The sequence below is a fragment of the Micromys minutus genome (assembly GCF_963924665.1).
Source record: "Micromys minutus genome assembly, chromosome: 27".
In the NCBI taxonomy this organism is placed as follows: domain Eukaryota; kingdom Metazoa; phylum Chordata; class Mammalia; order Rodentia; family Muridae; genus Micromys; species Micromys minutus.
This window is the reverse complement of record NC_137962.1, coordinates 16,832,133-16,956,899: the sequence shown is the minus strand read 5'-3', so window position 1 is coordinate 16,956,899 and position 124,767 is coordinate 16,832,133. Positions and strand designations below refer to the sequence as shown.

Genomic DNA, 124,767 nt, shown 5'->3' with positions numbered 1-124,767 from the left:
GTCACCGATCACTCCATAAGAGAAGGGGAGAAGAATGGGAATGATAAGCAAGCACATGGAATTCCTTGTTATGCAAATGAGGCATCCTCAGCACCCAGGCCCTGACCAACGCTGTACCTCCCACCCCAATATCACCTATGTACCCCAAAGGCTTAATATGCCTAATCCACCCATTTCCAAGAGGCAGGGCCAGAGCTGCCTTGTGGTGAGGTACTCCCACCATGATCTTTCTTCATACAACCAGGTTAAACCTCACTTGGATGCCTGACAGTTGCCTAGAGACAGAAGGTCAGTAGCCTCTCGGGAGCTGAGAGCTATCTCAGCAGATTTCGGCTCCGACGAACTTGAGAGAGCACAATGAACAGAACAGCTGTCAAAACAGCCATGCATGAAACATTGGACAGGACAAACATTAGCTCGCCAGAAAGGGCTAAAGAGAACAGGATGAAATCCTGAGACACTCTCCAAGACAGAGGAATCCATAAGCACAAGGAGAGCGACATAGAGCAAGTAACAGAAAGTCATGGAAAGAATGCCAGGTCTTGAAAATGGCCAGAAAGGAAGAGAGAGAGACTTCCTCCCCTCCAGAAAAACAGACAGCTTTTGTGCAGAGGTGATGTCAACTAGGAAAGAGTACAGTGACGCGTCTTAATGGCTGCCCTGGAAATATGAACACTAACCCCCAAGCAGGAAGGCAAAAGTGATGGAGACCGGAAGAATTATTTCGGTGTCCCTTTAAGACAGGGACTGAAGGGATGTCCACACACAGAAAGCTGAACTGGCTGCTTCTCCCAGAATGCTACACTGAAGCTAGCACAGGCTAACAAGACTAGCTTCCAAGGTAGCAGAAGTTTACCAGATGTCACCTGTGGATGTATGGAGCAAACTTCCAAAGCACAAACTGTTCCCATATTCAGGAGGTTGAGGCAGGGGGATGATCAAAAGTTTCAGGCAGCCTGGGCTACATGGCTTCCTCAAAATTAAAATGAAAATCTATGGCAAACAAAACAGAAACAGAGCCAAAGCCAAAAAACCAGCAGCCCAACATCCTGACAAATATCACCGCCACTGGGTGTGTGGTTGCTGACAGATGCATGGATGGAGTGAAGGAACAGCTATGAGGCTGGATGGTATTCCACTGCCAGCTTGACTTTGAATCACCATGGAAACACACATCAGGGTGTGTCTGTGAGGACGAAACTAGAAAGGTTTAATAGAGGAAGAAAGACCCCCCCCCCCCGAATAGGGGTGACACCATCTCAAGGACTGGAGTCCCAGACTGAACTAAAAAGAGAGGACACATGAGCACCAGTGCTGGGCTCTGCTTCCTTACCATGGGTGGCAACGTGACTGGGCAACTGCATCACACTCCTGCCTTGTGGGTCTTTTCCGCCACAGTGAACTGTCTCCCTTGAGTTGTGAGACTTACTAAATCCCTTCCTTCCTCAAGCTGATTTTGTCAGGTTTCTGGCAGAGTGAAGATAAGAAACCAATATAGGTGGGTTACAGAATATACGAACAAGTGGGGAAGTGGGGGGCAACTACAGCAGAGAAATGGGTCAAGAACACAGTGGGCAGTTTACAGAAGACTCGGGGCCAGCGGATGTAGGGACTGAAACAGAAGCTGGGGATAATGAGGGGAAATGTGCCTGTAACAGAGCCCCAGATCCTTCTGTGCTTCTTTGGAAAGTCAGACAGGCTGACGCCTGGTGTGGGTGAGGCTGTGGTAACATCACTTCAGGGACTGATTGGAGCACAGCCCGATGTCGCATGACCTGATAAAGACCGCAGAGCACAGTTGGCCAACTCTCGGCTTCTCACACCAGGCTCCAGCAGGCCTGTGTGAGGCTCTGTACAGTGGGACTGCTGGTGAGATAGGGTTTGAAGTAATTAGAGAAAGCGTGGGAAATGCACACACAAAGCATTGTGTGGCAGTGAGGGGCTCTGATGGATGCATCCTGCTAGATGCAGCTATATCTTATGAACTGCACAGTCACAAAGTGCTCTGGACTGGTCTCGGGTCTCACCTTTTCCTTGGCATTCCCTGACCAATACTGAAAAACTATCTGAAACCTAGACGTAACAGAAAAAGCTTCAGGAGAAGCCACCTGTTTGTGGTCCAGGAGACAGAGATGGCTCCTATAGGGAGTGAATGTCCCTCAGCTTTCTGTGTGCTTCTGTCTGATGCTCCAGTCGTGGAAACTCTTGAATTGAGCAGCGCCAGCACTGAAGTCACGGACTTCTCAGAGGCAGGAGTGGGGACTGAGAGAGAAGGGCATGCCCTTGCTTTTCTGTTTTCCCTTTGCCTGCTTGGCGCCTGAACTGAGAGACGACCAGTTGCACAAATGCCTCACAGACTCTAACCACCCCCCCAGGTTTGGAAAGTCAGTTTTGCAACCCAAAATTAAATGACCTATAAAGAATCTGGAGAGCCTCGACTGCAGGGGAAAAGACATGTGACAGATTCCAGATGGGGGAAGGGAGGGGGGCAGGGTCCAGAGGGTGAATGTTCAAAGACTTTAGGCATCCCTTATCACCATTGCTCTACAATGTCGTGCAGTGGACAGAAAACAGCCTCTTCGAACAAAGGCTGAGGAAACATGCATCAGAGGGACAGGAAAGACAGAAGAATCAAGAAGAAAAACAAGAACCAAGCAAAGAAAACAAGACAGGGGAAAAAATACCAGACAGGACCCAGAAAGGAATCAAGTAGACAAAGCAGAGAGAAAAAAGAATAACCAAACAGAGAAACTGGACAGAAACCAGACCCAAAGCAACAGTGCTGACTGAAGACAAGCTGACGGGCAGAGCCAACGAGGACCCAGGAGGAGCCTTATGTGCAGTTCCCTGACCGTGAGCAGAGAGAGGCAACATGGCGTGGCTTGTACCACACCCTCTTACCTTTCTTCTTCCACAAAAGTGATCAAATCAGGAGCATGGCTGGAAAGATAGATCAGGGGTTAAGAGCAGCCAGTGCTTCCTCAAGGGACCCAGGTCCAGTTCCTAGCACACGTATGTGGTCTGTGATCATTTATAACTTTAGTTCTAGTGGACCTGACACCTCCTCTGAACTCTGTAGGCACAGACATACACACAGAAAAACACCCACACACATAAACTAAAAATAAAGGCTATTTTTTTATTTTAAAATTAAGTTATAAGAGGGGCTGTTTTAGGGGTAGTGCCTCACACCTGTAATTCTAACACTAGAGTGACTGAACCAGGAGGAGTGCCACTAGACTGGGGCCAGCCTGGACTACACACTGTTGCAGGCCAACCTAGACTAAAGATTAGATTCTATTTCCAAACCAAAACCATCAGCATGGATGTCAGAGAGTACGCAAAACTAAAAGCCCCTAGACTTGGATTTAGTGATGAATCCTTAAGAGTCAACACTCAAAAATCACCCCAGACCCCAAATGTTAGTTCTCTTCGCAGAATATTCTACTCTACAAAAGACATTGTTTGGAGGAGGAAGGGATTTGCCCAATACTGGGAAAAAATAGAAGAGAGAGGTTGAGAGACAGACAGTACCGGGCACCCTGTATGCGGTAAGATGGCTAGAAACAGCTAGACACACAAAGCAGGTGACATGGCCACTGAGGAAGACAAACTAAATACAGCCTTGATCTCCCGGTCTAGACATTACAGTCCAAGGTATTTAAAGCCTGTGGCCATACTGGAATAAAGAAAGATTCTTGACAACAGTTTCACAACTTCCTCAACCAATCTAGACACAATCAAAATATCTCTCAGTAGCAGAGTGGATTAACTATGATGAGTTCGAATAGGGAACCATTGTTTGCTAAAACAGGCAGCATGCTAAGCCATAGCAGCAGCCTTGTGTGCAGATTCCAAGGTTAAAAAAAAAAAAAAAAAAAAAAAAAAAAAAAAAAAAAAAAAAAAAACCACCAGCCTAAAGTTGGGGAGATGGTGCAGTTGGCAAGAACAAGGAGGCGGGGCTGAGTTTAAATCCAGCATCCATGTGAAAGCCAGGCATGGCCATACACACAGGACATTAACTCCTCTGTGGTGGAGACAGGCTGATCCCAGAGCTCACTGGCTAGGCAAACAGTGAGCTTAGAGTTAGTGTAAGCAAGATGTCCTCCTCTGGCTTCTACACGCACACACAGGGTGTGTGCACCCACATGCATGTGTGCATGTAGACCGAATACACCTGCCTGAAAAGGCTGCCAACTATGCAAGTCCAGAGACTAGAGGCTGAGGCTAGAGGACCATTTATTCCAGGCCAACGTGGGAAGCATTCTGAGACACTGATTCAAGACTGAAAGTAAATAGGGTATGGCTCAGTGATAGGATATCTGTCTACCAAGCATGAGGCCCTGGGTTCAACCACAGTGTGGCAGAATTAAGAAAAAGCAGGCCAAGCTCTCAGGGGAGGGCTTGGTGGGGGAAAGAATTAGAGGTTTGGGACAGTATTTTTTTTGTCCTGTCCCCATTGCTACAGTTCCCATGCCCAAGTCACAGAGCTGGGGAGCAGAGACGCACACTCTTGACCCAGCTCATTGGACATTCCGAATGTGCAGTACATACACTTGAATGAAAGGCTGGAACCCAAGAACCTATGGCCGCATTCATCACCCTGTGTAGAGAAAGTGGTTGAGTATGTCTTTGTGTAATTTGAGCTGTGTGCTTGGCTATATGTTTTCTTATTAAAATAACCCGTATCGAGAAAGGAAAAGAGGAAGAAGTAACAGATCGGATGCACACGTAACAACCAGATGGGCGCCTTTTAAAATGTGCTTAGTGGAAAATTTTTAGATATGGGTTAAGATATATGGCAATATTGAACTGAGCTGGCACTTTGATCACTGGGCCCTGGTTATGCAAGGTGCTGGTGGGAGGAGAAGCTTGGGAACGAGCCACCAAACTCACCACACTCTTCTTTGCACTTTTCTCTATGCCTGGAATGGTCACAGAAACTGCAAAGAAGCTTTTCGACGGGAGTCACACATCAACTGAATCCAACAGTTCCTTGCGGGTTTGGGGTACAAAGAAAGCCTGGGGCTTCTCAAAAGTCAGTAGTAGAAGTCGGTGGATGTAGTTAACTCGGTCTTTAATAGCAGAGAGACAGAGTAAGGGAAGGAGGGAGGGGGAGAGGGAACGAAAGGATAGAGGGAGAAGGGAGGATGGATGGGGGAGGGAGGAAATGAGTGGGGAAGGAGGGAGAGGGAGGAAAGGATAGAGGGGGAAGGGAGGATGGATGGGGGAGGGAGGAAATGAGTGGGGAAGGAGGGAGAGGGAGGAAAGGATAGAGGGGGAAGGGAGGATGGATGGGGGAGGGAGGAAATGAGTGGGGAAGGAGGGAGAGGGAGGAAAGGATAGAGGGGGAAGGGAGGATGGATGGGGGAGGGAGGAAATGAGTGGGGAAGGAGGGAGAGGGAGGAAAGGATAGAGGGGGAAGGGAGGATGGATGGGGGAGGGAGGAAATGAGTGGGGAAGGAGGGAGAGGGAGGAAAGGATAGAGGGGGAAGGGAGGATGGATGGGGGAGGGAGGAAATGAGTGGGGAAGGAGGGAGAGGGAGGAAAGGATAGAGGGGGAAGGGAGGATGGATGGGGGAGGGAGGACAGAGGCAGTTGGAGGTAGTGAGGAAGAAAGATCAATAGCAACCCAATAACCACTCACTGCAGGCTTGAAGTTTATGTCCCATGAGACCAGCCTGGGACCTCAGCCAGTGCCCTCAGATGAAGTCCACATACAGGAAGCATCTTACATTGCCTGCAAAATTAGACAATACTGTCCCACTTGCAGAGTTATCAAATACAGGACTGAAACAGCAGATAGTTAAGGCCAGGGAGCAGACCAAAGTTATGAAATCCAAGTGGTGTGTGTGTGTGTGTGGCTCCTTGACACATCTTGGATCTTTACATTCCTCAAAACACACAAAACTGCCTTTGACAGGGCTGCAGGGAATTTTCCACTATGACAGTGGGAATTTTCCATATGTCTTTTGCAGTCACTGAATGGTTGAGCAGATACAAAAATCCTGAAAGGTTATGAGAAAAACAGCAGGAAAGAGTCTCCTGGCTGACTAGTCACTTCTGCTGCCACCAGAGAGGAGCACAGGCTGTGCCCTTAGTAGCTGGTGTCCTTCATTTCAATTCCCTCCCACACCTTGCACCTGGACAAAGTGTCAGACTCCACAGGCTGAGGGCCCCATCTCCCAAGATGCCCAAGATCCCCAAGCCCTAGAAGTCCTCTGGGGCTTCTGAGCACCTGCCTCCCATCCCCTATCTCCAGGTCTCAGCCCCTTCTTAGGTGCAATACTCAGGGGACTCCATGGCTGGCCACTTGAAACTTTCTTGACCTCTATCCTCTAGGGGTTTCATGGGGGTGTCAGTATGTAGGCTCAATTAGTAAATCATCAACCAGAGCAGCAGAAGATTAGTCATCCAGGAAGAGAGGCCTCAGGGGAAGCCAGACCCACCCACACCTTGCTCTTGAACCAGAGCCTCCAGAACTCTGAGAACACACCCATCCCAAATAATTGTTTGGCTACCAGTGGTTAATCTAACCTTCACAGTTTGTGCTTTGTCCCTTCCTGGGGGTTTCAGGAGACTGGTGGTCTCCATCCCCTAGGCCTGCTGGAGGGCTTTCCTGTTAGCAGCCCATAAAGCTGTGGAAGAGCTCACAGCTAGCAACCTTCAAATTAGCCTACCAAGGACACTCATCACCCCCAATCCCGGGAGCCAAGTGTGTGTGTCAAAAAGCAAAGATAGGAACCAGGTTTTAGTAGGTCACAGAACTATAGATTTGAACCATAAAACTGACCACCCTGACTTTCTGAACATGGCAGTGAGTCTACTCTGGGCTGAGAAAATGTGTATTGAATATTCATGAGAATGGCCACGTCTTATGCAACAGAACATTTATCATTCAAACCACATTCTACCGGCATGATAGTTAAATCAGGACTCACAAGTGGGGGTGTGCACTTCTGATCCTAGCACTTAGGAGGGTATGATAGTATGACCAAGAGATTCAGGCTAGCCTAGGGTACCTAAGAAGAAAGACACTGTCAGGAATAACAAAAAAAAAAAAAAAAAAAAAAAAAAAAAGGAAGTCGTAAATTGATAGATTTGTTTTGAAAAACCCTACAGTTTAGAACTCTTTAAAATGTGTACAAAAGAACTTGTCTATCCAAGGACGTATTCTTGATAAAATTAGAAGAATAATTACAACTGAATGATAAAAATAATATGTTCGGGAACCTGTAGGATGGTGCTCAAGTGACATGTTGAGAGAAACTGGTGGCCTAAGATGCTTATATTAGACACTAAGAGAGGCTAACAGCTCATGTGGGAGGGATCCAACTCAAGCTGGCTGTCTGCATTCACCACCTCGCTCAGGCAAAGAAGGAAGTGACAAGCAGGGATTAGCACAGGGACCCAGAGGCCATGCAGCTGCTTCCTAAGCAAGGTGACCCAGAGAAAGCAGTTCCCACGTCACTGACAAGACAGTCCACAGTTCTGACAGTCACAGGAGGTTTTTATGAGCACTGCCAGGCAATGTGACCGAGGTAGGTTCCCAAAGACATTACACAAACTAAGTGACTTTTTAAAAAGCCCCCCAAAGCCTGAACAGAGCTATAATTAATCTCTGAGAAGGATTTAGTTAAGGGGTGGCATGAAAGAGTGTGGAGTGCGGACAGCCTTGGGTCCAGTGCGGATTCAAGGATGGGTGGTTGGGAAGGGTCTGAACCCAGCAGACACAGGAAGTGGGTAGCAGGAGTGCTGGGATGTGTGTGGCTTTGGCAGTGTGACTACATTCTCCTACCTGACCCTGTGCTGAGCTGCCTTGAGCCAGACACACTTCATATTTATCAGTCCATGAGAATCCCAGGCCCAGATGAGCACCGGTCTTAGCTCTTGCTTTGGAGTCAGTCTGGAGATGGGAATTATTAGCTTTTCCGACTCTATCACATATGCAGGAGACCTGCTATGAGGAAGGAAGTGTAAGGTTGCTCAGCGTCTGCCTGCACCCTACCGGCTTAACTATACCTTTGGCTGGGTGTCCCCCACCAATCCTCTTCCTTAGTTTCCTCTTCTACAAAACAGAACAATAGTAATGGTCCTCCCCTCAGGGTGCTGGAACCTCTTACAAATATCTGCCCTTGCCGCCCCTCCATTTAATTCAGCACAAGACTCAGTTCTCATTGACCCCTTCTTGAGAGTCACCACCGGGAGCCACTATTGGGATGTGCCTTGTGCGTTCTGTGCTCCAGGGTCCCTCTCAGCTATTATGCTGTCAAGAGCTTCCTTGGAGCACATTTTTCTGTGTGCTTGGTTCAAGATCCATGTCTTGAGAATCGGCCTGGTAGAAGGCAATTAATGAGTTGAGATAGACCAGGGGTGAGCGGTGGGTGGGCCCAAGCCATGCCAGGCTGTGGAGAGGGAGGTCTTAGAAAAGTCTGGGCTGGGTGCATGTTCTAGATGCAGACAGACTGAGAGAAAATCATGATATATGAAGAGTCATGTTCCTTTGGTTGGTTCACTCCCCCTTACTCACCCCTGCCAATGTCTACCCTCCCTTTCTCCCATTCTGGTCTTTGTCTATTGGGAGTTGATTTTGTACTATGGAGCGTCTAGCAAAGGAGGCTCTGAGAGAATCCTTGAACCTCAGCAGGGTCTGCACTGCACCAGCTGCTGAGGGGGGCAGGTGGGGTAAATACAGGTACCAGCCAGTGAGGTATGGCCCCAGTTCCATGTTCACTGTGAACTCAGTAAGGCTCAGCCACAGAGTCCTGGCTTGCAGCTCCATACTCCTATCAGGAACACGAGGGAGAGAGAACAAGAGAATGTTAATGGGGTGGCTGCCTCTAGCCTCCCCCATTCTTGAATGAAGTACATATGGTGTTCCCAGGAAGCCATAAGGAACCCAGCAACACCTCCTCTGCTCGGGGACAGCTGTGTGTCACTGTCCCACCCCATGTTAGCCTCCTTATACCCATCTGGTTCCATTTCTTACTGAGTCCATAGTGATTGATGGTGAGGGAAAGCTCCCAGACCCCCGTAGAACTTGGGTGGGCTCACACAATGTCTACTGATTGTCCTAAGGGTTCATACTACTAAGACACAAGTCCAGCTAGGGTCTTCAGAGGCTTCTAAAGTCCCCAAACTGACCTTACACGTTCCAGGACTCAAGAGCAGACTGCTTTAATGAAGTTCCCAGGAAGCTCTGGACATCCTGAACAAACCAGACTCCCAGGTCCCTGAGTCACACAGGCTCTGGGGGAGACTCTGAGAGTGCAGGGAGGGAAGGTTCTGGAAACCACGTCAGTGCTGATGAGCTTGCGTGTGCTGTCTTCCACTTTGCCTGGGCCTTATTTGGAGGTGCTTCCGCTGCGTGGGGTGCTGGCTGGCACATTTGCTAGCTACTCAGAGTTCCTCCTTCCTGGTTATTTTTAGGTCCTGACAAAGGGGAGTCTGGAGCTTCTCAACTATCCAAGAAGCTTTTTGTTAAAAATCTGGGGACTTGGGAGTCCTTAGGGACTTGTGGCCCCAGTAGGGAACCTTGGACCCAGAGGGGGAATGTGAGACATGGGGAAGGGTAGGCTTGACCTTCTTTACCTGGTCATCCCTGGCCAGTGAGGCAGCAGAGACCACCCCTTGCAGGGTTGCTCTACATAAACTCATCTCAGACCCTTATGGGCAGGTGCTCTGAAGCCACATCTGAGATGCTTCCACCTAGATCCCTCTTCAGGAGGCTGGTTCCTTAGGATCAAGGCACTAGACAGGATCAGAAGACAGAGCAAACCAGGACCACAGGGACTTACATCTAAGAGGACAACCTGGCCACTTGTGCCCATGCCAAGGGGTGGTTGAGCCTGGGTGGAAGTGACAGTTTCTGGGCTCTCTGGGTGATTCATCAGCTGGCCCATGACCTCATGGGCATTTAGGGAGCCATGAGGAGCTGGCATCTGTTCATCCCTCATCCTCCAACACCACCTCCACTTTCCAAAGCCATCAGAGCGAGGCGAGGGTAGGCCGAAGAAGGGAAATTTCATTTAGCAGAAGATTCTAGAACAAGTCCTAGAACCAATGTCATCTTAAATATTTGTTCCCATCTGGGACCAGCCTGTGGGAAGCATGGCGTGGGGTGGAGAAAACTGAAGGATAGAATTTTCCAGAGCAACGGTAACCCTCAAGTGACAAAACGCAAGGCGAACAGGTTAGATGCGAAGGACTTGCTCATAGTAAATCTTTTTGCCATGTTGGGGCCAGAAAGTGGAAGAGAAGTCACTGTAGGGCTTTTCCACAGAGGTCTCCAGCCTGCCTATAAGCAAGGCATTATGGGAAGGGCTTGAGTACCTCTAAGGCATCTCTCAGCAGAGCTCACATCAGTCACAGGTGGGAAGGAGCAGACAGGACCAGGTAGGGAGGGGCATCATCCGGACTGTAGAGGTGTGGGTGTTGATAAGAACACGGTACTTGCTGGCAGCACCCCCAGTTGACACAGAAACATTTTGTCCTCATGTGTCCTTCTTCCCTCACATTCTCCAGTCTGTGGGAGCCAGGAACCAGCAATCTACAAGACCCAGGTCCTAATCCCATCAGCATCGCAGTAGCAATCGCTGTCTTCGGCACCACCAGGACAAATGTCAGTCACAACCATGACTACTAACAACAACAACCTCACCCCACTAGCATCATTACCATGACCACGTGACTATTTGTTGATGTTTCACTATTGCTGTTAGTAGCCTTCATCATCATCACCATCATCACCTCACCAGCCTCACCAGCCTCAACATCACTCCATTACCTCGCTGACATCATTGCCACTACCATTGTGACATCACCATTGTCATTACCGTTGACCTCACACATGATCATCACCATCGCTAACACCGCCATCCCCATCATCACCCTCATCACCAGTAAAATCTCCAGTTCTGTGTCTATGAAACCAAAGTTTTCACCTTCAACTTTACCCGCCCCCGACATCATTCCAGTCATAATGGTGACCACCATTCCAAGTCCCTAAGGCAAGGTTGTTCTAATGATGGCAGGTGGAGGGTGGCAGAGAGTACTCTCCGGTTCACTCTCAGGTTCACTTTCAGGTGACAAGGTACTGAGAGGCTAGGACAGTCAAGTCACACAAGGAGGGCCCAGGAAGATCTCTCTAGAGGACCAGTCATTCGGGGCTCCAAAGGAAAAGAGTGCCTTGTGGTGGTAGCAGCAGCTAAAACATGGTGTTGGTGCCCTCAACAAAGACACCCACTGTGGGAGCATCCAGGAACTGGTGCTGGGAGGGCTGAGTTGCAGGCAAAGGCCTTCCTGACCTGTTACATACCAGCAGCATCCTCTAGTCTCCCTGAGTCTGGTTTTTCACTGTAGATAGACTCATGACCTTGTTTGCTGGGCTTTAGGAGCTCAGCACTCCAAAAAGCTGAGGCAGAGAAAAGAGACCTGAAAGAGATCCATGGAAAGGCTCCTCTCTCGAGGATTCTGGGCCAAGGCAGCACCCAGTACGGACTCCCTTTGGAATGTACATAGAACCTGCTGGAGTGGGGCCTGCTGGAGCAAGGCTCGGGATGCTGATGAAGTACAGCCTTTGCTGGCCAGGTCAAAACAAAATAGCAATTTTTGTTATGAGTCTCTCTAGGAGGAGGAAGAGGAGGGAGAGGAAGAGGGGGAGGAGGAAGAGGAGGAGGAATCATGGAATCATGGGCAGCCAGGAGTCCTAGGTGTCTCTTAGCACAAATATCCCTTCTGGGAGAGGGCCTGCCTCGGGAGTTGGTGGGGAAGAGCTGCCTCGCCACTGTTCTGAGTCTTTCCCTTCATATGGAGGGAGTGAGGGGCTGGGGTGTTCTATGTTGCTTTGAGTTTTGTTGCAGGTGGTGAGGACAGATAGGGACAGAAAGGTTACAGAGCTGGTTATGGATACTCGGTCACTGCACAAGGACAGTAGTAAGTCTGAGCAGGGTTCAGCCCTTCAGACCCAGACCTGGCCCACATGCACGTTGCCTGCATAGGCAGGGTTCTAGGACCTCGGGGCTTTCTCTACTAGTGCCTGCAGTTCCTCTCAGCTTCTTTTATTCTATAATAGTCAGGAATGAGGAGGAAACTCTGGCCCCTCAACTCATAGGAAGCTCTCCAGTCCTGGGAGGTAGGGCCTTTGTGCACAGACTGTAGTGTACTGTGATATTGATATTTTACGTGACCTGCAGGAGGCACTGTGATAAGGCTTAGAAGCCTCCCATTGCAGAACAGGCAACAATGCATACACAGTTTACATTAGCCGTGGCATGGTCTAGGCTGGGTCATATTTTGTTGCCAGATCTCACCAAAGCATCGATGGGGGTTTTGCTTTGTTGGTGGTGGTGGACTGTAGAATCTAGGCTCTACATACCCTCCTCACCATTCACCCACCCATGTTTGTGCACCCAGGGGTGTGCATGGTCATCAGTTACCTGAGCTCACTGTGGTTGCTATACCAACAAGCACTATCACTATCCTGTCTCTGCCTACCAAAAAAGGATGTGGGAAGGGGAGTGTGTTAAAGACACAGTGAAGGAATGGACAAGATTTTGGAAGAAACCTATATGAGGCTGTCCTCCTTTTTGAGCTCTTAGTACTTTATTTGGGGTGCTAGGGGCTCCACATGCCCCTCGGGGCCAATGGTCTGCCTCTGGATTCCTGTTCACATTGAGATCTGAAGGGTTCTGTCTTCAGAGGTCCAGGTTTGTGCAGTCCTAGGGTTCCTGAAGGACCTCCTAGCTTCCCAGCCAGACTCCTTGAGTGGCTTAGGCTGCTCCCTGCTGGAAGCTCTGGGAAGTGCTAGAATGCTGAGGCTGGGCCCTAGGTGATCTGACCATGCTAGGTAATCTGACCATGCTCACATTTCCCTCCCAAGTTCACACCACTGATAGGACCATCATGGACTGGGCACAGGAAGCACCTAGTGAGAGACAGAAGGAGTCAGTACTGGGCCCTATAAAACAGTGAGGCAGACCTGTTCAAGATGGGCTCAGGAAGGCTGCGGGTGGGAGGGGACCTCTAGAACTCAGCAAAAAAACCAACCAAACAAACAAAAAACAAAACAAATATTTTGTTCCTTTTCTTGCACTATTTCAAGTTGTTTTAAAATTGCTACCTGTTAACTCTGTCCTTCCCAGGGGCCAGGGAGTCAAATGCCCCTGAGCTGGAAAACTGAGTAAGTCTAGCCTCAGAGAACCATGTGGAAGGCAGGCACCCAGGGTAGGACAGGACAGAAGTTGCCTACTACCAGCTGGAGCCAGGCTGCTACGAAAAGTAAATAAAATGAAATAAAAAATTTTAAAAAAGACGACAAAGCTGGGTTTTTAATTCTTTTTATTGAAGAAAAGAAAGGGAGAGAAAAAAATAGATTCCCCACCCCGCTTCTTTTCAGAGTGGTCTCAGTCCTGCCCTGGGGGGTTCTGGGTCAGGACCATGCTCTCTGCCTGGGACTGGGAGGGCCCAGGGTCCTGGAAGGGAGTGGGGGGTCTGACTGCTTCCCAAGGGGTAGGGGTATCTAAAAATCGGAGCCAGGCTGGTGGGCCGCAGGCAGTCCTCTGCAGTGGTGGCTGAAGTGGGCATCCTGGGGACGCTGGCCACACCAGGCCTGTCCATGTCCTCAGCTGCTCACCTGCCTGCCCGGGCTTGCCCAAGGAGGGCAGAGTCTGAGGCACCATCTGGCCTCTGGATCCCTGTGCCCGCCGGCCATGCCACCTCCTGTCCTGTGTCTGGCTCTGGTCCCAGCACCGCGGGCCCTCTGCCTGGCCGCCTCTGAGCGCCCTGAGGCCGGGCTGGACCCGGCCCGCCACCGCGAGCGCATCTGTGCCCGTCCTATGGCGGAGCGGGCAGAGCAGCATTCCACCTCCTGGCCCGGTGTGGGGCCACGGCCCGCCCGCTCAGACCTCGGTCTGGAGGTCAATGATGTCCTGGCCAACCAGTGGGATGGTGGCACCCGCCTTCTCCCACTCCACACTCCGCAGCTCCAGTGGAGACGGGGGCAGTGGCTCCAGCTCCTTCTTCACCCAGGCGGGTGTCCCATGGGGCTTGCGGAGGCTCTCCCAGGCCCTCTTGTTGGGAGTTTGCTGCTTCTCTGGCTACTCAAGGCCAGCAGTGTAAGCAGGGCAGGTGATGTCATGGGCGAGGAAGAAGAAAAGAGAGGAGGGCTCTTAGGAAGGGATTCCCAGAGGCGGCAGCAACCCACACATTCCACAGCCAGTGACCTGGCAGTAGCTGCCGTTCCCATGGTGGGGTCTAGGCTGTGGGGAAGGACAGTCTGGAAACTGCCAGACAGAGCCAGGCTCAGGCTCCTCCTGCCCGGACCTTTGCCCATCTGAGAAGGGAAGCTAGCACAGGGAAAGGCCACCCAAAGAATCCGGGAAGTTAGGGTGTGAAGAAAGTGGGCGGAAGCCCTGGGGGGGGGGGGCTGGAGCAGAGCCCGTGCTTCTGACCTTGCTGTCTACGCCCGGCACCTCCTTCTCCTTCTCAGCCGCATGCTGCAGCTTCCGGTTCAGGTCCTGGAACATGTCCTGGTGTCGCTTCCGTGTGTGCATGATCTTCTGTGGGTTGGGGCCACGAGTCCTGAGCCAGGATGGGTATCCACAGCCACCCCTTTGCCCCACCTGCTGTTGGCCCCTGGCTTGAGCGTCTCCCCAATTCCCACTTGCCGAGATGGTCTAGTACCCAGCCTGTCTGTACTGAGAGAGGCACCTGCACTTACCTCAAAGTCCAGTTCTGCATACCGTGATTTCCGCCGCTGCAGGAGAAAGGAGTTGTGTGGATGGGCAATGTGTTCCCTAAAGCTGTCTAGACCACAAACCATGCCCTTTGGCCTGACAGTTGGGAAGACACCAACCTGCCTTCAGGGGACATACAGAGGGTGCACCAAGTATCCAGATTGCCTGTTCCCTAGGGACTAGGCCCAGATGTGGGTTTGGAGGGGCTGCTGAGACAATGATGGAATGTGGATGGGCCCTTACTCCAAGGCCACCCCAAGGTCTCTGTGAGCAATGAGGACTCCCCTCCCTTCCTAGGCCTGTTTGCCTTTGCCCTTCCTCTGCAGTGTTGAGCTTGGCCAGGCCACACAGGTCACATGGTTGGACCCCCAACAGTGAACTCAGGATGCTGGCTACACCCAAGAGGTTGAAGGCTAGATGGTGGTATATCCTAGTGTGGGGCAGGGGCTCCCTAAGGGTGTCATCCTGGTCTCTGCCCCTTGTCCTAAAGGTTTTGGGTAGGGAAGCTGGTGTCAGGTGCCTTGCTGAGGCAGGTTTAGGCCAAGGTATACGGGGAGAACAAGCACTAAGCCAATGACATATTGTTATGTGCTACCAGCTATGAAATGGGCTAGACTGCAAAAAAAGATCCTGTCCCTGGGCCAGCCTTACCCACTTCTAACATACCCAGAGCCTACAGGGCAGAGAATTACCAGCCCTCGGTTGGTGGGGGAGACACCCATCTCTGCCTCCACAGACTCTAAACCATCCTCACCTCCAGGGAGCTCACTGACAAGGTGGCCACGTTCTCATTCTTGGTCCCAGCACCTGAACTGGGTCCCGGGTGGGCCGCAGGCTCCCCTGTGTCCCCCAGGCTTGGAGGTGCAGGCTCCAGGGTGGGTGGTGGGGGTATGGGCTGCTGGGGTGGAGGGGGTGGTGGAGGTGGTGGTGGTGGGGGCTGGACAGGGGGCACCTCAGAGGGTGCACCACCTGGGGGCTCACGGGCAGGTGGGCTTCGGGTAGGGAAGCTGGCGTCGGGCGCCATGCTAAGGTGGATGAGGCGGGTTTGGGGCATCTGGTCAATGTTGATGCTGTATTTGGGTTCCTCCTTGGGTTTGGGCCGGAGTGTGGCCGTGGCCGTGGGCAGGATCACGTAGCTCGTGTCCAGAGCCTTCTCCTGGGCCCGGCTCAGCTCGGAGTCCAGTTTCTTAAAGATGTCCCCATCGCCGATAAAAGAGGACTTTGGGGCCTTGTCCTTTTTGAGGGTGAGTGAATGGTTGGGGAAGTCAGGCAGTGGCCCACCGGGGTAGCGGGGTGAGCCATGCAGGTGCAGCTTGGACACATTAGCTGGCAGGCTGTTGAAGGTGGGGGGTGGGCCCTTGGCCAGCTTCATTTTCTCCTCTTCAGGCAGTGATGGTCGCTTGAAGGTACCTGTGATGGTTGCTGTGCGGCAGGCTGCAATGTCTTTGTTCAGCACTAATGGGGAGTGTCAGAACAGACAGCAGATAGGAAAAGGGGATCAGAGTGGTAAGGATGGTCTACAGCAGCCGGGGCTCACCCTAGCCAACCCGGCTGCTACCCTGGTCTCCACCCTCACCAGCCCTGACATCCACTCCAGACTCGTGCAGGCACTTGGACAGCCGAAGCTCCTTTGCCTTTTCTAATGAGGCTGGCCCACAGACAACCAAAGATCGGCACTCAGACAAAGCCCGTCATGGCAATTCTGAAAGGCAGGTGAGGGCGCCCTCTGCTGGAAAGCACAGAGCAAGGTATTTTCAGGTGGAAAGAGCAGCCCCTTCTAGTGAGCGCCCATCCCACTCCCCTCCAGCATTTCTGCAGCAGGAGGAAAGGCTGGGCTTGGCATAGGCACGTCAGTTTCAAGGACCCTGAGACACACAGGAGGCCAGCCTTCTGAAGGGCTTTCCTGCCCTAACTATCCTTGTTCCTTCCCAAAGACCTTTTCCCTGAAGTGTCCACCCTGCCACCTCTTGTGTCCCATCAGACATCAGACCTGAACTCCTGATCACCCAACATCCCATCTGTCACTTGCCCATCAACCCAGCCCCACTGGCCAGTGGAATACAGGATTAATTCTCACCCAAGGCAGCTGTCCATGCTGTTCTTCCTGGTGCTCATCCAGAGCAGGGACACGCCCCCTTCCTAGAAAGCCTGGCCCAGGTCTGCATACTGCCAGTTCTGAACACACCTAGCCCACCCAGCCTTGGGGCCCACAAGCATCTCTTTACCTCTTATCAGCTATGGTCACCCACAACATTTTAGCTTCCAAGGCCAAAGGTCCCTCACCCTCCCAGCTCCCCTCCAATGACAATGTTTGGCTCTTCTATACTATTACCTAGTGTGTCACACAGTGTGGCCACTCGAATAAGAATGATCCCCATAGGCTAACATTTGAATTCTTAGTCTTCTGGGAGTAGCATTATTTGAAAAGGATTAGGAGGTGTGGATTTGTTGGAGGAAGTGTGAGGTTTCAAAAGCCCATCTCAGGCCCAGTTTCTATACCCGTGGATCATGGCGTAGCTGTCAGCTATGGCTCCAGTGCCCGCTTGCATGCCACAATGCTCCCCACCATGACGACGAAGTAAAACTCCGAAAATGTGAGCAGGCCCCAAGCTAGACACTTTCTTTTATAAGAGCTGCCTTGGTCATGGTGTCTTCACAGCAATAGTACAGTGACTAAGTCACCCAGCATTGTCCTCCAGCCCTTCCACAATACCCCAGCAGTGAACCAGCTGTCTTTCCTATCAATTTGTAAGCGCCTCCCCAAGGGTCAACACCATCTCAAGGACCTCCTCGCCTGCACACAGCTCAGCCCAATTCCTCCCAGTGGAGACTCTGCCCCACCGTGGACATCTATACACTGACACACATTGCCCACAGCATCATGAGGCACAGCTGGGCACAGAGAACCAGAGCATGCCATTATGTCTGGGTCAGCACCCAACCCCTAGTGCCAGGGTCATCATCTCTTGGGTAAACTATGGAACTGAATCTTTAAAGACTGAGAAAGGATTCTTCTGCCCCATGCCAAAGTCACCTTCTTCAGGAGTCTCACCCAGGAAGCAGCTGACATTCCCCACTTTGGAAGCAGATGGTGCAAAGCCAGATGACCCCTCCACAGCCAGAGACTGTCTGCCATTGCCCTAGCCCCTGGTTCATAAATGCCATGGCTTGACATTGGGAACACAAGGGAGGCACTGAGTCCCTTCTGCACTAGCAGAGCGCCCAGGAACAGTTCCTTCCCCTTGCATTCTTCCTGCCTCCACAGGGGTCTCCCATTCTCAAAACACACCCCGCCCCTCCTTTACCCCAGTTTAACAACACAGAAACAAAGACAACACAGAACACGGTGCTTGGGGGAGGGCAGGCAGATGACAGTGAGTGCACAGGCAGAGGGGGCAGGGCTGGGTCTCACACAGAGCTGGCCCATCAGCTCTGCCCTATGAGAGGAGAAGGGAGAGACAGACATGAATGGGAACCAAAGATGGCCCCAGCCCAGCTCCACAACAGCTTTCTGGAGCTCCCTCGGCCACACCCATAGGTCTCCTGGAGCCCTTGAGAAGGAGGAGGCCCTGGCTGGACCATGTGGTGGTAGGTGTGGGGTGGGGACAGGTAAAGCACACAGATGCTAGGAGTAAAGAAAGAAGCAGAAGGGCCGACTGGCCACCATGGCTCTCACCTGTCAGGCGCTCACCTGATCTACAGGCCAGATCCACATCCTTCTCAAAGTCGGTCTGCAAGACAGAGACCGAGGGCAAGATGAGGGCAGGGCTGGTAGCAGGTGGTGCTGCGAGCTGCAGGGTGGTAGGAACAGGGCCACCAAAGCCACACCCACACCTCAGAGGTCACAAATACCCTGATACTGTCACCAAGAACCCCACCCCACATTCTTAGTCTACGGGCCACACGGTGTGGCCATGCATCTGTATGCTTGTCTGTGCAAGCATGGGTGTGTCTCTCAGCATTCCCATGCATGTGTGTGCTGTGTTTCTGTGTGTTGGTGGTACATTTGCATTTGCAAGTGCAGAGGGCATACTGTTTCGGCATGAACGTTTATGTTGAGAGGAAGACTGTATGGTTCATCACTGAGCCAGAATTGACCCCTATGCGTTTATGTGAAGAAGCATACGCACGTTTCTACATGCATGTGTTTGTGTCTGCCTGTGTGTACGTGCGATCGACCATGCGTGCTCTCCCTCCAAGGCATCACGGAGCAGCCGGCCTCTGCCCCTCTGGCCATGCTCCCACAAAGCCATGCAGCCGCCAGGGCTTCCAGAGCCTCTGCCATTCCATCCAAGACAGACAGCAGGGGACAGACACAGACCTGGGCCAGCACCAGCCTCCCCTAGAGCAGAGACATGGTCCCCCCTGCATCTCTGAGGACAGCAGCTGGGGAGGCCAGAGTGGTGACCCAGGACCACCTTAGAAGCTTGGGTCTACAAGACCCATCCAGAGGCCACAGGGCTCCAGGGGAGTCAGTCTGGCCTTTAATCTCAAACTGGAGATCTTTCCCTGAAATGCAGGAGCCAAGATGCTGGGAAGGTGGCCGTCTTCCCCTGAGGTCAGAGGTCAGGCCAGGAGAAACATCAAGAGGAGGGAAAACAGTGTCCCCAAGTGACAAAGTACCTGTCCAGCTGACACTTGCTCCCTCCAAATGGTGACACTGAGGCCCAGAGGGTTGGCCCTGTGTAGACACCACCTGGAGATGCTCCCAAGTGCCTCACCCCTGCAGGTGGTGGACACCTGGGACAACACATGGGTGATGCCAGAGGGGCAGGAAGCTGGCCAGCCAGCAGAGCCCAGGGCTCCGCCCAGAGGATACTGTGCCTAGAACCCACAGTTGAAGCAGTCTGCGTGGGTTAACTCACAGTTGGCTTGTGCACAATTCTGGAAGAGCCAGCTTTGAGGAAGGCAAGAATGCCCCCACCCAATTCACCAACAGCCTTTCCCACCTCAACACCCTGGATCAAGGATTTCAACTTAGCCTCAGTTTCTCCAATTGCAAAGTGCGGTCAGAATTCATCTAATAGGGCTGTCAGGGCCCAGCAGAACTCTGGGCACAGGGAGGACATAATGGTCCCTGGTGGACAGCTTGTATCTCCAGGCAATCAGTCCTACCATGAGCTGGGCATGGCCGTTCTGGAAGGAGCCCCCTGAATCTCCGTTGCCCTCCTCTTGTCGGTCTACTACTCGGCACTTCACAGCATCCTGGACCTAGAGGAGGAAAAGCGTGTCAGCAGGAAGCCCCATGCAGCACATCTGCAAGGAGCCTCCGGGGTGCACACCTTGTGCAAGGAGGAGAGAGCACGTAAGATGAAGACATTTGGAGTTCCTGATGCTGGGAGGGAGCTGCGGGCTCCACTGGCTGGAGGCCACTGTAAGAATGTAAGCCTGAAGCAGGCACCTGGCTGACTGCAGGTGATGAGCCTTACCCTCATCACAGCAGGTTGTATGGGCAAGGCTAAGGCCAGCTTAAATCTTGACAAGTAGAACCAAAAGGAAGTGGCCAATCACCCAGGATAATCAGCATGAGGAAGAACACAGAATCAAATGTTATCCCGAAATCCAGCCTCTGGAGACAGCAGTGCTGAGTCCTGCGACAAGAACTACACACAAGGGCTGAAGCTGGCTCTGTGTGCTCACCCTACCCGACATGGAGCTTCGGGTTCTTTGGCTATTAGTCACATCTAAACTTCTTGACCAAAAGGCTTTCAGCAGATTCCTAGGGCCAGACCTTAGTGGAATATTCTGCTACTCTTCTGACATCTGTCCAGTTGCCTTCTTGGAGCCAGCTGGTCCTGCAGACCTCTCCTTCCAACTGACATTGCAATCTTTCTTCTTTTATGCTAGGCAAGCCTCCTTCTCCCCAGCCTAGCTCTGAGGTTGCTGTTCTGGAGTTAGGAATGCTCAAGTGTCTTGTCTGTACAACATCCCTGTTCCTTTCTCATAGGCCACTGCTCATCTCATAGAAGCCAGAACACTGAGGGGAGAACAGAGGCTTGCGTGTAACTTAGAGTGTGAGACCAGACTTCACTTGCCTTCGGGCTGAAAGTCATGGCACCTGGTGCAGGGGCTGTTGAGAACTGTGATTTCAGTGTGTAGGTAGCTGGGGCAAGTGTACTCAGAAGTGGTGCTTGGTGGCTTCTCATAGTAGCTTCCTACAGCTGAGTGACATATGAACAGCACAGGAAGTGGAAAGAGGGCATGGACTTTGTTGTGGGAATATTTTTGCAACTTCAGGCAGCCCTCTTTCCTAAGGTGCTCCTCCAGAGCCTCCCTAGAGAACAGTAGCATCTGGCCTCCTGACTGCCCTGCTGGCCCAGTCTTTTCTGTCACCTGAGGTCTCTACCCTGATTCCTGCAGCTACAGTCAATTGTGTCCTCTCACACCCCTGCCTTTCAAGTCCCTCAGCAGCATTCTAGAAAGTTCTGAAGATATTGGAGGCAACAAGTTCTTTATAGGTCCCAACCCTGGCCTGGCTCTGTCTGGAGCACAAGTTGGTTTACTGAGGTAAAATGCACTTCCATCCACAAGGCAGCCTCTCTGAGGTCAGGACAACCACCTAGTCCACTACTGCCTCCTGCTGGTGGCCATCAGGACATAGTTAGAAGGGACCCTTATGTCCCCACCTTCCAAAAGTTCAGAAAATGCTACCAGCCATCTAACTCTGCCCTGTCAGTCTCAGACCTCCCATAGCTGATGAAGTATCCTGGGAAGTAAACTTTCCTCCAAAAGGGATCATTCCCAGACATCCTGGCTACAGGATGGGCACAAGTCCAACTCGAGGGACATAGGTGGATCCCAGACCCAGGACTCCCACCTCTCTGCGCAGAATGCAGTGCACCATCACGATGACGAAACCCTCCAGTGAGTCAAAGACAGCGAAGAGGATCTGGAAGAGGGCGGAGCGGCGGTCGGTGACAGCAAGCACAGCAGACATCCAGGTCAGCGCCAGCAGCGGCAGCACCACACAGGAGCTCCACAGGGAGGCCCTGGGGATGGAGGGCATCAGGGCGGCCCCATGGGCACTCCACCTCTCCTGAGGACACCCCTTTCCCCCATCCCCAGGCCTGAGGGCTTGGAAAGGACCCAGCAAAGTAGAGGAGCACTTTGGGGGAGAACTTGGACCCTGTCTAGGAGGTTGACAGGAGGGAGACAGACAGGAAGGACACTGGGATGGGAAAGATGCACGGAGCAAAACAGCCCCTGATTCCATCTTCCAGGCCCTGAGCCCTGGACCCAGAGACCCAGGGCTCCAACTGCAATGCAAGATGGCTGTGGGGGACAGGAGTCAGGGAAAGTACTGAGAGAATGAGAGAGAGAGAGAGACTGTGAGGGAGAGACAGGACAGACAGTGGACAAGGCCGGAGGGTCAAAGGAGAGACCAAGACAGAACAGACAGAAGGGTGTTCTTCCTCTTCCGAGGCTGCAGCTGCTCTCCTGGGCCTCAGCGCCCTCCTGTGGCCCTGACCTGAGACACCCCTGCCATCAACCCTCAGTCTCTTCTTGGGGCACCTGGCTGGCACAGGAAGCCTAGGAGTCCGAACCCTCCATCAGTACCTGGCCTGAACAGCTACCACCGAGCTTTTACCCAAGCTCAGGTGGAGACAGTGGTGCTGCCTTGAGGCTCTGGAGCACGTAAGTGCTTGAGAACTGTGCCTTGGCTCCAGCCCCAGCACTCTGGTGGTTCCAGGAGCCACTGTGACCTGTCTGTAGCCCCTGTCATTGCCAGGAGTCAGGGGTGACATCAGGATCACTTCTCCCTCTTCTCTTGGGGAGTGGGGATCATCCTGCTGTCCCCTCAAAGGAGTAAATAGGAGAAGGGAATGAAACACAGAGTGGAATCTAGAGCAGTGGGGCTGATGGGAGAGGGTAGAGGATCCCCCAGCTCCCCCCCCCCGAAAACTGAAGAGTACAGCCATGGCAGGGGCTGCAGGGACACAGCTGTCCTCACCTCCTTCCTGTCTCTGAAGGCATATAGCTAGCTACAGTAGCTCTTTATCATGACCTCTTCCAGGCCTACCGTTGTACCTCTGAAGCCATGCTATGCTGATCCCAGGGATCTGCTTGTAACCACAGCTATTACCACTTAATGAACATAGTAGCCACCAGTAGCCAGGCCACACAAGACTGGCTCTCTTAGCCCTGCCCAGATCTCTGTGGGCCCACCTTCCTCAACTTAGGCCCAATTCAGGAATCAATCTGATGCCCCACCCTTCCCTCGATGCCCTGAAGTATGGGCTCCTACACTGTACCTCATATAGCCCCTACTTCCAATCTTCTCATTCCCTTCTTAGAGGGAACCCCATCTGAGGCAGGAAGCCCCCCTGGATCCCTACTGACCCCATTCATATTTTTGAAGCTGAGGATAGAGTGGAGCCTCCCAGCACAGGACCAGCTATCCCACCTCCCTCTCCCCTAGCTGCATAAGCCAGCATGCTGTACCCCTGCTGTGAGCTTGTCTGTCCCTGAAGCTAGAATAATGGCAGGCTGGCCCTCTAGTAAATTACTTCCCATCACTGGCAGAAACGTTCTCAGCTCTATACATGTTACTACCATAGTATCAGGCCCAGTGACATCTCCCCTCGCCTTCAAAGCAGACATTCTTTGATCTGGGACCCTGATGTCTCATGTCACCTGTGTCCAGTGTAGGAACAGATCTTCTCATCAGCAGAGACCGCTTAGCTTCCCACAAATTCAGCTCTGCCATTTCTCTATTTCCCCCAGGGCCACCAGTTTCCAAATCATTTCTCCAGAAGCCCTGAGGAAGAGGAGCCACAAGTTCCCTAGAGACTCAGATACCACCAGGCAAAGGAGCTCCAGTGAAGTCTGGATGTCACCACCTCCAGCTGCTGCCTGACCTTTTGCAATCCTGACCCTCAGCTGTTAGCTCAGGCTGGACCTGAGTTCATCTGCTGATCCAAAAGTTGGGCACCAGGGCTCACAACAGCATGGGCCCAGCATGGAAACAGGCTACACTACTTGGATGGGTCCTAAACCATGCATATCTTCTTACCACAGTCTGAGGCACCAAGAGTCTTGGGTTCCAGTGTCTGTCTGGTCAAGAGGGTTAGTGTTTAGGGTCTCTGCTATTGTTATTGCTATGTCCTGAAAGAGGGGCCTGGACAAGATGAGCCTTTGGGTTGGACTTCCTATGCTGAGCTCCACCCACCCACCCAAAACACAGCTATATTGTCACAGCCAAGTCAAGGCACCAACATCCCTTAGGCTCAGTACCCTGTTCCCATGGCCATATCTTCCTGAGTACCCATACAGACATACATACAACACATATACCCAGGGGGGATAACACACGTATCTCTACACACTTGCCCGTGCCCAGTTACATTCTTACAGTGAACAGGTTTACAGGCATACCCCTCTAGACACACACACTCACACCTACTGACCATCCATTCACTCGCTTACAACTTCACACTTGCCTACCTTTTTCCTCATGTCTGCACACACCGGACACTCTCAATGCCATGTGCGGCACAATGTCCACACACCTGGCTCCTCTCACCTATGGGAACCTCTCTGCACAACTGCATACTGTAAACATAGCCACTCCCACACATAGGCACCCTGTGCACACTGACACATATATACTGTATAGACACTCAACCACTCTTACACATGAGCAATACTAACAGGTTCATACCCCCCAAACACACACACACACACACACACACACACACACACACACACACACACACACTCATGACTCCAGCTTCTATCCACTTGTCTTAGGTGGGGGCTGTGGCTAAGCTCTGGGCCAGCATTGTTGGGGGGATCCGGGGGGAGGCAGGAAGCAGTGCAGGCCCACCCCAACTGACCTTGGCTTCAGTCCCATTCTGCTACCTTAGCTGACCTAGTCCTTGCCTCCCAAGTATCTTATATGCTGCATAGTAAGCAGGTCTTGAATTGGGAAAGACAAGCCTGCAGGCAGAGGGTGAGTAGAGGTCAGGGCTGCCTTGGAAACCCAGAGGGGACTGCAGAAAATGAAAGAAATGAAAGAAAAACATAAAAACAAATAAATGTGAGTCAGGAGGGAGCAGAGCCCGTGCAGGGCTGCTCCAAGGTGGTGGCAAGGCACTAACATGGCGTTACTGGTGGCGTCGGAGGTGGCTTCGGTCGCAGAGAGGACTCCGCATTCAGCACACGTGAGGGCACGCCCGAGGGGGGGCACGGGCAGCTGACTGCAAGTGAAATCAAAGGCTGAAACAAAAGCAAACAGGTTCCCTCGGAAACGCGAGGCAAGGAGCAGAGATGGCAGCCCACGGCTCTCAGGCATCTAAGGGACCCAAGCCTAGGGCAGGGAGTAAGGTGGGCAGGACTGCAGGCTGCCAGCATCTGCTGACTGACAGCATGTCTCAGCCTCAGTGTGGAGGCCTCACAAGGAGAGCAGAAATAGGCAGGCTGAGCTGTATGACAACCCTGTCCATGCATGCCCATGGATGTATGAGGGGAATGTGCATGCACACACAGTGGGAAGACGCCTCCTCATCTAGGCATTGGCCCAGGATACCCATAGCTGGAGTCTGATTCCAGCTCCCAGCTTCTCCCATCTCCTAAACTCCTGTTTACTGATATGAGGGAATATAGACATGGAAGCTTGCCCTGTGGCTATTCTAATAACAAGTCAAGCAGGCCAGTGCTGGAGAGTCCGGGGAGACGTCCACGTCTACAGCTTCAACCTACATGTGATCTGGATCTCAGACTCTGGTGCTGGCCCACTACTCTGGGGTGGACAGCCAGGTTGAGGCTAGAAGTTCAGGCCCAAGCTCTCCATCACAGAGGAGATACTCGCGGCACAATGAATGCTCCCTAGCCTGCTCAAGAGCTCTAACGAGGGCCAGAGTCCACCAGGAACCCAGGGAAGTCACTGGGCAGAAAAGGAGGAACCAGAAAAGGAGAAACAGTGAGAGACAGAGAAAGACACCAAGCAAGACAGGCACAGGGGGAAGGGGCAGGGGTAGGACCCCCACAAAGACACCAGCACACCAGCTGCAGGATGTAGAAGGCTGGACAGGGAGAACTCTGGGCAGGGCAAGGCTACTACCCGTTTCCTGTGACCTCTCGCATGTCCCTGAGCTGGGGCAGCAGTGACCCCCATGTCATCCCTCACTCCCAAGACAACCCACAGAGCAGGTGCCAGAGTAGTGTGGGAGGAGCCTTGCCCCACCTGTCCCTAGCTATCCTCCAGTGATGAAAACACCAGATAGGCAAGGCCTCTTGTAGTGGGATTCAGGAAACAAGGAAGAGGCGCTCCCAGCCTTGGGCCTGGGGTGTCCTCCCACCAGCCTGAGTCCAGTAGGGGGCACTCTCTTTGAGAAATGAGTCTTACAGTTTCTGGAGACTCGGCAGGGTCCCACCTTGTTACAGGTCAGTTAGAGAAACTGAGGCACAGAGCAAAGTAGAGACCATTATGTCTAAGAGAAAGCCTTTGTATTCTATGCTCCAGTTTCCCAGCCTGCTCCAGGACACCTGAGTTGTCAGACTGGGTAGGGGATTTAATGGTGGGTGGGCTCTGGGTCTTTCCAGCCAAGAAGGGCAAGGTGCCAGGGCCACAGGGCCTACCCTGCCCGCTCCTTCAGCTTCTTGTCCGTGATGCCGTCCTTGGACACGAGCTTGTTGAACACCAGGATTCCGATCACCATGTTTACCTGCCGGGCAGAGGCAGGAGTGGGCCAGAGCCCATGGGTGCCTAGATCAGCAGCGACCATGCCCAGAATGTCCACAGTCCTCCAAGGGTTATTCATGTGCCCCCACAGTTCAGACCCCAGTGCTGGCCAGGTGGATCCATCCAGAGCCCTTTCTCAATGTGCCCACACCACCAACACTCCTCCCCTGGCCCCTGATGATGGTAAGCTCCTAATTGTAGGTGAGTCCTAGGGCCAAAGATGGCTTCAACTGGTTAATACTGAGCACCTCTTGTTCTTGATCTTCTCCAATCCCGCTGACCCTCAACCCCACTAACAATTTTCACTGGGTGCCTCCTGAGGGCCTCGTAGGGTGTCAGATACATCTTTCAAGCTGCTACCCAATTTACTACCCAAGATAAGGATCAGTTTTAAGTCCACTGTCTGAGCCTCCATGCCCTGGGACCCTGGCACCTTGCCTGTCTTTGGTTATCTTTGCCAAGGTGTGGAATAAGGGATAAGGGGTTGCTCAAATTTTACTTCTCATCCCCGTTTTGAGAGAATTCCCGAGGACCTCTAGGTAATTCCCTTTTTGTTAGAACGGCTGCCAGGACACCAAGGCTTTGACCTGGCCCTAAGGGTCAAAGGTCAAGATGGAGAGATACTCTGGACTCTTGTGCCAGAGATCATAACCAGAGACGGGGGGGGGGGGGCTGACAGTTTCTATGGCTCTGCACAGTCAGGATTTCGCGACAGGGCCTTGCTTTTTGGTGTAGCCCTGCCTTGCAGCTGACTGACCACACAGCCGGGTTGCAAGTATTGTAGGCCTGGCTACCCTCCTGCAATAGGCTCTGGTTGGCTGTCATAGAATGAGTGGTCAGGGCACAGGATCCTGTGATGCAGCTCCTGGAGCCTGCTCTTAAATGACACCTGTTCTGGCCCCGCAGCTCTCCTCAGAGGAAGGTCATATCCACCTGACCTTCCATCGGGACGCCTTTGAGCTGGCACCCACCCAGCTGTCTCTACACCTGCACACTCACCCCAGACTCCAGTCTCACACTCTGCAGGGTCAGTCACTCCTCTGGCCCCTGTCTACCACACTGACCTGAGCCAAGCTCCCTGTCCACCCCTTCCCCATAGAGGGTGAGCCCAGGTGACAAGGACTAGAGAGAATCTACTCCCATGCTGAGCCAGGCTAGTCCTGGCTCTGGGCCAGTCTCTAGCTATAGTTCTGGACTCTGCTCCAAATGAGCTTGTCACTGAAGGACCAGGAAAAAGCAAGGTCCCTCTGACACCAGCAAACGAGCAGCCTCAGCTCTTGGCACCCTGGGTGCTGACAGATGTGGTGGACATGCATGACCTGAGCCAAGTCTACTCAGTCTCTGTAGCTTCAGCTGTCCATCTGTCCATCTGTCCTCACTCCCTGTTACTCACCAAACTCACAAAGGCCTCCTGGCAGGAACATATTCAATGTCCAATACCCAGGCAAGCCATGTTAGTGGAGATAAGAGGGTGACAGAGTACCACGCTGAGTGACTGAAGTGGGGTGAGGGAGCTGCTACTGATGGTGACCAGATCCCCATGGGACACCTAAGGGGCAGGGAAGGACCCAGGGGTCCAGCCTGGGAGGTGGGGGAGGGAAGGGGTGGGTCAGTACCAGCACAACTGCAGCAGCCGGTCCCACGAAGGCATATAGAAGTCCCCCCTCGAGGGAGAGCCAGCAACTGGGGAAGAAACAAGCTGTCAGAACCCAGCACCATGCCCAAGAGAGAGTAGGCAACAAGTGTGTCACGAGGAACTGTATGAACTGGACAACCAGGAAAGAAGTAGGGCAATTTGCACACACTCTTTTTTTGGGGGGTGGATCCTCAGGAGTCCCCACGCAGCCACTGCTAACTCCCATTACAAATGGAGGTATGGCCCAGAGCAAGGGCATGCCTCCTCAGAAGCCCTGCGGCTCTCCTCTGTCCTCTGTGAGTGGGGACACATCTGGCTCTTCTTTCAGAGTCTCTGGCAGACCCTGCATAACATGAGGCCTTAAGCACACTTGCCTAGCTCTCCAAAGCCCATACCCCTATCAGCCCCTGGACACCACCCATGATACCAGTAGGTCAAACCTTAGAGCAGTGGTTCTCAACCTTCCTGATGCTGAGACCCTTTAATACAGCTCTTCATGTTGTGGTGACCCTCGGCCATAAAATTATCTTGTTGTTACTTCATAACTGCAATTTTGCTAGTGTAGTGAGCCATAATGTTAACATCTAATGTGTAAGATATCTCATAGGTGACCCCTGGGGGTTGGGACTGAGAAGTGCTTAGCATGCTACAGGCCTGTCCCCAGCTCTGGCCTGGGCACTTCAGTCAGTGCGGATCAACACACTCCTCCTCATTCTTCAGAATCCCACTAGTGCCTTCAACATGGCTCAGATAGGGGGCTCCAGAGTCCTGTCACCCACCTCCCTGGAGCTTCAGAGCAAGTCAGGTTTGCTCTGACCCACCCGCTGATGGTTTTAGGCACACAGTTCCCGATTAGTGCGAGCCAGCCAAGCCTGCAGGTCTCCGTTCCCCTTTCTAGCTCCATCCTGAGCCCGGGATCACACCTGTCTGCCTATGGAGCTCACGCTGCTTATAGGTCAGCTGTTGTGGTACCAGGGGCTTCGTTTGTGGAACTGACTGGTTCTTATAATGCTCATGGGGAGGGTACATCTATAGTTCTCAGGGATATCCTTAACACTCACACACACGGAGCAGATGACTCCAGGGGCTCATGGCCCTCAAGGTCACCCACTAAGGAAGCAGTAGGCTCTGATGGTCCCAGGCATTCTTCTCATCTCCCTAACCAGGCTGGATAGGACCTGATTGCTTAGGAGCAAGAGAGCTGCCTAATGGCCCACCCTCCTAAGGCTGGCTGATACAATTCCAGCAAGGCCAGGCATCTCCCAGGTCTGCAGAATACTATTCCATCCCCATCTGCCCAACTCACTAGTTCATGGTGCTGTACCCCTTGGCCTTGGTGAATCCCACGGAAATGGCCACCACCAGTGCTGGAAGCCCTAGAAGAGGAGCAAAAGAAGGGGATCAGCCCTGCCATCCCCTTTACACGTGGGTTGAGGGACAAGCTGCATAAGGGAAGCTCCAAATGAGGGTAGTACTACAGGAAAGAGGTGGACAGGGTGGAAGGGTGCAGGACTGCAGATCAGAGGGTGAGACCTGGCCTGTTGTCACTCAGTCTCATAGAAAGAGGGTGTCCTTTTGAGAGCATGTGTCCCAAGTACTATGAAAGATACAGTATACTGTCATTGTCATCTGAATGTCTATGGCACTGGTTGGGCTGCATTTTCTGGCAACCTTATAAAGGAATGGAAGCTCAAAGGGAGAAGCCAGAATGTCAAATGTAGAGTCTAGAAGTGGTAAAAACAAGCAGGGGCCAGGACAAAAATGCCTAGAACAGAGATAGCCCATCTTCTTACCTAGGCTGCCCATCCCATGAGGCTTTGCTTATCCCAGCCCACTGCATATCTCTCTCCAGCTATGCTCCTTCACGCCTGGTCACTAACCCCAGCCTACTGGCCACCCTCACATAACCCAACAGCCCTAGCCAAAGTCCACCCTCACCTCCCAACCCCAGCTGCCCTGCTCACCCCAGCCCAGGCAGAGAAAGCGCTTGCGGACGAGCCGGCTCCGGAGGCGGCCAGTGACGGCCATGTAGGATTGCCAGGCCTCGGTGAGCACCCAGCAGAATGAGGACAGGAAGAAGAAGTGCAAGAAGGCAGCCACCAGCGTGCACACAACCTGGGCAGGCAGGGAGGGGCCAAGGGAACTGGGCAGGAGCTCGAGGGCTCTCACCCATCCCCTAAGTACATGTGGCAACAGATGGGAAAAGCCTAGCACCCAATGACTCTGAGACCAGAGTTCAGGGCAGGAAGCAACCTAATCCTCACCCTGACATAGACCACTGAAGCCTGAGGCCTAGGGTAGGTGCTCATCCTCCTCCCCCAGCAAACTGGGTCCAAGAGCCCACTGAGAAGGTCTATCCCTCAGCAGGGCTGAACCTGAGGCCCAGGGGTCAGGGAGACTCACACCCGAAGACCCACATCAAGTCACGGGCAAGCCCATTGTGACTGTGAGTTTCTTCCATGGTGTACAACAGTGTCTGGGGTTAGACCTTCTCTCTGTCTCCAACACATTAGGGTGGCCCATGAAGACCCCCTCACAGAGCTTAGCCCCTGGGTCACATCTACCAAGACAGGGTGTGGAGGTCACAGGGTAGGAGTGAGGAAGGGGTCCTAGGAAAGGTAAGTGGATAGCCTTCACACTGAGCTGCCCAGCTCAAGACTGGCCAGCGTGGGAGCCCGTGTTGGAGGAGCCATCTTTGCCACACCAGAGAATACAAGGCAGAGCAGGGCAGGAGGCCGCCTACCTTGTTGCGGGTCTGGGTCTGCCCAATGAGGATGAGAGCATTAGAGGAGATGATGGACAGGCAGAAGTTGATGAGGATGACAGACCGCTCTGAGCGAATGTACCTGCAAGAGAGGTAAGAAACTGAGGTCAGCACCTAACAAGGACCAAGGTCATGTGGCTTGCCTAAGAACTAGAGTTCCATTTCCTCCCTGAAAGTACTGTCTGTCCTTACCGTCTTCACCATTGCTACTGTCATTCCTAACCCCATCTCTACCATCACCATCACCACCACCACCACCCCAATCTTCACCATCATCCCCTGCACCACCAGTACCAAATCTACCATAACCATCACAACTGTCACCACCATCACCATCAACAGCACGACCATCGCCATCACAATGCTACTACCGTCATCAACAACAACACCATCACTGTGGTCATCACAACCATGGTCAGCATCATCACCATGAACTACCACTAGTCATTAGATCCACCCAGCTCAGCCTTGGGGTTGACATGCTTTCTGCAGGCATATCCCTTATTCCATCTGTCCCCCACTCCCTAACTGGCCATCAGAACAGTTCCTGTCTGCTGCTCACAGGGCAGTGATGCCAGCAACGCTCGCTGAGAAAGGTGCTTTAAACACCAAGCTGCCTTCTCTCCGGGTCAGAGCTGAACTCGGCCTCTGAGCTCCAAGCTCCGGATACTCTGAGATCCTGAGAGGCTGAGCAGAAGGAGTCCTATGGGAGGCATTCTGGATTTCTGCCTTTGGGAAGAACACAGAGGGCACCTGATGCTAGAGGCTGCACAAACTGCCCTTCTCCACCAGTCACATCGATCTCTTGCTGTTGCCCACGGGCAGTGACTGGCACATCAGTTTCAATTATTGGTTACCATCATATGAGGCAGAGAATTGGAATGGCTAGTCACAGGGGCCAGCTACGGCACGGGGAGCCCTAGAATAGCTCTGCGTACAGTGACCTTGAATGTTCTCAATGCAAGCGACTGGGTGGATATGGATGCTGGTGCGCATGGAGAATGCCACCTTATTGCTCATGCCAGTGGTTACATATACCCACTGGTGGGGATTTGTGCACAGACACACCTATGACCCGAGGGAGCCCCTAATGCCTTAGCCATAAGAGGATTCACACTATGCAAGTCTCCTATACACACACTTGCCTGGAGCTTAGCCAGGCTGTGCCACCCTATAATGGTCAGATAGGGCCTGTAGCATACATAGGTCATCATGATCCTTGCAGCCTTGGGATCCTGACCCCAGGGAGTTTGGAGGCCCAGGTATGAAAGTACACAAAAATAATGGGTAGCCACAGGAACCCAAGTAAGTAAAAGATAACTGTTCTTTGTGCCCAGCTGGGGTCAGGGCTCAAAGATGGTGTCTGTCAAGGTATGTAGTCAGATGACAATAGGAACGAGGCCCTGTATATTCAACATGTCCCCCCATTCTGCCTGTGTGGCCCCTAGGGACCCAGCCATCGGGAACCTGGAATGGAAACAGAGGCAGCATGGGATGAAGGGGTCAGCTGGTCCAGAGTAGATGGTACAAGAGATAAAGGGAGGGAGAGCTGGATCTCTGGCTCCTAGAATGGGCACCTACCTCCACACAGACACGTAGATGATGACCAGCATGAGCAGGGTGAGGGAAGACACGCCACAGCCCACGATGAGCGTCACAGATGGCACGGTCACCTTATCCATGGTCTGGGAAGCAGGGAAGACAAGGAGTGAGACATGACCCATGGCGAGCAGAGGTCTGGCCCAGGCCCTTCCACCCCAGTCCTCTGACTTTCTCTGCTGGGCAGTTTTTGTGCCTTGCTAAGGATAAGCCCTCACAAGTATAATGACAGTCACAGGCCACACCTGGCAACAGTCCTCCTCTCCTTCATGTCACAGCCCTTCAACTCTGGGAGGCTTCGCCCCACATCACAGGTAGGTGAGGGAGGCATAGGCTCAGTCAGCTCTCCAACTGTGGCTCTGCGCTGCCACAGGATGGTGTCCACCCCCAGCTCCTACTATATCTAAATGGGCAGCCAGCCAACACCCCTAACTCCATGGCCGCCCACCCCAAAATTCTTCCCACAGTTCCATTTCTCATTGCCCCACCAAAGCTCCTCTTTTTCTCCCTCCACCCCCGTTCTAGCAAGGTACCTTGATTCACCTCCATACCATATCCCCTCCCTGCTTGGCTCAGTATCCCCAATCCAGAGCAAAGACCACTGGCTGCCTTGTTTCCAGCTCAGGGACTTTGCACCTCTAATTCACTCTGCCCAAAACTCACTTCCCAACTCCACCTTGGTACATCTGATCTGGCTTATTCTTATGCAGGGGCAGGGCCCATAGACCCCACCATTCTCTACATATGCCCGGCACAACCCAGAAACAACAGGCTGGCCCTGCTCACACAAGGGAATGCTCACTGCAAATGACACAGACATAGCCCAGGCCATAAGTCATGGTAGTAATAGAGGAACCTCTGCACCACCCCCAGCTCCTCATGCCTCCTTCCTTTCCCTCTCCCAAAATAAAAAGAAGCCTGAGGTGGCCTAACTAGGCTCTACCCCCAGGGTGACACAGACAATATGCTTAATACATCCACAGACACCCACCTACCTGATACATATACAGATACACCCTTGACACAAGCAGGAAGACTCCTGCTCTGGCCCTAACACCAAGTCTGCTCTTCATGCATGCTGGGTGCCTATACTCCAGCTAAACCTACCCTGGACAGGGGCTGAACTCCTGCTGTATGAAGTAGCAGGAGGTTCTAATTACCCCAGGCCCCTGGGCCTTGCAGGAGACCTGGGTAACCAGCCCTGTGTCTCTGCAACCTCAAGTCTCTAGCCATAACTGTGAACGGCAAGTGGAGGCATCACTGCATCTGCTACACTGAAATGCTGGACATCTTTCCCCAGGCCTGAGCCCTCTAGGATCACACAGTCTTGGAGGACCTTTACCAATGAAGAACGTGGGTCCCAGGTGAGGGGAGGCCAGGTGACAGGGACAGGTGGGGATTGTGGCCAGCAACTATTTCAAAGCTTTGGGGAAGGTCACAGTCAATTGGGCAAGTGGCTCACACCCATGTCATGACTGACTCCTCTTTCAACCTCTATGGCCATCTGCCTTGTCTGCCCTCATTAGGCCTGGCAGCCACCAGACACCCCTAGCCTGTTTGCTTCTCCCAATTGGCACTCATGAAAGCCTTAGCTCTGTATTCTATAGGGAGGGGGAGCAGCAGCAATCTGTGAGGCAGGGGTGTCATGTTTATGCCAGGCCTTATTAGGAGGGTCAGACTGGAGATCCCAAGGACAAGAAACAGACCCTAAATCCTAGACCAGGCTGGTCCACTGTGGGACATCAGCTTCAATGCCAAACTCAGCACACCCGAGGGCCTTTGCAAGGCTGTCCCCACCACCCATCACTGTCCTTCTCACCTTCATGTGCCTGGCTCTTCTCTTAGCTAAGATGTCACCACCTTCTAGAGGCCCTAAGAACATTCTGTCTGAACCACCCCAGGTTCTCTGACTGCCACTTTCCCTCAAGCACTCTGAATTACTCATCCATCGCATGTCTCGGTTGTACTTTCCACGGTTGCTGTCAATTCGCACCCTGTAAACTCCCTATCCTCAGTCTATACACGGTATACACACCTCATCTCCTAAAGAGTAGCTTATAGCTCACAACGCCAGCTTCCTCCTGATCCTGTCTCTGTGTTATCTACAGCTCCCAAGTGCCCATAAACTACCCACCTCAAGGACTAATATCTAAACTGCCACATATTCCCCCATCATCCCTCACCAATAATTCATACTGAGTCTTGATCACCATCATATTTCCACTCAGCTTCATGATCTGGTGCACATTCTGAGCACTGATAGTAGCTAAACACTGAGCCTTGATCCTTGTCATAGGCTGAACTCTGGCCATGGTCAGATATTGAGTCTTGACCCTGGTGACAAGCTGAACTCTGACCATGTACACACTAAGCCCGATTTGGGCCATAGGCTGAGCCACAATCCTGACCACATTCTGAACCCTGATTCTGGTTACACTTTGAACCCTGCCCCTACTCACACTGATCCTGATCTCGGTTACACTCTGAATCCTGCCCCTATTCGCACACTGAACCCTGACCCTACTCACACACCGAGCCTTGATCCTGGTTACACTCCAAGCCCTGATCAATCCCAGTCATGCTTTGAACCTTGTCCCTGATCATATTCTGAGTGTAACCTCTGATACCTCACCCTGCCACACTTGAGACTGACCCTATTCACACCCCTGCCCTCATCCTGGTCACATACTGAGCCCTGATCCTGGTGACATACTGAGCCCTGAGTCAGGTCACATGCTGATACCAATCCTGGTTACTTAAGCACAGGACTAGGGCCTGGTCCTCTACCAGCTAAGTCTGAGGCATGTCCCAGAAGCAACGACACCAACATCTGGCCTCACATTCTGTTTACTATGGCCAGGCTGTGTCGGGCACCATAAACACACCGCCTAGTCCATCCACAAAGCTCAGGCAGGTGGTGCGTCCCACTCACAGGTGTGACTCAGAGCAGTTACTCACCTCCCGCAGCCACAGCCCAGCAGCATCTGCGCCCACACCCTGGCTCCCAGCCAGCTCCCTGCTCCTAGGTCTGTCTCCCTCCTAGCATGTCTTGACCAGTTTGCAACCCTCGCTTTGGGTGCCACACACCCCACCTCCACCTCAGGCCCTTTAGACAAGAGTCCCCTGGGCTACTGTGTCTGGTACATTGTCCCTGCCCAGGCTGAGGTACCATGCAACTATCTGGTCCAGTCCCGTCGGCCAGGGAGAGGAACACCCGAGTCTCTCTACGGTCACCTAACTCAGCTTTGGCCACCTCTCTGCAGCCAGACAGGTTGTCCTTTGCTTGCTTATTCCTGCCAGGGTCTCATGTCTCCCCTGCTGGTCACTGCCCTGTCCTTCCTGTCCCTTCTTCCCTTGGTATGAAACTTAGTCCTCCCTCTCATCCTGTCTACCTTATCTCCTGTCCCGTGCCCAATGCCTCTTTCACGCACCGTATCCACGGCAGCTCTGTGCGTTTTTCAGCGAAGTGGGATAGCTGTCACCCCCTACCCCAAACTAGGCTAGTGAACTCCTGTGCACCCCCAGGACCTCACTCCAAACCTCCTCTTTACAAACTCCTTCTAGATGCTGCTTTGGAGGAAGGAGGCTTCTGCCCGCTTCCAGGGACCCCAGTCTCCTTGGAGGACACCGTCAGGTTCTGCCTAAGCCTCCGGCCCTGGGCATTCACGTGTCAGCTTGGGCCATGTAAGCCAACTAGAGGTCAGGAAGGCCTTAAGAGGAGTACTTTCTGATCCCTCCCCTTTAGCATCCTAAGTGGGGTCTCACCCTTATTGAAGCCAATATGGGTGAGAGAGGAGGGTTAAGTGGGACAGAGAGAAGAAAGACCAAGGAGTTCTGGTGGGATGCAACCAGAAGCCACACCTACAACAGTCATGCACCCACCCCCACCCCCTGCTCAAGCCCCACACTAAACTTAGGCTGCCTTCATGGGAGTCCTGCAGTTAGGAAGGTCTGGTTGCTATCACATCACACAAGTGAGGGAGAAGGCTCTAGGAGGTACCGCCTGGCTCTGAACTCAGCTTCCGCTGCCTTGCCTGTGCTACAGAGACAGGGAGCTGTGAAAAGACCACTGACCTGGTACACACAAGCCCCCAGAGCATCCATGGATTCCTGCCACACAAAGCAGAGCTGGGGCAGTCCACCGCTCCTCCCCCTCAGGTGGCCTCATTCTCCCCGTCCCAGGCACTTATATCATGGTCAGCTCTACCTGCGAAGACTCCATACCCAAACCCTCTGCTCACTCCCAGCATCAGGACCATCACACCAGCCATGGCTGCTCCAGGGTCCGGCTCACAACAGTATTCCTCCTTAAGGACAAAGGCCCCCTCCCTTCCTTTGGACAAGGGAAACCGAGACTCTAACAGGCAGAAGGCCAGTATAGTGCTGTGTGAAGGAGCAAGCCCAGTTTTCCAGTCTTCAACTCTGATCTCCTCCAGCCCAATCCTGTGCTGGAACGAAGGGAGTAGAGACATGGTCTCTGCTGTTCTCCCTGCTCTGGTCCTACTTCCATGTCCTGCAGACAGCAGCCAGGAGCCCAGGCTGGACCTATGCCGTCCAGACCAGCCTCTAGAAGTCCTGGAATGGACATGCAATGGACATCTAGACAGAAGCCACCTCTTGCACGGAGTTTCTAGGGTGGCCCTAGCCACTGCCCTTGTCTTGCCCACAGACCTTCCAATATAGGCTGCCCCACTGAAGGATCTGCCCAGTTGGAAGACACATGGGACCCAGACTCACCATGGAATCTGAAATTGGCCCTTCCCGGTCTCAGATTCCATGACTATCAAAGAGGAGTTTGGTAGCAACTATTGAGGTCCCTCTAGTTCTAACGGGCTATGAGACCCCAGCTGACATAGTATGTTCTTCTCACTTTCAGAGAATAAGAGGGCAGCCAAGCATCTACATAAAGTTTGGGCTCTCAGAGGGCCAAGATCTCTCTGCCCACATCCAGGAAAGCCAAGTCGTCTCCCTAGAATCCTCCATTCCAACCCCAGGGCCCCTTCCACAAGAGAACTGGGCTGGGCTGGGGGCCAGAGCTCAGACCCTGGCTCCTTCCCTTCTTGGGCCAGAGTGGCCCAAGAACTCTGCAGCTCCGACCCCTACCCCCACTCTCCTGGCCTTCTTGAGGCTGTAGAGACAGGAAAGCCCACCAGTCTAGAGGGCTGGGCCAGCACCCAGAGCCCCAGGCAGCAAGCTGGCCTGAGATGCTGTCACCATAGAAACCAGCAGCCCCCACAAGAATCACAGGAACAAAAAAAGGAGGCCCCTGAGACCATGGGGCCTGTCTAGGGACTTGGGCCAGGCCCAGCAGCCTCAGCCACCCCCAGAACCCTGCCTGGGGACACAGCCACCTCCGCAGCCCAGGCTCCACTGGGGCGGGGGCAGGCTGAACCGCTGTGCGAAGGAGCTTCTCTTCTCTGTTCTCTGGCAAGCCAAGCACAGGGGTCCACAGGCCCGCCTCCCAGCCCTAGTTCTAAGGTCTCCAAGGCCCCAGGCCTCCAAGGAGAGTGGAGACAGGACCCACCTGACAGTCACTTACTAAGGGTCTCTAAACTCCACACTGCCACCCACCAGGCTCCCACTCACCATCTCCAGGACTTCAACGGGACACTGTGGCTGCCAGACGCTGAGACCCCTGGTGGGGGCCGGGCCTGGCCCTGCGCCTCCCGCCCGCCCGCGCTCACGTCCCCGCCCGCGTCCCGCGCCCCGAGCCCCCCGGCGCCCGGGTCTCACCGCGTCGGCGCTGAGCTGGGCTAAGATGGCGAAGGTGGAGAGCCGGTCACACAGGCAACGCGTCCGGAGGGCATCGAGGGGCACCGTGCGGCAGCCGCGCCACGACCAGGGCCCGAGCTGCGGGGGGGCGGAGGAGGAGGGTCTGCGGGCGGCGGGACGGGAGACAGCGTCAGCGGCGGCGCGCGGGCCCCGCGCCCGCCCGGCCCGGCCCGGCCCGCACCTGCGCCCGCCGCGCGACCGCCCCGCCGCCAGGACCCGCCGCCCCGGCGCCCATGGCCGCGCTCTGCACCGCCCGCCGCGCGCTGGAGACGCGGAGCGCGGCCCGCGGGAGCGCGGCCCGCGGGAGCGGCGGGAGGGAGGCGGGAGCTGGCCCGGGGCCCGGCCGCCCCGCCCGCCAGCTTGCCCGGCCGCGAGCCCGCGCGAGCCCGAGGCCCTGGCGCGAGGACGCGCGAGGGGCCGCCCCGGAGTACCCCAGCCTCACAGCCCAGGGCTCTCCGGAGCTGGTGACCTTGGGATGGCTCCATCCCGCGCCGCTATGCGGCCGCATCCTCCAGGACAGGCGGCCTGGGTATCTGCGGCTCCAAGTCCCGGGTTAGCGCAGCCCTCCCTGCAGGGAGCTGGCCAGCTGCTGGAAACTTCCCTTAGCGCGCTGACCCCGGCCCCTCCTGCTGCCTCCAGGCCTCCGCTGGCCCCATTTCAGTTAGGCAAAGTGCTAGCTATATTCTGGGTGTACCAGGATCTGAAGGATTCCAGCAAAATACCCCCTCCTCCCCTTTCTACCTCCCATGGGGCCTACCAGGCAGTTCTCTCAACAGAAAGTTGCCAGCTTCCATCATCCTTCAAACCTCTGGCCCTGGGGCTGAGCTTGCCCTGCAAGAAGTGCCAGGGGCACCTTTTTGGAACTCAGTCCTGCTCCTGTCCCAGAAGCACCCCAGGATTTGGGTTATCCAGAGTCCCAGGTGGGAGTGGTCTCTTGAACCCAAGGCCAGGAAGACTTTTACCCTTTCCCAGTCCAAGGCTTTGGGAGGCCAGCCAGATGTCCTCTCTGTGCACCCAGGAAGCCTTTAGATTGTAGCTTCCATTCCTAGCCAGAACAATGGCCAGAGGCATTTTCCAGGCCACCTCCACAGTGCCAGTGAAGGCTATAAAATCCATAGGCAGGAATGGGCCTGCCTATCTAAACGTGCAGTGGGTTTTCTTTGGTTGCTTTCCCTGGTGGCATTGGAGAACTGCCCTGTGCCCAGCCAGCACTGGCTGCACATACATGCTAAGAAAAAAAAGACTAGCCAGATACCTGTGTTCCAACAGTACCTCAGCTACACCCTACCTGCAGGAGCACAGTTACTTTTACCCCTTTGCCTCAGTTTCCTTGTCTCTAAAGAGGGGATGGATCCTAACTCAGCACAGGGCTGCACAACTCAGTGCCTGACTGGAATACACGCTGGCAGCCAAGAGCAGCTTCAGCCGTCAGGAATCTAGGCCCTCCCTTAATTCCCAGTGACTCCTTCCTTCCTTCCCCCTCTTCTCAACAACCCAGTGAGTCAGGCCCAGGGAGACAGGACCCACAGCATCTGCATCTCCCTCGGGGTCCCTCTACCCCTCAGAAAGAATCAGTCCAGAGAAGCCTGTCTTAGGTTATGGGCTAGTGGAGGAGCCACTGCTCTGAGCTGTGTGAGCTCCTCTCCATTCCCAGTGCTTGTTACCTCACTCTGAGATGGCGTGCAATCCGAGTTAGCCCATGAATGGCTCATGAATGCCAGGATTGGAGGTCCAGGCTTCTACCTGAGGGCCCTCTTTTTCCACAGCAAGAGCAATAATAGAGCAGATAGAGGCGGAAGAAAGGTCCTCCAGTTGCAGGATCTTTGCCCTCAGGAAAGCCTCTGAGCCTTGAGACCCTGTCCCATCAGAACTTTGCAGGTCCCCAAAGGGCAGTCACAGTATCAACTCCAGGGAACGGAGACTACCACCCCTCAAGTAGTCTTTCCACTAGCCTATTACTGCACACCTAGCACCCCACATCCCTAGTTATAGCCCAAGAGGGCAGGAAAGAAAATGTGAGTTCCCCCAAAGCCCCTTGCTCTGAACAACACCCCAGATTCTGCACCATCCCCCAGAGATTTCCTGTGATCGTGCTTGTATGCCAGACCTGCCTCTGGCTAATTCCTTCCATGCCCGCCCTTCAGGTCAAGAGCCACGGGGCCCTGGTTCTCATTGTGCCTCTCTCAAGGTTAGGAGTGACAAAGGGACAGTCTCAAGCCACAGACAACAGACCAGACACAGAAGGCCAGCACATACTAACAAATGTCATCAGCATGCACATATTCCAAGAAAACCCTGTGTGCCGGGCCGGCATGCCACCACTGGCCTGTCCACGCTGCTGGCCGTGTGGCTCCTCTTTAGAACAGGACACTGAACTCTTAGCTATTGTACCTGCCTGATGGTTGCTGGGAAGACTTCAGAGGACAGCATCCTAGGTGGGGTGAGGGGAGTTAGGCTGGCAGCCTGACAAAATCCCAGACACCCTGTCGGCTCCAGAGGGCGCCAGGCTGACCACTGCTGGCCACCACCTAGGACACCGACAGCCTGAGAACCAGAGCTGCCCAGGACCTCTGCTGTGGCACCAATTAGATTAGCCTCCCAGGGGCAGGGGAGGAGTGTCTGCCGCCTTACCCAGTTGAGGGTCACCAGGGCCAGACTCTCCAGTTCCAGGCTGTGGGAAGCAGGGAAGGTACCTGTGTGGACCCAGGGAACCAGGAGCCAGCCAGGCTTGGCATGGAAAGAGGGCAGAACTAGCCTCTGTAAGCTGCCCAGACTGCCATATGGGCCCGCCTCTGCCTGCCTACCTCTCTAGTCAAGTGCCACGTGTGTTAGGAGTATCGTGGGCACCCCACGTGCAGCCCAGGGACAAGTCCTCTCCTCACCTCCCTCCCCAGCTTCCGCTCTGCTCTGAGGCACCTGTGTGTTTCATCTCCCATTCTGTGCCACAGCCTCAGGTCAGCTTTGTAGACACAAAAAGGAAACTGTGCGGGTGCAGCTGACCACACAGCAAGATGGCAGTGGGGCCTAGATTCCAGCTTCTCTCTACTGCTGCCCCCAACTGTCCCCATCTGAACCCTGGCTGAAAGTAGATCTGATCAGCAACCCAGAATCCAGACGGGCCCCAGGACAGGAGAAGAGCTTAATCTGCAAAGCCACGGAGCTACTCCCAAAGCCCTGGACCACAGGCATTTCAGCACAAGTGTGAAGATTACCCTAGTTAGTGGATTCTTGTACTTTTGACCCCCTACCTGTTGAAGGTGGGAAAAAGCCCCCACCCACCCCACTTCCAGAAAATGTTGGTTCCTAACATCTGGAAGTTCTTCCCCAAGCCTGACTGAAAGCCACCCTGCTGCACGAATCTCTACTCTCAGTTGCAGCACACATAGGCTTCCCTTTCTCTCTTGCTTGCAGCTCCCACAGTGGAGGCTGTTGCCACCTGTCCTCTGAGCCTCAGAAATGTGATCTGGGTCATCCAGCCAAGTCCCTATCCTGGACCAGGACTAAGGAATCTGGGCCAGTCATACCTGCCCCCCGCCCCATGTCCTGCCAACAGATCCAGAACTAGGGAAGGAGCAAGGCCAGTGACACCCTTCTGGACACAGAAGAAAAAGGGGATCATAATGAGTAAGCCCTCCTGTGTAGGTTGAGGCCTGCCACCTTCAGACAGGTCCCAGGACAAATCTGGATACTCTCCACCTCTCCATATGCCACTAATGACCTTTCTCCAGCATGGAAATTCTATTTGGCTCCTGCCATGATGCCCATTGATATATAGTCACCACACATGGCCCTGAGGCAATTCCTGTCACTACACTTCTAACGACCCCCTGGCCTGATTCAACTTCCTCTACCCCAACCAGCACAGGTCCTGATAGGTCACAGTCACCCGCTGCCTAGCAGTCATATTTGTAGGGTAGGGAATCCAGTACAGACACCAGGCAAGTAAGGCAGAAAAAAAAGATAAAAGCCCCGTTAGGCTCCGTGGACACCACTCACTCACTCTGTCCGTGGGAAATGTGTCCATTCCCTGCCTCCCCAGTGCCTGCAGTTCACCTGGCCTAGCAGCCTCTGTCCGGGTGGTTGCTTCCTGCTGCCCTGGCCCTCCAAGGGAACCTGATGGGACCTACCACCAGCTGGCTTCTGCAGCCACAACTCCCGCTGTAGCCTCCAAGCCAGTGTAGCCCTGCTTCATTTAACCCTCAACTCCCAGAGCAGAGCCACAACCCTATCCCCAGGTCCCAGAGACAGCGATACAAGAAAGAGATTCATTACCACTCGACTGCCCAGCATCCTTCTACAGGGACCTCCAGTAGTGTCCCAAAGAGGTGGACCCAACAAATTAGGAACACCCTGAGGGGATATCCCTGCAGATGGCCACACACTCAGCTTCTGGTCCTTGCTCTCTTAGTACCTGCCAGCCCAGGAGAAGTGAACAGAGATTCCTGACCCTACCCAGATCGGAGCTCAGCTGCCTGCTCACCAGTGGGGGTATGCAGTAACCTGTACTCGTTTAGAGAATAATAAATTCTTCGAGGAACACAAGGGGACAGTATGCAGAGCGCATGGAGCCCACCACCCACCAGCTAAGCAAGGGCCCTACTGCATCGTGATGCCTCCCGCCAGCCCACGAGCAGGTGCTATTATGGGACTGTGCCTGTCGGGGTCCCCTTGGATCTGATGGGCTAATTCACACCCCAGTATGACTGACTCATCGGGTGTCCACCCACGGGGTATAAAACAGCCAAGAGTGGGCACGGTGCACCCCAGTGGGGGATCTTAGGCTCTGGGCAGGGGCGGGACCGAAGCCTCTGCAGTTGAGGAGCTCCCAACTGGCCCTTTGAGAACCCTCATGAGCCAGCTTCCATCTGTACCCCAGAAATCAACTCCCCTGACACATCTCCATCCCAGGTTGCAGCCTGTTTAGTCACACTTCTGCCACCGGGTGTGCCCATTTCTCGGAGCCATCTACCGACTTCTCACTCCACATCAAGATGGCTGCTGCTGCTTCCAGAAGGCCTACTCGGATGATCTAGCTCTGTCTTTTCTCCCCGTGAGAGCCTAGCCTCGGGGTCATCCCACCCTGCTGCTGAGTTGACACCCCTCCAGTGCTGTTTCTGAGACTCTAGTCCTGGCCCGGCTTACTGAGATCCAAACACCTTGAGTCCGGTGCCCTTGACTAAAGAGATGTGGCCACCCGATCCCTTCTTTGCACCTCAGATCTGTGCAGGGCCTTTGGGGTTTCTCCTGTTCCCCCCACCCAGATGCCAGTCTCTTCTCCCCTACCTGGCGCCAGACACTGCACTGGGGCTTCTGGCCTCAGATTGTCCCCCTCCATGCCTAGTGGCTCCTCTTGGGTTACCCAGGCAGGGCATATAGGTCATGGCTGTCTCTGGGACAGAGTGGGGAACCTAAGGACAGTAGACACTGACTCCACAGTCTGGCAAAAATTACCTGCCCTGGAAAACAGGGTTCTGCTGACTGCACCTGGCTCAAAAAGGTGCTTGATGCCCACCCTGAGCCCTGTCTCTCCCCTAGGTTGCTGTCTGTGGCTTCTACAGACACCTCTACTGGCCTGTCACCCCCTGGCAGTCAAGAGGCTACTGTCCAGATGCCATAGCCCTCAGACCCTATCATTTGGATGACTGCTGAGCTAGACCCTTGCTGGGCACTGAGCACTCTTGGTATTTTCCCCGAGGTCCATCGGGGGGATAATCCATACCCCATGGCTACCCTAACCAACCCATCTTCATCTACAAGACATCTTTCTAGACTTCCATGTGTAAGCCTTCCTCTCCTACTCGACCTGTCTTGTCCATATGGTCACTATGGCTTAATTCCTGACTTATACCATGAAGAAGGGAGCTAATGACCATGGGGGGAGACTGCAAATCTTTCCAGAGACAGCCCCCTACCACAATACCTATGCCCACCACCAAGACATTGAGCAAAACAAGGCCAATAGCATCGGCAGTCAGTGTTTACCACCAGTGACATCATCACCACGCCACACTCCACTACCTCCACCACCTCTACCACTGCTTCCATGTTACCAAAACCACCTCTGTGACCGCCACTACCATGTCCTTACCACTACCCGCATGGCTACCACCACCATCACTGACACTTCCATCCCTGTCACATCACCACACCACCATCACCACCACCTCCACAATCACCAATGTATCGCCGACCCCCACCCCCGCCCGGTCACCACATCTCTGATCCCACGTCCACACCCACCACCGCATCCCCAACACCATCCCACCTCCATAACCACTGTCACATCAAGACACCACCTCTACAGTCACCACGGCATCACCACTACCCCTTTCCTGGCCACTGCCATGTTCTGAGACCCCTCCCTCTGTGGCCACCATCATGTGACAACCTTCACCTCCATGGCCAGCCCCACATTTCCAGCATGCCTCTTACATCAAGACCATCCATTACCTCTGCCACCATCAGCATCCCATCACCAAGATCACCCATCACCCCATCATTACTAACAGAAGTGTTGCTGCCATGATTACCACCACTGTGTTATCGACATGCCCCTCCACAGTGCCACCACTCCCATCCACAGCAACTATCACAGCAACGTCCCTAGGTTCACCAGCAACAGCAGCACGGATCACAGAGCCATAACTGCCACCACCCTGTCACCTGTACCTCTCTTACCATCCCATTCATTCCTCAGTGCCCTAGCTCCAGCAAGTACTTTTCAGTTCCTCTCAACAGAGACATTACCCAGCCTTCCTCCTCCCTCATCAATGCATCCTCTGGCCAGCACCAGCATCACCTACATCAGCACAGACATCATCACCACGTCCACAAGTGCAGTCCATAGCATGCATCAACCATGCCGGGACCATCTGCACCAGCCAAAGCTCCACAGCATGGCAGCTTTGCTTCCTTCAATGCGCTGCTCTTCCCGGGCACCCCTGCTTACCATGAGCATGCTACTGCCTTGCCACCCACGTCAGCCTGTCTTGAGGATGGACGTTGCCCCCCAAAATTCAACAGTATTCTTCATCTTGATGCACCCAGCACAGTGCTGGTGCATGATCCTCCCTCTGGAGCCTCGGTGTGCTCCCTGACAGACCAGGGCAGTAAGAGCAGACAGACAGACAGACCTCATGATTGCCGTCGCCACTACCACCCTCCTTGCTGCACCTCACTGTTCACCTGATCCAGAAGACCTGGTCACCTCCATCATTCAGACACTTCCAGGTGAGGACCAGGAGCAGGATCCCACACCACCCAAACCTCGAGCTAACTGGAAAGTGCTTCCATTGTGTTTTCCTTTCCATGCGCCCTGCAATCTGAGAACAGAGGCCACACCGATTCTGCCTTTCCTAAGTCATGTCTGAGGCCAGAGAACCTAGTCTTCACATCTAAAAAGAGGTATGGTGATTACAGAAAGGAACCCCCAGGCCTGGGCAGCCACTTCCCTGCCCTGTATGCTCTCTGCCTCATTTCCTACCCCCTTCTCCTTGCATTTCCACCAACTCCAATTGCACTCTGTTAGGCTTCTGTGCACCCTGTGCTGTGGCCTTGGATGCCCACACTCTTCTACCAAGGCACACGCCAGACAGCCAGCATGCCCTGCTGGCCTATGGGACAGCACTGTGTCTGTGAGGCTTACTGTTGTCCTTTGGGATACCTTCTGACCCTCAGCACATCATCAAACATGACAACAGCCCATTTCATAGGTGTAGAAAACAGGGCTATACATGACAGAAGCTTGCCCATGTAATCAGGTAGTCACACAAAGGCCTCTGGACAGGTACAGGCCAGGGTTCACTTGTAGTGGGCATTAGGAGCTTACATCTCCCACTGGCTCAGTCTTGGAAGTGGATGGGAACATTGCAGACAAAAGCCCAGCAGTCTGGGACAGGTGGAAACCTACAGGACAAGTGGCTCCCTGGAGTGGCAAAGGATGATGGGAAAGCCCTTCAGCTCTGCCCCAACTCAAATCCTCCATCCACTGAAGATCCTGCTTTGCCACGTTTCGAGGGAAGCAACTGCAGGGCTAGTATCAAGGTAAGGCTTCTTGTAGAAAGCTCACACTTGTAATCCCAGATGAGGCAGAAGAACTGCCATGAGTGTCAGACCACCTGAGTTACTGAATATGGTCCTGTCTCCAAGAGGGAGAAAAGAAGAGAGGAGACAAAGGAGTGTGGGGTGATAAGGAAGAAGGCAAGTCAGGCAGGGGCAATATGGTGAAGACGGGTACATCCCTAGCCTTAGGACCCTACAGAGTCCTGAAAGTAAGTCCCTCCTCTTCCTGTCCCATTATAGAGACTTGAGAACTGAAGCTTGGGCTTACATAGCAAGTGTGGGCAGAATCAAGCACTCTGTAGGTGGAAAAGGTTGGATTATGGGATCCCACAGATTTGCAGGCCTCAGGACAGGACCCAGGCTAGTGCCCAGGGGTACCCTGTTGGGTGTATTCAGGGGCAGGTGTTGGGAGGGGACCTGGGCTACAAGTCTTTGTCCTGTGTTCAAGGAATAAATGATAAAGTTAATGAATGAGTAGGTGAATTATCACTCTCCCCAGGAGAAGGTAACCTCATTAAGAGGGGGCACACTTATATCTAGGACAACATTTGTCACAAGGCCACTATGTGTCTTCTAGTCACAAGAAGATAGGAGCCCTTATAAAGGCAGGTTCGGGACAATGGATGCTGCAGCCAAATCAAATTCTGGGTGGGGTGAAGATCTTGTTTCTGTATGTGCCTCAATGACCCTGTGTACCCCCTCCAGCTCTCCAGCCCAGAGGCCCCTGTAGGAATCCACCTTAAATTCACCCTGCCCTGCTCTCTTTTGTCTACTTTGCATCAATAGGAACAAGCACAATGAAGATTGACAGGTACAAGTGGCCCTGTCAATGTTACCTGCCCTCTCCAAGGAGATGGACTTTTAAAGGGGCAGACTCTTGGGCTGGGCAGTGGTGACACACACCTTTAACACCAGAACTTGGGAGGCAGAGGTAGGCAGATTGCTGAGTTTGAGGCCAGCCTGGTCTATGGAGTGAGCTCTAGGACAGCCAGGGCTACACAGAGAAACCCTGTCTCAAACAAACAAACAAACAAACAAAAAGAGGGGGCAGACTCCTAAGATGCCTTTGTCAGGGTGTCCAGAGAGGGTCACTGAACGTAGTACTGGGCTCAGTGGGAACCTTCAAGCCTAAGGTCAGGCTCTTTGGCTGTGACCCTGGCTGACAAAGGACAGTGAGGCAGGAGCTTTGTGAGAGAATGGGTGGACCTGGCAGATTCACCCAGAAAAGGGTCAAGAGTTTGAAAAAGAATGCCCTGGAGAGGGACAGCCCTATCAATGCCTGAAGTCAGAGCTCAGGCTTTTCTGTATTACAAGGGCCCACTTCCTGTGACATCTGGTCCCTTTTCAGGCACCTGCTTGTCCTCTGGATGACTCTGGATCTCATCCTCCATTCAGTCATCCACCCTGTCACCCCGCGGTCTACACCTCACTCCACCCCATTCCTGAGCCCCTGCTCATCCATCTCGCCCTGCTTCCTGATGCCCATTTCCACACATTGGTTCTCATTCTAACAGGTGGCTAGGAATACACATGTGACTGTCACTGTCCCCCTAATGGAGACACACAAAGCTGGGGCTCTCTGGGGGATGCAGCACTGCCAGTATATTCCAGCAAGGACTCCCCTCCTCCTCATGTCCTATCCCAGGTTCTCAGTCACTGGCCGTCCTTCTCTAGGAGGGTAGAGACAGAGCCATTGAACCCTGTTGCCAACATAGAGTTCAAGACCCAGATTCAGTGACAAAGACGACAGACATTACATAAGGATAGGGTTACATCAGTGGCTCTGAACAGAAGTTTAAGGCATGTAGACAGACATCTCCAATGTGTACAATACCAGAGTCCTAGCAGGTATGTGGATATTTCTAAAGTAAAGGGAGGAAGAGGGTCTACACTGTAGGTGAGAGCCTCTAAGTTGCTCTCTAGAGGAATGTGTCACACTATCAACTGTCACATGTGACTGGAAGAGAGGGTGATCCTCGAAGCATGTGTCATACATGGAATGAGTTTCAACAAACATAAATGATTCCAACAGAGACAAAGAGCAGGGCTCATTCTAGGTCCAAGATCAGGCAGGGTTCAGTGTGTGAGGGCCAGCATCCAGTGTGTGACCAGGGACAGGGCTCAGTGTGTGACCAGGGTTAGAGTTCAGTGTGTGACCAGGGACAGGGATCAGTGTGTGACCAGGGACAGGGCTCAGTGTGTGACCAGGAACAGGGCTCAGTGTGTGACCAGGAACAGGGCTCAGTATGTGACCAGGAACAGGGCTCAGTGTGTGACCAGGAACAGGGCTCAGTGTGTGACCAGGAACAGGGCTCAGTGTGTGACCAGGAACAGGGCTCAGTATATGACCAGTGACAGGGCTCAGTGTGTGACCAGGGTTAGAGTTCAGTGTGTGACCAGGGACAGGGATCAGTGTGTGACCAGTGACAGGGCTCAGTGTGTGACCAGGAACAGGGCTCAGTGTGTGACCAGGGACAGGGCTCAGTGTGTGACCAGGAACAGGGCTCAGTGTGTGACCAGGGACAGGGCTCAGTGTGTGACCAGGGTTAGAGTTCAGTGTGTGAACTGGGACAAAGCTCAGTGTGTGACCAGGGACAGGGCTCAGTGTGTGACCAGGGTCAGAGCTCAGTGTGTGACCAGGGACAGGGCTCAGTGTGTGACCAGGGACAGGGCTCAGTGTGTGAACTGGGACAGAGCTCAGTGTGTGACCAGGGTTAGAGTTCAGTGTGTGAACTGGGACAAAGCTCAGTGTGTGACCAGGGACAGGGCTCAGTGTGTGACCAGGGACAGGGCTCAGTGTGTGACCAGGGACAGGGCTCAGTGTGTGAACTGGGACAGAGCTCAGTGTGTGACCAGGGTTAGAGTTCAGTGTGTGAACTGGGACAAAGCTCAGTGTGTGACCAGGGACAGGGCTCAGTGTGTGACCAGGGTCAGAGCTCAGTGTGTGACCAGGGACAGGGCTCAGTGTGTGACCAGGGACAGGGCTCAGTGTGTGAACTGGGACAGAGCTCAGTGTGTGACCAGGGACAGGGCTCAGTGTATGACCAGGAACAGAGCTCAGAGTATGACCAGGATTAAAACTCAGAACATGGACAAGGTAGGGGCCCAGAGTCGAGTCTTACTGAGATCAGGATCAGCACTCAGTGTATGATAAGAATTAGTATTCAGTGTGTAAGCTAGATCAAGGCTTAGTGTATGAGCAGGATCTATGCTCAGCATTGCAGAGTTATGAATATAAATGGGTGACTAAGGTTAGGGCTCAGTGTGTAACCAAGATCAGGACTCAGTTTGTGATGAGAGTCAGCATTTGGTGTCTGAACAGGAGCTTGGTGTGTGACTAGTGTTAACACTTGTCCTGTGACCATATGAGCTTTTGGCCAGAACTAGAACTCAGTGTCCTAGTGAGGGTCAACACTCAGGTCTGACCAGTGTGTGGTCTCAGTCCATCTCTAGTTGGGGGTCAGGACTCTGCTCTAGATTAGCATGGTTTGGTTATGGGTCACAAGTACAGTACAAAAAGGTCACCCTCTATCAGGTAGCAGTCACGGTACGCTTTCCTCTCCCCCAGTGGCCAGGCCATCCCTTGTCCCCTAGACTTATTCAGAAGCCAAGCACAGGCCACACCAGGCAGGTCAGGCACCCTGGTGGGAGTAGGCGGCTGCCCTGCCCCCTTCAGGCAGATAGGAAAACACTCACATTTACACATCACAGTAAAAGTAGTGACCACAAACTGTAGGCGGAAGCATGGGGCGGGAGAAGGGTGGCTAGGGTTTGGAAAAGTTACAGAAGCCAGCCTGTCCACCACCCAGTCCTCTAGCCTCGGCTCAAGAGTTCTAGATGCCTGTTTCTCCTCAGATTGAATACTCTCCTTAATCACCACTGGGCTTCCTGCTGGTTGTAGTCTCTGAAGTCCTTGTTAATCTGTAAGTGGGGGTGGAGGAGTGATCTCAGGATGTACTTGTGTCTCTGCCTAGATGTGGGCCACTCAACTGAATAGGTACAATTCTGCTCTCTTGGGGCCTGACCGTCCATGGTCCAGTTCTCTGGGGCTGGGGCAAAATGGTGAAGCCGAGGTCACTACCTGCAGCTGTAAAAATAGGGCAGGTGGAGGCCACAGTAACTTATAGCATCTGAAGGCTCACCGGGTCCTTTAGCTGCCCTGATCCCACCCAATATCAGGCAGCTGCCAGCTCCAAGGACAGGAGCCTCAACTTATGGGGTGCCTAATGGGCTACTGCACGGTGGGGGGACAGTGTCCTTGACTTATCTGGGAAGTCAGAAACATTGATGGACTATCCCCACCAGGGGGCTGGTCTTTACATTACTAGGAAGAAGGAGGGCTCTGCAAGGAGCCACTATGAACTAAGGAGGTGAACAGATTGGTCACCCCTCAGAAACCCACTGCACAGAAATCAGCCTCCTCCACAACACACACACACACACAGAGGCCACTATGCCCCTGCTTGGGAAGGTGCCACACAACCTGTTGCAGATGCTGCTGGCCTCCTGTTGGTGTAGGACAGGACCTGACACCCATTTGGACCGACACTTTTACTGTGCATCATCCCTCTTCCCTGGGACACAGAAAATGATAACTGGGACCTTGGGACAGTCATCAGTGGTCACAGTCAAGAGAAGATGGGTGGTAGATGACTATTCCAACATGATAGCTAACTGTTCACCATCATCACCTCTTTCTCCTGCCTCCTGCCCAGGCTTCTCCAGCCTCCCTGAACCCTCTAAGCCTTCCTACTGGTGCTGGGGTTACACCTCTCTTGGAACTTTCTTCACCTCCAAAGCCAGTCACTTGAGGGACCTACCCAGAAGCCTAGGACACACCCATAAGTAAACAACCTACAGCCCCTATGCTTGCTACACACACTGCCAGTACCCGGGACCACTTGAGTTCCCATGCCACCCAGCCCGGGAAGGGAACAAGGTCTCTGTTCCTTACCTCTAACCAGACCATCCTAAACACATGCCAAGGCCCAAGGGCACAGGCCCACCTCCAGGCCTCCCCCAAGCCTTCAGCCCAAGCAAGTCCCTGGTTTCCATGAACACTATTTCAGCCTGCCACATACTTTCTCCCTCAGGAGGTCCTTCCCCACCTCCCCGACATTTCACCTGGGCCTCTTATTCCAGCCAGGAGGCCCCATTCATTGACAGAGTGCCCAGGTGCAGGCTGATGACCACTATGCACTTGAAAAGGCCTGAGCACAGGGCTCAGGGTCATATGATGCTGCCAGGGACACCTAGAGCCCTCCCCCCACCTGATCTCTCAGGGTCTTCAACCCGAAGCTGTCTTAATCCACACAGCCACATTCCTGATTCTCAGTGTTTGACACCGGCAAACCACCAACCCAACAACTGGACAGAATACCCCAAATCCCCCACTTCAGCACCTAGCTAGGACACATCTCTCTGGCCCTCCTCCCCTGAGCCATGGACTTCCCAAGGAGAGTAAGGAGGACAGGCCAATTGGTTCTGAAGCCAGACCTGAGCAGAAAGAAAGGGAGGACCATGCAGATGTGGTCCAGGGGATGGTGGTTCCATCACCTTTAACCCACCCTCCACTACCCAAGCATGCTGCAAGCTCCTCCCACCGTCCTAGAACCCCAGGGCTACTAAGCCCAAAAGGACTTACCCATCTGTCTCATCCCACAAGATACAGGTCTGGTTGGTAGTGCCCTAAGAGATAAGAAAGGGAGGTTAGGGCCACTGCCATATTTAGCCCCAAACTAGGTCACTGAATCCACTCATGGGGACACTACACACGCTGCTGGTGCCATTCCCCAAAAGATTGCATTGTGTAAGGGGAGAAAAAAAAAACCCTGAAGTTCAGAGCACAGAGAAGTGGTTTTAAGTCAGTGAAGCCTGGCTCTTCTCCTCCACTCCCCATGCCCAACACATGGCTTCAGTTCCTGTCCAGACCCCATGATAGGGCTAGACTGAAGGACAAAGCCAGGTCTTCTGGGGAAGTGGTAGATTTGCCTAAGGGAGAGGAGGAGGAGGAGGTAGCTGCCCTGTCTCTGTCCTTGGACCTAAGGAGCTAAGGAGCAGTGCAGGGTACCATCCCTGTGAGAGCTACATGGCTCAGCCCTGGAGAGGTGGGAGCAACCACAGTGGGGTCTTTCTATGCTCACAGTGGCTACAGACCACAAAGATTCATGGGAATTACTTATCCTGTTTGATAAAGGAAGGAAGCCGAGCCACAGAGAAAGTAAACAACTCCAAGGTCACAAATTAAAAAAAAATAAGGATAGGCTTGAGTTCTTCCTGAGACTTCCCACATCCCTGGACTGAGGATTAGGACCTGACACTGCCATATCCTGGCTGAGTAATGCAGCTCTCTTACCCCCTTGGGGTTCTTACTCAACCCAACCGGAAGCAGAGACAGTGAGATGCAGGAGCCTCAGCTCAAGTCTCTAAAAAGCCATACAAGAGAACTAACAGCCACCAAGTTCTCCTCATGCCCATCAAGGTATCCAGGCATCCCTGGAGCTGGGGACCTGCCAGGGTCACACAGAAGTAGTGGCCTGGAGGTCTAGGGAGCTTTGGAAGGATGTTCCTGGCACTGTCATCCCAGAGGCCCTGAATGATGTGGCCTGATGGTCAGCCCTGACTGGCAGAAAGTGGCTCTCACATGTTCCCAGCAACCTGGGCAGGAAAGGGAGCAACTCCTAGGGGTTGGGAGACCTGGTTTATAGCCTGTCACACAGCTCTCAGGATGCTGGGTCATGGGCAGAGGAAATAGCAAGCAGATCCCCTCTGGGGATCAGAGTCTTGGGTGGAGACACAGGGCACATGGATAGGGTAGGGGCAGGTCAGAATGAGCATCCACATCTATCTGCTATGTGGCTCTGGGTGCTCAAAGACTCAGTTTCCTCACTTGGAATTCAGATGAGAGCCACTCTGCTTGTGACCCCAAAAGCTACTGCCTGAGAGGACTGTACGGGGATGCACTCAGAACTGTCGAAGGTGCCCGGGCACCCATACACATGGGCAGCACTCACATTGTACATGTGGGCAAACTCAATCTCCAAGGGTGTGAAGAGCGATCGAGGCGGGGGCTTCACAGTCACGGAGATGACCTTAGAGTTGAGGACAGTTGTGTTCCTGGAGACATCAAAGCAGCAAAGGCTGTCAGAGGTGTGGGGTGGCACCGAGCCAGCCTTGTAGCTCAGCCCCAGCTTCAGTGCATATCCCCAATACCACCATGCCCAGCTACCCGTCTCTTTCTGCCCATATGCAGTAGCTCAGGTTAGCCCCTTTCCAAGTCACCCACCTCTGCAGGGCTAGGAAGCTGCCCAAGTTTCGGTAGAGCACAGTACCAACCACGAACACAGATGAATCATCAGCTTCTAGAAGGGAGCACAGGTTACCCCAACCCTGTTATGCCCACTCCTCACCCACCGGCCTCCATTGTTTCATCTATACGGTCATGTCCAAGGTCCTGACAAGAGAAGGCATGTCCCACCACAGATGCAGAGGTGCAGCTGGGATCGCAGAGGGAGCTAGCTCATCTCCTCGAGTGACCTCACAAGAGATACAGGCAGGCAGAATACATTTCTTCTCCTGGGAACCCGTGTTCTTGTTGTTGAGCAGTCCACCCAACCCCTTCCACGCTGCTTAGTCTTCTAGCTCAGTATGTTTCCCCGGGGACTCTCCCATGGAGGAGAAGGAGAGCTTCTGGCAAGGAGATGGCCTCAGGAAAAGCAGGGAGTACCCGGGATCCTCCCTATAGCTGGAGACAATGCACTGAAGCCTACCAGAAAACATCTCAGGTTGATGAGGACCATGGTTCTTAGCAGGCCTAGCCCATTCCCAAGCCTCACCTGCCAGCCCTGTGGAAAACACACTCTTGGACACGGTGACCCTGTCCTCTGGCACCTTGGCCCAGTCTCCTGTGGCACGCCAGCCCTTCATAGGGAAGCTGATGTCGGTGGCCCCACTGGCCGGAAGCTTGTGGATGCTGAGCACTGAGGCAGGGCAGGGGGAACACAAACAGAGAATCACCTCCCTGGAATGCCAGCTGGGACCAAGGCAGTAGGTTTTGGTGCAAGACGGTGGCACAAGTTTCCTGAGGCTAAGGGTGGGCAGGGCCCACATGACCAGGTTTTTGTCAGGCATGAGCAATAAGCCTGTAGACCCTAACTACCATGCTTACTAGTTCCTCCACAGTCCCCCACTCCCACATGAGCAAAATCTCCAGAGTCATAAAGATGATCAGTAGGGACTGTATGAGACAGCAGGCCAGAATCCCTATAGGAAATCTTATCTTGGGGATTCAGACCCGACCAGGTCCTGTCCAGCCTGGTGAGTACTGAGACTCAAGCTCAGTCATTATGGTCAGGTGTCTTCTCTGGGCACAGAAATATCTAGGAACTAGGCACACATGGTGGTTCCTACCATCCCCCCCACCTCACTGGGGTCATGGGTCATACTCTGTATGGGAATATTACCCCCCTTTGTTGCCACCAGCAACAGTCCATGCCTCCATTCCATGCGCACACCCAGAAGGGGTCTGCTGCCCCCACACCCTCAGCACCTGTAATGTCCCTCCCTGCATGCAAACTCAGAACATGGGCCAAATAAGATAGTGTGCTCATTTCCCTGGGAAGCTCTCAGCACCAAAGGCCAATGGGTGCTGGCATTCAGAGGAAGGTTTGTCTGTCCCCACAGCCTCTGGAAGGCAGATATCTTAGAACACTATAGGAGATTCTTTGGGCTTCCAAGGCCTCAGAGTCCCAGGAGGGCAGAGCCAGGTGGGGAGGCTGCTGAGCCTGGCCAAGCAGGGTAGGCAGCACAGAGAAAAGGTGGAAAGGGCAGGGAGTATGGCTGGGGAGTGTAGCCAGAGCTCAGCAGTTCCTGCTCTTCCATAACTTTACAAGTAGCTGCCAGGCTATGTCAGTGGTTAAAGAGTCAAGTGTATGCCTAGAGTGGGCTACAGGGTATGAAAGGGAGCTAGGAAAGCCACCTCTCTTACAAGGGCCCTCCCACTGTCTCCCAACCTGTCTCCCTGGGCCTTCGATCATTGGGACAGTATGCAATTGTTGGGACAGTGTGTATGTGCTAGAGTAAGACAGGGTGGCAAACAGGATGTCCTCTGGGGTAGAAAAGGGACCGTCTTGCAGAGGTTGGTGCTAGTCTGGAGCCTGGTCTTGCGTGAACTGGGAGGGCTCTAAGGACTAGTTCTCCTGGCAGAGGCTTCCCATTCCCAGGCTAGGCTGCAGGAGGGTAACATCCTACCTGACTACTGCTGCCCTTCTCTCACTGAGACCTCCCATAAAAATAGAGAGACCCTATGCCTGAAGCTCAGTCACCTCACACACACACACACACACACACACACACACACTTGATAGAAGAAGAGGAGACTGGAGAGTCAACTCATCAGAAACCCTGGGGACAGGAAAAAAGAGGGACATATACCAGGAAGAGGGAGAGAGGGGAAGAAAGATTCTAGAAGTGGCAGAGAGCAGGGGGTGAGATCAGACTGTGGCAGCGGCCCCCTGAAAGATGACCCTGTGGGTAGAAGGCAGAGATGCACAGAGGTAGGATCATGTGAAAGGAGTAGAATCAGGGGCTCAGACCTAGGATTTTAGAGACATGCCTGGAGTGGCATGTCAGGACTTCTCTGGACTTGGGATAGCAGGCTCAGATGGACACTAGGGACTTTGGGCACAACTGGCTTCCAGGCCTTGAAAGAATGAGGTCAAACCATATTGCTTAGAAAGGCATGGCACTAAAGGCCCATGGAGCCTGGAATCTTGGCTGGAGGGTCAGGTAGGCAAGAGGCCTAGTGAGGAAAAGGGACACAGTTAGTCTGTAGTGCAAAGGGCCTAGAGGAGGTAGAGGAGGGAAGGAGGACTAAGACAGGTGTCAGGTCCAAGACCACAAAACATCAGTCTCATGATGGAAGAGTTGTGGTCAGAGCCAGTGAAAGAGTAAAAGCCAACTGTTTGGGGAGACTCAGAGTTTTGGAGTCCCATCTGTAGAGGGATGCAGAGGTGGAGCCTAAATTGGAGAATATCTCAAGCACTAATATGTATTTGTGAGGACAGCTGCCAGTTACCCCCAGATCCACCGCTCAGTCTACATCTCCACTCTTACGATACAGGAAGAAGGAAACAGCAGCCAGGCAAACACCAGTCTCCTGCCTCACCACACCTGGACTTTATAGAACTGGAAGAGCAGAAAAACAGCATAGGATGAAGGGAGCTTCCATGTGGATTCCTGAATGTGTCCCTGGCATGAAATCTCCAGGTTCCTGCCTGAGTCTGAGGTCCCAAAAGGTTCCTGATATCAACCCTCTAAATGCGACTTAAGCCCCAGGTTACTACATGGTCTCAGAAGGGTGTGGCGATTTCTTATAGATGAGGAAAAAAAAAAAAAAAAACAAGGCAGAGACTCTGCCAAGAGTCACGCACTAGGGCATGGAGGGGCTTACCCAGATTGTCCGTCACCTGGTAGGCATCCCTCAAATCCTTCATGCGGAAGCCGATGACATCCACAAAGTCTTCCACCAGTCGAAAGAGCTCCTTGGCATTGGGGCCCATCTGAGGTGGAGAGAGGAGAGAGGTAGGTGGGGAAGATGCTTGTGTCCCCTCCCTTCCCCTCCTGCGTCATTCCCTCTTCTGCTACTTCTTTTTCGGGGGCCCAGAGGGTCATTCCCTTGCACAGCAGGGTAGCAGGCTCCTGGCCTCTAAGTGCCCACTTGCATTTTATAGACAAGATCAAAGAAGCTGCTGAGCACCCCACGGGGGTTCCTAAACTGGAACAAAGGAAAGCATTCCAGATTGAGCGTTATTGCCCAGCAGTTAGTGTGATAGCAGGTTTGTGGTCAGCTGGAAAACAATTGTAGAAAAATGGGGAAGACTCACCATCCCCCTCCTTATCCCTCCCAAGCCCCCAGGACACACCCGGTGTTCTTAACACAGTTCTTGTTTTTCTCATTTACCCCCAGGGAAAAGCCACTGTACTTTCAAGGGCAGAGAAACAAAAGCCACAAAGTTATCGGACTATTTCAAGGTCATACAATCAACAGGAAGCATTGTTGAAGCTCATACCAAAGACCTAGCAAGGCCCCATCATGGCTGGTCTGGGGCATAGAAGGCCTAGAGCTGCCTGCTCCTATCCTGATCCTGGGCTAGCACCGAGGGCACCAGGCCTCCACACATACCAGCTGTGCCTCCTCCCACTTGTCTCGGTTCTCCTCTGCCAGCAGGTTGCTGATGATCTGGACAAAGTTCTGGAAATAAGGAGATCCAGAGAAATGGAACAAGGCATCAGCGCATGATGAAGATCACAGCTCAGCCTATGACCAGGGTAAGGGCTCAGTTTATACTAGGACCAGAGCGCAACAAACGACCAAGATCAGGACTCAGTGACCAGGATCAAGGCTGTGTGTGACCAGGATCAGAAGACAGAGTATAGCCAGAATTAGATCAAGGCTCACACGTGATTAGGGTGAGGGCATGCGTGAAAGCTTAGCCTTTGGCCAAGGACAGGACCCAGTTTATCATTAAGGTCAGAGTTTCTGACCAGGATCAGGACCTCAGTACATGACCTGGAACAGAAATCATCCTATAACCAGGGCAGGATTCCGTGTGTGACCATGTTTAAGGCTCATTATTATGGTGTGGTCCCAGCCCAGCCCACACTCAGGACTTAATCTCTATCTGGGGTCTGTGTTGGTTCCTTTGACAGTTCCCCAAGTGTTACCCACTGGAGCTGCCTCTACCTGCACATCCCCAGGCGTGGGGCTGTAGTAAGCCCTGCGGAAGATCTCTGTCATGTTCCTCAGGACATCGATGGTGGAGAGCAGGTCGCCGCTGTAACTGGTACCATCCTGTGAGATCTCCAGCAGTGTCTGGATGACCTCTGAAACCCCCTCCCCTGGCAGCCCCCGCTGAGCTTTCGCCAGGTGCTCTCGGGTCTGGGGAAACGCAAAGGGCTGGATGCTGTCACCGCTGCAGGTCACAGCCAGGTCAGGGCCAGAGACCTCCAATGCCTGAAGGTCTCTGCAGCCCCCAACTTCACATCCAAAGAGTGGGAATGGTTTCCTGGAACCCCTGGGGTCAACCTCACCATCATCTGGATGTTCCGGTAGTCAATGGAGACACAGCGGATGTAGGTGGGTGGCTCCCAGTAGGCGATACCCTCCTCGTCCAGCTCACAGCGGCGCAGGATGAGGCCTGGGGAAACCTCCTTTCCTCACATGACTGCTCACCAAGAAGCTCTCAGGGGTCCTACCCACAACCCTTAGGCAGGAGTGCTCTATTTGGGACCCTAGGGACCTAGAAGCAGGCCATGCTGGCTTTGTTCCTCTGTGCCACAAACTTCAGCCCTATTCCAGGTCCTGGGGCCTAACAAGCACCATATCTTCAGGCACCTTGCTCTGTGAAGGTGGGATCCTCAGCCAAGCAGGGCCTTCTGGGGTCAGCCAGAGCCACCCTTGAAGTCCCTTGTAATCTAGATACCTAGGGAGAGCTGTCCTCTAGCCCCCCAGCCACACTCAGGCACATTCACAGGACTTCAGGGGGTTTCCTGGCCCCTGGACACTGGTATAGTTTTTAGGAGCCACATGGTATCAAAAATCAACACCCCAAAATACAAGTCTCCACTTTCAAATAGAAGGGCCCCCAGGAGACTTCTGAGCAGGGACAGTAGAGTAAAGAAACACGTGAAGACAATCACACGGGATGTTTCAGGCCTTGTTACCAGACAGGAAGCATAGGGTGGCCTGATGCAGAAACCTGGGCAAATCCTGAGCAAAAGATGAGGTAAATGCTGTGTGACCGTGAATGTAGAAGGACGCCATGAGAAATTGGGTATTGCCTTTCTTCTGTTTCTCTGGGTTTTCCATATGCCAGCAAGAAGGTGTAGCCAAGGAAGGGGCCAGCGAGCACGGCTCACAATAGTCAGCACCCACCACCTTCCCTGCCCTATGGCCAATTTACCCACTGCCCACAGCAGCCCAGTTCAAGGGATTTACCTCAAGTCCTCATTTTATAGAAAAGAAAACTGAAGCTCAGAGAAACCAAGTCACTTCCCCAAAGTAATACAGCGAACAGAGTCAGGGTTTGAACTGGGCTCCCTACCTCCCTCCTCGAGGCCTCCCAGGTACAGAAACTACCCAGATTCTTTCAAAGTGAAGAAGACCAGTGCATGTAGCTGGGCAGGCTCCTTTCCCGTGGCGCCCACTCTGTATTTCAGTGCATGTAGCTGGGCAGACCCCTTTCCCGTGGCGCCCACTCTGTATTTCATAGTCTCTGAAAGTACTTCATCAGCCCCCAGGGCTAACGCAGCATTATGACTACTGGTGTTCAAAGGCAACGTCCCTCCTGTAGACTACAAACCCAGGGTAGGTATTTGATTGCTCTCTGCCTGCTTTCCCCCTACACAGGGACAATGGTATAAGGATCACAGATCTGCCTATGCCCAAAGAAACCTCTTGAGCAGAAGGCTTGGCATGTGCCCTGCTCCGAATGAACTCAGGACACAATGGTTGCCGTGATGTTCTGAATGCCAAGGCCTATCAGGACAGCTGTCCAAAGACAAGACAGGGAAGGGACTCTCAGACCACCGACCGCTCTTACCTGTGGCATTGCGGGGACACCGGACAGCAGCCACCTCTCCAGCTGGGGTCTCCTTCCAGACCACGGCCCCAAAGTTGTCCTCATCACAAATCTCATGAGGCTCTGCAAGGGTCCAGACAGTGAGGTGGACAGGGTTGAGGGTCAGTGATACTCATTTGTTCCCAATCCCTTTGAACCAGAATGCAGTGGGAAGGGTCTCACCAGGACATCGCTGAGCACCACACTGTCGGTACTCATCCTGTGGACCCTGGCAGGCTGCTCCCCCAAAGAAAGGCCCAGAGCAGACACGCTCCCGTCGCTGACTTCCACCACCACATGTGACGCTGCAGCTGCCCCATGATGCCCAGGCCTGCCATTTGCCATCCACTGCAAGAGTGGCCAAACGCAGGGCACAGATGGCAGGAGGAGGAGGTAAGGCCCAGGATCAGTAGGGAAGTGGGGTCAGGGAGACATAGAGAAACAGAGACATAGGGGTGAGACAAAGACAACGTCAAAGGACACAGGAGTGTTGGGGCAAGAGCCATGAAGAGACAGAGAATTGAGATCAGTGGGGGAGAGGTCTGAAATCAGCTTGACTCTGAAAAGAAGCCGGATTTTACATGCAGCTGAACTCCATTACCTTTATTCCACTACTCCATACTAAACCAGCTTAACACTTCACCCCACCCCACCACTCTAAACTGCCCACAATCCCACCACTTTCATCCTGTATTTCGACCCCCAAACCGTACCCTACACCCCGATCCTACCACACTACCCTTAGCCCCAACTCCACCTTGTCTGCCCTGTACTTTCATCCTGACACCGTAACCTGAACTCCAACCCCATTTCTACCCTACACCAACCCCCAACAGTCATACCTCCCCAGCGGGCCCCACCCTCCCCACCCCCCAGCCCTGAGAGGGCATCCTGACCTGGGCATTGCTGCAGGAAGCAGTCTCGAGTCTCCACCCAGTGGCCCTGGCACTCTGCACCTCCGTAGGAAGGACCATTGCACTCGCGAGTCCGCTGCTGGCGGCCTTGGGAGCAACTGGCAGAGCAGGTGCTCCAGCTGGACCATTCATTCCAGTTTCCGTCCACTGCCCGGCCCGGGGGAGGAAGGGAACACGTAGCTGGTGTGAATACCCAGAACCCCGAGGCCTGGCTTGGGACACATAAGAACACCCCAGAGGCACCATGCAACAACCCACCTGGGATTAGGGAAGGAATACCACAGGGTATCTCAAACTAGTGTGGTCGGAGGTTTGAACCTCTGAGCACCCTGAGGCCAACCTGAGATGGATCAAGCTGGGTTCCTGAACTGGCAAGTGGCCTGCTGGGTCCATCTCCCAACCCCAGCCACTCCCTCCCTCTCACCTACCAGGGCACAGAGCAATGTTGCAGAACTTGGTTTGCTTCTCAGGACCCTCACACGGGTTGCCCCCAAACTGAGGAGGCCTGCAGGTGCGAGTGCGGTCCCGGAAGCCACGGCCACAGGTGCTGGAGCAGAGGCTCCAGGGTGACCACTCATCCCAGGCTCCATGCACTATGGAGAGACAGGAAGCCACAAGTGGTCCCCTTGCCCAGAGGACCCACCCCACCACCCTAAGCCCCACCCTAGGCTCTGCCCCACCCACCCTAGGCTCTGCCCCACCCACCTGGACTCTGCCCCACCCACCTGGACTCTGCCCCACCCACGTAGACTCTGCCCCATCCACCTGGACTCTGCCCCACCCACCTAGACTCTGTCCCACCCACCTGGACTCTGTCCCACCCACCTGGGCTCTGCCCCACCCACCAGGGCTCTGTCCCACCCACCTGGACTTTGCCCCACCCACCTGGGCTCTGTCCCACCCACCTGGACTCTGCCCCACCCATCTAGACTCTGCCCCATCCACCTGGACTCTGCCCCACCCACCTGGACACACGGCTGAGTTGTTGCAGAGCCGCTGCTCCCTCAGAGGTCCACTGCACTGGGTACTGTACGAGGACGACACGCAGAAGCGGGTACGGGTCTGCCATCCCTCACCGCAGGTGCTGGAGCATACACTCCATGGGGACCACTCCTCAGCTGCTGGGTCACCTGTGGGTCCAGCCCTGCAGCATCATGGACCTGCCATGCCCCTTCCCATAGGGCAGTGCCAGTTTTGGAGACCCGTTGGAGAGCCAGGACCTTGCTTTGGGGCAACAGGCCACAGGCTGGGGTTCTGTAGGTCTCAAAATGGCCTACTTCCCCACTTGCTGGGTTCCCTAAGGTCTGGGACCGGCTTCTATCTCTACTATCCGCTCCCCTTAGCCAGTCTGCCTGGAGCAGGAGTCCGGCACCAACTAGATGGGATGCGTATAGCGGTAAGTTATTAGAATTACTACTGGCAACTAGCAGCCATTACTAACCTGGTGCCGGAAGCCAACACTCTCCCCTCCCTGCCTTGGACTGTGTGTAGGTCAGTCCTACCCACCCTGCCAGCTCACCAGTCTGGGGGGATGGGAACCCAAACTGCTGCAGCTCATCTCCAAACTCCTCACGTCGCCGGGCATCCGTGGACCTCAGTGACTGGCTCCGTGAGCTGGTGCGCCCAGTGGCTGCAGGATGGGCTCAGGTCAGTATTCCAGTGGGATTCCCTCTGTCCTTGGCCACAGCTGGCCACCTACTGTCACCTAACCCCAGTGGACATGGGAGGCCCCATGGAAAGTGCTTTCCCTGGCCTCAGCTCTCTTCTGCTCACCATGGACCCCTCTATAAGGCTCCTGTCAGCCTCCAGAGCTGCAGGACAAGTCCTTAGAGTGTCTGCTGCCTCCTCCTACCCAACATCCGATGCCTCCCTCCTGGTGGAATATACAGGGGCCTCCCCGGGCTCCTGACAAGAGTTGGTCTCCTCAGGAAAGAGCATCCAAAAAAGCAAAACAAAACAGGAAGAATGACAGTCTCATTAGAACCTGATTTAACTTTATGGAAGCAGCTAAAAAATGCATGAGGTCATTAGAAAGCCTTATTAGAGAAATACATCCCGGAGGCCTCTCCTGCTGGATTGGCGCTGACTCGCTTGACTGCAGCTTGCTTGTGGCACTGCTTGAAGAATCTGAACCCACATCAAGCTCCAGGCACCCTGCCTCCTCCTGGCTCCTACCTAGTCAGGATAAGGCAGAACCTTCAAGGCTCCACCTTTAAGGTATCCCTGTCCCCAATCAGGTTTATCTCATCAAAATCCCGCCTACCTTCTTCCCATTGACATCCTACCCTGCCCTTTTCTGGCCCCGGCTCCTCCCAGGAGGAGGTACTTGGTCCCACATCGCATAAGCCCCACCCTTGCCCCGCCCACTTACGACCACAGGCCTTGCGATTGCACAAGCGACCTTCTTCCAGAACGCCCTCACAACCTCCGCCCTCCACGCCAAGGGTGGGCAAGCAAGTGCGGGTTCGAGTTTGTAGGCCTCCCCCGCAGTCCCGCGTACATTCACCCCACAAGGACCACAGTTTCCAGCCACCTGTGGGAACAAGAGAAACTCAGGGCCCTGCCATCTTTGGGGTTGGTTAGCAGAGGCCCGAAAGGGTAGCTATGGGCTTTGAAAGGGTAAGGAAAATCTTGCAGGGGTAGACAGAAAGGTAGGGTAAGGCCGTGGGAAACTTTGCCCGCAGGTCCGGAAACCCTCTAGAGAGCTGGTGTCAGTCCTGACCCAGGAGGTTCTAGGTAGGTCTGAGATATATAAGTACACCCCGTGGTCCCAGGCTGACTTTTTGAGTAAACAGTTACCTCCTGCTGTCCCTATGCTGCCTCCTAGTGTGAGGTCTGGTGACTGATGTGGACCACCATTCAGAAATACCTGGATCCAGTCTCCCTGTGGGCCTTCAAACCCCTGAGACTGTTCCTTGGCATTCCTATCCAGTTGAGGTCACTGCCAAGGTCTCCACATCTTCACTCCGGAGCCAGGGTGGGGAATACCCACTCCCATAGCTGGTAGCCTCGAAACCTCCGTTAGACTACAGATCTGCCCACCTACTGAGCAAAGCAGGCTAAATGAGTCCAGGCCTCCCTGGGCCACATACCTGGCTTGAACAGTGGTCTGAAGAAGCCCTGTCTGAGCTGAGAACTCAGAGATGGCAGGTTCCAGAACGTGAGCGGAGCTGCCTGATGGGTATCTCCTTGGGCCTTATCATCTGCCCAGGGAGAGCCAAATTCCAGGGTTTGGAAAAAGACCACTAGAGCTGGCCCAGCTTCTCTTACTCATCTGGACCAGCAGGGGGCGCTGGGATTCCAGGGAGCTACTGGCCCCCTAGTGAGAGCTCACTCTTCTGAGGTGGGTAGGACAGGAAGGGCCACCTTCCAGGCTCCTATGCCTCTTACAAAGCCCCAAACCTCCAACTCTGCCAAGGTGCCTAGCTAGGGTTGTGACTTGTGAGATCTGAATAGTATGATCATCAATACCGTCTTCGCCTTCACCAGGAGGGTCCCCGGGGTGGGGGCAAGGGCACAACCAGGGTACAGGAAAAGGTAAGCCATGATACCCCCACCAAGACAAAGTTGAGAGCAAAGAGTCTCCAGCACAGACTCACACGCATAATAGAAAGGACAGGACAGCAGCTGTTCACGGAACAAGCCCAGGTGGCTGCTCTGAGGCTGCTGGTCACATGCTTTAACTCAGGACAAGCAAGAGCAGCTCAACCAGGTCAGACTCCAGGTCTTGAACCAAATCTGACTTCAGCTCTCTGCCCCACCCGCCAGTCCCAGGAAGGCCACCTGCCAAGACCAACCACGGTTCCCGCATTCTGGCCTCAGGAGTCTCACCCGCTGCAGCCATATTCCCATTGCATGCTTCCAGACAAAGGAGCCAGGAGTCTCTGAGGCAGGCCCAGGGTGGGGCAGGGTTCTGTATCCCGCTTGTGCCCCCTCACTGCTCCAGCCCAGCCCCCACAAGGAAGCCTGAGTGATGTGAAAACTGGCAGTGGGTGGCAGAGAGGGTGTCCAAGCTGGGCTAATCGGAGGATGCCACTCAGTTCCCATGGCAACTACTGCAGCACACAGCCTTTCAGGATAGACCCAGGTTAGGCCTCAGCTGCCAGAACACCCACTATTTCGGGGCTGGTTACCTTGGTGACCCAGGTGGTGAGGATGTGGGAGGGGGAGGGGACAGAAGAGGTGGGGCATATCAGAAGCTGGGGGAGAGGGGACCCTGTGTCTGAGGATGGATGCACTCCTCTGGCCCAACCCTGACTCTGGTCCCACTGAGCCCCGATCCAGGCAATACACTGATTCTTACCCCTGTCCACACACTGAATCCTGACCTGGGCTGTATACTAAACCCTGCTCTTAGACATATAGTGATTCCTCACCATGGTCACTGACCAATATCTGTCCCTGTACACTTGTCCCTGATCCAGGCAGAGGATCCTGGACTCTTCATTACATCCTGGGCCCTGATCTCAGCCACAGGCAGATTCCCCAACGTTGGCCACACTCCTTCCACTAATGAATGTTCAGAAAATGGTAACTGCTGTTTTTATTATCATTTTCATTTTTAATGTGTATCCTCACACACAACTGACATGATCAATGTTTGCCCAGTCTGAAAGCATCCATGCCAGAGGGGGCATTATGAAGGAAGAAGTCCTGGGGCCAAAGTGAAGGGCACCGGGGGACACAGAGGTGTGTCAGGGCTGGGTGGGCACAAGGGGGCAGTGAAGAATCAGGCAGGGCTCAGGGGTGGGCTGCCCCTCCAGGCCCGGAAAGAAGCTGTCATTCTTCTACGTTCAATGCTTCCTCTGTCTGGCGGCCTCATTTCCATCTCATTACAGGCATGAATAGAGCCAATTATCGGCCAGGCAGGCCGGCCACCCAGGAGGGAGGGCGTGTACCGAAGAGGCTAGGGCACCCTTCCTACCCTAATGCCCTGGTCTGAGGGTAGTGGGTTCCGCTGATCCTGCACCCCAAGTGGGCTGAAACCAGGGAAGAAAGGAGACCCCCCTCCCCCAGACAGTCTCTCCCCAGTTCTTGGGATCCCCTTTGGAGGAGGGGAACCATGCACTTCCAACTTCTTCCAGCAGAGGGATCCCTACTCCAGCAGGTTGGACAGTGGATCTTTCACTTACATTGCCACTTGGGTCTCCAGACTCTCATGGCAGATCCAGGGACAATCCTGGCCCAGAGAGCCATCAAGACTCCTGCTCACCCCCACAAGAACCCAGCTGGAGCAGGACTGTCACAAAGTACTTAGACACTAGTACCAACAGCTGAATCTGGAGCTCCTGGACCAGGAACAAGGGAGACACTAGGGTAAAACAGAGGTTGCAGAAAAACCTGTCCACACAGCCCTTCACTGGGCAGATCCTGATTCAGCTAGCTGCAAGCTGCCAGCAACGGTCAGGATTGGCAAGGAACAGCACTCAGATCTCAGGGTAGGTTGAGAGGTCAAGTTTACTGTTGACTGCGCAGCACTGGCCTCCCTGATTCCCCATAGCCACACAGCCTCTTTTAGGCCTTAGGCAGACTCTACAAATGAGTACTGTCCCAATTCCAGTTCTCAGGGGCAGGAAACAAGGCACTAGATAAGCAAGCAAGGCGCATCTGTAGGAAATTCTTGCTGCTGGGTGTTCCCTGTCCTGAGATGGAGACTCAAAACATTTAGTCTATGCTGGAGACCGTAGACAAGCGGCCTCTGTCCTCAGTTACCAGAGTGGGTGGTAGAGGCTGTGACTTCCCTCCCATCACCGCAGGAAGCATGACCCAAGTTCAGGTCACAAGGACTTCTTGCCCCTGGCCAAGCAGGTACAGCTCTGGCACAGAGCTGAGGCAGGTGACGCAGTAACAGCAAGGGCACATGGGAATTTCTCCGTGGGTGATGGTGCTCACCACATCCAGCATTTCCATAGGGCCCTGTCCTGTTATTTCCTTCTAGGAGCATTGTCTATCATGTATGCCTAAGTCTATTTTCTATAATTTTCTAAAATGCATGCATGTGCGTGCGCGCGTGCACACACACACACACACACACACACATGGGGAGGGGGCAAAATGGCAACAGAATCTTCACAGTGAGCCATGGTACCTCTCTATTGCCCTTATCACCCCCACAAACTCTACTGCAGCCCAAAGCACGCCTAGAGCTCTTCCTAGGCCCAGCCTCTACTTCTACATACAGCCTTGCCTCCTCTTGGGTGTCTGGAGGGACTAAGACACACAGAGATTGGAGAATCCCTAACCAAGTAGGATCAGGGCTGCAGGCACAGTGAGATCTGCTCTAGTCTTTAGGAAGTCATGAACCCCTGAGCACCCCAGGGCCCCCAGGCCAGAGTAGCATGTACATACACCCTGACGTGGAGACTCAACCCAGCCTTACATCTCAGGCATGTGCACACGTATATACAAGAGGACATGTACGTATGCTGGAATGCACACCCACAGCAACACTCACAGGAATACACATGAGAACATACATTCAAGGAGAAATACAGGGTCACAGTCATGGGAACAAACGGAGAGGCACAGAGACATACTCCTAAGGACCCATGAAGACACAAAGGGACAACTCACAGGGATACACAGAAACTCACAGAGATATACTAGGGCTCATGGGCCACACTCACGGTGACGTACAAGAACAAAAAGAGACACACAAGAACACACAGACTCACAGAAACTCATAGGCCCCACCCCCAGAATCCTGCTTTTTCATTATCTTACATGTCATTTCTGCAATAATATTCTTTAATTAAAACATGAATTTTTAAAGCAACCCTTGAGAAAAATGATCCATCTCACCAGCGGCAGAGACAAGAGAGAGAGAGATGGAGGAGGAAACAGAGAGACAGACAGTTGGGGACGGTGCATGATAAGGGTTGGTGCCAGGGCCTGGCAGCCTTAAAAGACTAGGCAGCAGGGACAGTTGTCCTAGCCTGAATCCAACATGTGGCCTGGCCATGTGGCATTTGGACAGGTCATGTGGGGGAGGGGAGGGCTGAAAATGGGCCACACACTCAGTGGGATGCCTGCTGACTCTCCATCTCAGCCTGACTTAGGAGGGGGTGGGTGCCCAAGTTTTCCTGTTCCCAGAAGACGGTGAGGGCAGAGACACTGGGCACAGAGCTCAGCAGGCAAGAGCAGGGTATCAGCTGCTCATCCTGACTCAGCATGAAGGGTTGCCTAACTTGTGTCCTTAGCCATTGCCACCACCGAGGCAGAGCTCAGAGCATATGATGTCACCTGGTAGTCTGCTGTTAGTCCATCTCTTACAAGCCAGGTGATCTGACCTACCTCTGACCTGATTTCACAAGCATGTGGTGAGTGCCTACTTTGGGCCTAGTCCTCCACAATAGGGAAGCATCCGTGAGTGGGGTGTGTGCCCAGCGTCTGTGGTGCTCACAATTAACACAGGCAGTGAGATAAGAGGTCCCCTGGAGGAGTTTACAGCATGTTTGAAAGTGATACCTGTCAGGAAGGCAGAAAGGATAAAGTGCTTCACTGGGCAGAGCACACACAGGAGGCTGCAGGGAAGAGCCTAGGGGGTGCCTAAGGAGGAGGTCCTGGGTGGGCAGAGGGACCGTGAACCTAGGAACAGGGCAGGGACAGCTTCTGCTGGGGCCTGACTCACAGTCATGTGAAGAGGACTCACCTATATGTGACACTTCTAGAACAAAGTCAGCACTCAGTGACCAGCTATTGCTGTCACTATTGGACTCCTTCCCCTCCCATGGCCAGGAAGTAGCATAGCCTGAATGCAGGATGTAGGCGCCAGATATGAGCTGAGTGGTCACAGTGTATCCTACCCACACTTCCTGCTTCATATGCTGGGGCCCAGCCTTTGTGTTCTCCAAACTATCTTCCAATAGAGCAGCAGCCAAGCAAGTCAAACAGACGGCCCACCCTAGATATACGTGCACACACCATGCACACATGAACATACATGCTCAGTGCATGGTACATATATACCAGGCATATATACACACACCCACAGGTACATATACAGTCACAATGCGCTGCATGAACACCCATGTGTTCACACATGTAAACATACAACTTTTTTTTCGTATTGCTAGGAGTCTGCCTAGCAATAAACAAAAACTTATGTGGGCTCATACAATACTGACATATATACATGAAAGTGTACATACATGTGCAAAAAAAACTGCAAACACAATAATCAAATCAGTATACCCACTGGGTTTTCATGTGTCATACATGTGAACATGTGATTGCATAAACACATATGTGCAGAATACACTTTATATATGTATACATATATGGGTGCAGCCACCATACGCATATGCCTAAATGTACATGTGTGTACATAAACAGTGCATTGTATCATACACACATGTATAATTCATGCATGTACATTCATGCACACACATCTCCCACTTGTCTCTGAGTATTACTCACCAACATTGTTAAAAATCATATACTCCTTGGATCCTCACACTGCCCAAGCTCAAGCTGTCCACACCCCTGCCTCTGTCTGCCTCTGCTCCTAGGCCCCAAGAGTTGGCCTGGCAATAAACAAGAACACTAATTCTTCACCACTGGCTGCTTCACCCCACTCTGATCCTCACAGACACAGAAGAAGGCAATTTCGAGCCCCTAGAGATGAGAACTGAGGGGCAGGCCTAGAAACACAGGTGAGCCAGAGTCAAACCCAAGACTCCAAAGTGGGGTTCCAAGGCCAACACTCCAGCCTGGGCCCATACTCATTCACCAGGGATCAGAGCTATGCTCACACACCCTATGACCTGTGTTACACACGTCTCACAGCCTCGAGTTCTGCTCTAACCTCAGAATTGTCACTAAGCTGCATCTGCAGTCCGGTTTCCTCTGTCCCACATGGATGCCCTCATTCCTGACGGGATGCTGGGGGGCAGACTTGCTCTTCCTGCCTCCACACCCACATCCTTTCATCCACAGTCCATCAGTTGCACCAAAAGCTCTCCTCCTCCTCCTCCCTCCTCCTTCCCACTGTGAATGACCAGGCCAACATCAGCCACCTTGCTATCCTGGCTCCTGTGAGGAGCCCAGGTACATCACTCCTTTGTACTGAGCCCTCCCAAAGTCCTTCTGTTCTCAAGGTCATGTGAACACTCCATAGAGAAACCTGGCCACTTCACAGCTCCTGCAGCAAAGCACTCACATACTCCTTCCTTGGGAAATAAATGCAGCTACACACTGCCTCCGGCCCCATGGCACACAGCACCTCCATTTGGTGCCCCCAGCATCCATCATGCCAGCCCTGGAGGACCTGGTTGCTGGCAGCTGGGCCAAGGGTTTGGAGCCACATTCAGCAGCTCCCTGGCACAGTAGCTGCCCCAATATGCCACTGAGGACAGACTCCTGCCCAGGGGGTATGACTGTGGTCCCAGCCAGAAACAAATAAAACCAAGGTGACAGTGCTACCCTGAGAAGCATTTTGCAGATGTAGGAACCGAGGCTCACGGCAGTAAAGATGGGGACTAGTAGAGTACAGTACATAGCCAGATCTGCTAGTGACAGCTGGCTCTGTCCCACCCCAACTAGTCTTCCAGGGAGTGAGCACTGTATTCCTCCAGGGTTCCCCTTGGGGCCACTCCCATTCCTGTCACACAAGGAAATGTGCCTTTCTCAAGGTCACAGTGACCTCCAGCCTAGCCAGCAGGAAGGCTGGTCCTCCACCTTCTTCCCACCACAATGACATGTTCAGAATTTCCTCCGAGGACCCCGGAGAGGTCAGTTCAGCTTCGGCCTCACAGAGATTCAGACCTGGAACCTGTCATAAGGTCTTGACCAGAAATGTGCTTGGGGTTGGGCAATCCCTTTGCAGCCTGTATGGCCTCATGGTCTCCGAAACGCTAAGGCTACAGGATGCCCTGAGAGCATCAGTATCCCACTCTAGCCCTCCCGGCATCAAGTCCTCGCCAGGCCTCTCCTTGGCCCTCCACACCAGGCAGGGAATAGACTTGTTTTCTCATCCCCCAACGTCCGCTTGATGTTGACTAAGCTCATGTCTCCAGCTCAAATCAGGACATCCCTACCTCTTTGTTCCTCCAGGTCACAGCAGGGGCAGGGCCTACCTCCTGTTACAGACAGGACACTTATAAAGATACACTGATAGCTCCTCGACCAGCCACCAACCCCATCCATCCCATCAGGCTTGGACCCTGCCATCTTGAGGCCACTGTTCTCAGGTCTCCAGCCCTCGAGACTTCTTTAGCCTTGAGTAATGACAATGGTTTCAGCAACACTGGGCTTCTTCTAGGTGTCCTTGGAATCCTGGTCCTGCCTGTGATGACTATATACTGTTGGGTGGTGTGTCTTCTTCCTGTGGCCACTGGATGAGGATGGCATTTTGTCCCTGCTCTCATTACCACACCTCAGTGGCAGCTGCTGTAGACATGGTACACTGATCCCCAAAACCTTACCCCCTGACAACAGCCCTATGAATACTCTGTCTATGTATGCTCCCATGCACCACACTGGGGAGTTACTGAACACCCCTTTAGTCCCTAAACACCTGGTACTGTAGCCTAGGGATGCTTGAAAATGTCACTGTTAAAAACCAGTGTCCTACACTGTGGAAGACTTAAACTGAGGAAGAGGCTTGAGCAAACTGGCCTTCCCTTGTTCACTCATGTGCCACACCCTATGTGGACTAGGCATTTTATCCTGGGAATGAAGAACCATTTGGTGATTTGAATTCTACACATGGTCTCTCAACCCAGATGACAAAAGTGATGCTGGACAGACCCCAGCCTTGGGGACTGCACTCTCCCACATGCTTAGTCCATCGGCTGTAGAACTGTACAAGGTTCTCAGGATGCCACTCACCTGCTGAGCCGTGGCCACCCCGGTCCTGGGTCAGGCTGGTGAGGCAGTTCTCAGGGCCACCAGCTACGCCGTCCCTCAAGCAGACGTCCCCACGGGGGACCAAAGGGCTGGAAGCAGGGTCTCCAGCATCTCCACCCAGGCAGGCACAGGGTGTCTGCATGATGCCACAGGGGTGTGAGCTGCGGCTGCCGGCTAGACAGGCATCCAGCCAGCGACACAGCATCTGACAGGCAGCATGGCTGGGGTTGCGATTGCCCACCACCAGGTACTCCACAGAGAAGTCGTCACCAGAGCTGGGGAACTCGCCCTGGGGACCGAGGTCTCCGTCTTGGGGTGGCTGTTGGCGTTGCATCTGTAGAAACTGCTTGCTGGCCTGCAGGAAGGCTAGGGGTGCAGAGGGGTCACAGAGCCGCAGAACTTCGTCAAAGCTCTCCACACCCAGGTAGGTGCGTGTGGACTCCAGGAAAGAGTCGAACTGGTAGGTACGAACTCGGCCAGGACCGCTGCAGGGTGCAGGTGCCTTGGCCACCTTCATGTAGAGCGTATAGCGACGAGGGTCCGGGTTGCGAAGGGTCCAAGAGCAGCGTGAGGCGTTGGCTGGAAACACAGCAGCTGCGGAGAAGTAGCCGAAGAACTTGCCCTGCACCAATGTGGTACACTGCTCTGTCCCAGGCCCTATGTCTGCCCCAGAGGCAGCACGTGCCCAGCGCCCCAGTAGCAATAGTAACAGCAGGAGTGGAGCAAGGATCCAGATGGGGCCCGGGGCAGCAGCCTGGCCCCTCATCCTAGCTCGCGGGGCCGCTGGGGTTCCGCGGGCTGGGCAGGCAAGTGCAGGCCAGGCCTTGACATGCCAGGGTCCGGCAGCAGGCAGGGCCGTCCAGGGCAGTGAGCCAGAGGCAGGGGCTGGGTGAAGGTAAGGTGGGGACCGGGCAGGGTTTCAGGAGACAGTGAGAGCAGCGATGACTCCTCAAGTCCAGGCTCCTGGTGTTTGCCTGTGGCTTCCGACGGTAGCTGAAAGAAAAATCATGGTCTCAGAGCTTAAAGAGGCAGAACCTTAGTAGGTCTAATGAGGCTTGAAGCTTTGGGACGTATGGCACTTGCTCTGTCTACCTGCTTCTCTGTCTCCACCAGTGGTCCAACCCGGGGGACCTCCTCCTCTCCTTTACAGAGGAAGGAGAACAAACTGGAGTCCTCAGGCCTTTACTGCCATGCCTGGTTGATCATGGGCCTGAACCTACTCACTCTCTCTGGGCCTAGGAGTACGAACCTGGCTCCTTCAGACCCTCTCTAGCATGCCCGGTCAATCATGAGCTCTGCCTGGATCTGCTCACACCCTCTGGGCCTCCAGGAGTCAGAGCCTGGCTCTCTCAGACCCTCTCTTGACCTTCACTTCCAGCTCAGTGGCCTTTCCCCTCCCCGAGAATCTGTCAATCATCCAGGCATGGAAGCAGGCAGAAGAGATGAGGGGAGAGGTCGCCATGGCATTCCCAGGGCTCCCAACAGACAGCATATCTTTCCATAGGTACTGACTGCCATCAAAGGAAGCAGGATGCGCCCTGGAAGGGAAGGACTCTAGACATGGCGTTGCTATGACAGCACTCACTACCTGTTTCCCATCCACCACAGTCCCTGCCCCATGCACTACAGCTGGGGATTCCCTTCCTCACCTTCCTATCTGCCTCTTGTGCCCTCTCCTTACCTCTAGCTCTATGTGGCTACACAGTTACCCCACATTTCCTGATGAGGAATCTGAGGCACAGGATATGTGTCTTCCTCAAGGTCATAGGAAGCGGGTAAGAAAACACAACCCTGGCCTGGCCATGAGCTAGTGTCTCTGGGGGAAGGCCTTCCATCTGCAGGACTGTCACCACTAGGTGACTCCTCATGCACCCCTGAGGGTGAAACTTTAGAGCTAGTCTGGGCTCAGCATGAAGCATGCTACCCAGCCCAGACCTGCCTTGTCAGACATCAGTTTCCCCACTGTCCCTCCACAGATGAACCAGTGGGGAAAGAAGGGAGGTCATTGCCAGGCTCCTCCTTCCTTGTCCTCTCAGCCTCTGGGTGAAGATTTGTCGGTGCTGCTGACTCTGTGTATGTAACAGCCTGCCCCACCCCAGGAACTCTCCGTGTCCTGCAGTCTGGGCCCAACTGACCATCAATTCAAGATCAGTCACAGCCCTGCAATCCATCCTGGCGTCCTTCCTGGACTGCCTCCTGAGCAGGCAGCAGCCTCCAAGCTCAGCACCAACCTGGGTGGAGGTTTCTGAGGTGATGGAAACCAGGATGCTTGAAGCTGGACAGTCCTCACAGAGCCTCAGTGTGTGCCTCTGTAGGATGGGCAGGACCCCAACAATCCCTCTGAGAGAGGGTCAAAGCATACACACACTCCAGCCCCATCATGGTCTTCAAAAAGTCCAAACCTATATTGCTAACTTATAACCATGGCAACCTCATGCATCCTGTTAAGATGTCTCCCTGTCTCCTGTCTCTATTTCTGCCAGCTCTGAAGTAAACGCCTTTAGGGGTGACCTTCGTTGTGACCCCAGAGAGCCTCCCTGACCACCCTCCCCATTATGGAACCAGAGAAGCCATGGCCTGAGTCTTAGTCTGTCCTTCACCCTGTGTTCCTGATACCAGTCCCTCAGCAGAGCCCCGCCCCGGGGTGTACACTCGCACTATGAAAAGCAGAAGTCAGCGCCAGGCCCAGGGTAATGTTGGTACGGTCTTCAGGAAACATTTAGCAAAGCCTGGTACAACTGGCCATGGTTTCACAATTCCACCCCAGGCCAGCCAACCTCACTCTGCCTCACTCTTGGTACCCAGAAAGCTCAGGCCATCTTGTGGTGGCTCCAGTGATCTCCAAATCCATTGCTTTTACCAAGGGGCCTACATAGTTTGAAAGGACCACTGGATCCTGGGTTTTCTCCTCACAGGAAGACATTGGCTCTGGAGCCCCCACCTTCAGATCTGAGGTCAGGTACAATCACCTAGCATAGGCCTCTAGCATCCTAATAGGAAAATGGGCATGGCCTGGAGTATATTCTGAGCCCCCAACCTAGCTAGGCAGTGTGAGGGTATCAGTGCTGTCCACAGAACCCAGTGATGCTGGCCTCCAAGGGTCAGTTTGCTGAGCAGCACAGGCAAGCTAACCTAGGCTTTTGGAAGGATAGTCTATGGTGCACACTGCTCTATGCTGACATTTTGTCATTGCAGCAGAGAGCCTAAGGGACCCACTTCACAGACGGTCACTAAGGTCCATAGAGGATCCTTGCCCTTACTTGCCACCATCCCAGGACCCCATGGACACTAGCTGATTATGGGCCCTCCCAGTATCGATGCTGGCCAGGTTCTTGTCATTGGTCAACTCCTGTAAGATGGCCAACTACTCTTTGAGTACTGGCCAAGGACATAGGTTCCCAGTGTCTGTTCCAGGGACAGGAGGTAGCCATGGAGGCCAGTGGCAGTACAGCCACAGAGCTATCCCTTAAATGAGCCACCAGACATCCAAGGGCTCACTTGCAGGCTGAGGACCAAAAGAGGAGGAGGCAGGAAGCAGAGCCTAGAGCCAGAGACAGTTATGGTAGGGGGAACATTTCTAGACGGGTTATTAAGGATATAGGAGGTCACAGCGAGAGATGGTAAAGGGTGAGAGCAATGTTCAGTGTCCTCTCAGGTACCCTTACCCTTGGAAAACGCCAAAGCCTTCAACAAACACTACCTACGGAGTCCCCAAACAAGGTCCCTAAAACATGTAGGTGGGCATGGGGCCACAAGGGAGGGAGGTACTGAGGCTCCTGCCTCTTCCAGAGGCATCTTCTAAAGCAGTTGTTTTCCACCTTCCTGATGCTGTAACCCATTAGCACCTCAGGTTGTGGTAACCCCTAGCCATAAAATTATTTCATTTTGACTTCATAATTTCGCGACTGTTTGGACTGTAATCTAAATATCTGATTTGCGGGGAATCTAACATGCAACCCCCAAAGGGGTCACGACCCGCAGGTTGAGAACTGTTGCTCTAAAGCATCTCAGACTTGAGCTTGCTTCACTCTCAGCCTTAGGAAAGTCAAGGCTGGCCCAAGGGCATCAAAGCCAACACAAGAGAGAGCCATAGCAGGGCCTGGCTGGACTCTTGCTAGGCAGGCATAGGAAGAAGTCTGGATGTCAGCACACTGGACCCCTGCCTACATGCCAGTCTGCCCCGCCCTCAGTGGCCCTTCAACAAAGGCCTCTGCACCCACCTGCCTGGCTCCTCCCACAAGTCCTCTCTCATCCCTCTTAGCCAAAGCAAGTCCTCTAGTCGAGAGCTCTGCGTGGTACTCAACAGAGATTGGCACCCTGCTGTCAGGGACTAGGTCAAGCTCAACCAAAGCCTGGCATCTTGGAGGGCAGAGCCCAAGTGGAATTCTGAGAGTAAGTTTTAGTTCAGGTCTTGTCTGATCTTCATTAGAGTCTTCTGTGGCTTGGGACAGGGGCTGTTTTCAGTAGGGACAGTCACAGGCAATGGGTGACCGCTGAGGAAGTGAGGGCAGCTGGTAACCCTCACTGAGACGAGGAGTTGGAGCAGCCATGTGTCCTTTGTGTGACGGCATTTACATGGATCTGTGCAAGTCCTGTTTACACACATGTGTGCATGTATATAAGCCCAGGCAAGGTGTGTTCATGCAATGCGCTGGGGAACCCGGCCTCAGAGGTATACCCACTGCGCTTTCCAGAGGGAGCTGAGCCAGTCAGGCTGGGAATGTTGGAATCACTTGGGCAGCAAGTTTCAGGAAACCTTAGCGACCAGGAGCTAGGCTAAGAGGACAGCTGAGTCCTATGCTTACCCACAGGAAGTGGGCCTGCAGCCACCTAGCATGTACACAGATCCTCTGTCCTGTGTAGCCCGTGTCCCTCTCCTCTGCTACATAGTGTACCTGGGTTTCCCAGGGCCCCACCAGGCTCCCTAAGTTCCACACGCCCTAAGGCCATGCTTAGTACTTCCTGGGTGGATGCCTGGCAGTCCTTGCAGGAGCTCAACAGCCTCATCACCCAGAGAATTCATCAGGAACCCTGAAAGGAGCTGCAACCTGGCCTGCCATGGGCACCTCACATAAATTTACAGCTTATAAGCGTCAAGACAGGCTAGTGATGGTTTGTGTTTCCTATCCCATGTGTTGAGGGATCCTCGGGTTAAATGTTCCCAACCTAATATAAGGCTATCACTGGATCTCTGGGAAAAGGAGAGACTACCTTGGCCTCCCAAACCGAAAGCCACATTTCTGGTAAAGTTTACCCAACACCAGGTCAAAGTAACACGGAGGAGTATACAAGCCTTCTACTCACTCTGGTTCCCAGAAAGCATGTCCAGTTTGCACCAGATCTTCCACAGGCCCCTTTTTCTCCCAACCTTTCCCGAGGCCCAATTGCTCTACTTCCAGGAAGTTCTTCCTACTGTCTAGCCATCATTGTTCTGCAGAGAAGGCTGGCTACAGGAAAAGACATCTACAGCCCCCAGAGAAGCCTCAGGGAGTAGGAGGCGATATCAGGGTGTCAATGGGGAGGTCCCACTAATGGAATTCATAGAAGCCTCTCCTCAGCAGGTAGAGTGAACCACAGGAATCAGGGAAAGGGAAAGTAGTTTGACTTGGCTCCCTGAGCGCCACCTGCAGGCAAGAATGAGCATAGCACCTTATGACCCTAGATTCAAGTCTTTGGGGGTGACAGATGGGGTACGGGTAACTGCCTTAGGCTATAGCCAAAGACCAGAGATTCCCATTTTGATCCACACCAGCCTAGAAAGCAACCACTCCAGTGCAAACACACACACACACACACACACACACACACACACACACACACACACACACAGCAATCAGGCCCAGTAACTTGGTTTCCACATCATGGTCCAGAGGTATGGACAGTATGCTGTCAGACATCCTTCTCCAGCCTCAGTGTATCCATCTCTTCCCAAGCCTCTTTGCTAGCCCATATCAACAGATCAAACAGGGGCCTGGGCCTGGTGTTCCCTCCCTGCCCTAGGCTGCCAATGGCATCCTAGACACCAGCCACAAAAGCCACTCTGTAATCCCGCTGCATCCAAACAGTGCCCGCCTGTGTACTAGATGAGGCAGCAATGGGGGAGGGGCCGGCGCCCTGGGCACTGAGAACTGCCCAGGAGACGGGGTGGGGGGAAGCCGGGGGTGTCCTTCTTGCTCACAATGCTTTCTCTACCTCCGCTCCAGGGGGGCTTCCCAAGCCTCAGTCACCAGGTGCAGAGGTGGTCCTGCCACCTGCCTATGGGGCCCTCCCTAGTGGGGCCTCTGATAAAGCTCAGGGCAAACCTGTGTGAAGACCTGTGAGGACACATGGTCAAAGAGAGCCAAGAATCTGTGAAAGGCCTTCCAGGAGGTACAAAAACAAAGAGGGAGTATCTGCATGGCCTGTTCTCCCAGCCACGGCCTCAGGCCTACCTGCCTGGTGCAGCCTGGGCCAGCAAAGCCACTTGAAGCTCCACCCATAGCAGAGAAGCAGGGTGGTCCATGCCTCAGTATCACAAGACACATGGGACAGAAGACCCTGAAACAGAAGTAAGGCAATGTAGGGGATGTGGCTGGAAACCATGCTACACTGCCAGGAGGGAAGATCAGACAGAACATGGGGCGACTCTGGCAGTATCTAGAGGTGCTCTGCCTGTGCCCAGCTCTTCTCTAGGCCAGCCCATCATCTGCCTTGGCTTAGAGCACCCAGAGAGGACAGCACAACAGTCACCACCACCACCACAGGGAAGCCGAGCATTAGCTCTAGGTCCCTTGAGAAGAAGAAGGCTGTCATTTCTATTTATCCCTATTATTCTGCCCTGCCTGCCCACTGCACCTTGACTCCTTTGCTTTTCCCTCCCTTCCTGTGTGGTACCCATCACCCCCACTCACCCAAAGGCACTAAGGGCACTATATGCCACTCCCCTGGCCTGTGCCTATACTGTGCCTTCTTCCTGCTGCTCAGGCCCAAGGCATCCAGGGCAGGTCTGAGGCTGTGGTGGACGAGAATGGCTCCTCCTGGTAGAGCTCCGGCTCTAGGTAGAGGACAAAGAGGAAGATGCTCCCGAGCCAGTACCTTTGGCAAGTCTCTTAAGTGGCCACTCCTCTCCAGCTTCAACAGGCCTCACCTTAAGCCTGTGCTCAGATGGGGAGGCTATGGCCTAGAGGGTAGGCTCCACCCCAGCCACTACCAAGGGCGACTAGGAGCATCTTGCTTGGGAGGGCGAGGCCGAGGAAGCCAGGACATGTTCTGCAGGTGGGCAGTTAAGCAGTGCGGGTCTAGAATGTGTACGCCTGTGCTGACCACTTTTGTGGAGCTGACTTTCGGCTGGGACATTGAATCAAAGGACACGTGCAGTAACAGAAAGATAGAAGGACCCCAAGGTATGGCCTTGGAACTCCCCAGGCCGTGTGAGGGCAGCCTAAACTCTTGTGGCTGACCTTGACAAGCTCAGATGTGGGGACTCTGAGGGAAGCGTACAAAGATCCAAGCCCCTGAGCCCGTAGTTGGCCAGAAGTCACTGAATAGAAACCTAGGCATGCTTCTTGGCACTGCAACTTTAGACAAGCAACTGTTCTGCCATGGCAGGTGGATGGGGGGTTGGTCAAAGGGAAATGACTAGAGAACAGGCAATACAGAGTGGCCAAGGTAGGACTGGAAGACCAGGCTTGGTGTACGGGCCTCTGGAAACTTGTTAGGTGTTCCAAAATCTGAGTGGAAATGAATGCGGCTTCAGTGCTGGGGACATGGCCCCCTGAGCCTGTGTCCTGCCCATCTCCTGTATGTTCCTACTGCCCAGCCTGAGACTCAACCCCCATGCAGCCCAGCTTACCATGCTGATGGCCTTGGCAGCAGCATCCTGTGACCGTGGCACACTGGACCCCCGAGCACACAACCTTGGCCCAGCATGCCATAGACCTCTGCACACCTGCGTTCCTTGCACTTGTCCAGTGGTCAGTCTCTCATAGTATGTCCAGCATACTATGTTTGCACACTTGGACTTACATACAATGCTATGTGCCTACCACACCACACACTCACAACACTGCATGCACACTGCACCCACAACACTCTCACGCGCAGGCTCACACCCTTGTAGCTCAGGGAGCAAGCACACGCTGTCTACACAAATATGCATCCATCCATCCTTATATATACTGTAGGTGCATCCTCACACTCAGAAGAACTGTGTGGCTCATACTTACACATGCGCACACGTGTTGGAGCGCGCGCGCGCACACACACACACAAATGCATAGGTAGTCACTTTTTTGAAGGACAGCCTTCAGCTGTTGATCTCCTGAAGCTGCTGGTCTTTCCAGGGATAGAAGACATGTTGACTCAGCCAGGTGGATTCTAGGGAACCGAGAGGCAGGCTTGGGCCGTACAAAGAGCCCAGGCAGAGGATAACTTCAAGGAAGAGACAGCAGCTAGAGGCCCTACAGTAGCAAGGATTGGGGTTTGGGGACACAGCACTCCTGACCTAGCATGAACCCACAGACTCCCTGGGGGTGGGAAGATAGGTAGTAGACAAGTTGAGGGCCTCAAACAGTTCTGAAGAAGGGAATTGGGGGGTGATGGTATGGGACGATGATGGGCACTGTGCATGGGCCCGAGATGGTAGGGCTGATGGGTGGTGTGAGAAGAACCCCAGAGGCCAATATGATGTTTGTAAGGAGGGGGGCAGGGTGCAAGGCGTGAGCATGTATAAGGACTGTGGAGTGGAAATCGCCACAGCTTGACTGGCCGAGGGTGCAGGAGGCCGGAGGCATGCTCTTCCTCAGACTGGATAATCTCGGAGTAAGTAACATGGACCTTCCCAAGTACCACTACATCCCCTGAAGCCTGGAGCACATTTCTACACCCCAGTGTACATATGTGGACACACATGGGCACATGTGAAATCTGTTCCGCTTTCTGTGTACTTACACTGACACGAGTCCCAGAGAGCCTGTAGGTACAGGGTTTGGGCATTGGTATGTGAGCCCTTTGTGTGTCTCTCTGTGGGATATTTGTATGTTTGCTGCAGACTGGCACATGGGCTAGCTTGGGTCATGTCAGCCTGGGTTCCCTCCTGTGTGACAAATTTACCTTTACCTCTGTGCCACTCAGCCAGGGGTATGGCAGTCCCCCCCCCCAACAGAGCACACATTTTGTCTTCTGATTGACGTCCCTGAGACGTACTACCCAAAGGGGTATCCACCACCTCTAGGTAAGTCTGTCAGCCCAAGTGACCAGTCCTGTCTATGGCTCTCAGATGTCCCCTAGCTTCCAAAGCACAGGCCAAAAGCGCTTGGTGTCCCTCGCCTTCCTGTCCAGTTTCTGGGCAGCCCTCATACGTGCATTCATTCTCCCAGGGCCTTTGGACTGTTAGTCCTCATCTCAATCCTTTCGGTTCCTACCACAGCCTTACCCCTGTTCTGAGGCCCTTTGGTCTTGGCCAGGCTGGGACTCTCCTAGAGAAGCTACACCTCTGGGCTACCTCAGCTGCTGGGAGATTGTCAGACCCCTGTCCTAAGTTCCCATTAACACAAGCATTTGGGTGTGTGCATGGGGTGGGGGGGGTAAACTTTCAGCATGTTTGTAGGATGGGCACCCTGTGTTTGTTGTGTAAAACTTCCTCTGTGAGTATGTGGGTTGTGCACAAGGTCCTACAAGCTCGGTGTTTACCTCGAATTCACAGGTCTATGCTGTGCTGAAGCCCAGCAGCCGCACCACAGGCAGCATAAGGGCCATACGAATGAACTTTCAGGCATGTTGGGGGGTTTCCAGAACCATTCGGGTTGTAGACTCAGGTTTACAGAGTCCTCCCCTTACTTAGGGAGGATGAGAGGGTGCTAGAGCCTTTTCCATCCAGTGGTTGTACATGCATACATGTGGAAGGTTGCACGCTTGCACACATGTGTTTGGAGCCTACAGACTGTTCCACAAGCACGTGCGTCCATTGGCACGTATGTACACGTGCCCACAAACACACAGTCACGCTTGTGCCTTGCACACCTAGGCAAAGCGAGTTTGGGAGGGGGTGATGCATACTCAGTCTGAGACACCAGGTGCGTCACTGGCTCGGGCACCAGGAGCCCAGGGACAAGAGAGGGCGGCCAGGGGTTGCCCAAGATGGGGCCTGGAGCGCGGGTCCGCAGCGGAGGAGACGGAAGGGGCGGGCAGGGCCGGCGCGGCGCGGCGCGGCGCAGCGCAGCTCGGGCGCCCTCTCTTGGTCGTCCGCAGCAGCGCGCCGGGCCCTCCCGCCCTCCACCACCGCAGCCCGGCGCCGGTCGCTTGGGCCTGGAGCCCGCGGCATCCCCTGGGGACTGACTCCGCGTCCCCAGACCCGCTCTGGGAGGCAGAACTGGGCCAGGCGGGCAGCCAGGAGACCAGGGCGCCATGGGAAGCTGCCCAGGCCCCTGCCGCTCGCCGGGCCCTGCCTGGGGCCCACTGCTCCCTGGCCTAACCGCTGTGTCCGCAGGCGCAGAGCCGCCTCGGAACAGAGCTGGCCTGGACGCTGCAGACCCAGCACATTGCGGACCTGGAACGTCGGATCTCCAGATGGGCGCGAGGGGTCGGGGCTGCAAACGTTCCAGGAACCTAAAACGCGTTCCCATTTCGCGGTCTCAGCTACCGAGGCCCAAGAGCCTATGAGCAAAGGAAGGGTTTCGGAGGGCTCAGCAAGTTGGCGGCGGCCCCTCCATGGTTCAAGGTCCATAGGAGTGCGGTACGAAGCCGAAGGCGACAAAAATCGCCTCCTCTCCGCCCCCACGCCGGATCGAGGCAGGGACAAGCGTCCTTCTCTCCGATCCGAGGCAGCAAACTCCCTGCTCGCGCTCCCAACGCATCGCACGTCCGTGGGCCCTGGCACATCCCTTGGCCTTGGGGCTTTGCTCCGGCCTCAGGGGCTAAGGAGCTACCCCGCCGCTTTCCAGTCCCCCGATTGAGGCGCAACAAGTCTGAAGGCAGTGCCGAACAGCTGCGATCAAGGGGAGAGGGAGGGCGTAGGGCCCGTGCGGGGCGCTAGGCGCTCCGGGATCTCCGAACTCGCGCCATGTCCACCTCTCGGGACCGGGAGCCCGCAGGCAGGCTTGCGGGACTGACTCGGCGGGCAACCCACACCCCCTTCCACCGCCCCAAATCTGCGCGCTCGGGGACGCGCCCAGGAGCCCCTGCCCCCTCCTTCGCCTGCTTGACCTTGCTTGGGTACTCAAAACCAGACCCTACGGCACCCCGGCACCCCGGCGGCGTCCGAGAGCAGAGTTTTGAGGCCACCCGCGGTTGAGAAAGGAGCAGCTACCTCCTCTACCTCCCTTGCTGCTGCGGCTGCTGCAAGGGTCTCAGAGAAATGGAAGGCTTGAAGGTTTTGGGAGATGTTACATTCGCTTTCTCAGATCCCAAATAGGGGATACAGTCTGGCAGATAAAGATAAAGGACCCCAGCCTCTCTCCCCCACGCCTCCGCCTGCTGTTTTGTGTCCCTGCAGTAGCTCCCACGAGGGGCGTGTGTTTATGGCTACAGAGTACAGAGGGTCTTCTTGGGCCCCCAGGGTGCAGACGCGCAGACCTCCCAACCCCCTCCCCAACACGTATGCCGAGCGGCTCCTGTGGGGCGGGAGTGCGCGCCCCGTGCCCACCCACGCGCCTTCATGCCTTTCAACTCCCTCCGAGTTGCCGGCTAAGGAATCTGCGCCCCAGACCCAGGGGAGAGGAACGTAATGGGGACTTCAGGGAGGGAAGGGGCGCGGAAGGAGTGTATTAGGGCTGAGCTAGTCTTAGCCCAGTCCGCGCGCTCCGAGAAACTTGGAAGCCCAAAATAAAAGTGGAAAGGGTAAGGATGCCCAACAGGCCAGAGAGGGTGTCAGGCTGGTGCAGCCCTCTGGGTTGCCTGGGAGTGACCAAGCAGGAGCCACCGCGGCTAGGCGGAGGGACCCACAAGCACAGAGCCGCAGCCTCCGACCAACCCTCAAGCCACTTAGGTTCGCTGCGATTCTCCATTCAGCCGCCCACCTCCCCGGGGCCAGGGATAATTTCTGTTCTGCTTAGGCTGCGCAGAGGACCGGAGCAAAGGGCTCCGGGCCGGATACAGAGCCCTCAGAATTTCAGGAGGGGGCGGGGGCCATGCTCATTCCTAGAGGCAGCGGCACGCAGCTCCGAAAGAGCGCAGTGGCAGCGGAGGCTGGTGGCCTCTGCCCACTGGAGAAACGCAACCGGGAGTGCTCGATGCCCAGCCCCGCTGCTTCGGTTGGAGAGGGCAGCGGGCCGACCTAAAGTTCAGGGCAGCCTATCTGCGCCGCCTGTCCAACCGAACAGAAAAGAACACCGGGAAGGAACGAGCTAGGGCGTATGCGCGTGTCAGTTGTGATGGTGGGGGCGCGAGGACAGCCCTTTTTCCGAATTTGGAGATAAGCCTCTGGGGGTCTCCTCTGCCATTGTCGGGTCTGTAGGTGAAAGCTGTGACGGGAAGTCTGGGGGCTTTTCTGCCCGCCTCCAGCTCTGTGCTGGGGGTGGGGGTGAGATGCAGCGGGCCCTATAATATATGTAACGGGCCCTGGATAAGATCAGGGAATGGGGGACACATCGGGTTGTTTCTCGCGAGCCTCCTTGGGCCAGCATAGGGAACCAGGTGGGGCTCCCTCAGACCCCTGCTAGCACATATGTGTCCGAGCACCACGGGAACGCCTTCCCCAGCGCGCCCAGGGTCTGTGGGGGTGATAGAGCAGGGGGTCCTCCTGCTCAGCCTGCCAGGTTGGCCCGGCTCTGCCTGGTAAGGATGAGGGGGAGGTGAGGAGCACCAAGAAGCCTCTCCCACGTCCAGGGCGCCCCTTCCTCAGCCCGCCCAATGCGGGAGCGCAGGGACCTGCCAGATTCCACTGCCGCCGGTGGAAGAGGAAGGGGGCTGGGGAATGGGGCTGGGGGGGGGGGGTGCGGCTGTTCAAACTACGGAGCTCCAAGCCTAATCCTGAGAGCTGCGAAGCCCCAAACGGCGAAGTTGGGAAGTCCGGGAGGCCACCCCTTCTTCGACCCCCTCTCAGCGCGAGACGCCCCCTTTCGCCGCGCCCCCACCCCCTTCGAAGCCTTTCTTACCTTCCTCAGCAGCAGAGGCCCCACAGGCGAGCAAGGACTTGATCCAGCGACTCGCAAAGCCCCCGGAGCGCACCGCGTCGCCAGCGGCCGAGCCGCGCGCCGGATCCGAGCTGTGGCTACTGTCGCTGCCGCCCCCGACTCGCTTTGGGCCCCGCCGAGACGTTCCCAAGAGCGCACCCGCGGGCGCTCTCAGGCTCCTCCCCACCCCCCTGCCTGGCGGAGCCCCCCGGGCGCCAGAAGGGTCCGGATGCCCTGGCTGCGGGCTGTGCTGGGCGCGCGGGCCCGGAGCCGGGCCAGGACGCGGCGCGGACGCCTGTGCCGCCGGCTCGTCGGCTCAGCTCGCTCTGCCGGGGCCGCCGCCAACGCCGCGCCCGCCGCCGCCGCCACCACCACCGCCTGCGCCCGCCGCTCCCTCTCCGGCCGCGCCGCCGCTCCGGTCCTCTCGCCTGCCCGGCTCTTCTCGCCTTTTTTCCCTTCCTGGGGGGGGGGGGGGAGCGGAGAGGAGCCGGGGGCGGGGCGGCGCGGGCAGAAGAAGGAGGAGGCCGAGGACGCGGAGAAGGAGGAGGAGAGAGGCAAGCTGCTCCCCCGCCCGGCTGCCGGCGCTCCCCAATCTCTCGCTCTCTGAAACTGGATCCCGAATCGGGAGCCAGAGACTGCATTACGGATTACATCAGGCTTTATAGAGCTTCCAGATCACACATTAGAGGGGGAGCGCGAGCGGGGGGCGGGTTGGGGGGGAGGGGAACGGGATCAAGGAGAAGGGGTGCGACGCTCAGGCGCGCGCACCTAAGGCAGCCGACTCCTGCCCCACGCAGCAGGAAAGCCAAGAGTTGGGACTGTGCTCTCCTCCAAGAGCAGGGGAGTGGTTGCATCTGGGTGACAAGTGGTGGACCAACAAACGAATGGATGGAGAAAAGGAGTTAAGGGCTGTGCACAGACCTATAGGTGTGTGGGTGGATGAAGCAGGTGAATGTAGGTAGAGGTTTTCAGGAGGGTAGATGGATGGACAGATAGCCGGCAGGGTCAGGGTCCGTGGAATTGCGGAGGCGGGTGAGGGTGAGCAGGACTGAGAGATAGTGGATTTGGTGGGTGGTACTATGGGGACGGCTACATAAATGGGTGGGTCATACAGATGGAAGGATGATGCACGCATAGGTGGATGAGTGGGTGGGTGGGTTGGATGAGTGATGGGTAGAGATGGAGTCAGAGGCAGGGACTGGGGCCCTTCCAGGAAGAACAGGGGTGGGGCACTGAAAGGCTTCAGTTGGGTCTGACTGGTCTAGACTAACCTAGGGGAGGAGGACCTCCTGTCAAGCGATGCTGATGGGAGAGGAGTCTGCTAGGAACAGAGTCAAAAGGAGGGGGGTTTTAAAGTGTCCCCGCGTTTCAGTTTCCATCCATGGGTGGAGTTAGGCCTCCTCAATTGCTTTGTCTTCCATCAGAAGATTCCCTGGTTCCTCCTCTGATAGGGGCCCAAAAGGGTCCCTCTCTCTATCCGGCATGTTCATCCAGCAGCTCCCGAGCTCCATACATCCCAGGATAGCAATGAATGGGACCCAACGCATTTGTAGGCCACAATGCTATGTTTCAATGTCAAAAGACTCCGGGGTCTAGACTGTCAAGAGTCCTGGAACCCTGGCCTCGGGAAAAGTTGCCTTGCGTGCTCCATTTGGATTCGTCTGCATCAAACTCCTCGCTCCTGTTTCACAGCTTGTGATCTGCCCTGAATTCAAGACAGGGTCCCCTACTTTGCACACTGGTACCATTGCTACCCAAGAGCACATCTGATCCAGATGTTTGCATCTCTCTTCGGGGCCACTGTCAACGACAATGCAAACTCACAACCACTGCCAACGCTCTCCCTGCCCAGGTGTCAGGTCCCACACCGTTTTCCTGTAACCCCCACCAAAACAGTGCCTTGCATCCACACCACAGTGGACACTTCCTACACCTCTTTGTGTGGATTGGGGACCCCCTCAGATCAATTAGTCACCCGGGTAATGAACATACTGCTCTGCATGCCAGTCACTGCCGTGAGGCCTCAATTTGAAGGGTGTCCTGGGGGACTGAGAGCAGGACCACACTCAAGTCCAGCAAAGTCCTTTCCGGCCCATTCTATTTGTCCGTATTTACCTAGGCTTCTTGAGAAACGCCTTTTTCTCCAAAGCATTTAAAATCACAGAAAGGAGGCAGTGTCCCTCCCAGGGGGGCGTCTCACGACCCTCATCTGCTCCTGCTGGGCCTCTGAATATCCCAGCCCCCAGAGTTTTGCTAGCCCTGCTTGGGCCTTCTTGCTGCAGTAACAGCCTGTGGTCACCAGGGGGCCTCTGACATCAGGCCAAGAGGCAGCTGAGCAGCAGCGAGGCTTTGAGTCAGGATCCAAGCGCTTTCCACACTTGTTTCTTGCTGATGGGCAGCAGGAGTCTCTGGCAGGGACATAGGGGGTTGTCCTGGAGGCTCTTGGGGCAAGGCTGAGACCTGCTTGACCTGGGACATCAGGGAAAAGAAGTTTCTTTTCCCGGAGCTTCTGGGGCATAAGGAGCTAACCGTACCTCTCCCTGTGTGGGAACTCACTCTCGCCCATTTTAGCAGTTTTCCCTCACCTAAGTTTCTGATCCAGAGTCTGGTGCAAGGTCAGACCTCAACAGAGCACCCTTATATCTTTGCAGATGAGAGGAATATCAGAGACAGGGAATGCCACTCTGAAGCAGCCACACACCAAGTCAACTGCAGCCTAGGTTGTCCTGGTCCCCCTGTGACCACCCCCACCACCACCAGACACAAATATCTTGAAACAATTCCTTCAGCCAAACTGCATCAGGGTCCTACAACTCTAAACCAGGGCATTTGCCACCAGTTTACAACAAGTAGCTCTTCTCCCAATGCCCACACTAGCTTAGACCCACCAGGTACCATCCCATGCCTAAATCTGTTTCCTTCCAAGGGCATAGCTCTTGCTGAGGAGCCTTGAGTGGTCTCCTACTGAGCATGTCCCAAGTGGCGGGATCCCAACCAGGAGTCTCATAAAGCCAGAGAGAATGATACTCTTAGCTTAGTATCTTCTTAGCAGCATCCGTGGCCAGAAAACAAACTATGGCCACAGTTAGACTCAACTATGACATTGAACTCACTAACCAGAAACTACTCCAACCTAAATTCTGACTCTGATCACACACTTAGCCCTTGACCTTAGTCATAGACAGAGACCTGATTCTGGCTACATCGAGACCTTGTTCATAAGCTGAACTCTGACCCTACTTGGCCTGAGCCATGATTCTATAACATACTGCGTGTTGATCTATCTCATTATGCGCTGAGCAATGAAAATGCCTCTAGTAAACTTTCCAGTTAAGGCAGAGTGCTGCCATTGGAAAACTCAGTGGGTACAAGGCCCTGCCCTCCACCAGCTCTGCCCCACCAATACCCCAACCCCTACCTAGCTCTGTCTTAGTACCACCATACTCTGAAAATGTCCGATGGAATGTCGAGGAACTGATGCAGGTTTGCCTGAGCTCCCTCGTTAACGAGGTTCTGAATTCTGAGACTCTCCTAGGAAACCTCACTGCTCTCCTTTTGTGGCCCTGGGCGTTTCACAGATACTTCTGCCTCAGCCCAGCCACCAGCCAAGTCAGATTCTGCAACTTCCTTGGTCCCCTCTGCCCACGGGCCTCTGTTTCTGCCTAAGCCCAGAGAAAGATGGTGGTAGAACTTCCAGGTTCTACACCTTGAGGCCTTCCAGGGATGATGGCAGCCAAGACACCCCAAGGGGTTCTAGGAGCAATTGCCCAAGCTACTCTGTTTCTGTGATGTACCTCCAAATTCTTTCATTATCTCTGGTACCACCAATTCACCCCCAGGGACAGACTGGGGGTTCAGGGGTGCTTTCTGGGTGCTATCCCTACTAGGGCAAGTACAGGTAAGAGCAGTTCCCAAAAGGCGATTGTCTCCCAAGCACCATCCCAGGGCTCTGGGCCAGATGTGGGGAGATATAAGTCTGGCCTTTGTAGCCCTGCCCATCCATGTCACCCCCCTTCCCAAATCCACCACCTTAGATCCCAAGGTGACAAAAGGCAGAGAAGGCTTGGCAATTGTGTCCCAGCATCAAGGGAAACATTTGTTTCTAGGTAAACATTGTCCTACTTTGATGGTGGCAGAGCCTGGTGTCCACTGTCTGCCTTGCCCCACATGCCACGGTGGCTACAAACTGGAAATGTCACTTGTGGCCTGAGGATGGAAATTTATTTTTCTGACATTAAGTTTATTTAAATGTAAACAGTGTCATGTGTCACATAGCTGGTGCCCGAAGTACTGGACTGGTGCTCTGGCTGGGGCTGGCGCTACCATACCCTTCCTCACAGGCTGCAGGGCAGAGTGCCTGACATTTGTCCTTATTTCTATCAATCCTATGGTTTCAGGTGGCTGAGCAGGAGCTGCCCCAACTCCTTTTCCCTTTCCCATCAAGGATACCAGGTAAGAGTGTGACACCTTCATGAATCCTACAGCCCTCTGGGCTGTGTCCTAGCTTCTCTGTTTTCCAGCCCTGTGGGTTCAGGAACATTTCTCACTTCACCTGTGCTTTCTCTTCTTCATCTGCAAACAAGGAGGGTAGTGATGCCTCCCTGTGCTTTCTTTGACAGGCCCAAGTGAGCACATGGGTTCTCTGGCCCAAGTGTGTGCATGGGGGTGGGGCTAGGGAATGCTCCAGATTACCACAGCTCTCTGGTTAGTACACGAAGCCTTCCTGTACATCAAAAGGCTGTGAATTCTGAGGCTCTCCTTCTAGGTAGCCTCACCGGTCTCCTTATGTGGCCTAGGATGTTTCATAAGTACCTCTGTCTCAGTCCAGCCACCAGCCAGGTCAGATTCTGTACCTTGGTGCAATCTGCAGAGCTATACCTTTTTGACTGTCCCTCTGAGCAGCTGACATATTTAGAGAAAATGGCCTTAGTCCACTAGCTTTTCTAACCCAACCCAGACTCCCTGCCCCTACTCACCTCCAGAATCTGGCAACTTTGACTGCCCTTCTGGTTAACACCCAGCCTCATGGGACACCCCCTTGGGAGACTGGGCCGGCTGTCTCAGTGATTCCTAAACAGGGACGTGAGCAAAGAGCTCCCCAGGGCTCCAGTGTTTTTGTGGCCCTGGCCCTCAGGAGCTGATCCTGCATGGCCCAAGTACCTTACTGAAGCCTTGTAAAGATAATGCTCTGCCTACTCTGTGTAAGACTCAAGAGAAGTCAGGTCTGCCAAGTCCCGGGGCAACTGTCTGACCCGATGGATTCAGGGCTCATGTAGGGTACCAGGCTTGGAAAGATTCAGTCAGGATTTGTGGTTCTAATGATGCTTCAGCTGGGTCACTCAAACACCAGTTTGCTGGGAGAAGGGCAAGTTTGAATTTAAGGGAAGCATGGTAGTTCTGACCAAGACTTCATCCAGTTCACACCTGTTCACTGGCCAGCTGCCCTTGTCAAGCTGGAGCAGGTTACATTTTCTTGCACACTGGAGAAAGCTCAGGGAGGGAAAGGTGCCTGGGACCCATAATAGGTTCCGATCGGCCAGGACTCTGCCAGCTTGTCAGGAAGGAAGTCAAAGGGAAAGACATTGGATGAACACTTGTTGGAGGAATGAGATGGGTGTGAGGATGGGGGGACGGGTGCTCTGAGTTGTTTCTCACTTGGCCACTGGCAAGAGCTTTAAAGCGAATTGCCTTTTCAACAGACCCTGCCCAGACACGGGGTTCCAGGGAATGGACCCTCTCCAAGGGACCAGGGCTACTAGATCTAAGTAGAAGTGACCTTCCCAAAGGGGTTCTGTATATAAAACCAGAGTGTTCCCTGCCCACGCCTTAGGACCCGCTCTACCTGCTCGGAGGAGCTCAAGCTATTTCTAATCACTCCTGTTACAGCTCTCAGAGTGCAAACCAGGTGTGATCAGCGGGTTTTCCCAACACCCCTCAGGGCCTAGGAACATTGAATGCAGGTCAGGGAGAAGCAAGGTGGCACCAGGCTGGAGGTGGCAAACTCCACAGCCTCCTAAAGAGGAGGTCCCCTGAGGCCATAAAGGCTTCTACAAATGGTGAGGCCTAGACGTACATTCTGGAAGATTCTTCAGCAGCTTCTCTGGCCTTCTGGTTTGTTTTCTACCTCCCTCTGTCTTCACACAGCTAGGAGAGGTGTCAGGGCAGGGCCTCTGTCCAAAATGGGTAGTTCTGCAGCTAAAGAGGGGATGACTTCCCAAAGTCACACAGCCAGGGTCTAGGATAGATTCCAGAGCCTGAGTCATGTACCAGTCCTTTGAAGGAGGTCAAGGCCAACAGGGAAGAAGGGGAAGGAGGGGAAATGTTCCAGGGCACTTTAGAAAGCTGTGTGTGCATGCATATGTGTATGTGTGTGTGTGTGTGTGTGTGTGTGTGTGTGTTGCTAACAATGCATGCTTGGCAGGTATTCTACCACTAAGCCACATCTCCAGATCTCTAAAGATAGCTCTGACCTTTTTATCTTCTGAGTCTGGGCATTGGTCACATACTTGATCCTGGTTATTAACTGATCTCTGTCCATAGATGAAGCTCTGGTTCATTAACAGAGCCTTGGTTCTGAGTGTATGCTGATCCCTACTCTTACACTGAGCCATAACTTCTCATTACCGATTGAGAGGTCATTGAGTGAATACTGATCCCGGATCACTGCTTATATACATGCCCTAAATTTCTGACTGATTTATAAATCTAGGCACATATTTAGAAGCATCAATTAAGTCCCAAATCTAGGTTAGTCACTGGCTCTATAATCATAAACTAAGTCCTGGTCTCCATTTCACCAATGCCTGAAGATGTGCACCAACTGTGGTCATACAGTTTATCAAACCTCTTTTGGACCTGGCATCTTGCCCACATTAGCCAACCTTCCACCCCAGTTCCTAAAGCTGAGGGGCTTCAAGACATCTGCAAACAATTGCCTCAGCTGCCCCTGCAGCTGAGTCCTGGACTCAGTGAGCCCCCAGGAATACAGAATGCCAAGCTAGCTCTTATTGGAAGGGGTTTAGGCATTTAATAAACAGCACAGTGAAAAATCAATATAGGAAGTCAGAGCTGGGAGCCAATGGGAGCAAGCTGGAGGTGGGCCTGACTGGTTCTGTGTGCTCACCTGCTCAGCCTTGGCATTGCATAGGTCCCCTGTATGTGGTCTGTCAGTTAGCCTCTCTTGGGCAGAGGCCATGTTCTTACCTGCATGCTTCCTGCCCTTTTCAGGTTCCCGTTGGTACAACTGTGCAACTCTCACCTACACAGCGACCTAAGTTGTCATCAGAATATTATCAACACTATTGGGGCATCCACATAGTTTCTCATACTCTAGGCTGAGTCCTACCCTACAGTTCGCCAAAAGTATACATTGTCTTCAGTTGTTTTAGATGGGAAAATGGTCTGGGCATCCCAGATCATAACACAGCCTGAATGCCAGGTGAACGGACGTGGAGAGATGTGCAGTGTTTCTACCCCAGGGAGTGTCACAGAAAAGCCTCAGATATAAGGCTTGGGGATATGACATTGTAAGAGGGGGCCCCAGAGCCATCTGTAAGAGGGTAGGAGGGTCAAACAAGTGCCCCTCCACCTCAGCCCTTATAGGCAGTTTTCTTAACCTTAGCAGACCTGTGATTATCTGTTCTAGTCTACCATTCCCTGTCCCCACAAGGGGGCCTGTGTTGTGGCAACATCGCACCTCACCAGAGTCCTTTCATGTACCAATGATCCTGACACTGTAGCACCTGTAACATAGAGATAGCACCCCATAGTGTCTCTCATTTGTCCCTGTTTGAGATAGGAAAATTAAAACTAAGTTGTGATAAGAAGACTGAAGCTAGGTTGGGGGAATAGCTTTAAAAGCTGGGGTTGGATTCTGAACCTCTGCCTCCCCGACACAGCCCTCTCTCTCCTCTCCACATTTACCAGGAAGGCCTCTCCTAGAACTGGACTTAAAGGGGTGTGTGAATATATCTTCAGGGATACCTGGGGGGTGGGCACAGAGAACCTATTAGAGGCCCAGCTTGGGTGAGCTTCCCTATGAAGACCAGATCCCAAAGCTCAGACTTGAATCCATTCCCTTGCTGGAGACCCTCTACCCTCTTCTGTTTATCAGATGCAGGATAGAGGACCTAAGATTTAAATAGCCGACAAACACAAAGAACCAGGGGACTCCAGTATCTCTCTGTGGGTCCCTCCATCCCAGACCTTTCCCCTTCCTCAGTGCCACACTTTTCTTTGGGTAGTTGTATGGTGGTAGTGACATCTTACCATCACATCACAACCTCTAGAGCACAGAAAGGGAGGGAGAGGGTTTTCTGTGCACACAACTCTTGCTCCTTAGGGACAGAGCCAGGGGAATGCAGAGCTTGGAAGAATAGGCTTGTAGCAGGCAGGGTTGGAGAGGGGAAAGGCTGAACTTCACAAGCTGATGCCTCCAAGGACATGACTTTACTATGAAATGGGGTAGTGAGATGAGTTTGAAAAGGGGAGAGAGAGAGAGAGAGAAGAGAGAGAGAGAGAGAGAGAGAGAGAGAGAGAGAGAGAGAGAGAGAGAGAGAGAGAGAGAGAGAGAGAAACACTAAACTGGGGTAGCTTCAAGTTGAGGCCCACCAAAGATCAGAAGGAGGAAAATGTGTGTATAATGGCTCTTTCCTACAGCCCAGCTTCACAAGTAGAACCTTGACCTTGGACTGCCCACCTCCAGAACTGTGAGGCAATGAGGTTCCATGGTTTGACTCCTCCAGTGTGTGGGTCTGTTAGCCTGGAGGTTAACACAGAGCTTCTACCTAACAATCTCATTGGTTGTAAGGCGTGCATGTCCACAGGTGGCTCATCTCATGAGATAGTTGTTCCTTTGACTGGGTCAAACCAGATTCACCAGAAATTGAGCACTTTGGTTGAACAGTCAACTGGATGTGAGGTACCCCTTGTTCCAGGAAGCCAGAGGGCCCAGCAATACCTCCCTATTCTAGAAGAAGAAGGTGCTTGACGAGAGAGCTGAGCTGCCAGAAGTTTGGGTATCTGGAAATTTAGACTGAGTCTTCTGAAAACAATGCTGGTGCTATTCCCAGTAGGCAGAGGTGACTTGTACAATGAATGCTTGCCAACTTTGAGTCACCATGTCAGAATGCCCACAGAATGTCGGAACCCATCTCGGAGCAGGAGATATTCGATGATGATTTTAGCGATTCTGGTTCTTGGCTGGCCAGACCTTCAGTGCAAAGTGAGGCAGAGCATTAGTTAGACACTATGGAAGCTGCTCCCTGGTGGCAGCAGAGAGCAGGAAAACCCAAGAGCATCATGATAAGGACGCACATGGGTAATTCAGTGACAGGACCTAACTCCTGTTGCTTGTACCACTTCCCAGAAACCCTTTCACTTACCAACCCAGCTGTGATGGTGCACATCCATCTTCAACATGATTGGATTAAGAGGCAGATTAGCCAAGTGCACCCAGGATATTGTTGGCACTCTGTCACTGCTTTCTGGCTACTATGATGTTGCTCAGCTCCACCATCTCCTTCCTACCACGATGGTATGGGCCATGAGCCGGAATAAGTCAGTTTCTTTTGTAATCTTAAACTGTGCCTTATTTCTTTTCTCTTTCTTTTTTCTTTTTTCTTTCTTTCTCTTTGCTTCAGTGACAAAACATCTAAGGTACCATCAGTGACTAACCTAAGGTACCATCAGTGACTAACCTACCATCAGTGACTAACCTGAGGTACCATCAGTGACTAACCTAAAGCACCATCAGTGACTAACCTGAGGTACCATCAGCGACTAACCTGAGGTACCATCAGCGACTAACCTGAGGTACCATCAGCGACTAACCTGAGGTACCATCAGCGACTAACCTGAGGTACCATCAGCGACTAACCTGAGGTACCATCAGCGACTAACCTGAGGTACCATCAGCGACTAACCTGAGGTACCATCAGCGACTAACCTGAGGTACCATCAGCGACTAACCTGAGGTACCATCAGCGACTAACCTGAGGTACCATCAGTGACTAACCTGAGGTACCATCAGTGACTAACCTAAGGTACCATCAGCGACTAACCCTCTGCTGAGATCAAAATCCTCACTATCCAGGCACTTCTCCAAAGCCCCACCTCTGAACACCACCTTCAACACGTAAGCCTGTGGGGGTCACTTTAGAGCCAAACTGTAATTATGATCTGCTCTCTGTGGCTTCACCCAAGGGCTAGAGCACTTGATTTCAGAGCCCCTAACACATAGCAGACATTGTGGCACGTGCCTTTAATCCTAGCACTCAGGAGGCAGAGGTAGATTATAAATTCAAGGCCAGCCTAGTCTACATAGTACATTCCAGAATAGCCAGGGCTACAAAGAGAGACCTCTCAAAACCAAAGTGAAATAAACACACAAACAACAAAGCAGCTGGGTAAAAATGTGAGCCCCATGTTTGGAGGCAGCACTTTCTGAACAGGAGCCCAGCCACTCAGGCAGTGCCAACAACTGACGAATGGGACCTCATGACATGAAAAAGCTTCTGCACAGCAGAGGAAATTAAATAAGAAACGAGCCTACAAAGTTAGAGAAGATCTCTGTCAAGTTAGATATCTGCCTGAGGATTAGTAACTAGAATATACAAAGAACTCAAAAACCTAAACACTAAAATCCAAACAATAAATGTTCTAACAAGAAGGCCAGATGGCTCTCAAAAGGTGAAATGCGAATAAACCAATAATGAGAAAAGAGTTTGGCCTCAATAGCCATCAGGGAAATACAGATTAAAACTACAAGAGCTGGCCTCACTCCAGTCAAATGGCAGGCGTGAGGAAAGCCAATAACATCAGAGGCTGTCATGTATCTGAACAGGAGGTTGCCCTTATATATGGCTAATGGGAAGGCAAAGCAGTCTAGGCACTATAGAGATTAGCTTGGAAGTCCCTGAAAGACTGAAAAACGGACCTAATGTGTGACTCAGCGATACCACTCCCAAGCATCTCTACAAAGGGCTCCCAGGCAACATGTCACAGAGACACTTACTTGCATGTCAGTGTTGATCTCAGCACTAGTCACAACTGCCAAGTTACGGAGGGAGCCTAGCTGTCAGTCAGCAGAGGAGTGGATTAAAAATGTGGGACATAATTTCAGTCACGGAAGAGAAGGAAGTTGTGCTTCCAGATGCAACTGAAGAAACCAAAAGCAAACAAATGAGGCCAGTTGGAGACAACTGTGCTTTCTCTTATCTGTGGGCATTACTTTATAGATGCATAACATCATATATGTATAGATTACATGAAAGTAGAAGCAAAGTCAGAGAACAAAGAATCCTAAAGGGAAGGAGGAGGCGTACTCAGGGGAGGGGAGCCGGCTACCGGAAGAATGGGCTCTGAGTTCAGAATATAGTCACAGTGACCTGGGCGAGCATGTTTACAGTAGCTTTAACCATAATGGCTCAAACTTGGAAGCTACCAAGATGTCCTGCAGTAGGCAAGTGAGTAGATGCTGCTGCACAGAGAATGGAATGGAATTCAACACTGAGAAAGGATTACGGATCCACGAGAAGACCCAAGGGCACCTTATGTGCACATCACTAAGTGAAAAAAGCCAGCGGAAAAGGTTACAGGCTGTGTGTGCAGTCTTAACCCTTCAATGTCATAGAAAAGAGCAAATTACAAACAGGCAAAGATCAGTGGCTGCCACTGGCTGGGGCAGGAAAGGATGAGAGCCTCCACATGATATTATACTGGTGTATACAAGTCTTTAAATATGTTTCCAAACTTAGAAGGATCTGCATCCAGCGTGAGCCCTGGTCCATATAATTTTTGGCTGATTAATCTAGTAAATGAATTACTCAAATACAAGATGTGAAAACTAATAGAAAGGTCAGCCACTAAGAACATTTATTGCCAGTATAGAGAACATAGGTTCAATTCCCAGCACTGACAGAGCAGCCGACAATCACCTTCAACTCCAGTTCCAGGGAATCCTATGTTCTTTTTTTACTTCTGCGGGTGCTGCAAACACATAGTACACATTTATACACTAAGGTACACACAAACACATATACACATAAAATAAAATAATAAATCTTTAAAAATGAGAGAACATAACTTTTAAAAACAGAAGAAATAAAGGCCAAGAGACAAAGGGAGCAGGTGGGAATCTGCCTGCCAGACCGTAAAACCACTCGACAGAAATATCTATTTAAACAAAACAAACGAACAAACAAATAAACCCCAGCATAACACAGGAACTGGAGAAATGGCTCAGCAGTTAGGAGTGCTTGCTGCTTTTGTGGAGAGTGCATGTCAAGAAGCTCATAGCTGCTTTTAATTCCAATTCCAAGGGATTCAATGCTCTCTTCTGGACTTTACAGGCATTCTCTCTCTCTCTCTCTCTCTCTCTCTCTCTCTCTCTCTCTCTCTCTCTCTCTCTCTCTCTCTCTCTCTCACACACACACACACACACTACATACATACATGCATACACATATACATACAGGATCAAGATGTACTGGCACAGGCCTGCAAACCCAGTACTTGGGAGGCTGAGGCAGGAGGATCACAAGGTCAAGTCCTGGCTGCAAAGAGACCTATTTAAAAAAAGAAAGAAAGAAAGAGAAATCCGAAAGGCATTTTATCCTGAGCTATGAGGAAGTGCAGGCCCCAGAGAGGCCTCAGCTAAAATCTTCCCTGTCACATGTTCTTCCAGGGCAAGTCACCCTCTTCCTGGTGGCCCATGTACTGGCACAGCATTCTTGGGAGGAAGGCTCCTTTTTCCTTGTGTGGTCTTGGCCTTTATTGCTCCACGACTTTCAAGCTGGAAGTGGCTGTGGTGTGGGACCATGAGAGGGAAGATGAAGTGGTATCATCTCAGTTTTCCCATCAGAGCTTCCAATGGCATAGACAATATGAGACCTTAGAGGACACTGGCAAGGGAGGGAGATAGGAGGGGTAAGAAAAGACATAGGGATGGGTGAGGAGAGAGGTGGGAGGAAGAGAGGAGGAAGAAGAGGAAGAAGAGGAGGGGGAGGACTAGGAGGAGGAGGAGGGCACACTAGAGACAATGAAGAGCAGCTTGTATATCTGTGAAGACAGCTGATGGGCCAAGTACCAAGGTTTCAAAGTCCTTTCTTTCCTCCTACGACATCCCAGCCCATTCCCTCACACGCCTACCAGAGGCAGAGCAGCCCTTTCCAAAGGACTTTTGCTGATCTCTCAAAGGACTACAGAAAATTTGCATGTTCATTTGCATGTTGTTTGCATTCCAGTCAATGGCAGAATCAATCTTCCAGATTCTGAGTTTGATTCCTGGAACCACAGCCTCCCAAGACTCCCAACTGTGTAGTTGCAGGGAGAGTCTGAGGAAGGGTGTGGCTGGATGCAGTGAAAATCCAGAGCCTTTGCATGGCACGTTCACACTCACAGAACACATTTAGACATTTCCAGCTACTCCACTCTCAGAACATGGAAAGTAGAGAGGTTAGGGAGTATAATTTCCTCTTAAAAGTGGGGAAACTGAGGTTCAGAAGCAACACAAATCAGTGCCCAAGGTCACATGAGCATCAACTAGCCTGGCAACCCTCTTGTGTTCTTCTAGACCAGCAGTTCTCAGCCCATGGGTCCTGACTCCCACGATGAATATCAGATATCTATATCACAATTCATAACAGTAGCAAAAGTACAGTTATGAAGAGGCATGGAATGCTATCTTGGGGGTCACCACAACATGAAGAACTGTATTAAAGGGTTGCAGCATTAGGAAGGTTGAGAATCACTGTTCTAGACCAAGCTGCCAAGTCATCCATGGAGACTCTGAGAGTCTGTACAGTTCTCTGCTCATAGTTTTCTGAAGAACATGGTAGTGGTGGTGGTGGTGGTAGTGGTGATAACGGTTACGGTAGTGGAAATGATTGATGTTAGTGGTGACAGTGGTGTTTGTTGTGATGGTGATAGTGATAATGGTCATGGTGGTCATGACGACAGTGCAGTGATGAAAGTGGTGGTCATGGTGATAGTGTGGTGATAGTGATGGTAGTTTTGATTGTGATAGTGGTGATAATTATGCTAATTGTGGTGTTGGTCGGTGATGGTAGTGAAAATGATGACTTTGGCTGTAAAAATATTAAATACAACGGCCTTTCCTGGTTGAATGAGCCAGGGAGCTCAAACAGGAGTCTGGTGCTCTTCTATATGCCTACAGAGATATTTTCTTAATGTCTTTGCTGTTCTACTTGTGGTCATCTCAACATACTTATGGTGGTTTGAATAGAAATAGCACCATAGACTCATGTGTTTGAATGTTTGGTCCATAGAGAGTGGCACTATTAGGAGGTGTGGTATTGTTGGAGGTGTGTCAACTGTGCAGGCAGGTTTTGAAGTCTCAGATGCTTAATCCCAGGTTCGGTGGCATGCAGTTCCTTTCCTGTCACCTTCGGATTAAGATGTAGAATTCTCAGCTCTTTCTCCAGCACTATGTCTGCCTGCATCTGCCATGCTCCCTCCCTGATGATAATGGACTAAGCTGCTAAAACTGTAAGCCATCGTCAATGAAATGTCCTCCTTGATAAGAGTTTCCATGGTCATGGTGCTTCTAAACAGCAATGGAAACCCTAACTAAGACCATGTCATTCCCTAGTCTGATGGCTCCTGCTAAGTGTTGTGTTTATATTACATAGCACCCTTGGAAGAACCTTGGCTAGACAGGAATGCAATTATTTCTGCATTTATCACATCCCTTGGCACAGAGATGTTCTAGGTCATCTGATCTAGCAACTGTAGAGAAGTTGGCAAATGGAAGAGAACATATGTAAGCAGAGGGGCTAGCCACTCCAAACCCCTAGGATCCCCCATTTCTCTGCAGCCATTTCCCACTGTTCCACAGCTATCGTCCAGAGCCAGAGCCAAAGTCTTCTGCCCCTTCTTTATCCTCAACTATAACTAAGTCCAAGTATCCAAGCTGGGTTCCACAGGTCCTCAGAGCCTCTGGATATCTGCTTATACTTGACCCACTCTGAGCCAAAACTCCCACAGTCTGGGATCAGGGATGCCCATGTGTACAAGCATGCAAAGGTGCACACAATAGCTCATACATACATCCCTATATGCACACAAATGTGCATGCAGGTAACAGGGTGGTCTGTATCATACAAGTCTGTTCTACAGGGTCCCCCTCACCCACTATACTTCACATGTCTTGAATGTTTTGCATCTCTGAAGGGCCCAGATGGGTACTGCCTTAGCCTATGATTCAGAGAGAGAGAGAGAGAGAGAGAGAGAGAGAGAGAGAGAGAGAGAGAGAGAGAGAGAGAGAGAGAGAGAGAGAGAGCGCGCTCTGGATGCAGCAAGGCCTTGTTGAAACTGAGGAAGTCAAGTTCTGTGAGTAGTTGGAGGCTCAGCAGAACATGGAGGGAAACGAGGCTCCTGTCCTTTCAAGGAGCTGTGATGGAGAGATAGGACATCCCTGGGCATCATCTCTCTGAGTAATGAATGCACCAAGCTCAGGAAGATGTCCTTCCAGATTCCCTACTACCAGAAGGTAAGACGCCTTAGGATCCCAGGAAGCTCTTCTTCTTAAGGGGAACCTGCATATATCCACCTGCCAAGGCTCAGGAGTGTGCTGGGTGTTACAGCATGCAGTTTTCCAGATGAAACAGCCAGTGTGTTTACCAGATTGAGAAGATGTCCCTGCTTGTCACGGGTCCATCCTATCGGGCTTATGAACTGTTGACATTACCTCATAGAAGAAAGCATGGCCACCAGACCCTCACCTTAAATTCAGGTGTTGTTCCCAGATATTACCATGCAATTCTTCCCTAACTTTGGGTGGCCTGATTCTGTGTAGGTTTTAGGGTATAAAGGCCAGGGGAGGTTAACCGAGAAAGGTTTCTATCTCTGTGGTTATGGGGAAGCCATCATCAATGCTGGGTGAAAACTTTCCAGGTCAGCTGCTTTAGCACCATGCATCCACACGGAGCCTCTCACCCAGACTTGTAAGTAAGGCCAATACCTGAAGGGTAAATTAGGATGGAATCGTACTTGAGTTGTTATTGGAATCTCACAAGGAGGGAAAAGACACTGGTGTTTCCCCAGGAAAGACATTCTCACAACTCCGGATCCCGAATACAAGTTTCCCTTTGACGTTCACATAATATTTCAACTCTACTGAAAAGCAAGTGGGTCGCCCAGCCCACCCCCCACTTTGCATTCCAGCCTCGGGATTTACAGTGTCAGGCCTCTCTTCCAGCTGCCTTTGACGATGGCCCTGGAACATCCCTCCTTCTTTGCATCTCCCTTAGGGTGCATATCAGTCTGAATAGCACAAGGAGGAGTCCTTAGACTCCTAAGAATCACTGTCATAGGCATCCGGATCACACTCCTTCCACGTGGCGCTCTTGCAGTATCGGCTTTATAGGAAGATATATTTTGGGCAAAGTTTTGGCTACATGCTTACTCATTCTTGTGATTGGATAGTAATCCACTGTGGGGATGTATACCACTTCTTTCATCCAGATCAGCCCCCGAATGGTATTCTTGTCTGTTCAACATCACCAGTTCTTCCACAAACAGTGAGTGATCAGTTGTGGTACACTGAGAATGAATGGGTCTGTGTGGCCAGGTTCCACTTCTGTCTCTCTCCCTAGAGCTCACAGCACCACATCCCCATCCACCTCACACCCATACGGAGGTTCTCCAGCATGCAAAGGGCTGGGTGTAAGGGTTTGTGTACCTCAGATTTGTGGACATTGCTAACACTCTGTCAAGAGGGCACATGACTATCACCCCACATCTGGCAATTGCTGTATCCCATTGTAACCAACCCTACAAAGGTGTGGACATGTATCCTGCTGCCTTTTTCTTTAGTTTATGCCGATCTGGTATTCCTATTGGTCTCAGAAGCTAAGGTGGGGCAGGAAACAGGGTAAGGTAAGCAGACCCTAACATCCATGCTGAAGATGTACACCGTGAAGGTCAGGTTCTGGCCTAGGTGCAACCTGATGTGAGATATATGATGTACATCAGCAAAGACAGCAGCCATGTTGATTTGGAGAGAAGGATGTCTGCATGTTCCCCAGCCCAGGCCCTTGGGACTTGGAGACACTGAATGACTATCATCCTCCATGTTTCATTTCTGAGCTTCCAACACACTCCTCACTTGGCTAACCATACAAAGAGAATGTAAAAGAACGGGCCAAATTGGGAGCACAAGAATGCAAAGGGCAGCCATCAAAGACTCCATATCAAGGTGAGCCTTCATATAGTTGGGGGTTCACATTATCCATTGGGTAAGGAGGGTGACTGCTGGTGCATGGCAGGTGGAGTCTGAGGTCTCTCCTAGAGAAGATCTCTCAGTCTTTCAGAGCCAGGCTTGACCAGGTGACCTAGAATGGGAGCTTCAGCTTCCCTGTCACTACAGGGATCTTAGTCCCTAAGTTAGGTGGCAGGTCTTCAATTCTCCAGCCTGTGCATTGGAGAATGAATAGATCTGTGTGGCCAGGTTCCACTTCTGCCTCTCTCCCTAGAGCTCGCAGCACCTATGTTAGGTCAAAGGTCAGGTACATGGATGGTGTGTGTGTGTGTGTGTGTGTGTGTGTGTGTGTGTGTGTGTGTGCTGATGTGCACAGGTGTCTCTGTCCATCTGCCCGTCTGTCTATGGCAGGAGAGACATGGTCTCTAGGGAGGATGTGGCTGTCAGCAGTGACTACTGGGGTGGAATAAGGGACAGTTCCCTGGGTCCACCCTGTTGAGAAAACAAGGGGGGTTAGGAGGATATTCTACCACCTGAATAGCCTGAGTCTGGTCCACTCTATTACAGAGCTTTGGGTGCCCTCATGAAGAGTTCTTCTTCCTACTTACCCAAACCAGAAGCTGCCTGGATACAGGAAGGAGAGAAAGAACAGAGCAGCTGGGGCCCAGGGCTCAGGCCAGAAACCATCTGCCTCAGGCCCATGGTCTCAGACTTCTCTTCCTGTGCCCTCTGGCCGAGCAGCGGAAGGAGAGTGGGTCTGGAGATGGCGCTAAAACTCACACCCAGACGGTCCTGTTGGAAAGCGAGGACTGCTGTCTGCCAGATTGAATTAGGTACCTTAAAATTAAAAATACATATTTATTTTAACAGGTTGGGATGTTTGGAGCGAGAAAAAAGGAAGGGTAGATGGAATATTACAAATTAGATAATTAAGCGGCAGAGTAGAGCCGAAATGGGAGCAAGGAGGGAGGGCAAATTATGAATTCCCTGCACCATGCCAATTTGGGGGGGGGGGAAGGAATTCAAAGCAAAGAGAAAAAAAAAAAAAAAAAAAAACAGTCAACAAAGCCCAACTCAGCCAGCTTGAGCATCTCCCATTACTATTTATTTAGAAAATTAGCAAGGATGAGCTAGATGCAGATGAGCCAGCCTGTGCAGGTTAGGGTTGGGGACTACATGCTCACTAGTAGCCCTGGAGCTGGGAAGCCAAGCCCTAGCTAGACAGGGTCATCCCAGGCCCCAAGAGCTTTGAGGGCAGCTGCAGGCAGGTGAGTGTGAACCAGTGCAGGAACAAAGTTGAGGGTGAACACGCTGGCTGATGATGCTCATGGAGGCCATAAGGGGAAACTGGGGGGCGGGCAATAAATACCATGACCTGGGGTCTGGTTCTGGCACTTGAGGAAATAAAGGATTCAGTGCTGGTGTTCCCTGATTCCAGCTGGACAACTAAAAAACTCAAGGGGGCTGGGTGTTGGAAAGTGTCCAACCATGGTGAAGAAGTTACAGTGACCAGGAACAGACTTGCATCTAAGGCATGCAGCTGTGGAAAGAGCCACTGCGCCATACTATCTGGCCAATTCCAGTTGTAACCCTTCAAGCTCAGGGGCTAGGTTAATCCCCACAATTCCCCGAGCATCTCTTTCCTTAAGGTCCCATTTAGAGATGAATACAAGGATCTGTGGATGGGTGGTGGGGATGTGGCAGGCTGACTCAGAAGGGAGATGAGATTGGGAGTTATATAGGACTTGGGGAGGGGACCAAAGAAGCTGATGCAAGGAGGATGTTGGGTGGGAAATTGTGTTGTGCTCAGTGCACTAAGAGCCCTGTAGGAAGGATAAAATCTGTAAGGACAGTATGCCAGGGCATGTGTGTCCCTGTGTACAAAGGCACAGTCTCACACACCCACACATGCCCTGCAGCCCAGCATCACACCCTGTGTGGACTCCCTGCAGAACCTGGAGGGGACAGGGAGGAAATGTGGGTCAGGAGCTGGGGCTTAGCTTGTGTAACTGGGCCCCCTCTGAGCTGACCTCTTTAATACCTGTAGTGATGGAGACCTGTGGGCCCCAGATTTAGATGGCGTGAAGAACAGCAGCTCCCCAACCCTTAGAAGGTGGGAAAGGTCACTGTCTACAAAGAAAAGAAGAACAGGACATGAGGCCAGATCCACCCATTCCTATCCCCTGTCTATGGCCATGGAGGAAGGGCAGCCATGGGAACCTGAACATTCTGTTCTCTTAGGCCAGGCTGAGGCTGCTTGGTTTAACCTTCACTCCCCACCCAACACAACTGATGTCCTTTGTGATGGTTTGCATCTGCTCAGCCCTGGGAGTGGCACTATTAGGAGGTGTGGCCTTGTAGTAGGTATGTCCTGTGAGTGTGGGCTTAAGACCCTTACCCTAGCTGCCTGGGAGTCAGTATTCTTCTACCAGCTTTCAGATGAAGATGTAGAACTCTCAACTCCTCCTGCACCATGCCTTCCTGGATGATGCCATGCTCCCACCTTGATGATAATAGACTGAGACCTCTGAACTTGTAAGCCAGCCCCAATTAAATGTTTGCCTTTATAAGACTTGTCTCAGTCATGGTGTCTGTTCACAGCAGTAAAACCCTAAACAAGACATCCCTCAAATGTCAGGTGACCCAAGTATTTGATGGGAAATGATCTGGGCAAGATGGGTTTGGCTTTCTTTAGAAAGGTCTTTTCACAGAGACCCACACTGGGGCTGAGGTTCCCTTGAGCTGTGGAAGAAGCTATCTGATCTATTTTAGAGCCAGGTTGATAATCAAGATCCTGACCCCAAACCAATGATACCATACCAGAGAGTCTCCAGGACTTTGATAAGACAGATAGGCTACTGTAAGATTCCAGGAATGCCTGTGGTTTAACCTATTCTTGACAAATCAACTTGGGGCTCTGGATGTCTTGAGTCAGAATCAAGCACAGCACAGGAGTGGGGCAACTCCTCAGAAGTGAATGATCCGAGGGCTGGGCAGCACTCTGAACTGAGAACATACCCCTACTCATCCTCACCTACCCCAAGAGACCTCTGGTCTTCCTAGAGTCTGAGAGGGAGGCAGGAGAAGAGTTGAGATATCATGGTGGCTGGAGCCCAAGGCAGGATCCAGGCCCTTTGCTGCTGACCTTAAAAGTTCCTCTCCATTTCCATTTAGCTAGTCTCCCTCCATCAGCCTGGGCTCTCATTCATCTCATGGCCCTAGCCCTAGGGCTCCAGTTTTTGAGAAATTTGTAGAGAAGAAGGTCGGACTGTCATGTGGCTTCCTGTGCACTCTGTGTGTGTGTGTGTGTGTGTGTGTGTGTGTGTGTGTGTATACTTCATGGGCATGCATTCATGTGAAACATATAGCATGCATATAGTGTTCACATCATGGGTCATACATGACCACATTAATATGTATTAAGTGCCATGGGTCTGTGTATCCATTATGTGTGAAATTAGCATGTGCATATTCAGAGGGGTTGGTGGCAAGGTGACCTGTCCTAAGGATCATAAGGGCTACACTGTGTCACTCATGACTCCAAGGTAAGAGCAAACAAGCTGCTACCTGAGAATATTCAATTGGTCAAAATGGGGTGAGTAAGGTGCCCCAACTTGGGACCCTGGGGCTACCAGGTGCTCAGTCCTGTACCATGATGTACAATCACACCAGACCCTACTGGGATTGAAGACATGCCCAGGCCCCATCTGGCCAAGTTTTGCCCCATGACATGGAGACCCCTGCTGCCATCCACTTGGCTTATCTCCTCTATAAAAAGTCATCCATCTGTGTCCAGGCTCCTTTTCCTCCCCAGGTCCCTCAAATAATGACAAGACCTCAGAGCACATCTTATTTGGCTTCTGACCCAGGTGACAGAGGATCACCACCAAGGGAGCAGACTGGTACTGAAAACGGAATGGCCAGGCTGCTGTGGACTGTAGGAGAGGAGTGCTGAGTCTCCGACTCTGTTGCATGGTGTCTCTCCTGGTTCCACATCATCCTCATCCTTTGACTTGTCTTCATGGAGGCTCTCTTCCTGGAGCACAATGACTTCAGTGACCTTGTGTTTTGCCAGCAGGCCATGGCTTTACTCATCCTATGTCTTGTGCCTCATGGTTCAGCAAGACTTCTATAGCTTCAGCTGTCCAGTTTTTCCAGTGACCAACAGGAAGTAGCAGGGGACACAAAAAGCTCTTGTTACTTGTAAAGCTTAACCCCCTCCCCCAATTGTCTTTGGTCAGCTGTAAGGCAGCCTGAGAGGCAATGTATTCATTCTAGAAGTTTCTTACCCAAGTTCTACCTGTGATAAGAAGGGCACCCATGTAGCGAGTCTAAGCAGTTTTTGCTGCAAGAAAGGGAGGCCTTAGTGGAGATCTTTAGTTTGCAGCTGGGTCTCCAACTCCACTCTAGTTTCTGCTAGAAGTGTCAGGCTCTGGGTGACCTAAATATCTTCCATCTCTGTCAACCCAATCTAGTAAGATGAAGACGATGTTGGATCTAGGGAAGGGCTCAGGGACATGGGGATGTGGGACTAATGCTGAGGATGCTAATAATCACTATGGATGCTTTGGACCACAGAAGATGGATACTCAGGATCACTGAAAAAGCTCAAGGTCACTGGCTGTTTGGAATAGCTATAGATACTTGGGGTCACTGTAGACACTTGAGGTTGAAGTCATTGCAGGAGGTCATGGGTATAATGGATGCTCAGGGTCACTGAGGAAGCATGGAGTTGGAGTCACTTTAGGCCAGTGCCACTGTGAAAACTCAGTGTCACTGAAGACACTTATGGTCATGATGGACTCTTGGTGTCACTGTAGATGCTTATAGTCAGGGCAGTTGCTCTGTACAGAAGCAGCAGGCATGGAGCCCCAAGATGGGAAGAATCTGAGTTTGGCTCAGGCTGTGCCTAGCAGATCTGTCAGCTGACCTTCAACTGTAATTCAAGGCAGATTGTTCAGAGGAGGGGACAGTGGCCTGCAGCAGATAGGGAGCAGAAAGCATGAAGGATGGCCCAGATGCCTGCCAGGTGACCATTGAAGCCAACAGGAAAAGACAGGAACAGCTCCTTCAATCCCTCTGCCTGTGGTCACCCACACTGCCAGCTCCTGCCCTCTGTCCCCAGCCTGTGGTCACCCACACTGCCAGTTTCTGCCCTCTGTCTTGCCCTAGATCCCTGGGTGCTGCCCCAGATCCCTGGAAGTGGGAGGGCCATTCACACTCACTGGCCACAAAGGGTAGAGCTGAAGTGTCATTAACTAATTAGCAAGTCTCTTACTGTAACACCTAAGGGATTTTAGCACAACCTAGTTAGCCTTCCACACATGGCCTCTGGGAGACAGAAGCTTGCACATGAACAAAAAGTCACCCCCAGCAACCTATGACCAGCTCTCACTAGTCTCACTGGCCCTTCCCCAGCTACCTGTGACCTCCGACAGTGACCCTCTAAGCCCAAGTGTCTACAGCAACTCCAAGTTTTCTCAGTGACACCAAAGATCCCGGTACCCTGATGTGGTCAAAGCAGATGGTAAATGAAGGACTGGCCTAGAAGAGGAGAGGTTCATCATGGTAGATGAGACTAACATTAGGTTCAAACAGCAGCCATCCGTGGCCATATAACCTCACCCTCTGACTGCCCCCTAGCTCCATCTGGGAGGTCTGGTGGTAGTGTGTGTATGCACGTTTGTGTGCACATGTACTAGTAGGGTGCCTGCATGTGCAGTGGAGCAAATCCGATCACCTCTGAGAAGTCAGGAGGCATGTTCTGGTGAGGCTGATAGACACAGACAGGAAGGGGCCAGGGACAAAATATATCTTCCAAAGGTCTGGCCCCCTAGTGGTTCCCCTAATGGTTCATTCAGCTCTGAGTTTGTAGTTGGGATGGGAGAAATGAAGAAATTCTGGTTTTGTTTGTTTTGAGACAATGTCTTTCTCTATAGCCATGGCTGGCCTCAAACATCTAGAGATCCACCTGCATCTGCCTCTGTGTCCCAAGTGCTGGGATTGAAGGTATGTATCACAATGTTCAGCTTATTAGAAATAAAGATGTTTGAAAAAGGCATGTGTCTCTCCATCTGACTATTAGACTATTGGAGCAATGATCCCCAAAGAAATAGGAATTTACTCAGGAATTTCTGTGGAGAAGTGGGGTACCAGTCAGGTTGGAATTTGTTTCCTGGAAAGAGACCTAACACTTGTAACAACTTGTCAGACCACCTCTCAGGATGAGACTGAAGCTCAGAAAATGATGGGTCAGTAGTGGGTAGGACCACATCTTGACCAGGATGGCTTAGATATGCACACCCTTTGTTCTCTATTGAAACTTTGCTCTTTCTCCAGGACCCAGAAGATGGACCTGGGGTGTTCACTAGATCTCTTTGTTTCTCTACCTGATGTGGCTACATCAATAAACCTCCCCTTTCCTTCTTTCCACCTTGAATTTGGCTCTTTTAATTTGCTACTGAGGAAGGTGGCTGGACCTGACTTGGGACACAGGTGATGACACACCCCAAATTAGATAACGAGTCTTCTTATGGGTTAACCCCGAACTAGATTAGCACCTTTTTATTCAGCCAGCTCTCAACAGAGCCACTGTCTTAGTTAGGGTTTTACTGCTGTGAGCAGACACTATGACCAAGGCAACTCTTGTAAGGACAAGATTTAATTGGGGCTGGCTCTTAAGTTCAGAGGTCCAGTCTTTTATTATCAAGGCAGAGAGCATGGCAGCATCCAGGCAGATGTGGGGCTAGAAGAGTGGAGAGTTCACCATCTTCATCTAAAGGCAACTAGGAGAAGACTGACTTCCAGGCAGCTAGGACGAGGGTCTTACAGCCCACAATGACACACCTACTTCAACAAGGCCACAGTTATTTCAATGGGGCCACACCTCTCAAGAGTACTATTTCCCAGGTTAAGCTTATACAAACCATCACAACCACCACCTGGGGCCCAAACCATCAACACATGAACCTTTCTGAGAGACACCTCATATCCAAACACTAACATGGTTCTATGGGTTTTCTCATACTTTTATATATAATGGCGAATATGGTCAAGAGAGCAAAGAGCTCTGTCACCTCAACCCTTTCTGTCACTCTCTTTTCTAGCCCTGCCTGCCAGGTGCTCATTTTTTGGTACGTCTGGGCTAGGTCAGTTGCTCTCCAACTGTTAGATCAAAGGATGGTGCAAGGGGCCACCTTCTGAGATGGCTTCCTCTTCCATTGAAAGCCACCATCTGGCTCATACTTCTCTGTCACTGATGTACTTTTCTAAACTGGCGCACGGCACAGATGTGCACTAGCAATTCTGAGCTCAAGCGATTGCAGGTGAAGACACCTGGAAGGACCTTGTGTGAGTTTCTGCGAACGGCTATCACTGTCATGCAGGAGAGTGCCTCAAATGGCATCCCTGGGCAATCTAACTTGGTGAGAAACCATCAAACCATCCAGAGTGACTGGGCCATTTTACTTTTCCATGGGAGTATGGGAGCCTACAGCTTGGCTGTTTTCATCTCAGCTTTTGCTAAATGTGTGAGATGGTTTCAGATCGTGTCTGGAATCCAGAGATCTTCATGAATGATGGCACCAAATGTCTCACCAATATCCCCTTTGGTGAAGTGTCTGTCTATGACTTTTGCCTACCTTTTCAAAGTGATGACTATCACACAGAAAATTTTCAAAACAGTCGTTTCTTCCTTTCTTATGGTGGGGGCAGGGGCATGTGTGCCAGGTGCATGTGTGGAGGTCAGAGGACAACTTTGTGAGGTCAGCTTGTTAAGCAGCAAATGTCTTTACCTTGGCATCATATTGCTTCCCTCTAGAGTGAGGGCTCTTGGCAGCATGACCAGGTTGGGGGGGCATCAGCAAGAACCCACCAAAGGGACCATCACAGCAAAGGGCATCCCATTGGGAGTCATGTGCTGAGGGCACAGTTTACTGGTTGCTCATTGGGAACTCAGGAAGGGCAGAGGGAGACACTGGTAGGCTAGTGCTGGGGTCTTGAGGTCTCTGCCAACCTAAAAGGACAAGATTACAACTCAGAAGTCCTGGGATGGGGCTGTCCTGTGGCTAGTAAGGAGATTCCTTTCACCACAGGTCAAGTTTAGTGAGGGATTCCCTGGGACTTTGAACGGGATAATTGCAGCTGCTGGAGAGAGGTGCCTCAGCCCAATGGGGATCAGTGATCCCTATGAACACCATAGAGGGGGGACAGGATTGGGGCCCTAAGCAGGGGCTTCTGAGCACACACAGGAGTCAGCTTTAGTAGAGAGGTTTTGTTTATCTTACCTGGGTCCGCTGGGCAGTAGAGTTCCAGGCATAGAAAGAGAGAAGGGCTATATGGGAGGAAACACAAAAGGAAGGCCTGGCAGGGTAAGGCATATCCCAGGGTGGCACAGCTCCTTGGTAGTGCACTTAACAATTGGGTGACATGAAAGCCTATGCACACCGTGGGAATGTCTGGAGGGGATAGATAGTTCAAGGCTGGGAAGGCTCTGAGAGCAGAACCTGAAGAGCCATTCCTTCCTTGTAGGGTTCGGTGCTGTAGAAGGGTCTCCTACTCATGGATCAAGCAAAGGCCACACACGGAGCCCTAACCCTGGTCATACTGAGTACTGACTCTGCCTACTTACTAAACACAATATCATGGGCTTCCCTACAGACAAAGGCCTTGAATCTGAGAAGCACAGGCTGTGGTTGTGGAGATGGCACTAGGTGTGGTAGGGTGCTTGCTATGGGCACCCAAGGAACACATCACTAGATGCATCAGCAGGTCCCCTTCCCCTGTGCTCTCTCGTACATCCTGGCCAAGGCTCAGCAGCAGGCGAAGAGCAGAGACCACACTGCGAGTGCTGCTGTGACTCAGCGGGCTCCTCCTCACTTTATTTTTATCTCCTTCAAACCCTATAAATACAGCAACGATCGCCAAATACCGTCAATACTCCCAACGCCTCCCGCCCTGGCGCTGGCCCACTGTCATGGGGGCGGTGTGGAGGGAGGCTGCTGAGCAGACCCGAGGCAGAGATCTTGGGGGTGTTAGATCCTCAGCCCCCTGATATTGTGCTTTCCCTGGAGGGCAGTCTGTACCTGTTCTTTACATTCCGTTATGCAGCCAAACGAAACAGCTGGTTTTTGTTGTTTTGTTGTTGTTCTTTTGCCTGAGACACAGGGCGCATGACTGTGTGCAACAGAGCCCTCATTGCAGCATCTGCTTGAGGAGAGGTTAGAGCTTCGATGGTGGCTTGTGGCTTACAGATATCTGACAAGTGAATGGATGGACCGGTAGACAGAAGGGAGTTTGGTGCCGCAGGGCAAAATGTGAAGGAACGTGGGGGTGATGCCATCAGGCGATCTGGAGACGTTCGCTCTCCGCTCTCCAGGATGAAGCACAGAGGGACCTAGGCCACCTTGTAGAAGGAAAGACCCCGTACTGTTATCATGGGATGGATGGGAGGCGGGTCCTCAGGCAAATCCAAAGACCTGTGGGTCTGTGGGATGAGATGGGAGTCATAAAATCTGCCAACCAATGGTACCAACGCCTATGTCAGGCTCCTTGGAAACATCTTCCAATGACAGTCTCAGGTATGTGCGTCTCCTGTGTGGAGCTGAGGCCCAGCGAGAGGAGCCTGTAGTTTCACAGCAAGACAAAATCAAGAGTGGCCACTGGGCAGTGTGATCAACTGGTCATTTCAGAGCTAAGACTTACGAGGCCACTTAGTGTCCTTATGACAATGTTGTGGCTACGGTCTCCCTCAAGCCTATGTGCATGAGGCTTCTCAGCCTCCTTTCTGTCACCCCACACTCTCTTCATAATGTTAGGTGGAAAGTTGGGGATACAGGGCTCCAGATGGAGGACTCCAGTGCCAAAGGGAGGGGTTTCTAAAGTAGTTGTGTGGTCCTGAAGGCTGCCAGCCTCTGGAGCTTGAGTGGTTTTCCTGGTCTACAGCACTCCTGAGGTTTAGTACTGGCCTCCAGTACAAAGCCAGCAGCAGTGGGGTCTTCCTTGATTGCAACGAGGAACTGGCTATGCAGGTAACTTCCCTCTCCTCTTTACACGTGTGATCTTGTTGTGGGCATACGCATACGGGGTATGGGTTCAGGGGACACCAGTAAGGTTTGATGGCACCTTAGATTTTTACAAATACTTAAGAGATGCCCCAAGGGAGAGGAAGCTGAGGGTGAGGCAGAGATGGAAAAGGATGGGCCCCAGCAATGTGGTCTGGGGGCAGAGAAATCTTGGCCCTCCTGTATGGGCTCCCAGAACAGAAGCAGGCTGAGAATCCCTACAGCCCTTCTAAGTTGGTGCTGGGGAGCTTGACACTATCTCCTATGGCCTCTTGCTTGAAGACTTTGGCCCTTACCCTTCCTGCAGCAAAGGTGTGTTGTAGGCCTACTCAGGAGCCTCCTGCCTTCACAGGGGCAAGATCACAGGAGACAGAAACCACCAGACTTTAGAAGTACAGTGTAGGGACTTGTCCTTGGGAGCCTGGAGTGGGTGCTGCAGGAATGAGCCATAGCTCTATTTCTCAAGGATATGTGGGACACCCAACAAGGGGACCAGGGACCAGTCAGGGTAGAATAAACACCTTCCCACTGAAGAGCAGAATAAACACCAAGTTCTTGCCCTTGAGGAGGAGAAGAGGTAGGAGGAGGAATGTAAGTGGTGTCCCTTTTGCCTAGAACCTAGGGCTACTTGGTGTTATAGGCTAAGTCTCTCATTTTCTGACTTGTCACCAAACATCACCAGGGCCTGACTTTTCTATCGCAGGGAACAGAATCTAGGTAGGGAACAGCAGCTGTGAGGCCCCAGCCTAGGGTCCCAGCCCATTACTGCCCTGTCTGTCCTGGTTCTTCACCCTGTTAACCTGTGGCTCTTTTTCTGTGCAGTTCCTGTGGTTTCTTGTAACCGTGGCTGGCATCATCACTACAACCAGGACAGCCTCCTTGCACAGCTGCTACTGTGGGCCTTTGAGGTCTCAGGAGTTCCTCATAAAGGATACAGGAGCTCAGACAGTTGGGATCTAGCCTGGGTTACCTTCTTCCTACAGTTTCTGGGGAGCCTGAGATATCATACACATTGGGTCTCATGGAACTGGTGGGATGAGGGTGCTTGGGGCCCAGGGCTATGCCTTCAGGGTTCTCGGCTCTTGCCTATATGTTCTTCATTCAGAAACAAGTGTGGCAGCAGCAGAAGAGTAGCAGGGCTGACTTGCTGAGAACAGGACCCTGGGGTAGTGAAGGGGCTGCCCACCCAGGAGCCACCTTACCTGGGTGGTGGTGGGGATGTTTCTAGCCTGTTTTCTCTAGAATATTCTGTATGTTAGCCAACTTTCCTGCTCAATCACTTTGACCTATTCATTCAGCAAACACACTCACATACTAGTGGCCACCAAACAGGAGCTTTACTTTGGGGTGGAAAGGCCCGTAGAGTCAGCGTTATGCTTGAGGAGAGTAGGCACTTCTGTAACTTGGAGGGCACAAGAAAGGCTGCCTGGGCTAGGACTTGAGTAGGTGTGGAGGCAGAGCCCAGGGTGGAAGGCACTTCCAGGCAGGAGGTCCAGGCTGGAAGCTGGGACACTGATGTTAGCTGAGTCTGAGGTGACGGCTTTATCCCATGGCCCTACCCTATGACTGCGCACTACTTGGCAGGATGGCTCCTGTACCGAGGAGGAAAGAGTGAGGTGGGATAGCTGGCTACCTGTTCTTCTGAAGGGCTTGAAGACTACTTTCCTTTCTGGAACTCCTGGCCACAACTGAGTCACACAGCCAGCTGAGCTGGGCTCTTGTCAGAACAGAGAAAAAAATGTGGTTCTACTGATAAGGGTCTAAAGGGACCCAAGGTGAATGATTTAATGAGAAGGCTGTTCATTCATTCATGGGGAGAATAGAGTGGGAGGCTCAGACACCTTATGCTATTGGGGAGGGGTGTGCATTGAAGGGATGCTAAGAGGTGAGACTCTTACTGAGTAGCCAATTTTGCTGAATTTGGAGATGTAGTCTAAGCCAGGGCCACCCTCGTGTCTTCTGGAGCTAAGTTGGGGTCCTCGTGAGCCTCTCAAGCAGCTGCAGTTGCTGAGCCCAAGGTCCCTCCAAAGGTCTTGGAGCTATCCCAATCTAATGTCCCCAACCCTGGGTGCTAGAAGCCCTGTCTTCTTAGTATCAGAGTCCATTTTGCAGAAGCCAGTCTCAGAAGCTTGCTCCGTGGTGCCTGTGATTCAAGGGAATGGAATCCAGACCCGCTGGAGACTTTGTGTCAACCCTGTCCAAGGGAGCTCTGGTCCTGGTTCTACTCCTCAAGCCTTAGGCAGGCTGCTTCCCTCCCTCCGGCTTCCTTCTCTGCTATGTTCAAGCTGTAGGAGTGAGTATCCTACCTCTCTGTATCAGACAAGATGGCTGTACCCTAGACACAACAGGAGGCACTTAGCCCATTGCTCAACCACACAGCCCATGATGTAGGGGAAGAAGCCATTCTGGAAAGGTCACCCCGTCCTCTTTTTCTGTGGTATTGGGGATGGAACCCAGGACAGGACCACTGAACCACACGCCCAGCCCTCCCCTCCCTCTTCTCCATCTTGGAAGAGACAAGAGGTATAAGAAAAGAATGACTACCTAGACTTTATACAGGCCTCGGTCCTTGGTTACCCATCCTCCCAAATGCCCAAGTCTATTATTCCCAGCACAGGCAGAGCTGGACAGTGCACATCTTTGGTCCACCCAGCCTCCTCTGTCCTCATGAATGATGGTACCTCGAACCACTAACTGTTCCCACGAATGTGTCTGGACACAAACTTATGCAATGTGAGCTGGAATCCATGTTCACACCTAGAGCAGGCAGAAACAGCCATCTCTGGTATGCAGGTTCACCCCCCCCCCATTGTCACACTGCCTGCTCACATACCTTTTTTATGGTGTGCACACACACTAGTGCCTCAGTGTCCAGAACACATGCTACTATTTGGGTTCTCATGTGAAGCACTCTTTAAGACACCTCAGAGGTACACACTTGGGTTCACAAGCTCACTAGCACTCAACAATGTTCACAGGCTCACTCCCCTGCACACACACCAGGAGCTAGAAGTTGTTCTGGAAATCTCAGCTGACACAAATCTACAGACCGATGCCCAGATGCACACAGACCCTTCAACAGGAAGTTTTGGTGTGTGGTCATATTCCCAATTCTACTTGTCATCTGAGGTTGCAGAGAGCATGCTCAGTACCTGGGAGTTCAGCAGCCTGTGCTGGGTGTGTCAGCAGGTGTTTGAGCATGCTAGAGAATGGGCTTAGAAAAGGCCACTAGGTAGGACTATGTGACCAGCGAAGGCTAGGGCAAATCATCTTCCTCTGCTGTCCCTGAATGATCTAGGCTCATCATATGGCTAAGAGAGGATGATCACCAAGTGACACATCCTGACCCACACTCCTCCCCGGTCTGGTCCTTCCTCCCATGTATCCACTGGAGAATTGAAGGGAAACCTTCAGGAAGCCCAGTGACAGGATTGAATATCTAGGTAGGACCCCCAAAGGGCCACCCCGATTCAATGTGCAGCTCCCAGGCATGGTCCTTGCTAGGGTACTTTAATTGCACTCATCCTCAGATTTCCGGTCTGTGTCCCCGCGGGAAGTTCATGTTCCTGCATCCCGGTAACCAAGCCTTCTCGGTTAGGTGCGACTGAGGCCGAGCCCAGCTTCCTCCTTTCACTTCACCCTTAATCTTGCTGGACTTGAGGCTGAGTGCCTTCCCGGCCAGCATCTTTTGGCCACGCCAGCCACCGTCACTCAGTCTCCTTCCCCCCCCCCCCCGTCCCCCGCCCCCGCGCGGGGCACGCTGGGACTCGCAGTTCCCCGCTGGCTTGCAGAAGGCCACGCACCATTGGCCGTTTTCTTCGTCATGTGATGTTTGGGTGGCCAGCTTGCTGCTCGCCACCCTACCTTCTAGAATGTAGTGGTGCGCCACGGAGGTGAGGCAGGTAAGGCAGGTGACTTGGCGGGAGAGGGCGTGGGCAGGGCTACTGCCTTTGGAGAAGGCGGAGCGGCTCCGGCAGGCGTGCGGGGCGGAGCCCGGAGGCCCCCCGAGTGGGCGGGGTCGGGTGCAAGACCAGCGTGCCCGGCTTGGAACCCTGGTGCAGAGCGTGGGATAGGGACTTACATCACGGATGCGGCGCTGGGGTGCGTGGCTTGGGCACTGCGTGGGCGAGGGCGGTCCTAGTGGGCAGAGCGGCTCCGGGTCTGGCTAGTGTACTTGCTACCCTCCTTTGAGGACTGCGCTCTACCCGGAGCGCCCGTGAACTCACAAGTTAGCTGCTAGAGGTGTCCCTGATGCTCTCAGGAAGGATCAGCCCCTGAGTCCCTGTTGGAGTTCTCCATCTCATGTCCCTCCCCTTTATTTTGTTCTTCAAGTTGTACACGTTGCCTCACCGGGATCCCATTTGAAGCTTCCAGGTGGCCTGGATCTGTGGGATCCTTGCGGAATCCCCCTCCCAGGTCCACCTGTTGTTGGTAATAGACTCGTGTCTTAACCTTTCTCTCCATAGGGAAGCTTTCTCTCAGATGTCCAGGGTGACAGTCACTAGTCACCTGTAACTAAATTAACCCCGAAGCTACTTCTGCAGGTTGGACAGCACAGGTAGGGACTTGAAGTCTTCCCAGGAAGTCATGTACCTTTCCACACACACCGTGGCAACCCTTCCTTCCACCCCTGCGTGCCTGCTTGCCTTTCTCGTAGGCCCTGGGCTGGAGCCAGCTGTCACAGTCACTTCCTGACCTATCTGTTCTTCCTGGTACCTGATATTTGAACACTGCCATTGCTTGCTCTCTGTGTTACCTTGTGTCTGTGAGGTAGGGATTGGATTTGCTGCGTGCGTGTACCTGCACTGTGGCTGTGCTCACAGGCTGGAGGTGCAGTTAGAATCTGTTAATGGTAAAGGTCCAGGGTAACATTGTACTTTTCAGCGATGGAGCATCATCCACTGTAAGCTTGTGGTGGGAATCTCACGCACCGGGCATCGGGACCCAGGATGTGGGAGGTCAAAAGCAAGTTTTGACTGGATGCTTGGGGGGAGGCCCATAAAAAGGATTCCTACTGGAGGTTGGGTTTTAATGGTGTCACTTGTGTTGCTGACTAATGGTAGCTGGCATTCACATCTTCTGATTTTGTCCAGTCAGATTTCCTTAGGTATTTCCCCGTATGACATGTGCAGATGCTGGGATGACAGTTTAGGCCCCAGCGCTGTGTCTGGGGCTCGCTATCCCTCTGGTTTATAACTCCCTATTTGTCTGAAGCTCTGCATCTGGCTTGAATCTAGGGCTCTAGTCCATATTTTTGGTTTTCGATTCATGCTCACAGATCTTTGTTTCTTGCTTACTGGTGCCTTTCATTAATCGCCTTGTATGTAAAGGCCAAGTCTGTTGCTTTGAATGTCCTTCATTCCCTCCCTGATGAATCCGTACTGTAGGTGCTTCTTCGTGCTTGTCCCTCAGCACCCAGCACAGCATCTAAAGCCAAGTGGGCAACATCAAGTTTGGATAGGCTGTAGAATAAGATGTGGAAGGGGGAATACAGATGTTGAAGCATACAGTTTGGGAAGTTTGAGAACTGATCAATGACTACAGGTGTAGCCAGTCATTCACAGATATATGATGGGAACTCTGAAGAGAGATCCTTTTCATGCTGTGGGATTTGAGTGGGCTCAGGTGGTGGGGCTCAGTCTGCTTTGTTAGAGAGATGGGAGCATTCTGCAGGAGTACCACTGTTCACGCCAGCCCTACCCATTCTCCAGGGCGGGGTCAAGTTCTGCTAAGAGTACTCAGTAACCCTGGGTAGACGATCTATTATGATTTCATCTCAAAGGTGAGGGGTCTGGGGTGCAGGAAGAGGAACTGGGCTAGTTCCCTACTGTGAAGTTCTGAGGTGCTTTTCATGGGACTCCAAACACACACAGTCCTGAGGGGATTGGGCATAATGTCACTCTGCAATTTTATAAGGTGCTTTTCATGGGACCCAGACAGACACAGTGCTGAGGAGGTTGGACCTGTTGTCATTCTGCAGTGTTAGGGAGGAGTGTGCTGCTGCTGTGTAAGGCATAGGCTTCTATTGCTTCTCTTTCCCAGGGCATGTGTGATGGGTGGGCTTTGGGATAGGGAATCTGCTTTGATCTTATGAATGGGATTTTGCCTGTGGCTCAGTCCTGTTGTAGGTCATTCTGTTCCCTAAGTTCTGACTTGTTTGTAACAGTGAGCTTCTTAGTATGAAGGTAGACATCAGGTTCATCCGTGTGTGGTCATGCTTGGCTCCTGTGTGGTGGATGCATCTGTGACTGAGGGACTGGTGACAGGAAGACTGAGTATCAGAAAGGAAGGAGGTGTGGTCGCTGCTGTCTTCTCCAGGACATGCTTGCTGTTAACTCTGTTTGGGTTTATACTCTGTACACGGAACATTCTGGTCTTGTCTCCTTCAGTCTGCCAAGGCAGGTGGGGAAGAGACCAATTTTACATTCTTAGGAGAGAAACCTGCATCCTGACTCGAGTTCCTGGTGGCCTTCCTGCCTGCCACCCCACTCTGAGCCGACTGTAGTCTCAGGTCAGGGAAATCTATGGCTTCCTGACCAAGTTTGCTGAATAACTCGGGGCTGTGACAGTGGTGACCCTGAACTTGAACTTATCTGTACTTTCTGCTAGTGGTGCACTGAACTCTTCTCTGTGGAGTTGTCCTGGTCAAGGTGTCCTCTGAAATATCTAGGGCTGTCCTCTGGTGTCTCTCACTTCGGGCTGCCTTATTTTGTTCTGGCTATCAGATTCCCCCCCCCATCATCCCTGAGACTTTCTGACTGAGGGTGGGTGGAGATATGCTTTGCTTGGCTTCATATCTAGACCACACAGTGGGGGTGGGGAGATGGGTGCAGTCTGTTAGGACTTAAGTCAACCTGGTGGCTGTTGCAGGCAGGCAGGTGGTTTGCTGGAGTGAATTGCTCATCGAGACAGGGGCCCAACAAGGCCTTTTACCATGGCCTCTCTAGTCAGGACCCTTGTCTCAGAAGAATAGTGTTCTATGGGGCTATGCAGTGGTCAGGCCTTCTCAGGACATGGTGTTCAAGAGAAAGAGGCTGCCTACAGGCTGTGTTCCTCATAGAGCACATGGGGAGTAACCCTGGAAGCTTGGGCAGGAAGAGAAGCCTGGATTTGGCAGTAACTGTGGGTGCTTTTCAAGAAAGGCCTGTTGAATCTTGTTGAAAGGTGCTGGAGGGGGCTGGACAGGGTCTCATGGCTGGAACTGAAAGGTCTAGATTGGTCTGCTCCAGGGCTCCATGCTGTGTAGTTGGGCTCCCCGTGGTGCAGTGGCTCTGTGTGTCCTTTAGCGGATCTGGGACAGCTAGGTCCTTCCTGGGCTCATGGCAGGGGCTGCTCATTATCTTGGCAACCCTGGGCTCTTCTTGGACTCCTGGAAACAGTGGCTCTTCCTGACTGGAAATGAGCAAGCAGGGCCAAACGGTCACGCTGGCCCTGAGAGACCCTGGCCAAATGCTTTGGCCCAATAAACCTTTATGATTTTCTTCCACTGGATCGATGGGAAATTGTCTTGTTTTCTGTCTCTGATTTCCCCTGAGACAGGGATGGATCCAAGGCCTGACTTATTCCACATTCTGGTGTAAGCCCAACATTTCAGCTCCTTAGCTATGGGATGTAAACCATGTCACTTTCCAGAGCTCCCAAGCCTTACCCTCTCATACTGTTGATATGATCACAGCTTCCAGGGTTTCAGCATGCCCATCCCAGAGATGGAGATGCTCCAGCCTTTTGTTCTGAGGCATGAAGAGGGGGCTGTGGTGGCAGGGGAATACAATGCTCAGGCAGTGGGGCAGCCGTTTTCTTCTCCACTTCCCATTTCCCGCTCCAGACGACTTGCCCTGTCTTCTGACCGGGTGCTAAGGGCATGTCCTGCTTTTAAGTGGATTACCTCATCCCTGTGGTCATTAAGTGGTTGTCATCACTGTCTTTTACCCCTTCAGAGACTCATCTAATGTCCGTTGACCACGGGGCATCTGCTAGCTCCCTTAAACATTGCAGGTCTGCGTACTTCCTGGGTTTGAGTACGTTGTTACACTCTCACAGTGCTGTAATGACTGGCTCTTCCTAAACCTCAACATTCTGACTCTGGAGACAAGCATGCTAATTGCTCTGCCCCTCTGCCTGCTAGCATCCCCTTTTGCTTCTCCAGAAATCCAAAGAGGAAGAAGTGTGACATACTGGCAAGCTGGAAGAGGCCCATGAACTAGAGATAGCGTTGACAGTGGCAGTAGGCATATGGGGACTTTGTCCTGGCCTTCTGGTCTGTACGGAGGACAGTCTCAGGGTGAATGTGATATAAGTTCTCGGGCCATAGGAGGTATGCCTTTTGCTTTTCTGGTAGGGGCGGGCATTGGGAGAACTCAGGATTCTTGTTCCCGTGAATGGGCTTACTGACTTGGCAGCTGGTCCTGGGGAAGGTGTCATTGCAGGGACATGCATCACCAGAGGATGGGGGAGGGTTTGGGGAATATGGTCTGTCCGTGTGTGCCTGTGTGCTTATCAGGTACCTGTGTAAGACCCTGGGTAGAGTCTGAAGGCTGCAGGTGAGCCTGTACCAGTGGATTGTGGGACATGGACAGGATATAGGATGAGGGTATTCCAAGAGAGCTGGGGGGAGGGGGTTCAGGTCTATGCTGAGGGACTCCTGGTCATCAAGGACTACAGGGAATCTGCTCTGGAAAAGCTGAAGAGCAGACGGGGTGCTGTGCCTCGCCTGGCCAGGCCTGCCTTGACCACACACTAGGTCATCCACTCTTGCCAATACTTTGAACAAGGATACATTTTTAAGTTGGAAGCCCAGAGCTTGTCTCCCAGCATTAACACACACAGTCCAGCAGCCTCTTTTTGGTTCGGGCATCCACTCGGCACACACTTTTAGAGGCACCAACTAATGAGGAGTTGGGTTCATTTCTGAGTCTGGCCTTCTTTTTTGTGCTGTCTCCCCAGCAGTCAGGGAGCTAATGAGTGTGAAGCCAGGGATTGAGGTGGGGTGGGGGCTGCAGAGGATGGTGATTCTGTTTTTCCTGTTCTGGGGTCTAGCCTGGCTCCAGCTGTGAGTCTCTAGCTGGTCTACAGGCTCCAGCCCTGCCTTACTGGCGCTGACTCATCTGGCCACAGTGTGATCTGGCCTGTTGGTTGTAGGAGTCATTGTAGGTGCCCTGTCTTTGCCATAGAAAGATTGGCTTTTACTTGGCATTGAGCCTTTTTTTTTTTAAAAAATGCCCTTCCAGCCTTGGAGACCCTGGGCCTACTTTGATGTCTATACCTGTTTTCCTAACCTGTTTTCGGGTGTCTGTCCTAACCGGTTTCTGGGTGTCTATTCTAACCTGTTTCTGGATGTCTTATTCTAACGGGTTTCTGGGTGTCTATCCTAACCTCTTCCTGGGTGTCTATCCTAACCTGTTTCCTAGTGTCAGCCTCTGGCAACCTCCTCAGTTGCTGTGTCCTCATTTGGAGACCCCTCCCTGCCTTAAGTACGGTGCAGTGCTGTTGTGAGCAAACCCCTCAGTTTGCTTCTATTCCGCCATGTGGCTCTGAGTGTGTGCGTGTGTGCATGTGTGTGTGTGTGTGTGTGTGTGTGTGTGTGTGTGTGTAGAGATACAGATAGATATCACCAGAGTGCCAATAAGATGTCAGTCTGGTTGTCTCATCGGTTGTTGTTCGTTTGTTTGGTTTGTGGTCTTCTGTGTTGCCCTCTAGGATGTTGAAGAGTTTTGTCGGTCTCCGTGATCTCAGCATAATGCAATGCATGGTTAGACACCCAGTGGCACCTGTGACGTGAGCTGAACATTGGGAAGAGCATGTATCTTTGTAGTTCAGCTTCTGATGGCCCTAGAGCACCCACTCCTCCACATGGCAGGAGTTAGTGATGGCCAGTGAGAGCAGACACTCTGAAAACAGGCCTTCACCCTTACCTTACAGAGGGAGGCTGTGACGCTGATCCGGTGGCCTGCCTTAACATCAGAGTGAGGGGGCTCCTCTTCAGGCTCCTCCTGCTGCTTGTGTACCTTGACATCGCCACGGAATGTACACAGTCTGGATGTCATGAGCACTGGGCCGGAGATGCAGACAGGCCATACTGGTAGGTAGACTGTGGCAGTGTTGTAGCAACTTAGAGGAGCATGACATAGCTCAGGATTGTCACCCAGGAGGTGACACGTTCCTCTAAGACTGCAGAGCAGATGAAGATCAGAGCTGGGAATAGAATCCAGTTGGATCTAACCATTTTATCTGTTGTCTTTTTTTCCCCACACTGTCCCTCTGGAGTTAGAGCTCTGGATGAGGAATTGCTTTTAGGTAGAAAGTGGGTTTGAGTTGTTCCCCCCAAACTGCCAGTATCTCAGCACCCCCACTTTCAGCACCAACCCTTTCCAATACTGAAACAACTCTAATCGATCTGTTCATTAGTTCATCTTTTAGGATGAGCAATTGTGGATTTCAGAATATATCTGTAACTGAGCATACCCCATCTTTCTGACATGATATCAGAGGCCACAGCTGCCTATCCCAGTGGCCTTCTGTGGTGGATTGTAACCCAGACCTGCCATCTTGGGTATGACAGGATTTCTGTGCCTCTGTTCTTTGCCTGTGCCATCTGCATACTCCCTGTGCATGAGGGGGTGAGGTGATTACAGGGTAGCTGTGTTGGAGTTACTCTCATAGATTCCATGGAGTTTCCATTGCTTTAGGTTTCGACTCGCCCTGGTAATGCCTCTGCCACCCCCACCTTCCAGTCATTTCTCTCAGTATTTTCTCCCTCTCTCCCCCAACTCGATACCTCCTAGTCCCAATTCAGTCTCACCCACCCCCAGTCCACCTTCGAAATCTATTCTGTTTCCTCTTCCTGGGGAGATCCTTGCATCCCCCCTTTAGCCCTCCTTGTTACTTAGCCTCTTTGGGTGTATGGACTGTCGGATGACTGTCTTTTACTTTCCAGCTAATACCCACTTATGAGTGAGTACATACCATGTATGTCTTTCTGGGTCTGGGCTACCTCCCCCAGGACGATTCTTTTTCTTTTCTAGTTCCACTCATTTGCCAGAAATTTCATGATGTCATTGTTTTTACCAGCAAAGTAATACTCCTTTGTGTAAATGGGTCACATTTTCTTTATTCATTCTTTGGTTGAGGGATATCTAGGTTGTTTCCAGTTTCTGGCTATTATGACTAAAGCTGCTATGAACATAGCTGAGCACCTGTCCTTATGGTGTGATGAAGAATCCTTTGGGTATATGCTCAGGAGTGGCATAGCACTTGAGGTAGAACTATTCCTAATTTGCAATTTCATGAGGCCCCATTTATTTGTTTGCCTTAGTGCCTGTGCTGTTGGTGCCCCCACTTCCTCTTCTATCAGGTTCAGTGTATCTGGTTTCCTGTTGAGGTCTTTGATTCACGTGGGCTTGGGTATCATTCAGGGTGATAGGTATGGGACTATTCATTCTTCTACATACTGACACCAAGTTAGACCAGCACCATTTGTTGAAGATGCTTTCTTTTTCCACTGTATACTTTTGGGTTCTTTGTCAAAAATCAGGTGTGCAATGTAAACTTTTAATTATAGGCTAGTTGTGACTTCATATCCAGTTATAAGAAGTGAGTGAGAGAGAGAGAGAGAGAGAGAGAGAGAGAGAGAGAGAGAGAGAGAGAGAGAGAGAGAGAGAGAACCTGGGTATCTGTTTCCCCATGCTCCCAGGAACAGCTTCTTGCAGGACCAAGGCTGTGCTTGCAGGGATTCCATATCCAGGATCCTCTATCACAGAAAGGTGGTGTCCTTTAGACACCTTTGGCTTCTGCCATTATCTTCTTGTATGTCCAGGTGCCATTGTCTGTTCCCTGTGTCCGTGGGGTCACCGTAAGAGTCCTGTAGCATGGTATCATGTAGTCCACAGCCTCTGGGGAATGGCTTTTCTGCTTCCTAATAGTACCTGTCGAGTTCCAGACGTTGCTGTGAAGTTTCCAAAGTTTCACAGTCTGGGCAGTCTGCATCTGAACGATTCTGATGCCATCTTATTTTAGGATTTGCATCGCCCAATAGCAATGTGTGAAGAATCTGCAGGGGACAGTGGAGAGTCTACCACTTTCTGGGATGACTTTCCAACACATTCCTCTGGATCATCATGAGGTTTGTCACAAACACCAACATACCTTCATGTTTCCTTTTGTTTTATAAAAGCCCTCCTGACAGATGCTGTCACCTTGCCACCTACTGTGCCCTGGGCTGTGAATGCTGCCGTGAGGAGGTAGGGTGACTGTGCAGTCAGTACTGTCTCCTCTCTGACAGCTTCCACGTGCTCTGAGATACTGCCCTGCCACACTGTGCCATCAGGGCTCCGTTGTTGGCCATTTAGGCGCTTAGTAGTTCCTGTTGACCTTGCCCTAGCCCCTCTTGTTAGTATCTCAGGGCAGTGTATGAAAGCAGACAAGGGTTGGATCCCAGGGGTAGAGCTTTGAGACTGTGACATATTGTCAGGTCACCTTTCATGGTGGATGGTGCCAGTGGTGGTGTTATCTAATTTGGTATTGTGTCTCAGGGAACGCCTACCGGAGCAAACTTGGAAGACGTTTAGATAGCCTGTGTTTCCTTGTCTTCAATGCTTTGGTGACCTGTTCACCTGTAAAGACCTGTGGCACCGGTGTGCAGATGAGCCCATGAGTGGTTCTAACTGTGCTTTCCTGCTGTGCTTCTTGTTTTGTTGAGTTGTTTGAGTTGGGTCTACTGGTGTTAATGTGAGGACTTGAGCCTTGGCATCATAGTTGGGAAGGGTTTCCT

The 124,767-nt window shown here is 52.7% G+C and overlaps 1 protein-coding gene across 5 annotated transcripts; it reads right to left on the bottom strand.

Moving 5' to 3' along the window:
• Window positions 1-13,898: 13,898 nt before the first annotated feature.
• Window positions 13,899-72,397, bottom strand: ADGRB1 (adhesion G protein-coupled receptor B1; the record flags this gene model as incomplete). Of its 5 annotated transcripts, none has more annotated exons than XM_080939908.1 (30): window positions 13,899-14,096; window positions 14,451-14,558; window positions 14,720-14,755; window positions 15,490-16,190; window positions 18,412-18,466; window positions 19,851-19,946; window positions 21,553-21,724; window positions 26,316-26,401; window positions 28,035-28,101; window positions 29,361-29,430; window positions 30,019-30,169; window positions 30,798-30,900; window positions 32,400-32,503; window positions 38,151-38,292; window positions 51,895-51,938; window positions 53,264-53,366; window positions 53,536-53,611; window positions 54,086-54,229; window positions 56,701-56,809; window positions 57,433-57,501; window positions 57,994-58,188; window positions 58,341-58,447; window positions 59,852-59,953; window positions 60,053-60,217; window positions 60,766-60,963; window positions 61,212-61,376; window positions 61,749-61,913; window positions 62,303-62,413; window positions 63,155-63,316; window positions 71,614-72,397. In XM_080939908.1, the coding sequence occupies 30 exons, from the start codon at window positions 72,395-72,397 to the stop codon at window positions 13,899-13,901; spliced, it is 4,788 nt and encodes a 1,595-aa protein (XP_080796034.1). The 5 variants fall into 5 exon arrangements, with proteins under 5 accessions (XP_080796034.1, XP_080796033.1, XP_080796037.1 ...); XM_080939907.1 differs by having other exon boundaries at window positions 18,427-18,466; XM_080939911.1 differs by having other exon boundaries at window positions 18,427-18,466; window positions 29,379-29,430.
• Between the last annotated feature and the right edge of the window lie 52,370 nt (window positions 72,398-124,767).